The 144179-nt window shown below is 43.3% G+C and overlaps 2 protein-coding genes across 3 annotated transcripts in view; both read left to right on the top strand.

Moving 5' to 3' along the window:
* Positions 1-334: 334 nt before the first annotated feature.
* Positions 335-76007, top strand: wls (Wnt ligand secretion mediator). 2 transcript variants are annotated; one of them, XM_078561263.1, is made up of 12 exons: positions 335-586; positions 19164-19439; positions 26687-26811; positions 28633-28794; positions 36993-37129; positions 42341-42509; positions 50717-50814; positions 51714-51777; positions 58875-59018; positions 63560-63643; positions 72135-72291; positions 72480-76007. In XM_078561263.1, exons 1-12 carry the CDS (start codon positions 481-483, stop codon positions 72524-72526), a joined length of 1569 nt encoding a protein of 522 aa, XP_078417389.1. In that variant the 5' UTR covers positions 335-480; the 3' UTR covers positions 72527-76007. The 2 variants fall into 2 exon arrangements, with proteins under 2 accessions (XP_078417389.1, XP_078417388.1); XM_078561262.1 differs by having other exon boundaries at positions 73835-76007.
* Positions 76008-140160: 64153 nt separating this feature from the next.
* The window catches only part of LOC144692758 (GTP-binding protein Di-Ras2-like), a 4433-nt gene continuing 414 nt past the window's right edge, over positions 140161-144179 (top strand). The window contains exons 1-2 of the mRNA XM_078561839.1: positions 140161-140276; positions 143613-144179. The exon at positions 143613-144179 is cut by the window's right edge and continues 414 nt beyond it. Coding sequence (XP_078417965.1) covers positions 143721-144179 — 459 coding nt within the window. The 5' untranslated portion in view covers positions 140161-140276; positions 143613-143720. The remainder of the gene's footprint in view (positions 140277-143612) is intronic.

A 144179-nucleotide genomic window follows, 5' to 3' on the forward strand; every position in this document is an offset into this window, starting at 1 on the left:
CAGAAATCTCTGCAGAGAGATTAGGAACAGGAATCCCTCGCTGATCTTCTGATTCACAGCATTAGCAGTTAAAGTGTCTGTCAGCATCACTTCTACGCACGTACGGCACATTTGACCACGTCCTTAACTTTGCAAGGAGGTGGCCCTTTAAATTGGCAATAAATTGAATGTTATTAATCACCGCATTAGTATGTGGTTGTTAAGATACTGTAGCAGTCGGCTAAACAGGATCTGGGAATCTGGCAAGTCATGTGATTGATTTTTTTGTATGTGTGTGTTGTCGGTTTCCCACAGCGCCCCTTTAAAAAAAGCTTGAAGGAAGAGAGAGAGAGAGAGAGAGTGTGAGTGTGAGGGAGCCCGTTTGCAGAATCACAGCTTCCGATACTGGAGCTGCGACAAGATCCTTGCTTTGATTAAATTGACTCTAATTCAATTAGTTACTGTTACGGGCTGAAAAGAGTGAAAACAAGATAATAAAAGATGGCAGGCGCAATTATAGAAAATATGAGCACGAAGAAGCTCTGCATTGTTGGAGGGATTTTGCTGGTTTTCCAAGTAATTTCCTTTCTGGTGGGAGGTTTGATCGGTAAGTGGCTTGTACTTGCGTTTTCTTTTGTTAGCTATTTATTACAGTATCGGTAGCAACGTACTATGATCTAATTAGTCCTGCCATTGTACTTGGGGAGAGAAGAACTGCATGGGCTCTTTGTAGCGGTTCAGTCTAGTGCGTAAAGTGGAAGAAAACTTTTGGCCTACTTTCAGTAACAACTTCCCTTTTTTTTGTTAAAAAAAGGGAAAGTGAAGCATGGCGATAGGACATCGGTGAAGAGGAAATTGCAATTTTGTTAATTTCATACATTTGTCTTTAGAGGCGCATCTTTCAAAAGAAAAAAAACTGCAGAATAAAACAATTGTTCTTTGAGGGCTGGAGGTTGTGGTGCGGCTCCAGCTGAATTTTTTTTTTGGTTGCGCCTGTATCGTGAAAAGGGCTGAAATCGGCACGAGTGGATTGTGCTGATCTTTCTTCATAAAAGATCTGTGTAAGTTTATAATGCACATGATCAGTAAATATATTTAAATAACTAACTACGCTTTAAGTCTGAATGTTTTATTTTCATATTGAACTTTTAAACACCACCCCCTCCCCCCCCCTCCTATAGTTCCAAAACTTTTTCTTTTGTTCTCACCCCTGTCGAGTTTCTGAACTTTCTGGCTCCACCTCTCCGCTCTCAATTGCGATCGAGGCAAGATTATGAACTTGATGACCGAGCAGAGGCGAGGGTGTTTTGTGTGGAGTTTCAAAGGATTGGGGAAGTGGGAGGGGAGACTCTCAATAAGGATCGGACAGACCTAGAATCCGTGGGATTGGTAGAAGGTTGTATGGCAATTTCTTTCCTAAACTCTCTCTCTCTCTCTGCTGCCCCTTAATCGGTTGATGGCAGCGCCCCCGGGGTTATCACAGCCTTGGGATTAATTCCGCAGCGACGTTCCCCCGGGGAAAGCAGCAGATAACTCATAGGGGTAATTTCTGCCCACTCTCTCTTGGAGATTAAATGCAGAGCATTCCTGTGGCAGTTGGGTGACTGAGCCATTCCTCCAGCGCACCGATTGATCGGGACCATGATGGAGTGGAGACTGAAAAGCACAAAGGGGGCACCGGTTACAACTGAGGCTCCACCCATGCTCAATATTGCAAAACGGGCGGATTAATGGTGGAAGGAATACTTTTCCCGCACAAAAAAATGGCCAGGGATCCGATCAGAAAATCCCTGACTTTTGTTAGGATTTCTACTTTAAAGATTCAGGAAACGACCCATGTTCAGTAATATCCCTCTCCCACTTTCCAACGTAAAATGAGTGGCGCCTGTTGGAGTAATGCAGTGTTTCTAAACAAACGGAAGTATTTGTTACCTTTTTTTTGACAATATGTGAAGACAATGCTCCATTAAATTAAATGGGAAGGGAAGTCCAGAGTATTCCCGAAATATTATCTGCGAAAAAAAAAGGAACTAATGTTTTTTTTTCTCACCTGGAAGTGCTCTTTCTTGTTGAGACACAAATCTAGGTGCTTGGTGACCTCTTGTCTTCCCCCATGAGGTGAATATTATTCATATATTAACCTATTCACCAGCCTGAAGGTCAAGCAGCTCTGAATCCTCACTCAGATCCATCCCAGGTTGTTTCGATTTTTTCCCCATAAATATACCTGATTGATAATTTGTAAAAGTACATTACAAAACATTTCAACTTGAAAATTGGAGTTCAATAAAATTCAACTTTCCTCCATACAGCAGGCTCCACTCTTAGATACCTCCTATACAATTGTGATACTCGTGATATTTACAATATACTTTCCATGTCAGGCATGCAGCCTGAGGGCAAAGTCTTTTAAATTTAAAAATTACAGAAAATGTAATAGAATTCAACTTTTTCCCTACACAGCATGTTCCACTCTGAGGTGCCTCAATAAAATTTTGATACCGTTGCTATTCACTTGAATTTAATAGTCATTGAAATGAATTTTGAAGGGCAGGAAACAAGTCAGGTCTCTACTGAAATGCAGCATTTATTTTCTTTAAACCACGTACCAACAACATCGATAGGACTAGAAAGGGGGCTCTGCTGAAAGAATTTGAACAGTTAGGAGCTAAATTAAAAAGCAGAACCTCCAAGGTAATAATCTCAGGATTACTACCTGAACCATGGGCAAACTGGAATAGGGTAAATAAAGTCAAGGAGTTAAATGTGTGGTTCAAAGATTGGTGTGGGAGGAATGGGTTTCAGTTCATGGGGCACTGGTATCAGTACTGGGGTAGAAGGGAGCTGTTCCAGTGGGATGGCCTTCACTTGAACCATGCAGGGACCAGTGTCCTGGCGAATTGAATAACTAGGGCTGTAGAGAGGGGATAAGTAGGCTTACAAAGCAAAAGGATATGGTGGCATTGCAGGGCAGCTACTTGGGTAATGATACCCAGAGTGTGACAGGAAGGGACAGAGTGTACAAACATTAAAAAAAACAACAGCAACTAGGGTCAAAGGGGGAAAAAATGGTAAAAAGGCACAATTAATGGCTCTTAAATGCAAATAGTATTCAGAACACAAATAAATTAATGGCACAAATAGAGATTAATGGGTATGATCTTAAAGCCATTACGGAGACATAGTTACAAGGAGATCAAAGCTGGGAACTAAATATTTAGGGATATGTGACTTTTTGAAGGGACAGGCAGGAAGGAAAGGGTGTTGTGATAGCTTTGTTAGTACGAGATGGAATAAGTACGAAAGCAAGAAATTATCTTGGATCGGAAGATGTAGAATCCATATGGGTGAGGTAGAAAATAACAAGAGGAAGAAGACACTGGTGGGAGTAGTCTATAGGCACCCAAACAGTAGCAATGCTGTCGGACAGAGAAATCAGGAGATAATGAGAGCATGTAAAAAAGGCAGTATATTAATCATGGGTGACTTTAATCTCCATGTAGATTGGGAAAATCAAATTGGCAGAGGTAGCAATGAGCAAGAATTAATAGTGTATTTTGGACAGTTTCCTAGAACAATATGTTGTGGATCCAACCAGGGATCAGGCTATTTTGGATCTGGTAATGAGGCAGGTTTAATAAATGATCTCAGAGTAAAAGATCCCCTAGGATACAGTGACCATAATATGGTAGAATTTAACATTCAGTTTGAGAGTGAGAAACTTTGTTTGGAAACAAGTGCTAAACTTAAATAAGGGTAATTACAAAGGAATGAGGGCAGAGTTGGATGGAGTGGACTGGGAAAGGAGTTTAGTAGAAAAGACGGTTGATGAACAATGGCGGACATTTAAGAAAATAGTTCATGATTCGCAACAAAGATACTTCCCAGTGAGGAAGAAGGATTGTAGGAAGGGGATGAACCAACCATGGTTAACCAAGGAAGTTTAAAGATTGTATGCTTTTTCTTTCACTTTGATACTATGTGGCAAAGATTAGTGGTAAGCCAGAGGATTGGGAAAGTTTTAAAAACCAACAGAAGATAACCAAAAAAGTAATAAAGAGGGAGAAAATAAACTTTGAGGATAAATTAGCAAGTAATATAAAAACAGACAGTTAGAGCTTCTTTAAATATTTACAAAGGAAGAGAGGCCAAAGTCAATATAGGTCCCTTAGAGAATGAGGCTGGGGAAATAATAATGGGGAAATGGCAGACGAGTTGAATAAATACTTTGCATCAGTCTTCACGTTAGAAGACACTAACAGCATTCCAAAAATACTAAATAATTGTGGGGCAAAACGTGGGGGAGGAAAATAATACAATAACTCTCAATAGAGAAAAAATACTAGGGAAACTAATGGGACTAAAGGCCGATAAGTCCCCTGGTCCTGATGGGTTGCATCCTAGGATATTAAAGGAAATAGCTACACAGATAACGGATGCACTGGTAGTAATCTTCAAAGAATCCTTAAATTCTGGAAAAGTCCCTGAGGATTAGAAAACTGCCAATGTAACACCCTTATTCAAAAAGGGAAGGAGACAAAAAAAAGGTAACTATAGGCCAGTTAGCTTAACATCTGTCATTGGGAAAATGTTGGAGTCTTGTAAAGGATGTAATAGCAGAGCATTTAGAAATGCATAATCTAATCAAGCAGAGTCAGCATGGCTTCATGAACGGGAAATCATGCCTGACAAATTTAGTAGAATTCTGTGAGAAGGCAACAAGCAGGATAAAGGGGAACCAGTAGATGTAATATATTTGGATTCCCAAAACGTGTTCGATAAAGTACCACACATAAGGCTACTTAATAAGATAAGAGCCCATGGTGTTGGGGGCAGTATATTAACATGGATAGAGGACTGGCTAACTGATAGAAGACAGAGAGTTGGGATAAGGGGCTGGGGGGGGGAGGTGTGGGGGGGTGGGGGGGGGGGGGGGGGGGGGGGGGTGGGGGGGGTGGGTGGGGGGGGGGTGGGGGGGGGTGGGTGGGGGGGGGGTGGGGGGGGGTGGGGGGGGGGGTGGGTGGGGGTGGGGGGGGGTGGGTGGGGGGGGTGGGTGGGGTGGGGGGGGGGGGGTGGGGGGGGGGGGTGGGGGGGGGGGGGTGGGGGGGGTGGGTGGGGTGGGGGGGGGTGGGGGGGGGTGGGGGGGGGTGGGGGGTGGGGTGGGGGGGGGTGGGGTGGGGGGGGTGGGTGGGGGGGGGGTGGGTGGGGGGGGGGGTGGGGGGGGTGGGGGGGTGGGGGGTGGGGGGTGGGGGGGGTGGGGGGGTGGGTGGGGGGGGTGTGGGGGGGGGGTGGGGGGGTGGGGGGGGGGGGGGTGGGGGGGGGTGGGGGTGGGGTGGGGGTGGGGGTGGGGGGGGGTGGGGGTGGGGGGGGGGGGTTGCATTTTCAGGATGGCAACCTGTAACTAGTGGAGTGCCACAGGGATCAGAGCTGAGGCCACAATTATTTACAATATATATTAATGACTTGGATGAGGGAAATGAATGTACTATCGCCAAGTTTGCAGATGACACAAAAATAGGTTAGACGGCAAGTGGTGAGGATGACACGAGTCTACGGGGGATACAGACAGGTTAAGTGAGTGGGCAAAAATGTGGAAGATGGAATATAATGTGGATAAGTGTGAGGTTATGCACTTTGGCAGGAAGAATAGAGGAACTGAATATTATTTAATTGGAGAAAAACTGAAGAAAACTGCAGCACAGAGGGATTTGGGGGTCCTCGTGCATGAATCCCAAAAAGCTAGCATACAAGTTGAATAGTTAATAGGTATGGTAAGTGGAATGTTGACCTTTATTTCAAAGGGAATGGAGTATAAAAATAGGGAAGTCTTGCTAAAACTATAAAAGGCACTAGTTAGACTGCACCTAGAATACTGTGAACAGTTTTGGCCCCCTTATCTAAGGAAAGATATACTGGCATTGGAGGCAGTCCAGAGAAGGTTTACTAGGTTGATCTCAGGAATGGAGGGATTTTCTTATGAGGAGAGGTTGAGTAGGTTTGGCCTTTACTCATTGGAGTTTAGAAGAATGAGAGGTGACCTTATTAACACATTAGATTCTTAGGGGGCTAGATAGGATAGATGCTGAAAGGTAGGACCAGAGGGCATAATCTCAGAGTAAGGGGGCACCCACTTAAAACAGAGATGAGGAGAAATGTCTTCTCTGAGGGTAGTCAATCTGTGGAATTCTTTACCGCAGAGGGCTGTAGAGGTTGGGTCATTAAGGATATTCAAGGCTGAGATAGACAGACAGATTTTTAATCAGTAAGGGAATCAAGGGTTATGGGGAAAAGGCAGGAAAGTGTTGAGGATTATCAGATCAGCCATGATCTCATTGAATAGCGGAGCAGACTTGAGGGGCCGAATGGCCTACTTCCGTTCCTACGTCTTATGGTCTTATTACAACTATTTCAATTTTTTTGTATATTGACACCTCTCGCACCTGCTGAACCTGCTTTGATACTGCTGCTGTTTTCATTTGGTGTCTGAGGGACTGTCCTGTGCTATTTTTATTGCTAAATTAAGCAAACTTGTAGACTCCAAAGAAAACTGGGTTTGTGAGTCTGCTAATGGAATAAGTGAGTGGATTTAGTATTGTAAACAGAAAGAGCTGACTGACACTGTGGTCATCTGAGCTCCAAACTGAAACAGCTCCAATATAGAAATGGCATAAGACAGAAAAGATTGCTCTACATGAGAATATTGGGCCCCAAAAGATTGGTTCCCAGTCTGGTGGTAATAGTTTGTGATGAGGAGGAACTTTGTATAAACTAGTGAATACCTTTCCTTGTGGGTTTTGCCCTCTTGGGGTCAACTACCTCTGGATAAGCAGCAGCTGCTGCAATTTGTGTCTGTTGGCTAGAATCGCTGTTCAGTGGAATAGTAGTGTCCATGTTGCGGCTGGGAGAATTTTGGCAATCTATTCCTATTTTATAGGTAGTTGCGCTGCTCATGTACCATTTGTGAGGAGCTCCTGATACTCTTGTGTTCAATGAGGGTTAAACTCGCATTTATTGGCTGTTGACAAGCTACTTGGTGTGGGGCTGTCCTTCTTGGAGATGGGAAACGAAGTAAGTGGGGTTCCTTTTGGGCTCCAGGATATTCTAAGATGTCAGAGTGGGTGATGGAAGTTCAAAAACTAGTTGAGCTTCTTTTGCAGACTCAGTATGGTAACATGAGTCGGGCAGTTTGCAGTGCTTCAGGGTGTTACTGCAGCCAGCCGCCTTCACGAATCAAAGCTCGGCAATGGACTGTCAAAGAAAGCTGGAGTTCTTTCCACTTGGCTCCAGATTATCCTGCTAACCAATACTACAATGATTCAACTGGTCCTTTATGCATAAGTAACATGTTTACTATTGACCTGTGTTGGTAGACTGAGATCATAGCTGGTAAAACTACAACTGCACCCTTCACACTTGAGCTTCCTTGGCTCTGCCAAACTGCACCTCCCTTTTTTACATTCTTGGTTGTATCTTTACAGGGGTGAAACATTAGACAAGCTGGTTAGTTACCTCCCAGCTTGGTTTGGAGATTCGTAACATGTTGATGATTTTCCACATGTGGTGGACATCTGACTGACCAAAGTAAACCATTTCCGATAAATTGAAGAACTGGACCCATTTTGTTCCTGTAGTGCTACGGCTGACTACAACCACAACATCTTTTTATTATTATAAGACCACAAGTTACGAGAAATCAAATTTTTTTTGTATTCCAAAATATGTTCAGTATGTGCAAAATTATTTTCAGTTGGGGCTTTTTTCAGTCTGATGCATTTGTGAGAGAATTCCCTTGTGTCTTGGGTGTATGTTGTTTTTGTTTTGTTCCTGGAGTTGCATTTGATTGAATTCTTATTCATTGTAGCTTCAGTCTTAAAATAGTTTGTTTTGTTGGAATAAATTTGTGAAGAAAAATACATTTATATTTCATAGGATAAGGTTCCAATCTTTCTATCCCCAAACAATCGTGTGTGTCTCTGCATTGATTGTTGTGGACAAGGTGGCCATACAGGCTGCTCCTCTGTCAACTCCCCTAAAATGTGGACATTGATAAATAAAACTTGTTCAGGTCTTTAAAGCTTTTTTCATTTTCTGCTTGGGGATTTTAATCTTTTTCCTCTTGGTATGAAGCAATATTTCACTGCACCACTGTCCTATTGGTATCTCATCCAATTTTCCATTCCTCATGTGTGTACAGGTCAGCTTTTGATTGGGCCATGTCTCTTCATCTTCATTTACCGTTTCCTGCAGGTGTCATTAGATGGTTAATAAAAAAAGGGAACGCTGTCTTGATTTTCGTTTGCAATACTTCTGAACTGGGGGCCTTTGTAAAGCCCTGCCTGAGATCTGCAACTTGAACACTGGAGATTAAAGCTGGGCCCTTCATGGATTATGTGGTTCATTTTCAAGCTCAGCAATGCAATTACCATTTCAGCCATTGGGGAAATCAAAATTTTAAAACCTTAAACCAGTAATTGACTTATTACAGACAAATGATTAGGAGCTAAAGGCATGTGTGTAATGTTTATCGCACTTGCTCCTGTGGTACACACTTTCTAATTCACTGTTGTCTATATGTGCAATGATGTGTTATTGTCCAGTGTAGATACGATTTTGATTGGGTGTGATACTCTGAAATTTAATAGCTTGCAGCCACTTAATTGTGGACTGACAGAAAAAAGAGCAAGGCTGCTGATACAAATAAAAGCAGAAAATGCTGGAAAGTCTCAGCAGGTCTGACAGCATCTGTGGAGAGAGAAACAGAATTAACATTTCGGAACATTAACTGTGCTTCTCTCCACAGATGCTGCCAGAACTGCTGAGTTTTTCCAGCATTTTCTGTCTTTATTTCAGATTTCCAGCATCTGCAGTAATTTGTTTATCAAGGCTGCTGTCACCACGTGTTGGTGGGTATGGTTCCAGAGGTATCAAAAAATGGTGGAGTGCACTGACTACAGCATGGGTTATGCACCCTGACAACATCCTGGCTTTTGCATTGAAGACTTGTGCTCCAGAACAAGTGTGCCTCGAGCCAAGCCTTTCCAGTACAGCTGAAACACTGGCATCAACCCAAAAATGTGGAAAATTACCCAGGTCTATGAAAAGCAGGACAATCCAATCTACCCATTTACCACCCCATCAGTCAACTCTCGATCATCAGCAAATTCATGAATGTGTTGTTGACAATGTCATTAAGTAGCACTCACCAATGCTCAGTTTGGGTTCTGTCAGGACCATTTGTTCCAGATCTCATCACCACTTTTTTCCTAAGCATGGACAAGAGCTGAATTCTAGAGTGAAGTGAGTGACTGCCCTTGACATCAAAGGAGCATTTGACCAAGTGTGGTATTAAGGCATCCCAGAAAAATTGAAGTCAATGGGAATCAGCAGAAGCCTCTGCATTGGCTGGAATCATACTCAGCACAAAGGCAGAGGGTTGTGGAAGCTAATTACCTCAGGCCCAGGACATCTTTGCAGGAGTTCCTCAGGGTGATATCCTCGGCTCAATAATCTGCAGCTGCTTTATCGATGACCTTCCCTCCGTTATTAAGGTCAAAATGTTCGTAGGATCTTCACTGATTGCAAAATGTTCAGTTTCATTCAAAAACACTCAGTTAATGACACTGTCCATTCCTGCTTGCAGCAAGACCTGGACAACATTTAGGCATGGGCTGAAAAGTGGCAAATGTCCAACAATGACCATCTCCAAAAAGCAAGAATCTAACCACCTCCCCTTGGCATTCAACAGCAATACCATTGCTGAATTCCCCCACCACTGATCAGAAACGTAACTGGACTAGCCACATATGTACAATGGCAACAGGGCAGGCTTGAGGCTAGAAATTCTGCTGTGAGTAACTCTTGCCTCCTGACTCTACAAGGCACAGGTCAAGAGTGTGATGGAATACTTTCCACTTGCCTGGATGAATGCAGCTCCAACAACACTCAAAAGTTTGACACCATCTAGGACAAGGCAGCCCGCTTGATTGGCACCCCATCCACCACCTTCAACATTCACTCCATCCACCACTGCACAGTGGCAGCGCTGTGTGCCACCTATAAAATAAACTGCAGCAACTCACCAAGGTTTTTTTCAAATGAACCTCCCATACTCTCAATTTACTGCTGAGAAGGACTAGGGGAGCAGGCATGTGGGAACACTGCCACCTTCAAATTCCCCTTCCAGTTAAATATCATCCTGACTTGGAAATATATTGCCATTCAATGATAACTGTTGGGTCAAAACCCTGGTACTCCCTCCCTAAAGCACTGTGGGAGTACTTTCCTCATAAGCTGCAGCATGTCAAGAAGATTGCTCACCACAGCTTTCTGAAGGGTAATTTGGGATGGGCAATAAATGCCAGCCTTGGCCAATGATGCCCACACCCCATGAATTACTTTTTTTAAAAGTTCAAATCTTTGGGAGAGAGAGGGTGATAATTTGCAAAAGAAAGTTCTGAGTAGTGGACATTCTTATGAATTCCAAAATTCACTACAGCAGCTGCATGCGATTCTTTCAATAGAGAAGCTGAGTTTTTAAACTTTGTTCGGATCTTAATTGCAAAGCTTTATAAAACAGATATTATCAACTGAATTTCTTGGCTGTACTACCATTTGCTGAGTTTATTTTATGTACAATACATTCTTTTCACATCAGTTACCAACTATATGTTGAAGTTGTCTCTGCCCTGTAACTATATCATTCAGCACTAAAGTTGGTCAAAAGTTACTTTTTGGTATGTGTTAGAGGTTATTGTGCCCATTGTTTTAATGCCCTTCTCATCTTTTGTCATGTTGTTGATTTTGTGTTGAGATCAGGTTTTAATTCTTGTTCCTTTTGTGAAAGATGTGTTGCCATCTAGACCACCTCCCAATGGCTCAGCATGTTTATTTAGTGAGCTGTACACATCAGGAATCCAGGTTTGATGTCCAGTTTGTGCTGAGTTAGCTGATTTCACGCTACAGTAGCTGCATTGCTTAGATTGGCTTCAGTGCCATTGATTTTATAGTGGGAAAACTGCCCATGCTCATGCTACTGAATGCAATCCATGTATGCCTGCCAGAAGTGGTTTTACTCATTCATGGGATGTGGGTGTTGCTGGCTAGGCCAGCATTTATTATCCATCCCTAATTTCTCTTTAAGGGTGTGCATAGACAACATAAAAGACCAAAACTGGTTTGGACACTGATTGAATGGCCTGCAGGTTACCACCCATACATAAAAGATCAAGCAAACAATTTGGTGTCACATAAATCACAGAATTTCTGGGGGTATTTTTTCCAGCAGTCCCAGTGAGGTTTTTCCCATCACTGACTTTCAGCATGGTTTGAAGTATCAGTGTTCATCCTCCTACAAAAGTGAAGATGGTTTCTGCTTAGCTACTGTATCTGAGTGCTCAGTTCTTTGGAACTGTTTCAAAATTATAAGACTTCTCAGCGGAAAACGGAGAATTTTCTGCATGGTGGACCGGTCGGGGGTGGGCACGGTGCTGATCGCCGCCCGCGATCAGCTGTGTGCCGCCATTTTACGCGGGCGGACCAATTAAGGCCCGTCCAGTATAATGCATGGCCAGTAGCGCCCACGTGTGCGGGTGGGGGGAGGAGGGAGAGTTGGAGCCCCCGAAAGAGTACAGAAATCTCTTGAGGCACGGAGCTGCCTCAGGGAGATTTAAGCACATAATAAAAGTTCATAAATAATAAAGTTAAAAATTATTTAGACATGTCACATGAGCTGGGACATATTTATGAATTGTGCAAAAATTATTTATTTATCGAATAAAACCTTCAGGAAACCTCATACCACCCGCCTTAAGGTTGGACGGGCAGCACTGTTAATTATCTAAATTACTTCCCTAATGGCCTTAATAGGCCTTTGACGGTTCGGAGGGCGTGCAGCCGCTTCTGGTGCTCGCCCGCCGAACGAAAGATTTAAATGACGTTGGGACGCACGCCCTACGTCATCTTGCATCATTTTGCGTGTTGGGCCTGCCCCCGCACACCAACGTCAAAATTCTGGCCAGAAAGATGAGTGCTGACTGAGTTATAGAATCATTTACTACACAGAAAGAGGCTGTTAGGCCTATCCAGTGACTTCCTGCTAGATATGTATGTGTGAGGATATTGGATCAGAAAAGGATCATGTACTGCACAGTTGAATAGCTATCAAACGCAGTCTAGAATAGTTGGTTGAGCAAGATATTATAGGCCAGTGAGTTGTAGAGGCCATAATGCTACGCTGATATGTAGGGAATAGAGCATGAGACCGTTCTAATCTATACAGCTCAGTGTAATACTAGGTGCTACATTTAGCTACAGGGCCATTTGGGGGAAAAAAAACTATTGGTTCCTTCCTAAAGCAATTGAACATTCAATTTTGCACATTTTAGAATGCAGTTCGACAAAGCAAAGCTGTGGTGCAGCACATGGGAACTTTGACCAAAACCCTGTTCATCTATTGGTGCCAGGCATAATGGTGGCTTAAAAGTGATGTCTTTTTACTCTAAAAGCTGCAGTCTATAATATTTTAATAGCTTCTTCCAAAATGTATGAGGAGCACATGGCTCGCTTGCTGCTTGGCTGAAGTGTTCTTAAGGTTTATTGAACGCTAAATTATCATGCCTGCTCCTTTCCTGCAGCAAGTTGGTGAAATGAAGCAGAAACTTGTTCTAGTTTGTTCCATGGTTATGCCCACCGAGTTGTGGTTAATTGAGTAGAAAGTCAGTTGGTGTAAAAGTTATAACAGTACTAGCCACTGGGACTAAGGCTTTTAATCAATGTTGACATGCTGAGGGTGCAACTTGAAAGAGTTATTTCTGTTGATAGAACAAAGTGTGTTGATGTCTTAATGAATTTTCATATTTTTGCCATGGTGGTGGAATGATGAACGAATATTTCTCTAAAGCCTACACTTGAAGATCAGATCCAATTACAAAAGACATTCTTTTTAAAATCTTGATGTTTATAGAACCATACTTCACTACAAGTTACTGCTTTCAGAAAAGGTTGGAGGGGAAGGAAAAAATGCTGCAGTGGTGGTCACATAGATGATAACCCTTTGAGCCAATGCAAACCATTAATTAGCAGTGTCATCACTGGGGCTTTGATAAAGTGGGTGTGTGAGATTGTAAGTACTCTCTACTGAAATTGTGGAATAAAAATAACACAATAGTTATCCAATTTTGAGGCATTTTAACATTTGATACCTCTTGTAGTTTGGGTCATGGTGAGCCACATTGGGCACCACGTATATTTTCTAAAATGGGTATTTCTCATCCTTTCTTTAAATTTCAAATTCCTCCATGCCTCTTCCCTCCCTGACGTTCTCATTTCCAGCCCTACAACTACTGATTTTAATCACCCCACCATTGACAGCCGTGCCTTGAGATACCTAGGCCCTGAGTCTTGGTATTTCCTCCCCAACCCTCTCTAGCTCTCTTTAAACCTACTTTGACCAAGATTTTGGTCACGTCTTAATTAATATACTCTTTTATGCAGCTCAGTGTCAAATCTTGTTATGTACCTTAGAGTCACTTAACTTAATGGTGTTATATGCAAATTGTTATCATAACAGATTGCGGACCCATAAACAAATTTGAGTGAAAATACAAATGATTGTCTGAATTGGGAATTTTACAAGAAGCTTATTACACAGTATTATAGTGTGTGGGGTTAATTTTTTTTAACTATTTTGGTAATAACAGTAACAATTTTCCTTCCGTTTTTATATCCTCCATTTTGTCTTTCAGCTCCGCAGCTGAGAGGGTGGATGCACGGTTTGTTTCTCATCTGCTGCTAATGCCCTCTACTCCCCATTGCAAGAGTGAATAAGTGCAAGTTCTCCCTTCTGATTCCTTTTTCTTTTTGACCCTAACTTCTGGGAGACAGTCCTCCGCTTGGGACTTTGTCGTAACAGCAGTAGCTCAGACTGGAACAGGACAGGGATCCCACCTACCTTCATCTCCATTTGCAGGCAGTGGCATTGCACATCTCTTAGTTTGGTTTTTTTGTCACTCCAACTTCCTCTCCTGAAGTTGTTGATTCTTTGATGTATCATTCCACTTCATAGAGGTCTGCTGCACAGAAAAAGGCCCTTTGGCCCATTGAACCTGCGCTGGTCAAACAAGTACCTAGCTATTCTAATCCCATTTTCCAGCACTAGGCCCATAGCCTTGTATGCCATGTCGTCACAAGTGCACATCCAAATATTACTTAAATGTTAAGAGGGTTTCTGTCTCTACCACCCTTTCAGGCAGTGAGTTCCAGATTCCCACCACCCTCTGGGTGAAAATATTCTTCCCCACATCCCCTCTAAACCTCCTGCTCCTTACCTTAAATCTATGCCCCCTGGTTTTTGATCCCTCCACCAAGGGGAAAAGTTCCTTCCTGTCTACCCTATCTATGCCCCTCATAATTTTAAACACCTCAATCATGTCCCCGCAGAATCTCCTCTGCACCAGGGAAAATAACCCCAGTCTATCCAATCTTTCATAACTAACTCTCCAGCCCAGGCAACATCCTTGTAAATCTCCTCTGCACACACTCTAATGCAATCACATCCTTCCTATAATGCGGATTCCAGGACTGCACACAATACTCTAACTGTGGCCTAACCAGTGTTTTATACAGTTCCAGCATAACCTCCCTGCTCTTATATTCTATGCCTCGGCTAATAAAGGGAAGTATCCCATATGCCTTCTTAACCACCTTATCTACCTGTCCCACTACCTTAAGGGACTGGTGGACATGCATACCAAGGTCCCTCTGATCCTTGGTACTTCCCAGGGCCCTACCATTCATCGTGTATTCCTGTGCCTTGTTTGTCCTGCCCAAGTGCATCACCCCACACTTATCCAGCTTAAATTCCATTTGCCACTGATCAGTCCATCTGACCAGCCCCTCCATATCCTCCTGTAATCTAAGGCTATCCTCTTCACTATTTACCACCCCACCAATTTTCATGTCATCCACAAACTTACTGATCAGCCCTCCTACATTCAAGTCTAAATCGTTTATATATACCACAAACAGCAAAGGACCCAACACCGATCCTTGTGGAACCCACTGACACAGGCATCCAGTCACAAAAAGACCCCTCGACCATCACCCTCTCTTCCTGCCACTCAGCCAATTCTGGATCCAATTTGCCAAATTGCCTTGGATCCCATGGCCTCTTACCTTTGTTATCAGTCTCCCATGCAGGACCTTATCAAAAGCCTTGTTGAAGTCCAAGTAGACAACGTCAAATGCATTGCACTTGTCTACATACCTGGTCACCTCTTTAAAAAATTCAATCAAATTGGTCAGACATAACCTCCCCTTAACGAAACCATGCTGACTGTCCTTGATTAATCCCTGCCTCTCCAAGTGTAAATTAATTCTGCTCCTCAGAATTGCTTACAATAGTCCCCCCGCCACTGAGGTTAGACTGACTGGCATGTCGTTCCCTGATTTATCCCTTCCTCCCTTCTTGAATAACGGTATCACATTGGCTGTCCTCCAGTCGTCTGGCACTTCTCCTGTGGCCAGAGAGGTATTGAAAATTATTGCCAGTGCCCCTGCTATCTCCTCCCTTGCCTCATTCAACAGCCTGGGATACATTTCATCCGGGCCTGGAGATTTATCTACTTTTAAGCCTGCCAGACCACTTAGAACCTCCTCACTTTTTATGCTAATTTCTTTAATTATATCACAGTCCTTCTGCCTGATTTCCATACCCACGACGTCCCTCTCACTTGTGAACACCGACACAAAGTATTCATTTAGAACCTTACCCACATCTTCCAGCTCCACATGCAAATTACCACTATGGCCCTTAATGGGCCCTACTCTTTCCCTAATTATCCTCTTACTCTTAATGTACTTGTAAAATAACTTTGGCAGGTAAAATAAAGGAAAATCCAATGTTTTTTCATGTCCCCTTTTTGCCCTCCTGATTTCCTTTTTGAGTTTCCCCCCTACACATTCTATACTCCTCCAGGGTTTCCGCTGTTTTGAGCCCTCGGTTATCTGCAATAAGCCTCCCTTTTTCTCTTTATCCAATCCTGTATATCCCTCGACATCCAGGGTTCCCAGGATTTGTTGGTCCCACCCTTTATCTTGACTGGAATATGTTGGCCCTGTACTCTCCCTATTTCCTTCTTGAATGAGTCCCACTGCTCTGATGCAGATTTACCTATAAGTAGCTGCTCCCAGTCCAATCTGGCCAAATCATACCTGATCTTATTAAAATCGACCTTCAGAAAAGAAATATTTGTACCTTGTACATCCCAATACACTTTAAAGCTAATTAATTACTTTTTAAAGAGCAGTCATACAACAGCTGCCTGAATAGTGTTGCTCCTCTTACCTATAGGGCAGATGACCAGAAGCTGTTTTAAGGGGTGTCTTAGAGGAAGAAAGGGGTAGAAAGATTTAAGATGAGAATTCCAGAGTTAAGGCACTCTCCTTCGTCTTTCTCCATTAAAGGTGCTACATAAATGGAAATATTTATTGCTTACCCAATAATCATCTTTTGTCTGGTTCTGCTTGCAGTGCAGTCAGTCATAGTACTTGTTTCCATATCACTATTGCTAAGTGTGTGAATGGCTGAGGATGTTTCTAGCCTTGCTATTAAATCCATTTGCACATTACTGATTGCCTTAGGGCAACTATTGTCTGTTCAGGAAATGTCCTCTTCATTTCCTCTTGCAGTGAATGAAGAGTATCAGTCCTGTGAGAGATTATTTTCTATAGCCTGTGTAGGACAGACGGCTATATTCAGATGTTAATTAAGTGAAGTTTGAATCAGGTTGAAATACCCTCCGGGCCAGTTTCAAAGTTATTTCTCCAGTTTCTTTTCATGTGATGTAAACTATGAATTTGTTTCTGCAATATACTTGTGCAATAAACTTCTGCATATACTTCCTCTGTAAATTTTTGTATTTCATCGTTGTGTCTCCATATAATAAGAAAGGCATAAAGCCAAAGTTAACATTATAGAGGTTGCAGCACAGATGGAGGCCATATGGCCCATTGTGTCTGTGTCAGTGCTAGCTCTTAACTGGAACCATCTTCTTTAATCCCATTTCCTTGCTTTTGCCTTGCCTCTTTGTATTCCTTTCCTTTCAAATATTTACCTAATCTCCTTTTTAAAGGGAAAATGCAAATACTAGAACTCTGAATTAAAAATGGAAAGGGCTGGAAATAGCTTGCAGATAGATTCTGTGAAGGGAGAATGGATAGGGGATTTTTTTTTCCCCCTGTAATTGACACATGGAAAGCATTACTGCCTGTGGTTATGGTGATAAGGCTGAACAATTTAAAAGGTGGGGGTGGGAAAGGATTCTGGGTTCAACACTCTGTGCTCACTGACCTACATTGGCAGCCAGTCAAGTAAAGCCTTGATGTTAAAATTCTCATCCTTGTTTTCAAATTCCTCAATGGCTTCACCCCTCCATACCTCTAATCTCCTCTGGCCCCATAACCCTCCAAGGTCTCTGTGGCTCCTCTAATTGTGGCCTCTTAAGCATCACCATTTTTTGGTTTTTAATCAAAAACCAGAAGATGGTGGCTATGTCTTCAGCTGCCATGTCCCTAAACTCTGAAATTCCCTCCCTAAACCTCTCTACCTCCTTTTTTTCCCTTTTTAAAAAAAGAATCTCCTTTAAAACCAAGTCTTTGGCCAAGTTGTTGGTCACCTGTCCTAATATCTCCTTATGTCGCTCAGTGTCAAATATTATTAATGCTCCCTTGAAGCGCCTCATGGCATTTGTGTTGCCGAAAGACAAGCTCTTGACATTTTGAAACAAAAACAAAAATAGCTGGAAAAACTCAGCAGGTCTGACAGCATCTGCGGAGAGGAACACAGTTAACATTTCGAGTCCGTATGACTCTTCATCAGAACTGAGGAAATATAGAAATTAGGTGAAATATAAGCTGGTTGAGGGGGGTGGGACAGGTAGAGCAGGACAGAGGGCCAGTGATAGGTGGAGGCAAAGGAGGGATTGCCAAAGGTGTCATAGACAAATGACAAAGGGGTGTTGACGGTGGTGATATTAGCTAAGAAATGTGCTAATGGTGACATTAAGGGTAGAAAGCAGGATGAACAAGTAACAGATAGCCCTAGTGGGAGTGGGGGGAAGGGATCAAAATAGGCTAAAAGGTGGAGATAAAATAATGGATAGAAATACATTTTAAAATAATGGAAATAGGTGGGAAAAGAAAAATATATTTAAAAAATATATAAAATATTGGGAAAAGGGGGTGGGGATGGAGGGGAGAGTTCATGATCTGAAGTTGTTGAACTCAATGTTAAGTCCGGCAGGCTGTAAAGTGCCTAGTCGGAAGATGAGGTGCTGTTCCTCCAGTTTGCGTTGAGCTTCACTGGAACATTGCAGCAGGCAAAGGATGGACATGTGGGTATGAGAGCAGGGTGGTGTGTTGAAATGGCAAGCGACATTGTCATTTTGAGTCAGGCACCTTTGATCCTTCCGCACCTTTTTAAAATTGTTTAATCTATCTCCATAAACACTAACAGTGATGATTTCCATATTTCAATAACCTTTTGTGGGTGGGTCGAGGGGGCTGGGGCAGGAAAGAAATATTTTTAATGTAGCCCCTGTCCATTCTCCTTATGCTTAATCCTCTTGTCACTGACCAGCTAGTTCAAACTCGGTGGTTTCAGGAAATTTCCCTTTTGTGTCGATGGCCAAATCATTTAGGTTTCATATTTAATTCCCTATATTTCAAGTAAGGACAGCATATGGATAAAATAAGTAGTTTTTTAAAAAAAAAGTTCCCTGGTTCCTAGTGGTTATAGAGCAGATGGTATGACCTGTGCTCAGTTAGCTGCATTTTGGAGTGACTATTGAAGTGCTACTGTTGGTCTTAGCAGTCTCTTGTTTTTGGTGGGGGGTAGAAACTAAGCCAGGATACCTGCTTTTTGTTGCTATCCAGTGATTTTCTTTTAAAGTGGGTATTGGCTGAGAATTGGATGGTGCTTGGTAGCCATGACTCTTAAAGTTGAACAGCCTGAGATCTAGACTTCTACCTGAAGAGTCGCCACTTGGGTGAGGCAGCAGAGGTTACCTGAGTTTGTGCAACCATCTGCTGGAAAGAATCCACCTGTTGAGAAAATTAGCAAGGAGGGAAACGAATCAGTCCAAAATTGAAATGTTTCTAATAATGTGTTTCTGTTCCATATTTTTCAGCTCCAAGTCCAACTATAGGAGTTTCATACCTTGCAACAAAATGTGTGGATGTAAGAAAACACCATCAGAAATCAAAGTGGTTCATGCCATGGGGTCCCAACCAGTGCCCAAAGAAGATCCAGGAATTTACTGAAGCTATGCAGCAACAGATTGCAGCCAATGACATCGTGTTTACAATCCACGTCCCACACCAAAATTGGGAGATGAGTTCCTGGTTTCAGTTTCTATTGGTTGTTCTGCAGTTTGAGATCGAATTTCAGATTGACAATGAGATAAGTAAGTGTTGGTATGAGGAAGGAGCACCACTTGTTTATACATTAGGAAAATTGGTTCATTTAATACCTTTTGTTTTCTTTGGCAGGGTAGGTTATAACAGCTACTTTCATTTATATAGCATATTTAGTGTTTTTTTTTAAGTCCCAAGATGCTTCACAGAGGCATTATATAAAAAAAATGACACCAAGCCACATAAGACATTAGAGCACATGATTAAAAGTTCTGTCAAAGAGGTAGGTTTAAAGGAGTGTCTTGAAAAAGAAAAGTGAGGTGGAGAGGTATAGGGAGGGAATCTCACAGCTTAGGGCCCTGGCAGCTGAAAGCACAGCCACCAATGGTGGGGCAATTAAAATTGGATGCACAAGAGGTCAAAGTTAGAGGAGTACTGATAACTTGGGTGTTTGTAGAACTAGAGGAGATTGCAGAAATATGGAGGGATTAGAATTTGAGGATGAGAATTTTAATTTTGAGGCATTATTTATGGGAGCCAGCACAGGTCATTGAGCATAGGGATGATGAGTATAAGGGTGATGATTGAGCAGCGTTTAGTGCAAGTTAGGACACAGGCAGCAGAGTTTTGGATGACCTCTGGATTATGGATGGTAGAACATGGGAAGCTGGCCAGGATTGCATTAGCATAGTCAATTCTAAGTATCAAAGCATTTGAGGGTTTCAGCAGCTGAAATACCTGAAATAGCAATGGGGCCTGGTGATGTTCCAAGAAATGGAAATAGGCCGTCTTACTGACAGTTTGGATATGTGGTTGAAAACTCATCTTGGGGCTTTAAGTATGATATCAAGGTTGTGAACAGTCTTGTTCAGTCTCGACAGTTGCCAGGTAGAGGGAACCATAGGTTTAAAAAAGGGAGACTTTATTCCACTTGGACCCCTGTGGTTTGACCCAGGGTTACTCCCTGTAAATCTGCTGAATTTGATAGGTCGTTAAGCAGAGAAAGAACTGAAGAATCCTTGTATGTTTTTACTGAAGACCTGCATTGCTTTTCTGAAGGTACAGAAAAACACATCTTTGAAAGAAAGGCAAAATACTCTGAAGGCTGCAAATGTGAAATCTGAATGGAAAACGCTGCAAATACTCAGTTTGCCTAGCTGCATCTATGGAGAGAGAAGTGGTAAACATTTCAGGTCGATGACCTTTTATGAGAAGTTGACCAGGAGATATATGACATATTGCAATTGGCTTCAGCCATCCTGTTTTGCAGGGAAGGGAGTACTGCAAAAGCAGAAAGGGTTTTGGCTCCTGAACACTTTCCTTATGGTTTTGGCCATAGTGTCAAATAGCCTGTACTCATTTTCAAGGCTCAACATCTGAAACGTGGCCACTTAGTTCAGATATTAAAGAACTGCTAAAACGTGTAGAGTTAGACCGCCATTAGAGGTGGAGAGATGAATTGGGGGTGGGGAGAAACTTGCACAGTATTGTAAAATGCCTATCACAGTGGCTGAGCTATTGCGTCAGCTCAGACTAGGCTTCAAACCTGGGATCTTCCTGGTCTGCATGGTGCTCAATGTAAGAAAAGGAAATTTGAGACTAAATGCTGGAATTTTCCAGCCCCTCCTGCAGGTGCGATCTTCCAGTCTCGCTGAAGCAAATGGCTCGCCTTGGTTTCTGGCCCCGCCCTGCCACGACAGAGCCAGAAAATTCTGCTCTAAATCTTGTATTTATTTTGTACAGATTTAAACACTCTTGCCACTGTCCCAATTGCTCATGCATATTATGAGCATTTTTTTTGTAGCCAGGGATAACCCAGAATAATTTAAACTATTATTGCTTTTCATTTGATTTCTTCTTATCTGATCCCAGTGCTTTTATACACTGACCCATTAGGACAGTAACTCCTAGCTGTTTTAACCTGGCTTACTTTTGTATGTTTTCCCTTTCATGTTGACTCTAAACTTCAGAGTGTCTTAGCATTAGGTCCTAGAGCACTCTTCTGTGGGACCCCAAAGTGATCAATTAGTAAGAGCGCAATCTCCATGTGTCAGAACTAGAGAAATGTTTTACAGATGGGTCCCAATCCATTGGTTTATTTCTTACGTTCACTGCAGTTGTCCAGCATGAAATGGAACCACACAGCAGGAAGATCCCAGGTTTGAGGTCAGTGTATGCTGCTGGGAAAAACAACAAGATTTCTATTCTGGTTTCCTATCCAGTGACTCCAGCTGGAGTGCTGTGTGTTTGGACATCACTGGAGAAAAGTATCCATACTTCAGTTAAATAGCCAGCCAACACCAGTTGTGAAAGCTCAGCCTAAATAATGGCCATTTGAGTGAGTTGCAGGAGGGTCATTATTGGCTACATGTAAGGGTGGGAGGAAGAGTAAACCTTGTACTTGACTAAGTTGTACTGAAAGGCTTTGTAAAATATTTGGGAGCAGGCAGTTGGATCTCGAGCCTAGTCTGTTTGAGTCTTGAGTGAGCTGGAATGTAATTGATAAGAGTTAGTAAAAACTACCAATAGTAATCATATCCCCTGTGGGTGAAATGAAGCTTATTCACACAATCGGGATGAAATAAATACTCCACTTCAACAACATTTGGCAGCTCTCCAGCAATAACACAGCTGTTGAAGTGGATTAGTTGTCAGGGGTGACAGACATGGTGGAGTGACAGAATGTTAAATTGGCCTGCACTCCAGGTCTTGAGGAGAACTCTCGCTAATCTGGCGCTTGACCACAAAAAGTTTTCTGTTCTCTTCATGTATAAAGAAAAACTTCACAAAAAAGACTTTGTTTCCAACGCTGGAGTGTTTCTAAACTATTATGAAATTTCTGTTGTGCATTAGACAGTCTAAGCTTCTTCATTTGAATAGAGTAGGGAGGAGGAGTCTGCGTGAAATAAACTTGTCATTGGGCTGAAAATCCACACAATGCAACTTGTGGGGGTGGTGGGAAATATGTTTTATGTTCTGGGATCAAGAAAAATTTGTCACTGGTTTCTGTAACCTACTGCCCATGATGGCACATTCCAATAGGTATAACTCAGTAGCAATCTAAGGTAGGGGCCCTGACATATAATAAAATAAATGAATCTCATTCCATTGATTTGCTCCCTTCCATTGCCCTAAGTGAATTTGGCTACATCAGCGCAAGCTGAGAATTAAATCTGGGTCAACCCAGGTCTGTGTGGGCTGCTGCAAAAATAGGCACTGCTGTTGCCCTGTAAACCATTTGGGGAATCTTAACAACAAATCCCTCCCCCCACTGCCACCAAAATGCCCATTGTTCCCTCTTTGCTAAAGTCCCAGCTGCTGGTGGGTATATGGCCAATATCAACATGTTACACTGTAAATTATCTTTTTAAAATCTCATCTCATATCTTTATTGCACTGTATAATAATTTAAATGTTAAAAGGCATGTTTATTTTGGCTGTGTGTGTGTGGTGTGGAAAATGCAGAAATATGGGCAGTGGGTCCAGGTAATGCTGTCTGCAGTCTGTTGCTTTTCAATGGCTTCTCAAATTGCTATTTGAGAGAGTTATGGGAGAACTAGTACCAGCAGAATCAATCACTTCAGGATAGGAATGAAAGATGTTTTTAAAAATACAGTACCATTGTTTTAAAATAGTTTATTCTGCTGCTGATGAGGTCTATAAATGGATAACAAAGGTTAAACAATCTAAAAGCGGATAATGACTGGTGTGGTTCACTGGTAGATCTTTGTAATCCGATCCATATCATTCTATGTGGACAATGTTCACTGACCTTGTGTCACTGACTTTCCTCTTGTATTTCTCCTCAGTTATTCTTGTGCAGAGCAGTTTCATTACACAACTTAAGTAATGTCAGTAAGATCCTGAGAATAAAGTTTCTACTTTTTGTTTTTAAATGATTTTAGCTTTGGGATTAGCACTTGCTAAGAGCCAGCACAGACATGTTGGGCCAAATAATGGCTACCTCTGCTATAAGCTTCTGATTCTTACAATCATAGAATATTGCAGCCAGAAGGAAGCCAGTCTGCCCTTTGTGTCTGTGCTGGCTCTCTGAATGGCTAGTCGCACTCCCCTGCCTTTTACCCTGTAGCCCTACAAACTATTTTCTTTTCAGATAACTATCCAATTCTGTTTTGAAAGCAACAATTCTATGAAGCCGCTGACAGTCTACAGGTGGCGGCAGCACTTCAGGAATTCCTGACAGCGTTTCATGTGTGAGCTTAGACATTCGGAGTTGGCAGTCTGAATGGCTGCCTTCACACAATTTCCAGGAAGGGGTGCTTGGTGGCAATGGAGAGCTGAAGAAAGTAAATCATTTCACAGTTTTTGTTTTCCTCAATTGGGACCATGAAATATTCCAGCTAGGACAATTCTGTGGATGATGTCAGTACCTTTATGGGCAATGTACTTGGTTCGTACTTCAGCATTTTGCAACGCGATTTCCACTTTTTAGCTGTCTCCAGTTTGTTTTGAAAGAGTTGTGTAAGGGAAATTAAATTAATACAATATTGATTTGTGTCCTTCCAAGTGACCTTTGTAAAAATATATTTTCCCTTTTGAAGTTAGTGACGCAAGGGGCATTATATACTGAAGAAAGTGTCTGTAATACCAGTAACACTTTGATGTATAGACTTTGAAATGGAAATAGCTGTTGCTTCTATGCCAATAACAGTTCCCTTTTTTTTAAAAAAAATTCAGAAATTAAATTGTGAAAATCTGATCACTTTTTGTGCTGCTTTGATGTTATGCTCCATTCGGAACTGTTCATGATTATAGCGGTTCATATTCTTACTGAATTTGTGTTGTTTAAATGACTGGGCAGTTTTGGTACTAATAGAGTCACTGTGCATGTGCAAGATTTGTACGTGCACATTACAAAATGTCCTGTTTAGGACTTTTATCATTTTAGTTGGGACCTTCCCAGCATCAGAGGAAGACCCTCAGGTCAGATACAGATGGTAATGTGGCATATTTTAAAGTTAATTCCTGTCTAAGTATGGTGTTAGTCAGACCAAAGATGGCAGCCACGTTTTTGGCAGGGGCTGCCATTTAGCTTTGTTGTTGCAGCACCTTTTTTTGTTTGGGTTGTCCAGTGAATCTTCCTAACAGCCTCAAACTAAACACCCACAAATGTTCAGAAAATGTTTTGCAAAACATAATGTAACATTGGTGAAAATGTTAATATTGATTATGGATAATATATACTAAATACACTAGGGAAGGCAAATGTGGTACAGTACAGAGGCAATTCTGTAGGATAAAGTTCTGTGCTCTGAAATAAAATACATCTAACAGAACTTGAACATATGCACCTGAAACATCAATATCATCTTAATTTTAACTGACCTGCTATGCATTTTCCCGTTAATGCCTACAGTTGATCCCTAGGAATCCCTTTCCAACCAGTAATCTAATTTCAATATTTAGAATAATTGTTGCAAACCCTATTAAAATAGTCTCTCACAGGTATCTTTTTATTCTATTTTATTACTGTGCCCAACCCTCAAAGCTTTTGACTTAACTCACGGGTCAAGAGTATTGTATTAGCAGCTTGAAATATAGTATTAGAATATGCTGAGAAATACAAAGATCACACAACTTTTTTACGAACCTGCAGCAAATTTTTGACCACTTTTTTAAACAAAAATTCAGATTAATCCAACTCTATCGCCCTAAAATTATATACAGGCTTAGAATTTCTGTTCCCTGGGGTGTTGTAATCTGGAGGTACCCCAGAAGATGCCCTGGAAGTCCTCACTGCACAAGAATTCCCCGTGAAGTTTAAACTTCTGATGGGCAACTGCCCTGCACCTGGAACCATCTAACACTCTGATTTAAATCGGAGACTTCAGATGGTCCCGACTCTTAGCAGAATAGTTAACCAGGAAAAGTTAGAAAGATTAAAACCACTTCCAACTCCTGGGTATCTATACTACTAACCCCTACCCCCTTGCCCACTTACCTTACACATTTACCTTCCTCTGGCTTCTCAAAGTGGCTGGGACCTTTTTAAACTTACCTGGTATACAGCAGCTAGTACTGTAAAAAGGGGGTGTAGCTTCACTTCCCACCCCCCACCCCGACGCTGCTGGCCTGCATTGGAAGGAGTTGGAGCTGTTGCACTGCACGTGTCTCACCAGGCCTAGAATGGAAGGCCGGGCGAGAAGTCTGCAGCTCCATTCCATTGGTGATTGCCACGCCATAGAAACTCTGGCCTACTATTCCATTTCTAGATTTAAGGTCTCTGAAGAAGTAAAGTTTAGTGAGGGCAAAGGATCAAAGAAACTTCATTGTTAGTCTCTGGCTGAACAAAAGAACTAGTACTCTGCCGTTTAAGAACTGTATTTTAAAAGCTGAGGTGAAGATGCCCCATCAGATAATTTTTCTGGTGAGTTTTGCAACCTCTTGTGTCAGTGATGTTGCTTATTTGTTTTACACTGACCCTCAAGCCTCTCCACCATTGAATAAGATTGTGACTGATCTAACTCAACTAAACTTAAGTATGTGCCTAAAAAATCTTATTGATCTCTGTCGTGAATATTGTCATCAATTAAGCATCCACAACCTTGTAGAATAGTGAATTCCAAAAGTTCACAACCCTCTGAGTGAAGGAATGTCTGCTTCATTTCAGTTCTAAATAGCCAGCCACTTATCCTGAGACTAGCACCCTTAGTTCTAGACGATACAGCCAGGGTAAACAGCCTCTCAGCAACTTTGCTGCCTTGTTCTTTAAGAATCTTGCATTTTAATGAGATCACCTCTCATTCTTCTAAATGCCAGAGAATATAGGCACATTCCATGCAATATCAATCCGTCCAACTCAATGGGGCTGCTGTTGACAGTGATGTAAAGGAAAAGGAGGCATTTGTTGGCAGATCTTATCCTAAGGCATTCATGGTAAAGTATTCTTCTACAAGTGTGTGTTTTACAGCAATTGTAGCATCAAATGCAAGATGGTTACACCACAGAATAGCTCAAGTCCCCCCTTTCCCTTTTGGTTAAGTTCTGAATGTAGATAGAGGCTCCCTCTCTTGGACCTTTTCTGGAGATGAGCAAGTGACCTTCAACCAACACCGGTGGCCTTGAGACAAGAAAATTTAATTGGAAATTCTGTGTAAGGGATCCCTGATGGAATTGTACACTGTGCTATTTAATTGGCAAGTGCTTGGACAATGATATTTTCCCTTGAGATTTATTATCTGTCAGAGTTGCTTCATTGTACGAAGAGAAGAATTTTGTTTCCAAAAATAACCAGCTAAAGTTCAATTTTGATTTTTTTTTCCCCCCCCCCCTTCAGGTGAGGGAGCTGTGGTGACATTGGATGTCTCGCTAGGTTATCGTGATGACCGCTTTAGTGAATGGACAGAAATGGCCCATTCAATTGAGAAACGGAAGCTGAGTTGCAACTTCTCATCTCCAAAAGTATGTCCTAGATTATTTCTACAGCATGGTATTACTAAACTATGAATAGAAGATCTAGTTTCAGGTTCTCAGCAATATGATGCAGATTAAATAACTAACAATATATACCTATCTTGAGAGTTTGTATCATGGGGGAAAATATTGGGGGGGGGGGGCTAAGTGTGGGAGCGGGCATGAGTGAGTGCGCCTCCTATTGGCGCCCCCAATTGGTGGTGCGCCGCCATTTTAAATTGGACCACCCAGTGTGACGCTTGCCTGGAAGCGCTGAGCGCTCCCTGTGCGGGCGTGGGGGGGGATTCCCTGAGAGGTTCCCTGCGCGCGAAAGAGCACAGAGATCTCCCTGAGGCACAGAAGTACCTCAGGGAGATTTGTTTTAGTGCTAAAGTTTTAAATAAAAGTTTTTAACACTTTTAAAACATGTCTCCTCATGTGATACTATCACATGAGCTGGGACATGTCAAAGAATAAATGTATAAATTTTTTATTAGATTTTAAAACACTTCATGAAACCACATCCCGCCCGTGGATGAGGCTTCATGAAAAACGCAAAGGCCGCCTGGGCTCTTTGCCTGCCCGCCAAACTTTAAGGTTGGATGGGCAGCTCATTAAATTTAATTAATTAGTTTTTAAATGGCCTTAATAGGCCTTTGACAGTTCGGGCGTGCAGCCGCCGAACTGAAAATCTAAATGATGTGTGGTGACCTCAGGACGCCCGCCTGACGTCACCGCGTGTCATTTTACACATCGGCGAGCGGGCCCCGCCCCCGCTCTCCAACAGGAAAATTCTTTCCATGAGCTCCACTGATGAATCAGTTAGGAAATGCCCCACTGGAGGTTTCTTTTTCAGAAATAAGATTACTTGGGTTCCAGGTTTTAATTGCTGGTGTGTGCTGAGTTAGCTGGTCTTGTTCAGAGCAGCAGTCAGGCAGTACAATTAGTCACAATGCAGAGAGCTAGATATAGGCAAAAGCTCTTATCCACTTACCCACCCTGCAACATGCACTTTTATGGATGTTGACTTGAGACCAGGACTGTGGTACCTCCTGTGGTTAAATGGTCCACTAATGCTTCTTCTGAGTCCTTAGACCTGCTGGGTCCAACTTCACCAAGTGCTAGCCATCTCCCCCACTTTGTCCAAGTACTCATTTATCATGTTTGATCCTAAAAGGTGGCTCATCAAAAAGCTATTTTCCTATGGCAGGCATCACAGCCAAGGCTAATGCAAAAGGATCGTTGTAAACATTTAAAAGGTGGGTGCTTTGAAGTATTTGGGGTATTTATCATGCCCCATGTTCTGTCCCTTTTTTCCTCCTCCACTTCAAGCTCTGTGTTGCTGAGGCCAGTTATTGTACTTGGACACCTTGGGTGATAACAACTAATCAGCATAAACCTGAGATTGAGCTTTGGAGAATCTCTGTCAGTATGGCTCAGTGCCACACTGGGTAGCGCATTTGGCAATGAAGCTTTTTTTAAACCTGTTACAATTTTTAAAAAAAAATCTTGAGAGCAGCAATCTGTATTTGGGAGCAAGAGTCCTGGTTGATTTCTGTCTAACTGCTGTACACATGTGTATTTGGACTGGGTCAGCATTGTTCTTGACTATGGTGCCCTCCAGTCAGAAAACATTGCTGATGCTTGGGTTGGGGCTCATGTATGAAGAGTGTTCTTTTTAATGCCAATGAAACTACATTACAGCATGAGTCTGTACCTTGGAGAGTGGAGGGGAAAAATTCTAATTGTGTAATATCCTGTTCAGTTCCTTCATGGTGTGGCATGTAATTAATTCTAATTTTGTATAATATTATTTTCTGTCCTGAACAGAATTATGACAGTCAGGGTCAACTATACGATTGTGATCTGCTGCCTTTCATGGAATTGGGGAGCGTGGCGCACAAGTATTACCTGATTAACATTCGACTTCCTGTCAATGAGAAGAAGAACATCAACTTGAAAATCGGAAAACTCAAGGATCTCAGGATGGTGGTAATGTCATTGATGTAATTGATGCCCTGGCCTGATGTTAAATCACCATGTTTGATTTTCACACTAGTCATTGATTTAAATATTAATGAATTTGTTTGTGCTCCCAGTGGAAAAATTACTTTTTAACGTCTTCCCTTCCACTGCAGAAGACACTAATTAAGGAAAGATTCCAGAGGTCCTAGCAATATTCCACAGACTTGCCAGACCTAAAGAGTGACTGTCTAATGTTATTGACCATAGAGGAATTATAACTGAGCATAATCCTGTTTTCCACTGATGCCTGCACGTAAGCAGTTACTGGGGAAATCCAACGAGAGAGTCCTGATGGGAACACTGGCCATTCAGAACCCTCTCAACGTGTTGAGACCCATATTAACTTGGCTGGAATCATATGCTGGGCACAGACCAAGGGGAAAGTTCATTCTCTGCATCAAATTATTTGAATTTATTTGCTTTTTAATAGCGTTAATAGTATTTATTGACATTTTAAGAAAGCCCTCACTGCCAACAGGTAAATGGAGGAAAATGACTTGTCTCGAACAGAATAGACTCCAACAGCCAAAACTGACAACTTACAAACAGGAGTAGGCCATTTGACCCCTCAAGCCTGCTCCGCCATTTAATAAGATCATGGCTGATCTGATGGTAACCTCGAACCTGCATCCCACCTACCCCCCAATAACCTATCAACCTCTTGCTTACCAAGAATCTAACCAACTCTGCCTTTAAAAATATTCAAAGACTCTGCTTCCTCCACCTTTTCAGGAAGAGTTCCAAAGACTTACAACCCTCAGATGAGGCAAAATTTTTTCTCTCACTGCTTTAAATGGGCCCCTAGTTGTAGATTCTCCTACAAGAGGAGACATCCTCTACACATCCACCCTGTCAAGACCCCTCAGGATCTTATGTTTCAATCAAGTCGTGTCTTACTACAAGCCCAGTCTGTCCAACCTTTCCTCATAAGACAACCCACCCATTCCAGGTATTAGCCTGGTAAACCTTCTCTGAACTGCTTCCAACGCATTTACATTCTTCCTTAAATAAGATTAACAGTGCCAACAACATCAATAATTCTTAGAATGATACCTCGCAGGCCATTTGGCCAATCTTGCCTATGCCAGCTCTTTGAAAATTATTCAACTAGTACCCAACAAGTAGCCCTACAAATTGTTCCACTTCGAGAATTTATCCAGTTCCCTTTCGAAAGTTGTTATTACATCAGTTTGCACCACTTTTTCAGGCAGTGCATTTCAGATCATTGTAGCTAATTGCATTTTTTTTTAAAATAAAAAGCAATTTCCTCATGCCACCTCTGGTTCTTTTGTCAATTATCTTAAATTTAAGTCCTGTGCCACTGAAAAAGTGTCTCCTTATTTATTCTTTCAAAACCCTTCATGATTTTGAACACCCATCAAATTTCCCCTTTTCCTTCTTTCCTCTGAGGAAAACAACCCCAATTTCTACAGTCTTTCTGTATATTTGATGGTTTTAATCTTTAGTATCATTCTAGTAAATCTCTGCACCCTCTCCATGTCCTTACATACTTCCTATAGTGTGGTGCCTAGAATTGGACACAAACTCTAGATGGAGCCTAACTAGTGAGTTATAGAGTTAGCATAATGTCCTTTCTTTTGTACTCTATGGGCTGGATTTTTATCCTAGAGGCGGGTAGCAGGAGTCGGGGAAAATTCCCAGCTCGGCCCGCTTCCCTCAGAAGAAAGTGCCCGCAAAGACAGGATTCTCATTGTAAGGATGGTCAGCGGCGGGGCGGTGTGGTGATGTGGCAGGCTGCAGTCGGGCTAGCTGACCCAGGAAAAAGGTCAGAGGCAGCCATGGGTTGCGGGTGCGGAGGTAGGCTATTTAAAAAGCCTACCTTGGTGCTGTGGGTCACACCTGGGAATGGGGTCAGGAATTTCAGAATTGCGAACTGCCTGCCATTTTTAAAGGTCTCCCAAGTCATCCCAACTTGGTGAAAATCCAGCACAATGCCTCTGTTTTTAAAGCCAAGGACCCCAGTTTCAATCCCTGCGCTATATGGAGTTTTTATTGGCAAGGAATTAGTATGGGCACCACAACTGGCCTCTGAGCTAAGCAGAGCTCCTGTACCTGATTTGTAATTTGGTGATCGCTATCAGGAAGTGTACTTATGTTGATGCTCAGTAACTGCAAATTCAAGTTCTGTGGTCAAATGGCCTGCTGATGCCCATACTTGAAGAATAGCCTCATAGATGCATGACAGAAGGCTACCAGTTTCTGAGAATGCAAGAAATAGGAGCATGAATAGGCATTTGGCCTCTCGGGCCTACTCCTCCATTCAATAAGATCATGGCTGATTTGATTGTGGTCTCAAATCCACTTGCCTGCCTGTCATCACCTCACCTCCCCCCCACCCCCAACCAAATCCTTTGACTCCATTATGGTTGATTTTCTAAGTACCCTGCTATACCCTCCTTGATAATGGACTCTTTCAATTTCCCTGTGACAGATGTTAGGCTAACAGGCCTGTAGTTTTCTGCTTTCTGTCTCCCTCCTTTCTTGATTAAAGGTGGTACGTTGGCTATTTTCCAAACCACTGAAACCTGTTCCCAGAATCCAAGGAATTTTGGAAGATTATAGCTAATGCATCTACTATCTCTACAGCCACTTCTTTTAAGATCCTAGATGCAGGCCATCTGATCCTGGAGACTTGTCAGCCTTTTGGTCTAATAGTTTTCCCAGCACCTTTTCCCTAATGGTGGTGAATATTTAAATTCCTCCCTCCAATTCATCTCTTGATTTTCAAGTATCTTTGGAAAGTTTTCTCCATCTTCTACAGGAAGACAGACACAAAAAACCTGGTCAATGCCTCTGTCATTTCCTTGTTTTCCATTATCAATTCCCCAGACTCGCTCTTGAGAGGATCAATACTAGCTTTAGTTACCCCTTTCCTATTTAACTACTTGTAGAAACTCCTACTATGTTTTTTATATAGCTAGCTAGCTTTCTCTCCTACTCCTACTTTCTCCTTTTTTTAAATAATTCTTTGTTGGTTTCTAAAACCTGACCACTCACTCTCCTTTGCAGATTTGTACAATATTTCTTTCAATTTGATATAATTCTTAAGCTCATTCAGCCATGATGATGTATCCTTCCCCGAGTATTTCTCTATCACTGGGATAAATCTTTGTTGAGAGTTATTAAATATCTCCTTAAAAGTCTGTCACTGCATTTTGACCGTCCTACCTTTTAAACTAGTTTCCTAGTTCACTTTAGCTAGTTCAGCTTTCATACCCTTAGAGTTGCCTTTATTGAGGTTTTAAACACCAGTCTTAGACCCACACTGCAGCGGTTCAAGAAGGCAGCTCACCACCACCTTCTCAAGGGCAATTAGAGATGGACAATAAATGCTGTCCTAGCCAGCAAAGCCCACATCCTGTAAATGCATAAAAAAAAACTGAATTTCTGTCACCAAAAAGCTCCTTTCCCATGAGGTTATTGATTTAAACCCTGTCTCGTTGCTCATTATCGGGTCTAGAATAGCCTGCTCCTTGCTTGGCTCTCAAACATATTGCTCTAAGAAACTGTCCTGAATACGTTCTATGATCTAATTTTCCAGGCTACCTTTGCCAATCTGATGCGCCCAATCTACATGTAGATTAAAGTCACCCATGATCATTGCAGTACCTTTTCTTACATGCCCCATTTATTTCCTCCTGTATACTCTGTCCGACAGTATAACTACTGTTAGGGGGCCTAAAAGCTAATCCCACAAATGACCTCTTGCCTTTCTATTCCTTGTCTCTACCCAAACTGATTCTGCATCTTGCTCTTTCAAGCTAAGGTCATTTCTCACTATTGTACTAATGACATGACATTATGATCCCCAGCTGAGGTTACCACCGGACAGATCCCAAGGTGGAACCTAGCTTGATAGATCCTAACTTTATTTGTTTTACCATCGTGGAGAGGAGCTACTGAACGGAGTCACTGGAGTCAGCTAATGAACTTTTAACAAAAGCATAACACATTCTTTAAATAAGAAAAGATGAACTATACTACAATACTCCTTCACCCGCAACTATACCTTTACAGATTTGCAAGGAAAACATGAGTTACAAAAGCTATCTTATACTCTAATGTTCACAGTTAGTACAGTCCATGTAAACCAAAGGCAACCTGCATCAGACACACCACACTCTGAAACCCAAATGATAGATACCACCCCAGACAGATGCTATGGGTCTCTCCTCAACTCCACACAGATGCTTGTCACATGGTGAGCAAATCAGTCTCGCTGAACGCCGTCTTTCACATGAGGGTTTCCAATCTCCGCTCTCCAAGAATTTACTTTGGAACCTTCTCCCAAACCGACACTTTCTCTCAGACACCTTCCACAAGGGTTCACCTCCAGGGTTTTGAACTCTCCTTCTGATGTTCCTCTTCCCTGGGTCACCACATGTATTCAAGCTTTCTTCCATGCACTCTCTCTCATGGACTTGGCTGTCAACAGCACACCATTTTCACATGCCAATAGTAAAGGTTTACAGACCTTCAGCCATCTCTTTGGACTTTCTGCCTCTTGCAAGCTGTTCTTGCTTTAAATATGCTTTCTGCAACCTGTTGTTTGTTTTAAATCTGAATCTTGAAGCCTTTCCCTCTGCCCCTCACTCTTAACAGGAACTTTTGTAGGTTCCTGTCCTTCCCTTTGACTAGAAGGTCTTCTTGGGACTTTCTCCTGTTCCACTCCCCTGGATTTTGGGGTCTTTTCTTTTTAGCTTGGGACTGGCTATCTGTCCCCTTTGCTCCAGTCTCTCCTGGTAGCTACTTTCAAAACCAATTGAACTCAAAACAGCTTCCAAATCAAACTGCTGTTTCTAGTTTCTTCTGTGTGTATCTGTGAGAGGGAACTGTCTCTGAACCCCTGTTGCTAGGCAACAGCTTAGTTTCTCTACTGTTGTTTGTTTAACTTTAGCTTAGAGTCATAAAACTCTCATTAGAAATGCAGGCACTTTTTAAAGTGAAACCTAAAACCCAATTTGACCTTTCTTAACACACAGATACTGAAATACAAACCAACCTTAAACATTAAAGCTAAAACTCATTCCTAACGCCCACAAATACAAATATAACTTACTTAAACTATCTCTTTCTTAACAACATTCTTAATTAACAGAGCTACGCCACCACTTTTTCCTAGCTTCCTATTTTTTCAATATGTCAAATGCCCTGCAATATTCAAGTCCCAGTCTTGGTCATCCTGCAACCATGTCTGTGTGATGGTTATCAGGTCATAGCACAAATACATGTTTATTTCTAACATTTCACCCATGTTGTTATGAATGCAGTGCACACACAGTTACAGAGCCTTTAAGTTTGTCTTTTTATCATGTTTGCAGTCTCTGGCCTTGTTTGCTGGTGTACTCTTAAGTTTGTACACTCTGGCCCTTCCAGGCAGTCTGGTTATCTTTTTCCAATCGTTACCCTGCTCTAGTACCTCATTGTTACCCTTTGATTAACTACATCTCCTTTCATACACGATCCCTTCCCACCCCACTATTTAGTTTTAAAGCCCGCTCTACCACCCTAGTTATACGACTAGCCAGAACACTGGTCCCAGCACGGTTCAGGTGAAGCCCGTCCCAATGGTACAGCTCCCATTTTCTCCGGTACGGGGACAAGTGCCCCATGAATCGAAACACAAATTTCTCCCACACCAGTCTTTGAGATACACATTCATTTCTCTCATCTTATTTACCCTACGCCAATTCGCTTGTGGTTCAGGTAATAATCCAGAGGTTATTTGTCTTTTTTGAGGTTCTGCTTTTTAATTGAGCTCCTAACTGCTCATAATCTCTCTTTCCTAATCTTACCTATGCTATTGGTACCAACATGGACCACTGGATCCCCCCCCCCCACCCCGTGAGTTCCTCTCCAGCCCCAAGCACATGTCCTGAACCCTGGCACTGGGCAGGCTACACAACTGTTTGGAAACTCTCTCCTGACTGCAAAGAACTATCAATCCTGCTGACTATATTGTAGTGGTGGTAGGGAACATTCCTATTAACTTCTCCCCCTTGAATGGCTTCCTGTACCACGGTGCCATGGTCAGTTCACTCATCCACCCTGCAGCCCCAGGTTTCATCCCCACAAGCTGCACGAATCTCGAACCTATTGGACAATTCAAGGGCTGAGGCTCCTCCACACCTACTTCCTCGATCCCCTTGCCTGCCTCACTCGCAGTCACACCCTCCTGTCCCTGACCACCGACCAAATCAAGAAGACCCTAACCTAAGGGGTGTTGCCTCCTCCTGGAATAAAATGTCTGGGTAACTTTTCCCTCCCTGATGTGTTGCAGTGTCTGCAGCTCAGTGACTCTGAGCTGAAGCTCCTCAAGCCACTGACACTTACTGTAGATGTGTTTGCCCTCAATCACACTGGTGTCCAGGAACGCCCACATTCTACTGTCGCAACACATCACCTGCCCTGTCATCTTTATTATGTTTTAATTATTTTTACAATTATAATTAATAAAAATCTGCTCCCAATGAGCTCTACTAATAATAAACCCTTACAATTACTAATAAATTATCTGAGTTTTGAAACATAAATGAGCAATATACTTACAACTAATGACTTACCTCATGACACTGAATTCCCTTATTCACCAAATTCCTACCTTCACACACTGTGACTAGCTGCACTTGATGAGTTGTTATCTTTGTGCTTGCTTACTTTCTGATCATAAATACACCTTGATCTTCCAAACCAAGATCATTTCTCACTACTGTACTGATCTTATCTTTTATTAAGAGAGCCATCCCACCCCCTTTTCCTTTTTTTCCCTTTCTGAAATGTCAAATACCCTTGAACATTCAGTTGCAAGCCTTGGTAACTTCGTAATCACCTATGCGTAATGGCAATCATATACTCATTTATTTCTATTTGGGCTGTCAATTCATCCATCTTGTTACATGCTGCGAGCATTCAAACAAAGAACTTAGTGTTGTCTTTTCACCTGCTCTGATTTTATTTGCTGGTGCATGCTTATTGTTGTCTGCTCTGTCCCTTCCTGTGACACTCTGGTTATCATTAGCCTGCAGCATTGCCATGTCATTTCCTGTTAACTTTCTAAATCTCCCCTCATGTGACCCCCCCTCACTATTTAAAGTCCAAAATACAGATCTAATTATACAATTCGCCTGGATACTTGCCCCATTGCGGTTTGAGTGAAGGCCATCCCAATGGTACATCTATCTCTCTTTCTCCAGTACTGGTGCCAGTGCCCCATGAATTGAAACCCATTTCTCCCAGACCAACCTATGAGCCATACATTCAACACTGATCTTATTTACCATGCCTGTAGCAGGAATTATTAACCTTCGAGATAAGCAGGCAAGGAAAGGAGGAAGATTGAGAGGATGGAAAGAACATCTTCTGCCCCCGCAGTTTAAAGTTTTTAATCAGGATCATGTTTGACTTTAGCAGAATTTGGAGAAGGCCAGAGAGGCAGGATAGTTAAGTACATTGGCTGATGCCTTTCGATCAGTATGGGTGATCTTACACTAACTAATTCACTCCAGCTCAAGTAAGCACCGTTGTAATTCCTCTTTCAAAGCCAGTGACCTCAGCTGGGAATCACCTAATTGAACAGGATGGGGCTTTATCCTCTAGAAAGGAAAAAGCTGAGGGGTGATCTGATAGAAGTCTAAGATTTTGGAAGGGTTTGATGGATAAATGCTCCCACTTGTTGGGGAGGGGGGCATAAGTATGGGGTAGTCACTAATAAACCTAAAGAGGAATTCCAGAGAAACTTCATTGCTCAGGATGGGGTAGAATGTGAAACTTGCTAGCACAAGAAGTATAACATAGATTCATGGCTAAATAAACAAAGAGAGAGCAAGGAATAGAATGTTATGCTGATGGGGTTAAATGAAGACGGTTGAGAGGAGGCTTGTGTAGAGCATAAACACTGGCAATGTACTAGATGGGCTGAATTACATGTTTCTGTACAGTGCATGTAATGTAATGTAATGTCCAGCTATTGAACCAAAGATATTCGTGACCTGAGTGGTTGGTCTCACACTAAGCTTACTGCCATATGTAATGCTGGGAAAGTTGTTGTTCTGAAAGGCTTCAGTAAAATGTCATGTTCTATCAACTTTTTAATTTTAAAAGGATTCTATTTAAACTAAACTTAAACTCTTTGATTCTCTTCACAGGCAATCCATCAGAATGGGGGATTCACAAGGGTATGGTTTGCAATGAAAACCTTCCTGACTCCAAGTATTCTTATCATTATGATCTGGTATTGGAGGCGCATTACTATGATGACTCGCCCCCCTGTCCTTTTGGAGAAGTAAGTCCCAATACTGAAGGGGGTCTGATGGCTGGCTAAGACGTTTATCTGTAGTCTTTGATTTTCTGCTATTCATGCATAGTCCTCATTATATATAACTGTTTTACTATTGTTGTTCATTGTGGCTCACCTCCCCTTCACGTGTGGCCCTTAACAGACTTGCTATGCATCTCTTAGGGCTGGCTGTCTTGTTCACAATTAAATGGTGTCAGAGCTGGGATTTGGTATTGACATAACAACTGAAAATGGTTCTTATTATAATAGTTGATTGTGGTTGTGGACTCCAGTGTTAGATACTATACGGTACACTGTACTAAATAGGGGGTCACCTGCCCTGGGGTTTGAAGGTCAAATAGCACACGTTGGAGCCTGTCTAGGTGGAATTCAGTTCCTGCAGATATGTGTTTGTTAGGAAAACGTGTTATCAATAAAGGTAGCTCAGCTACGACGTTGATGGCCTGTGTGCAACATTGAATCAAAAAAACAAGACATGGTGTCAGAAGTAAACTAAACACAACAATGGAGGTTCTGAAACTACCGACAGAGCTCAGTTTGGGAGGGCAATCTTGCCGAAAACTGGAGGAGGTTCCAACTGCAGTTTGAGCTGTACCTCACAGCAACCGGCAGTGATTTAAAAAAAAGGCCTTCAGGTATACTCTTCCATCTTTCTTCAAGCAGCAGGGGAAGCAGCCTTAAAAGTCTATAACATATTCGCGTTTGAAAGTGATGAGGAACAAAATGACTTCAAAGAAATAATGAAAAAATTCAAAGGCCAGGATTTTCCCCTCGGCGATTTGGGGGCGGGGCCCGGTTGCCGAGGGGAAAATGACGCGGGATGACTTCGGGAGGAATCCCCGACGTCATCCCGGGCCATTTAAATTTTTAGGAAGGCGGGCGGACAGTGAAATCAACTGTTCACCCGCCAACCTGTCAGTGGCCAATTGAGGCCATTGACAGGCTAGTTAAAATACTTAAAGACCTGCTCGGCCAACCTTAAGGCTGGCGGGCAGGCCAGGAGCCCCAGCGGGCTTCTGATTATTCATGAAACTTCATCCACTGGCGGGATGAAGTTTCATGTTCGTTTTGTACAAAAATAATAAAGCTTATGTGTTCTTTATTAACATGTCCCATCTCGTGTGACATTGTCACCATGATGGGGACATGTTAATAATTTTTTATTGTTTCTATTTTTAAAGTTTTTACCACTGTCAGTAATCTCCCTGAGACAGGACTTTGCTTCAGGGAGCAGTGAGCTCTTTCGCGTGCATGCGCAAAAGAGCGCACTTTGACAGATGGGGAATTCCCTCCGGAAGCGCATAGCGCTTCCCATCAGGGATGCTGCTAGGCGGGCCTTAATTGGCCCGCCCACTTAAAATGGCGGCGGGCCCCGTTTCAATGGCAGGGGTCAGCTGCCCGCTCGCTGCCAAGCCGGTGGGGCCCGCCCGCCATCCAAGGGCAAGATACTGCCCAAATTCTACTGCAGCTCTAAGAAAAACATCACGTATGAAAGATACTGATTTTTTACATGCACACAAGACAGTGACAACATTAGTCAATACATAACTGAGCTGAAAAAATGAGCTAAATTGTGTGAATTTGGAGAGCTTGAAGAATCACTCATCTGAGATAGAATAATTTGTGGAATTGCAAATAACTCTCTGAGAGAATGGCTTTTGAGAGAAGTTCATCTCACGCTGGAGAAAGCAATAAATATCAGGGGATTGGATGCCTAAAAGGAGAGAACACCATCAAGATTGATGAAACTGATTCCCAAAATACACCCGCCCAGGAAAATACCAGTAGTGCTGTGAGACCAACTGAAAGCAGAGTTGGACAGAATGGAGAAACTTCACATCAAAAAAAATTGAAGAACCGACAAAGTGGGCTAATCCAATTGTAATTTCAGATTCCCATCTGATTTTTCTACAAGTCTGTCTGGATCCCAGAGACCTAAACCAGGCAGTACAAAGACAGCATTACCAGCTGCCCACAGTAGCAGCTGATGCTAAATACTGTTCCGTCTTGGATGCGAGATCAGGCTTCTGGCGGGTCAACCTGGATGAACACAGCTGCTATATCTATACCTTCAACACACCATACGGATGATACAGGTTTTTACGCTTAACTTTTGGCATTAATTCAGCTCCAGAGGTGTTCCACAGAACAGTGAAGCAGATGTTGGAACAGTTAGAGGTTGTGGAAACCTATATCGATGATGTGCTGGTCTGAGGAGCCTCATGAGAAGTACATGACCACAGGCTGAGGCAGGTGCTGGCCAGAGCTAGAGGAAGGAACCACAAGTTGAAGAAAAAGTGCAAAATAGGTCTTCAAGAAATCAAATACTTGGGACATGTGCTAACAAGTGAGGGACTGAAGCTGGACCTGAGTAAAATCAAAGCAGTCGTGAACATGCCACCCCCAGAATGTAAGAGACTTGGAGAGGTTTTAGGGAATGGTGACCTATCTTGGGAAATTCATTCTGAACATGTCAGACCTGACAGCACCTCTCAGATCTTCTACAAAATGATGTGCAATGGCACTGGGAACAAAGTCACCAGGAATCGTTGCCAGTCTGAAGAGAACACTGACCAGGCACCAGTGTTAAAGTATTACGATGTCAGTCAGCTAGTCAGTGGATGCTTCAAAGACTGGCCTGAGAGCTGTCCTCTGAGGCATCAGTGGCATACACTTCAAAGGTAATGACTGAAACACAGCAGCGATATGCCCAAATAGAGAAAGAAATGCTAGCAACTGTGTTTGGCCCAGAACGCTTCCACCAGTTTGCCTATGGCAAAGACATGGAGGTAGAGTCTGATCATAAGCCTTTGGAAGCCATACTTTTGAAAAAAAACCCTAAACTGCATACCACCAAGAATCCTAAACTGCCCACCACCAGGAATCCAAAGATTACTAATGCATATGCAGAAGTACCAGGTCAGAGTTAAATGTAAACTGCGCAAGGAAATGTACATCACAGACGCTCTGCCATGTGTATACCTACCCATCACTGAGGAAGAGGAAAAAGAAACGGAAGCACAGGTTCACATGCTGACAAAGAACTTTGGTGTGGCTGTAACCAAACTGGATGAGATCAGGGAAGCGAGCAAGAACGACGCTGGTCTGAGAAAACTACAGTATATTGTGCAAACTGGCTGGCCCATACATCAGAGCGGAGCCCCTTCTGCTGTACAAGAGTACTGGAACTTTCGGGAGGAACTTCACGTAGCAGAAAGAATACTTTTCAAGGGAGAAAAGATCATGATTCTTGCAGAGTTGAGGAAAGAAATGCTACAGCACATACATGAAAGTCACCCCGGCATAGAAAGATGCAGGAGAAGAGCTCGAGATGTAATGTATCAGCCTGGAATGGGAGCACAAATCGAGGAAATGGTGAATGGGTGTGCAATGTGCCAAAAGTACAGTAAATCACAACAAAAAGAACCACTTCAACCACAAAGCGTTCCAGAGAGGCCCTGGCAGAAAATTGAAGTGGACTTGTTCACATTTGACAACAGTGAGTACTTACTGGCAGTAGCTTATTACTCAAAGTCTTTTGAGTCTGTGCTGCTGAGAAATGATAGTAAGGGCATCACTGTAATAACTCATATAAAATCAATTTTTGCTCGCCACGACATACCTGAAGTGCTCATCTCAGATAACAGCCCACAATTCTCAAGCACTGAGTTTCACAAATTTGCACAGGACTGGGAGTTTTGTCACACATGTCAAGTCCCAAATATCCACAATTCAACGGAATGGTGGAACGTACCATACAGACCTTAAAACACCTGCTGAAGAAGGCAAAAGCGGATGAAAGAGGCCCCTACCTGGCTCTGCTGGATTTCAGGGATACTCCATTAGAGGGCATTGGATCATCTCCAGCACAGCTCCTGATTGGGCGAAGGCTAAGAACTAAGCTTCCAACTGCACCCCAACTGTTATTTCCACAGCCAGTGAGCTGCAGCATGTAGGACCTGCTCAAACTGAGACTGCGAGAAGGAGAAACAGTACTTTGACCAAGGCACCTGACCTCTGCCTGACCTGAGTGTGGGAGAGACAGTGAGGATTCAGCATGAGGGGATCTGGAATCCTGCTGTTGTCACAGGAGAACCAAGATCTTGCATAGTGCAAACTTCAAACAGACAAAAGTACAGGAGAATCCAGAAATTCTTATGGAAAACAAATGAAACGCAACCCTGCTCTGAAGCAGAAAGTGTAGCTGAAGATCAAAAACCAGAATGCACCAGTGAAGCAACAGATAACCAGACAAAGCTCGAGAGTCCTGAAAACTGTCCAAGGGGTGATAGTGACACAGAGCTGGAGAAGGCCCCTTGTCCTTCAAAATTATCGCAGTCATCATTCAGAACATCCAGTGGAAGAATTGTGACAAAACCACAGATAAGCCAAAGACAAAACAGACTAATCAAAACAGTGAGAAGGAATAGATAAGAGACTTTATGTACTTGAGTTCTATAAAAGGTTTTTTTTAAAAGAAGGGAAATGTCATGATAATAGTTGATTGTGGTAGTGGACTCAGTATTAGATACTATACGGTACTTTTTGTACTGGATAGGGGGGTCACCTGATCTGGGGATTGACAGTCAGATAGCACATGTTGGAGCTTGTCTTGATAGAATTCAGTTACTGCAGATATGTGTTTTATGTTAGGAAAATGTGGTTATCAATAAAGTTAACTCAGCTGTAATGTCGACAGCCTGTGTGCATCATTGAAACAAAACACAAGACAGTTCTTGCTAAAATGGGAACAAAAAAAATTAAAAGATGTTTGAAAATAGTTAATCTAGTAGCTCAGGTGGACGTACGTGCGCTAATATATGAAAAATTAGACAATTGAGTAAGGTGCCTATAGAACACTCTCAGCATGGGGGAAGAGAATTTTTTCAAAAGATTAGGATTTTTTTTTTAACCACAAGTTAAATCTGAAAAGCGTTTTGCTGTAAAGTTGTGATAAATAGTTGAAGGAAAATTTCCTAGAAGCTAGTGAAATGAATAGTTGTATCATATAAGCATCAAGGTTTTCAGTGAAATTTTGTAGGTTTGAAAGTGGCAGGGAATGAAGCACTTTGTGTTGGATGCGCATGCATGCACTCATTCTGGCTGTATGATTAGCTCTGCAAGCTTTGCTAAAAACTTCATAAAATGCTTCTGCTGTTTATAGAATTTCAAAAGTTGTTAATATTTTATTTGCAGAGTAATTTTTGCACTTGGAATCTCAATGACCTTTATAAATATCCCAGTGGAATGGTTTTCAATTGGATTTGACTGGACGTGGATGCTGCTGTTTGGAGACATTCGACAGGGGATCTTCTATGCCATGTTGCTGTCATTTTGGATTATCTTCTGTGGGGAGCATCTCATGGTTAGTTTACTGTGACGCATACTTATTCAGCATTAGAAGTTGCTTATTTTTAACTTTTATTTCAAAGGAAGTCTCTCTAAGGCTTTGACCATTTTATTTCTAAAGAATGGATCTTGTTGTTAATGTTTTTAAAACATTACCTTTACATTCAGTTTCACTGTTGAAGGATTGAAATTGCCAAAGTGCTCAGGCGTTTGGAGGTGAGAAATTGAGTGGGATATTGTTACTTGCATACCACTTTGAACTGAGACAGTAAGTGAGAAATGACTTGTCCTGGATACATTGGGTGGAATTCTCCCATCCGGGACCAACTCCCTTAGCAGGGGCAGGGAGTGTTTCCCGCTGTGGAGGCCAACGGGAAATCCTGCAGTATCTTCTGGCCCCGGCATAATTACGCATCCGGGGGGGGGGGTTTCATGCCATCTTCTGTGGTGTGGCGGGCTTGATGGCGCGTGCCCTGCTGTCATATCCAGGCACCATATTTACAATGTCAAACCAAAAGCAGAGATGTCTGCAAGGTCATCCGCCGGCCCAGCTCCGAAATTTAGTGACACATCCCTGCGCGTCCTGGACCATGTTGATGTGCGCAGGAATGTGCTGTACCCACCTGATGGAGGGGGGTGGAGGAGTAAGCAAGGATACCAACACAGCATGAGCGCAGGTGGCCGATGCCGTCAGTGCCTGGGGGGTGCGCAAGAGGTCGGCAACAATGTGTTGGAAGAGGATGAACAATGTTATTCACTCGCCAGGGTAGGTCTCTCATCAGATGGTTGCATAAACCACAAAGACTCCAATATGTCAGGGTCCAAGGCCCAGTGACAAAGGCATGACATGCTTCACAGTCCCTCTTCAGTGCATCCTCGCTGCGGTGGAGAGCCCACTGTGCCTCCCTCAACCCTTCAGCTGACATGGAACAGTGCATGGAAGGGGGAGGGTAGTGAATTGGGGGAGGTAGCTTAGGTGCAGAGGGAATCAGGAAACTCTGCAAATCACATGCCTGTCTGAACCTTCTCCTTGCATTTGGATTTGCTTTGTGCTCTGGAGTGAGCTGGTCTGCAACTATTCTGCTCAATACGCACCAGTGATGACCTGCCACACAAGTGGGGCTATCTCAAGAAGGGAGGTATGATAAACGAACCAATTTCCACTGCTCCAATTCATGCAACATGCAACTCCCCTCAAACATGCTGTCCTCTTTGAGCAGGAAGGGATCTGACATATGAACATATGAACAAGGAGCAGGAGTAGGCCATTCGGTCCTTCGAGCCTGCTCCGCCGTTTAATAAGATCATGGATGATCTGATAGTAACCTCCCATCTGCATCCCGCCTACCCCAATAACCTATCAGCCCCTTGTTTACCAAGAGTCTATCTACCTCTGCCTTAAAAATATTTAAAAGACTCTGCTTCCACCACCTTTCCAGGAAGAGAATTCCAAAGACTCACAACCCTCAGAGAAAAAAATTCTCCTCATCTCTGTTTTAAAATGGGTGACCCCTTACTTTTAAATAGTGACCCCTAGTTCTAGATTCCCTCTACAAAAGAAAACATCCTCTCCACATCCACCCTGTCAGGTCCCCTCAGGATCTTACATGCTTCAGTCAAGTCGCCTCTTACTTTCTAATCCCCAGCAGATACAAGCCTAACCTGTCCAACCTTTCCTCATAAGACAACCCACCCATTCCAGGTATTTGTCTGGTAAACCTTCTCTGAACTGATTCCAACGCTTTTACATCCTTTCTTAAATAAGATGACCAATACTGCACACAGTGCTCTAGATGTGGTCTCACTAGTGCTCTGTATAACTGAAGCATAGCCTCCCTACTTTTGGATTCAATTCCCCTCGCAATAAATGATAACGTTCTATTAGCTTTTCTAGTTAATTGCTGTACCTGCATACTAGCCTTTTGCAATTCATGTACCAAGGCACCCAGATCCCTCTGCAGCTCAGAGCTCTGCAATCTCTCACCATTTAGATAATATGCCTCCCTTTAATTCTTCCTGCCAAAATGGACACTTTTACATTTTCCCACATTATAGTCCATAATCTTTGTCCACTCACTTAGCCTATCTATATATTTTTGTAGCCTCCTTATATCCTCTTACTACTTACTTTCCTACCTATCTTTGAGCAAATTTGGCAACCATTTCATCCATCCCTTCATCCAAGTCATTTATATAAGTTGTAAACAGTTGAGGTCCCAGCACTGATCCCTGTCACACGCCACTCGTTACTTCGTGTCAACCTGAAAAAGACCCATTTATGCCTACTCCCTGCTTCCTGTTAGCCAGCCAATCTTCTCTCCATGCCAATATGTTACTCCCCTATACCATGAGATTTTATTTTCTGCAATAATCTTTGATGTGGCACTTTATCAAATGCCTTCTGGAAATCTAAGTACAGAATATTCACCGGTTCCCCTTTATCAACAAATGTTACTTCCTCAAAGAACTCCCATAAGTTGGTTAAACATGATTTTCCTTTCACAAAATCATGTTGACTCATACAAAAACAAAAAATGATGGAAAAATTCAGCAGGTCTGACAGCATCTGTGGAGAGAAAGACAGGGTTAACGTTTCGAGTCCGTATGACTCTTCTTCAGAGCTCTGAAGAGTCATACGGGCTTGAAATGTTAACTCTGTCTTTCTCTCCACAGATGCTGTCAGACCTGCTGAATTTTTCCATCATTTTTTGTTTTTGTTTCAGATTTCCAGCATCCGCAGTATTTTGCTTTTATCATGTTGACTGCCTGATTGCCTTGAACTTATCCAAGTGCCCTGCTATAGCTTCTAACATTTTCCCCACGCCAGATGTTAAGCTAACTGTCCTATAGTTTCCTACTTTGTCTCCCTCCCTTTTTTGAATAATGGAACTACATTTGCTATCTTCCAATCTAATGGAACCTTTCCTGAATCTAGGGAGTTTCAGAAAATTAAAACTAATGCACCAACTATCTCACTAGCCACTTTTTTAAGACCCTAGGATGAAGCCCATCAGGACCTGCACACTTGTCTGCCCGTAGCGCTTCTCTGGTGATTCATTTTCAGGAGTTTCTCCCTCCCTTCCATTTCCTGAGTTATAGCCGCTTCTGGAATGTTATTTCATTCTGATGAAGAGTCATTTGGACTCGAAACATTAACTGTATTTATCTCCACAGGTGCTGTCAGACCGGCTGAGTTTTTCCAGGTATTTTTGTTTTTGTTTTGGATTTTCAGCATCTGCAGTTTTTTGCTTTTATCTATGAACTCCTCATCTAGGCTACCTTTACCCATCTGACTTTTCCAGTCTGTGTAGATTAAAATCTCCAACGATTATCGCCCTGCCTTTCTGACAAGCTCCCTTTATGCTCCATTCTACCATGTGGTTACTGTTAGGGGGCCTGTACACGACTCTCGCAAGTGACTTCTTGCTTTTACCATTTCTCATCTCTACCCAAACCGTTTCCACATCCTGGTTTCCTGAACTTGGGTCAACCCTCTCTGTTGTGCTAATACCATCATTAACTAATAGAGCCAGCCACCCATCCATCTTTTCCTCGCTTCCTGTCCTTCCTAAATGTCCTGTACCCTTTAATATTTGAGCCCCAATCCACGTCCTCCTACAGCCATGTCTTTGTAATGGCTATCAAATCGTGCTTGCGTATTTCTATGTGCACACAATCGAAGAGAGCATGAGAAGATGGGAGAGGGGTGCCCTTTTCTCAAGTGTCTCAGAGTTTGAGGAGAGGGCATCTGAGCTCGCAGGAGTGGAGCGGGACTGAGCCATTGATGATGAGACTCTTGACTTTGGCGTCCACCTAGTAAGGATTTATCCTTTCAGTGCAAACTTGAGGGTCAAATGTGCCTCCTGTGGAAGGCAGCTGATGATGTCAATTGCACTCTCCTCTTTCACTTTGCCTCCAGGAAGAGACCAAGGCCCGAGGAGGAGGACTCCCTATCAGGCCTCAGCCCAGCCCAGCCCAGCCCAGAGATGAGCCAGGAGGGAGCAGAAGAGGAGAGCTTCATACCTGTACAGGTGTCACAGTGATCACTTGCACCCTCCAACAGCTCAGGAACACACATTGAGTATTAATGCTAGTTTAGGAAGGGCATCCCAATTTGGTGGTTACCGCTTGGACGTATGTCTGCAGCAGAAAGAGGCAGCTTCAGCTGAGCTTCCTGGCTCTCTTGAGGATTGCTGGGGAAGAGGCATCTGTGAGGCCCGAGTTAGGTGACAAGATTCTGGAATCGGCCTTTCAAACCGTGGAGAGTCAGCAAGAGGCAGGGGAACATCACACCGAGCTGTTGTAAGCCCTCAACAGTGGCACGCAAGTCAGAAGAGTGCACCCGCCTGCTGTCTCAAAGGGTGCTCACGTGCGCATGGTGGTCTCTGTGGGAAGGATGGTGGACGCCATGGAGACCCAGGTCTAGCAGAACGCCCAGTTTCTGCCGGAGATGCGTGCAGACCTGACCTCCATTGTGGTAGCCATGGGTGACTTCCTGCAGTGGCAACATGGGAAGGAAATGGGGCATCTTGATCTCCCTCCAGGTGCTCCCCCCATCCACCCCCAAGGAGTCAGGCCGGGGCCCTTGGGCACCCGAAGGCGAGGAGGAGCGGCAGCTGGACACCCCTGGGCCATTCACTCAGGAATCTGAGGTTGTCCACTCTCTTCGAATCCCCTTTGCTCGTGACCCCTTCAACCTCCTCCTCTGTCACTGCAGAGGGAGCGTAGGACAGCCAAAGGAAGCCAGGGCCCTCCAAGCCTTGGCTCTCCAGAGGATGACCGCTGAATTCGTAAAAGGCAACAGGGCAAACAACTCCACAGGCTGTCTCCACCCTTGCTGTGGATGTCTGGGTGGCACCTAGAAGTGGTAGGCCACAAAAATTCGCAAAGTTTTGATCACAAGTTGTTGCACAGGTGAATGCAAATATATTCACTTTCACTGCAAAAACTTTCGCGGTGAATGGTTGAGGTCTGGGATGCACTGCCTGGAAGTGTGGTGGGGGCAGTTTCAATGGAAGCATTCAAGAGTGCATTAGATGATTATTTAAGTAATCAATGTGCAGGGTTATGGAGAAAAGGCAGGAGAATGGCAGAGTCATGATGCTCATTTGGAGACCAGTGCGGACACGATGGGCCAAATGGCCTCCTTCTGCACCATTAATGATTCTGTGATAATGTCTACTGTATTCCTTCAGCGTCATTCCTTCAGCGTCATACATAGGCTTCCTTCCCCTCCCGCTAGCAGTTCAGCTGCACGCAGCCAGGCTAAGAGTGATTCCAAAGGGAGAAGTGTCTGTGGCAGGGCCTTTCGGAGCCTCCAGGAGGCACACTCCCATGCACGCAGAGCCTTCATCCATCACACTCATCTCTGATCTGAGCATTTTCAATGCTGCCTGTTGGGGTTCTCTTTCAGTTGTCCATCTGAGCTGACCTGCATCTCAGCCTCCATCATCATCTCTTCTGATGTCTGCAAGCTGAGCAAGACCTTTTAAAGGTAAGCCCTGAGTTTTGCACGCCATGCTGGTCCAGATGTCTTCTGGACTTGCGCGTTTTCCCGCTGGCGTAATGGAGAATTCGGCGTGGGGGGTGCAATTCCAGTTGGGCCTTCATTTGCATCCATTAGCGGGATGCAAATCGGTTTCACGCTGGCCTTCAGCGGGATTCCTGATCTGTCATGGGCAGCATTGGAAGATTCCGTTGTAATTTGACGCCGACGTGAACTGATTTTTGCACCTCCCGCCGAATTCCTTCCTCCCCATCTGCCGCCATTGATCCTGCCAGCAGGGGCATGGGAGAATTCTGCCCATTATGTCAAGGTAAGTCACCTATATATTTTGAGCAAAATCGAGAGATGCTTCTCGAGACACCTGGGGTAGGGGGCTGCTTTGAGAATCAGCCTAATTGTACTAGGCAATCTCTGGCTAAGGAGGAGTATCTGAGATCAGCTGCTAATTCCCAGCCTTTCATGGAAGTAGAAGAACACAGCTTCACATTTACCAGTCAATTGCTAAAAAAGACAAGTTCTTGTAAAATAATGACGACCAAGCATGAGAGTCTTAAACAAAAACAGAATTACCTGGAAAAACTCAGCAGGTCTGGCAGCATCGGCGGAGAAGAAAAGAGTTGACGTTTCGAGTCCTCATGACCCTTGATGCTGCCAGACCTGCTGAGTTTTTCCAGGTAATTCTGTTTTTGTTTTGGATTTCCAGCATCCGCAGTAGTTTTTTGTTTTTATCTATAAGCAAGAGAGTCTTGTTGTGCTTCAGTGCTAAGACAAACTATAAGCAAGCATATGTAGACCACTACCCAGGATTGGAAGCATGATTTATTATTTTTCTTAGTCATGGGATGTTTGAAGTGACGTGAAGCTAATGCATTCTAACCGTTGCTCTATATTTCCTTGCTCCTTATGAAATAACAATGATTTCACTAAAAGCACTTGTCAACCTAGTGAAAGATTGGAGAAGCACATATGAGATTGTTTGTTTGTGCCCGTGTTCCACAATTATAGGATTAGATATTGGGCAGTATGTACACATTTTACACTCCTGAATGTAAGACACTTGCAGGAGTGACGAATGTATCTGAGCCTAAAAATAAATCTAAAGCAGAACCATAATTTGTCGGCAAGCCCATGGCTTCCTCTCAGATCTCTACATTGTTCCCTGTAGGATTGCTTAGGCGTTACTTTCCTCTCCTCTCCATTTATATTTGGTTCATGATCCTGGATTTGTAAAGTAATTTTCAGAACCCCCCCATCTCCTGAGAATTCAGTAAAGTAGATGTTTTGTAATATTAACTCAAAAGCAATGACAGAAGTCTGTGAAGGTAATGAGTATACAGTTTAGTGGAATGGAACCCTTGTAGGTTTTACTAATTGACTGTAGTATTATCTGTTCAATGGATTCTTAAATATAATTAGGCTTTGAAGTAAATCAACATGTCTCTACAATATATTACTACTATTGTTGTTGTAGTAGAAGAATGAGAACTTTATCAATAATAAAATTGACAGCGTCCTCCTTTTCCACTGAATAGTTTTCTTTTTCTGTTTTTTCTTTTTGTGCCTTGTCTCAGAAATGGCTAAGTGAATGTCACCACTAGGCAGGATGCTTTAGATTCATATTTCACAATTTTACTCTGCAAAACTGTCCTTTAATTTGGCACTTAAATTACCAATATTGAAGAGCACAGATGCTTGAATTGGAACTATTCTGAGGTTAGGACTGAAGTGCATGATTGGACTAGAGAGAGAGCTTCACTCTGCATTTAACTATGCTACATCTGATCTTGAAATGTTTGCATGCACTGAGTGTCTATAATAGAAGTGTTCATTCCCAGCATTAACAAACATCCCTTGCCTTCAGCATAAAATACAGAGTTTTTAAATAACCCAAGGGAAAGCAAGTAAATTGTGTATCAGACTGGTTACTACTGCAAGATTCATACTCTGCCTACTTCAATAATGGATCCTGCCGACATAGTGACCCAGAATCAAATGGTTTGGCCTTGCATTTCAAACGATGATTGTTTGTTTCAGTGCAGTTTCCTATTGTAACAAAACTGAGAATATTCCAGTCTGTTCTGATTTATACAAGTTTCTGTGCTTATAAGAGCAATTCCTTAGTTTTCATCCTACCCTTCAATATCCAGTGGCCCACGGTACCACTAGACAAAATAAGACAAAGTAGTTTTGTGTTGCGGTAGCTAATTTCAGATGTAATGACGATAGGGAAGGATTATGGGACTGGAGATGGACTGACTACAAATGAATTTTCTCCCCTTTTGAAAGGACTCAACTGGTGTTACCTTTCTATAGGCACAGCCCTCTGGTACTTCACCCGAGTGGTTATTTTCAGGACTGAGCCTTGACTGCAAGCATTAACAGGTGATTTGTCAATGAAAGCACTGATACATGTTTGCATAATGTTCCAAGAAGGTTCTTGGGAATGGAACAATCAGAGCTGCTGACTGACTAACTTTTTAAATCTCTCTAACCCTAGGCTTCCTGAGATTAATTGGAACACCAGTTGTTGTTGTCCCAGCGGAGTTTGGATAACTCACTGCAGATTGGGAATTAAGCTTGGGATCTGTTAGCCTATGTGACTCAGTGCTGCACTGGGCATTGGGTTATTGTTTGAAAACCTCCAGGTTTTTCTTTTTCACTAGTTGGATTAATTTCTTGTCCATGAGTAATTGAGTGCATTGTGTTTCTGTCTCTAGGACCAGAATGAGCGGAATCGACTGTCTGTTTACATGAAGCAGATTGTGCCGATTGGTTTTGGTTCCTTTTGCCTCTTCATTTTCGATCTTTGTGAAAGGTAAATGCTTGTTATCCATTTCAGTGAGAGGTTCAGGTTAATCCAGCCACTGACACCAATTCTTTAACCTCTCTCCTGCAGAAAGGTTCACTTTGAACATGTATATGTTTTGCTTGGACAGAGTTGATAGAATGAAGTGCCTTGTGCTGCTATTGTGTCGTTCATCATTCCATAAATTGCAAACTTTCCTAAATTGGATTAATTAAGCAGTTATTAATGAGTCAGGTCTTCTCGCACTCCACTTTGGCACATTACGAGAGATTCTGTGACCTGTCTCACTTTCCAGTGCATTTCGATCACCAGTGGCAACTGGGAAACTGCTGGAAATACACAGGATTACACATAGCACTTGTTTGAAAGGTCACCAATGTTTGCTGTACACCAACATTCCCTGGTTTTGGAGAAGATCTGTACAGCCCAGCAATGTGAAAATAGCCAGAAAACATGATTGATGAGCATTCAGTAGCATGGAAACCCATCTCCGATCTATTGGTTCCCTTGTATTGTGAGCACTGTTGCTTGCTTGCAGCACGGAGAAACCTACAGCCAAGATGGGTTGCTATGTAATTGGAGACCTAGCCTAGTCTTCGTTACACCTTGCCACTGGGCTGTCTGCTGACTGTTTTTGCTGTGGTATAAATATAGTGTCAGTGATTTGCTGAAGAGCAGCATTGGCATAGGCTGTGATTCAAATTTCTCTCAACTGGGGAGTGGTGGACCAAAAGCATCTGAAAGAAGAAAAAATGTTTAATCCAAGCTGCATATTAAAACCATTTACTGCGAAGGATGCCTACAGGGTGCTATCTGTTTTTAAAAATTAAGTACTCATGTCATGTTTTGAGCGCAATCTTTATTTTTTCCTTACAAGCTTGTCCTGAATATTTTGATTCTTCTTACAGGGGTGTACAACTGACCAACCCATTCTACAGTATTTGGGCCACTGATGTTGGCACAGAGTTGGCTGTATCCTTTTATTGTGGATTTCTCAACAATTCTATCTCCGCCATGCTTGACAAGAAATTGAAGTAATTTAGAATAATAGTGAAGTGTGTGTCGAAGAGTAGGCCAGACTGCTGCCTCAGCAGATAAGTGCATTGCCCAGAAAGGTACCAAGTTTAATTTCTCTCAGTATTAAATAGCTGATTTCACATGGGGTAATGAGTGCTGGTGCAAATTAGGGGAATAAGATCGTCCATTACTGATTGGATCTGTGATCAGTTTGGAAGGCTTGTACAAGCCAGTAATGGAACTCCACATTTCTGGCCTGTGCAGCGTGGCTCATCATGGAGTCTAAAACTAGTAATGGTGATGGTCTCTGCCAGCATCGATATTTGTTTATGATGCAGCTGCCTCTGGAGATGAAGTGAAAAGCACTTCAGGTTGATCTCAAAATAGTTTCAGAAAATAGCAGGGACACTTGTTTATATCACAATGCTGAGCTAATTGCACAATTAGAGTTCACCTCCTCACTTCTAAAGCCACTGAGCTGGAGTGTGAGATGTATGCATTTGCTATTAAAACATTTGGAAGCATATGCTTTTTCTGCCCCATGTGTGCAGTAGAGATAAGCTACTGTGATTAATTTCAGTTCCTTTGAACAAAGACAATATTCTCAGTGAATCATGCTGGGAGGTTTCGAAAGAAGAGTCAATTTCAGCTCGGCCCCAAAGCAATTAATTGCAATATTTCATTTGCTGCAGCACTTTCACCAATGCACTTTGATTGTTAGAAAAAAATTGAGCTTTTTTTTCCTTCTGATTTCTCTGTTCCTCTGCAGACGCTGCAGACTTAATGCAGGATTATGATTCCACGGTTGTCCCATTACCTTAACCCCAAACTCAGCCATGGCTTAATTGGTAGCTTTCACACCTCCTGAGTCAGAAGGTTGTGGGTTCACGTCCACTCTAGAATATGAGCACAAAAATCAAGGCTGGGACTCCCATGCAGTATAGAGGAAGTGCTGCAGTATTGGAGGTGCTGTCTTTCAGAAGAGATGTTAAACCGAGATTGGGTCTAGACCCTCGGGTGGGCGTAAAGATCCCATGATACTGTTTTGAAGAAGAGTATGGGACTTAACCCTGGTGTCTTGTCTAATATTTATCCCTCAATCAACATTACTAAATGCATTATCTGGTCATTATTACAATATTGTTTGTGGCAGCTTGCTGTGCACAAATTGGCTGCCACTTTTCTTACCTTACAACAGTGACTGCACTTCAGAAAAAGAACTTAATGGGCTGTAAAGCCTTTTGGGATGTCTGATGATTGATTGATTGTATACAGTCAAGAGGGAGTTGCCCTGGGAGTTCTCAACATTGACTCCGGACCCGATGAAGTCTCAGGTCAAACATGGGCAAGGAAACCTCCTGCTGATTACCACGTACCACACTCCCTTGGCTGATTAATCATTGCTCCTCCATGTTGAACACCACTTGGAGGAAGCACTGTGAGTGGCAAGGGTGCAGGATGTACTCTGGGTGGGGGACTTTATGACCACCACTGAGAGTGGCTTACTAGCACCACTATTGACCAAGCTGATGGTGAGGGAACCAACAAGAGGAAAAACATACTTGACCTCATCCTCACCAACCTGCCTGCCACAGATGCATCTGTATCGGTAGGAGTGACCACTGCACAATCATTGTGGAGACGAAGTCCTGCCTTCACATTAAGGATAGCCTCCATTGTGCTATGTGGCACTACAACCATGCTAAATGGAATAGATTTCGAACAGATTTAGCAACTCGTGACTGGGCATCCATGAGGCGCTCTAGGCATCAGCAGCAGAATTGTACTCGAACATGATCTGAAACCTCATGGCCCGACATATCCCCCACTCTCTGCCATTACCATCAAGCCAGGGGATCCACCCTGGATCAATGAAGAGTGCAGGAGGGCATGCCAGGAACAGCACCAGGCATGCCTAAAAATGAGATGTCAACTTGGTGAAGCTATAACACAGGACTACTTGCATGCCAAACAGCATAAGAAGCAAGTGATAGAACTAAGTGATCCCACAGCCAACGGATCAAATCTAAGCTCTGCAGTCCTGCCACATCCAGTCGTGAATGGTGGTGGACAATTAAACAACTCACTGGAGAAGGTTCCACAAATATCCCTCAATGATGGGAAAGCCCAACACATCAGTGCAAAAGATAAGGCTGAAGCATTTGCTACAATATTCAGCCAGAAGTGCCGAGTAGATGATCTATCTTGGCCTCCTCCAGAGTTTCCCAGCATCACAGATGCCAGTCTCCAGCCAATTCAGTTCACTCCGTGTGATATCAAGAAACTGCTAAAGGCGCTGGATACTGCAAAGGCTGTGGGCCCTGACAATATTCCGGCAATAGTACTGAAGACTTGTGCTCCAGAACTTGCTGTGTTCCTAGCCAAGCTGTTCCAGTACTGCTGCAACACTGGCATCTACCCGGCATTGTGGAAAATTGCCCAGGTATGTCCTGTACACAAAAAGCAGTTCAAATCCAACCCAGCCAATTATCGTCCCATCAGTCTACTCTCGATCATCAAAGTAATGGAATGGTAGCACTTGCTTAGCAATAACCTGCTCACTGACACCCAGTTTGGATTCCGTCAGGGCCACTCAGCTCCTGACCTTATTACAGCCTTGGTTCAAACATGGTCAAAAGAGCTGAACTCCCGAGGTGAGGTGAGAGTGACTGGCCTTGATATCAAGGCAGCGTTTGACCGAGTGTGGCATCAAGGAGCCCTAGCAAAACTGGAGTCAATGGGAATTGGGGGAAAACTCTCCACTGGTTGGAGTCAAACCTAGCACAAAGGAAGATGGTTGAGGTTGTTGGAGATCCGTCATCTCAGCTCCAGGACATCACTGCAGGAGTTCCTCAGGGTAGTGTCCTCAGCCCAACCATCTTCAGCTGCTTCATCAATGACCTTCCTCCCATCATAAGGTCAGAAGTGGGGATGTGCAATCATCAGCGAACAATGTTCAGCACCATTCGTGACTCCTCAGATACTGAAGCAGTCCATGTCCAATTGCAGCTAGACCTGGACAATATCCAGGCTTGGGCTGACAAGTGGCAAGTAACATTCGCACCACACAAGTGACAGGCAATGACCATCTCCAACAAGAGAGAATCTAACCATCACCCCTTGATGTTCAGTGGCATTACCATCACTGAATCCCCCACTATCAACATCCTGAGGGTTACCATTGACCATAAACTGAACTGGACTAGCCGTATAAGTACTGTGGCTACAGAAGCAGGTCAGAGGCTAAGAATCCTACGAGTAACTCACCTCCTGACTCCCCAGTTTGTTCACCATCTACAAGGTACAAATCAGGAGTGTGATGGAATACTCCCCACTTGCCTGAATGACTCAGGAGGAAGCTTGACATCATCCAGGACAAAGCAGTCCCCTTGATTGGCACCCCATCCACAAACATTCACTCCCTCTACCACCAACGCGCATAGCAGCAGTGTGTACCATCTACAAGATACACTGCAGGAATTTACCAAGGCTCCTTAGGCAGCACCTTCCAAACCCACGACCACTACCATCTAGAAGGACAAGGGCAGCAGATACATGGGAATACCACCACCTGGAAGTTCCCTTCCAAGCCCCACACACCATCCTGACTTGGAAATATTTTGCTGTTCCTTCACTGTTGCTGGGTCAATCCTGGAACTCCCTTCCTAACAGCACTGTGGGTGTATCTACACCACGTGGACTACAGTAGTTCAAGAAGGCAGCTCACCACCATCTTCTCTAGGACAACTAGGGACGGGCAATAAATGCTGGCCTACAGTGAAGCCCACATGCTGTGAATGAATAAAAAAATATATAAATGCTAGTCTTTGTTTTCATCTTGTGTCATGCATGTATTGAATCTCACTGTGCACCCACTGACCTGTCAATGGCCAATTGAGGCCATTGACAAAGTCGTTAAAGTAATTAATGGACTTGCCCGTCCAACATTAAGGTTGGCGAGCAGGCCAGGAGCCTTGGCGGGCTTAAGAAAAAGCATGAACCCTCATTCACACGTGGTATGAGGTTTCATGTAGATTTTAAAATTTTTAATGTGTCAATGAAAGTGATAGACATGTCACATGAGGGGATATGTCAGGGAAATTTATCCGCTATGCTTTTAAAATTTTTCCAGACAGGAGCCAATCTCCCTGAGGCAGGACTTTGCCTCAGGGAGATGAGTGTGCTCTTTGTGCGCATGCGCGAAAGAGCGCACTCTCAGCTCAGGGAATCCCACCCGCCCCCACAGGGAGCGCATAGCGCTTCCTTGTGGACGTCATGCTGGGTGGGCCTGAGTTGGCCTGCCCACGTAAAATGGTGGATTGGAGGCACCCCTCCACGCACCCGCTCCTAAACTCCACCCCCCCAAACGGGGGGATAATTCTGCCCCAAGGATTATTTAACGACCAAAATTTGAATTTATTCAACATTTTTAAGGTAATAAGTCCCTGTGTGTCCCTGTTAGGACAGGATTGGGCTTGGCAATAATACTCCATTTTACAGAAATCACATTTCCTACTGACAGTCATGAGGAATGGTTGCTTGATGGTGCCAAAGAGGTGCTCATTTGAAGTTAAAACCACAGCAGCCGGCACCTTCACAAGAAAGGGAAACATTGGGGTGGGTAGAGGCATGTACCAGACTGCAAAATGTTTTAACATAGTCAAGATTAAAAATAAATCATCTGCAGTACACCCTATGGGGTTAAACATGTCTAGACTGCTGAAATCTAATTCCAAATGCTTGGTAAATATTTCAATTGGGCGTTACACTGTAATTTGTCTTTAGCCTGTGCAAACTCCTGGTGCCTTTGTTTCCTTATTGATTCATCTGCAGTGACTGGTCTGCAAGAAAATGATGTTTTTAGATCAAATTGCTTTTAAAAGTTTTTTTTTACTGCCTCCTGCAACATTTCACTCATTGTCTGATTCTAGTGCAGGGATCACCACCCTTTGGTAAACCTCTGAAGAATGTTGTTCCTGGTTTTGTGGAGAGCCTGCTGGTTTGGAATAGTGCCAGCACTGGGAGCTGCCTCTGTACATTCCTCCTCCTCCTCCTCCCTCCTGCAAGTCTGACCTTATTTCCCTTATGGCACAGAGTAGGAACAAAAACAATGGGCTTGTTACCATAACTGTCACTGTATAATGACTAAAAAGAGTTGCAAAAACAAATGGAGGATCCACTAAACTAATCTAATAAAATATGTTCTAGGAAGTTAAAGATGGGTGGGTGAATAGATTCTCGAGCTTCAGCTCCCTGATACCTCATTTGGTCAAAGCCGTATATATAGCTGAACTGTATAGATCAGAAGATTTTTGGGTTTGACCCCTGTTTGTACTGAGTTTGCTGACATAAGCTAACTGAGCGAACTCGATGCTCCTGGGCTAGGGCTGGGAAAATCCAGCTGTGGTTTCTGCTCTTAATTGGTACCCAGTAACCTATTTTTGGAAAGTGTGCCTTTCTGGACATCAGATGAAAATTGGACCATGTTCTTTTGTGGTGAACTCCACAGTTGAACTACCTATTGCAAGAGGGGGAAGGGGGAGGAATGTACAGAGGCAGCTTCAAGTGCTGGCACTTTCCAAATCAGCAGGCTCTCCAGAAAACCAGGAACAACATTCTTCAGAGGTTTGCAAAGGGTGGTGATCCCTGCACTAGAATCAGACAATGAGTGAAATGTTGCAGGAGGCAGTAAAAAACAAACTTTTAAAAAAGCAATTTGATCTATAATACATTTCTGATTAATAGGAAGTTTAGCATAGTACTGGAGAGGTATTCAGCACCCATGGTGCCATACCTTACCTCTTGACGAAATGAGGAGAAATATTAGCAAGAAATACATTTACACAATTTATTTAATTTGTTAAAAAAACCTTTTTTTTTAAAAGCTAAACTTTCCAACATCCTGTAGAATGTGTTTTGTTGAATTTCTTTTCTAGTGCCACCATTCAAGCAGCTTGCAGTTTAAGGACTTAGATGTTAAAGTGTAGTACATGGACTGGAATGGACCATACAGAAGAGGAAGTTAGTCTTCAGTCTGTATTCAGTAACTAAATCTGAACCAGGACAGCATTTGAGATTAGGGAGAATGATACAATTTGCTTCTGTATCCTCAGGCTAGGAAGGAAGTACTTGTCCCTCATCCACCCCCACGCACAGATTTCTGTAGACAATATAGAAAACTTACAAACAAAAATGGAAAATGCTAGAAATGACAAGTTTGTCAGCATGCAAAGAGAAAAAGATAAGTCACTATGCCATGTAGTGGTTATGGCAGGGAATTTGTGCAGTTGCTTACCAGATTCAACACTAGAATTTGAATCCAACACAAATGCCATGGACTTTGCTGCAAAGAAGCAAGTCCCTTGCATTAGTTCTATGACCCATGCCTAATGAGAATGTGCTCCCATTTATCCTTTTATAGTGTATGGAGCTGCTGTGTATTTCTGGCATTTTCTGTTATTCATTTTGATATCCAACATTTGCAGTTTTTTTCTTATCCATCAATACATTATAATACAGATACAGTATAATCACTGTAGCAATTACTTTATTAAAATACACCAAAATTTTCTTGCATGTGAAAGATAACAAGTGGCACTAGATGCTCAATGGCTGAGTTACCAAATCATTGCCCAGCATGATCTGACCCATGCAGACTAGAAGATACAATACTGTGTTTAGCTGATCTCCATTAAGGTGGGAAGGGACTAGGGTGAGATCTCAGCTCCAGGGTAAAGATTAGTCATGGTTTCCATTTTGATTCACCGTTCAGTGAGGAAATGGCTTGGGTGAAGACGGTATGTGGTGCTGATGCTGTCACGTGTGGTGAGATGCCAGTACTTGAGATTATATCCCAGTGTGAATCACCACACGTTTTGGCTGGTTTTTATGCCCTTTCTACTATTTAATTTATGGATCCGATATGCCTTTTAATTGCAGACATTTGGCAGGATTAATGGACTGTATTTTCAGTTGGGGAGGACAAACTCTTCCAAGAACAATTTTAAACCATTAAATCCAATCAGTGTTTACCTTGACAACTGTACATCTAGATGGCCTTCATCATAGTCGCAGGTATCTGCGCCTGTCTGTATTTCTTTTTTTTGTGCTTCATGGTGTTCCAGGTCTTCCGAAATATAAGCGGCAAACGATGTTCACTCCCAGCTATGTCCAAAGCAAGGAGACTGCACTACGAGGTACAAATATGAAGGCACACTAAATGCGATGTAGAATTTTACAATGCGGGGAGGTGATGGTGGTATTGTCGCTGCACTAATAATCCAGAGACTCGGGGTAATGCTCTGGGGACCCGGGTTCAAATACCACCATGGCAGATGGTGGAATTTGAATTCCATAAAAATCTGGAATTTAAAAGTCTAATGATAACCATGAAACCATTGTTGAATGTCATAAAAACCCATCTGGTTCACTAATGTCCGTTAGGGAAGGAAATCTGCCGTCCTTACCTGCTCTGGCCTACATGTGACTCCAGATCCACAGCAATGTGGTTGACTCTTAAATGCCCTCTGAAATGGCCTAGCAAGCCACTCAGTTGTACAGCAGTCTCAAAAAAGGAATGAAACCGGATGGACCACCCGGCATCAACCTAGGTACTGGAAACAACAATGGCAAACTCAGCTCTGTCGACCCTGCAAAGTCCTCCTTACAACAATCTAGAAGGACAAGGGCAGCAGACGCATGGGAACATCACTACTTGGAAGTTCCCCTCCAAGCCACACACCATCCTGACTTGGAAATATATCGCTGTTCCTTCACTGTCACTGGGTCAAAATCTTGGAACTCCCTTCCTAACAGCAGTGTGGGTGTACCTACACTGAGAAATGTTCAGAAGTATGAAGGGCTTTGATAAGTAAATTCTCAGAAAACCTATTTTCATTAGTCAGTAAGATAAACGCAAAATACTGCAGTTACTGGAAATCTGAAACAAAAACAAAAATAGCTGGAAATACTCAGCAGGTCTGACAGCATCTGTGGAGAGGAAGACCGAGTTAACATTTCGAGTCCGTATGACTCTTCTTCAGAACTAAAGAGAAATAGAAATGTGGTGAAATATAAGCTGATTAAAGAGGGTTGGACAGGTGAAGCTGGATAGAGGGCCAGTGATAGGCGGAGGCAAAGGAGAGATTGCCAAAGATGTCCTAAACAAAAGGTCAAAGGGGTGTTGATGGTGGTGATATTAGTTAAAGGATGTGCTAATGGTGACATTAAGGGTAGAAAGCAGGATGAGCAAGTGAAAGATGGCCCGGTTGGGGGTGGGGTGGAGGGAGGGGATCGAAATAGGCTACAAGGTGGAGATAAAACAATGGATGGAAATAAATTTTTAAAATAATAATAGAAATAGGTGGGAAAAGAAAAAATATATATAAAAAATATATAATAATTATTAGAAAAAAGGGGATCAAAAATGGGGTGAGGATGGAGGAGAGAGTTCGTGATCTGAAGCTGTTGAACTCAATGTTAAGCCCAGAAGGCTGTAAAGTGCCTAATTGGAAGATGAGGTGCTGTTCCTCCAGTTTGCGTTGAGCTTCACTGGAACATTGCAGCAGGCCAAGGACGGACATGTGGGCATGAGAGCAGGGTGGTGCGTTGAAATGGCAAGCGGCAGGAAGGTCTGGGTCATGCTTGCGGACAGACCGAAAGTGTTCCGCAAAGCTGTCACCCAGTCTGCGTTTGGTCTCCCCAATGTAGAGGAGACCGCATTGGGAGCAGTGAATGCAGTAGACTAAATTGAGGGAAGTGCAAGTGAAATGCTGCTTCACTTGAAAGGAGTGTTTGGACCATTGGATGATGAGGAGGGGGGAAGTAAAGGAGCAGGTGTTGCACCTTCTGCGGTTGCACGGGAAGGTGCCGTGGGAGGGGGTTGAGGTGTAGGGGGTGATGGAGAAGTGGACCAGGGTGTCCCGGAGGGAACGACCTCTCCGGAATGCCGACAGGGGTGAAGGGAAACATTAACTCTGTCTTCCTCTCCACAGATGCTGTCAGACCTGCTGAGTTTTTCCAGCAGTTTTTGTTTTTGTTTCATTAGTCAGTTAGTGGAGATTAGGACTGCTGTTTTTCATTAAAAACTCACAGCACTATTAACATGTGCAATGCACGAATAGATACTCCATTCATGACAGTATTTTAAAGGCATGTGGATAAACATTTGAAAGAGAAAAACTTAAAAGGGTATGGGCAGTGTGATTAAGGGCTGTTTCAGAGTTCATGCAAACATAATGGGCCAATCTCGTTCTGTGTTGTAATTTTTTTTATTCATTCATGGATGTGGGCTTCGATGGCTAGGCCAGCATTTATTGCCCATCCCTATTTGCCCTTGAGAAGGTGGTGGTGAGCTGCCTTCTTGAACCTCTGCAGTCCATGTGGTGTAGGTACACCCACAGTGCTGTTAGGGAGGGAGTTCCAGGATTTTGACCTAGCAACAGTGAAGGAACAGTGATATATTTCCAAGTTAGGATGATGTGTGACTTGGAGAGGAACTTCCAGGTGGTGGTGTTCCCATGCGTCTGCTGCCCTTATCCTTCTAGATGGTAGCGGTCGTAGGTTTGGAAGGTGCTGTCGAAGGAGCCTTGGTAAGTTTCTGCAGTGCATCTTGTAGATCGTACACACTGCTGCTACTGTGCGTCGGTAGTGGACGAAGTAAATGGATTGGTGAATGAGGGCAACATTCATAAATGTACATGTACAATTATAAATTTGGCATTTTCAGCCCTCTACACAATCGGTGGATCTGAATGAGCTCACTTTGCATTTTAAAAGAAGCAGAAGCATTCTGAAAAACCTGATGGGTTGAAAGGAGCCCAACAAATGTTGGAAGATTAGAGTCAAATGGGAAGGCGGAAGGAGATGATAATTGTGGAGTTGGGGGGAGATGAGAAGTGGTGCAGGGGAGCAGCAAGAGATCTCAGTGGGGAGGGAAGCTAGACCAGATAGAATTCACTCATGATGACACTGATTTTTTTTTTTACAGCAGCACCTAGCTTGCAGATGAGGACAGATTAAAGATAAACATTTATATTTTGAGCAGCGTCACATTGGCCACCTATTACGTGCTGTTCAAAATTCCATTCCATTGACTACCTCCCAAAACGCTTGTGCCCCAGAGATATAGATATGGAAGGAAAAATAAACAACTGATTTCCTCCAACCATTGTATTGACACAGCTATGGGTGAAATTGAAAAAGATCTAGGAACCGGTGCTTAAAAAGTCCAATCAATGCAGAACAACCATCCACAAAGTCAATAGAAGGCTCTTAAAGGCAAACAGAACAAATCAGGAGGTGATGCTGAAATGGTACAGTGATCTAGTCAGGCCAGACATTAGTTATTCTGGTCATGAGGATGATTGGAGGCCATACAGAGCTGAGCCACAAGGATGAACCCCAACAACTGGTATAACAGCTTTAATGTAGAAAAGATGTCCCAAAGTGCCTTGTAGATATGTTTTCAGAAAATGGTGTCAAGCCAAATAAGGAGGTAGCAGGAACAATGATCAAAGAAGTGTTTTTTAAAGAGTGCCTTAAAGGAGGAAAGGGAAGGATGGAGATGGGGGTTTTTAAGGAGTTAATTCCAGACCACTGGCCCTCAATAGTTGGAGGTTACTAATGGTGATGTGAAGGGAGGCGGTAATGCACAACAGCCTAGAATCTGATGAACTGGGAGATGGGTGTTTTACAACTGCAGGAGGTAGATGTAAGCAAGGGAAAAGCTGTGAAAGGATTTGAATACCAAATTGGTCACCATAGACTGGTGTGATGAGCAAGCAGTGTTTTGTGTCGGATTGGGTACGGACCGGATAGTTTTGGACGAGGTGAAATTTGTGGAGATTAGAGGATGGGAAGAGGGTTTTAGTTGAATCTTGATGACAAAAGCATGGGCTTCAGTCACAGATCAGCTGAGGTGGGCAGGCAGTATTTCAGAAGCACAGGTTGTCTTTGAGGGGGATGTGGGTTTGAAAGCTTGAGTCAAGGTTTCAATTACCAAGATTAGTCTGAACAAGGGAAGGGGAAGGAACTAGCGGCAGGAGTATGGAATTTGTGATGGGGGTGAAGACTATAGCTATGGTTTTCCTGTTGTTTAGTAGAAGGAAATGGGCTTATCCAAGAAAGGAATTGGACAAGCAGTGAAAGAGTTGAGAGAGGTGATAGAGAAATAGATGTGAGTATCAAGAGCATACATGTAGAAGTTGGCTCCATGTCTGTGGATGATGTTGCTAAGGCAAGGAGGTGGATCTAGGATGGATCATTGCATGACTGGAGATGACTGCAGGGGTGGAAAGAGAAGCTATTTTTGGAAATGCTTTGGATATATTAGAGATTAGAGGCCATTGCAAACGGAGAGCCCCACTGAGCTGAATATTGGAGGAGGATGCTGTGGTTAACTCTGAAGGTTGGAGAGAGGACGAGAAGGAAAAATGCACCAAGGTCCTAGTTACAAAGAACTAATTTGTGACATTGATTAGGGCTGTTAGCGCTGTGGGAAGAGTGGAAACCTGATACAGGAAGTTGCAAGAACAATGGGCATGGATTTGAGAAATAATACACAAGGACTTTGAAGAGGAAAGAAAGGTTGGAAGTGGGCTGAGGGTGGGTTTTTTGAGGGAGTAGGGGATGATGACTGCAGTTTTGAAACGGATAGAGAAAATTATTGGAGGAGAGAGAACCGTTTTAAAAATATCAGATAGCATATGATGACTAGAGATTTTTGACTTTTTTTCAGGGGCTGATCTTTCGGTTCAAGTTCCTGATGCTTGTCACACTGACATGTGCTGCCATGACTATTGTATTCTTCATTATAAGTCAGGTAAACAACCTAGGCCAATTTTTCACATACTCTGAATTCTAACACTGTTCTAATGTTGAGTTGTGGGCGTTTGGACCAATTGGAGGAAACCAGGTGGGGCAGCTGTTAAAGAGGAATGGGAAGCTCACTGTTTATACATCAGTTTTGACTGACTGCTAAATCACGGATAGCAAGGGCACCCACCCCAAGTTGATATGGTACTCCTTTCAATGTGCAGTTTGGGCTCTGATTACCTTATGAGGGCCTGATCTTCAATTTTAACCTGAGGCCTAATCGGCTTTTCCACCAGGCCAAAGCTGCCTGAAGCCAGATTGGTCAGAAGAGGCCCAGGCAGGTAAGCTTAAAATATATATATTTTTAAAAAGTGAGCTCCCTTTGCCCTTTTCCCGCTTCCCTGGTTGTCTGTTCTGGAGGCCTTCCCCACCACCACCCTCCACCCCCCTCAAACTTCCTGGGAGAAAGGAGTGGGTTTGAGTTGTTTTCTTTTGGGGTCTGTTCATCAGCTTTTGCCAATTTTAAGGTTAGCCTGTATATACTGACCACAGTGCGGGCTAAATTGGATGAATTCTGATTGGAAACTGGAAAGGGCTCAATAATAAAGTCTCTATATCTCTACAGGATTTTTACTAGGGATGAAGAACTATAGTTTTTGCAAGAAATCTGAAATGCTTGGGATTATTTCCAATGGAGTAGCAAAGGTTGACTAGATTTAAGAAGAGATTTTTAAAAATTTGAAGAGGGATTAAAATTTTGAGGGCGAGCAGGGGAAAACTATTTTGTCTAGTCAGATTTAGTGATAAGGGCTCATCAATTTAATATTGTCGTGGAGAGTGAAGAATTATGGAGAAATATCTTTATCCAGAGAGTTATTGTAACATAGAATTTCCTTGTCACTCAGGCCATTGCAACTGTTAAGGGAAACATAGATAAACATTTGAAGCCGAGGATATTGCAGGCAGGATAGTACGATTAGTTTTTGACTGATATAGTCAAAGCCAGCACAAACAAGATGGGCCAAGTGGCCTCCCTCTATGGTGTAAGCTCCCATGGTTTTATCGGTTTCCGCAAAACTTAATGGTAGATGCTGTGCTCTGATGATTCTATTTAACATTTTTTTGGTGTTTCCTGCACCTGTCCCTCATGTTCCCTGTACAACATGAGATACTTTCACACTAAGATGTTAAGCTCATGTTACACAAGAGGTACCACTCTATATTACTTAGTGGTTTCACTCTATGATCACTATCTGAATAGTATATGTAAATTGGAATGACACAAATGACTTACAACTGAGGCAGAAGGCAGATAAGTAACATCACATTTGACATATATTATGCCATATGTGATCATTAATGCGCCAGTACTCTTAAAACACCCAAATGACAACTGCAATATACTGTGTTGAAACTAACACACACAATTTAGGACAATTTTAATTCTCCAGCTCAAAACAAAATCTTAAAGAGGTACTGTTATGTGAAACGTTAGCCAACCTCTATTTTTTATTTGCCAGTTGCAGCTTTTTCATTGCCATAAGGAGACTAGTGCAGACCAAGGATCGAATTTTGGTCCTTGATTTGTGTGTGTAGCTTGGTTCCACACTAAGCTGTGCATTTACCAAGTGGGCTGTCAGGGTGCATTGACAGCCACTGAGTATTCATCTGCACTTTGCATTCGCTCATGTTTGACCCCATTGCTGTTGCTCCATGCTACTCGTCTGCCTTCAATAAGGGAGCTTAGAAAGAGTATTGCAGCCTAATTCTGAGTCTTTTTCCAATTCCAAAGATTGAATTATAGTTATAACGAGAGTTTACTTTGACAGACAAAACTGAAGAAATGCTTCAACACGTCACACTGCATTGATTACCTGGAACGGCTAGCACTGAATCTAATTAAAGGCAGTCAGCATCGTTACTGTTCAGTATGTTTGCATTCCCATAATAAGTTGAATCAGTTCTATTACATCTGTACAAAAGACAGATACCCACTCGTTAAATGTCAGTTCTGACTATAGGTGAGGCCAACTGTGTTTCCAATCCATTTTGACGCAAATTTCCCCCTTTTGCAACATTAATTCAAGTTTTAAAATGGTCAAGGCTACTGATTTGCTATTTTCATGGAGAATCAGCACAACATGATTCCCAAAGCATCAGTGAAAATCAGGGAATCCCATGTAATGAAAACAGAATTTGACACATTTCATCACCGTAAGCCTATTTGTGCCTTAGTGCATTGACGTGGGTCTTTTTGAAATCTTCATGTATGTTCATTTGTGAGGAAGCAGTTACAGCTGATGAATAAGTAGCTTGTTTTATTGAACAAAGGATTTGAAACTATGACCCCGAGTCACATGGCCTACTAACCCCAGCAATCTGATACATAAAGTTCAGGTAACTCTGTCATATTTGTGCTTTATTTGCTTCTCTGTGGATCGCCACCTTGACGTGGTGGGGAGGCATGTGCATTCTGACGATCTCTTGGGCGATGCCATCAGTAGCTCCTGGCTCTTGGTAGGGCCACCCATGGTGGCAAGGTCGGGAGGAGACGTCAGAGACTGGCAAAAGTGCCAGTCCAAAAATCCTCAATGGCAGAACAGGAAAAGGAAGATTATGGGCTCCATTTTATGTGCCCCCATCAGGCTTGTTTTCGGCTGGGTGGGGTTGAAGGAGGGGGGCATGTAAAATAGGGTGGGTGCTCACTTCACCACCTTCCCACCCACCCCCGAGCTCTCCCAAGTAATACGGGGGTGGACCAGCACAAAAATCGGCAGCCTGCCCACCATATTTCAAATAGGTAATAAAGGGTCAATTAGGCTTAATACCAAGCCAGGTGACCTGGATAAATACAATGCCCATGCCATAAAACATTTAGTGTGGGCAGCCCACTTTTTTAATATATCAAATATACTGTTCAAAGGGCAGGAAGGAAAGGGGGGGATTCAGGGTTCTATGGTTGGAGGCTGTCCTTTGTGGATTGGGGGGTTGCTCCCCTCAAAGATGAAACCCCCCCCACACACCGTCCTCCTACCGACCCACAGCCTTAAACCACCTGTCACCCCCCACGCCTTCCCTGCCAAAGACCCCAGGGTTGCCAGGGTTCTGGATCCATAGCCTTTCTCCTCCTCTTGCAGCCCTAGCAGGGCCCACTAATGCGCTCTTGACACTGCCAGGACTGACTGAGCTGCCAGCCAAACAAAATGGGAAGGTTTAAAAAACATGCCCTAAATATCAGCTGTTCCACTTTCTCCAGTGGCGAACCACACCCTGCAGAATCACCTCTTTGTGGTCAAAGAAAGAAAACTAAAATTTTGAAACTTGGAATGTTAGAACATGTGGATAATCTTAAGACAGACTGTTCAGAAAGAAGAACTGCAATTGTATCACGTGAGATATCAAGACTCCGAATTGGCATTGCTGCCCTCAGTGAGACCCACCTCCCTGCTGAGGGGCAGCTGAAGGAACAAGCAGGGCAGACATCACCTACTGGAAAGGAAAGGCTGATAGCGACCTTCGTATCCATAGAGTTGGTTTTGTCATTCGGAATAGAACCTTGGATGCACTGCTAGAACTCCCCAATTATATAAAATGAAAGGCTCATGCCATGTCATCTACAGCTCAGCCATGTTCAGTATGCCACCATCATGAGTGCTTATGTCCTGACCCTTGACCCTGGTGAAGATGTTACGGAAGGTTCTATTCTAACCTTGATAAAGTTCTCACTGCCACCCCAAAAGAAGAAAATATCATCCTTCTAGGTGACTTTAACCTAGAGTTAAATGTCAGGATTGATAATAACTTCGATGTCTGGAGCAGAACCAAATGGGAAAAGCCAATGCAAATGGTGTTCTTCTGCTGACAAAGTGCTCAGCCTGACCTCATTATAACAAATACCGTCTTCTGCTAGAAAGACAAACACACAACCAAGATCAAAGCATTGGCACCTAATCTACCCTAATCTAATCATAAGAATTAGAAGCAGGAGTATTGCCAATTGAGCCTGCTCTGCCATGCACTATGATCATGGTTAATCTTTAGCTTCGATTCCACTTTTCCCCCTGAATTATGTTATTTTTCGGGTCAAAGATCTAAGTGATGTATGTAGCTCTCAATCCATGCGGGGGACTGGTGCCTGCTGAGCAGATCAAATTGTTTAATCGGTGATGAACGTCCACCTAGCACCAAGGCATCACAAGACCCAAAAGTCCAAGAGGAAGAAGATCAATGTCTCAGCCCATTCCAGAACAGTGGGATCAAATCAAATCTAATAATAATCAAAGTACTAGAGTCTTGTGTGTCAGGCCATTGGGTTCGAGCATCATCATCACCAGGACTAATTTGATGAAAATGATGCTGAAATATATGACCTCCTAGAACAAAAGTGAGCAGCCTTCATTGCCTAGCAGAACAACCTAACGTCGCACACCGAGAAGACAGTATTTCAACAGTTCGAGGCTGACTTACATAGACAAATTCAGAGGATAAAGGACATAGTGAGAAGAGAGAGAGAGGCTGAGAAATCCAACAATATGCTGTTCATGGCAAGCAATGATTTTTTGAAGCCACCAGGGCCAACTACGGACCAAAGTCAAATGGACAAAATCCCCTTTGCTCACAGGATGGTGTTTCTTTACTTGAGGATGACGATGCCATTCATTAATGCTGGAAAGAATGTTTTTAACAACTGTGAATCCATGCTGGCAGCTGATACTCTCCAGGCTATATCCCAGTACCCTGTGGTAGAATCCACGGGTGAATCACCATCAATGGGCGAGCTGAAACAACATGAAAAACGACAACAACCTGTGGCCTCAATGGTATTCCAGCCGAGGTCTTCAAAGCTAATGGGCTTTTGCTCACGTCAACAGTACATAATTCATCCTACAGGTTTGAGAGGAAAAGGAACTCTTTCCCCCCACCCCCCGGCCCAAGGCATAGTGGTATTGTCGCTGGAATAATAACCCAGAGACCCAGGGTAATACTGTGGGGACCTGGGTTCAAATCCCACCATGGCAGATGGTGGAATTTGAATTCAATAAATATCTGGAATTAAAGTCTAATGATGACCATGAAACCATTGTTGATTGTTATAAAAATCCGTCTGGTTCATTAATGTCCTTAAGGGAAGGATATGTGCTGCCCTTACCTGGTCTGGCCTACATGTCCATAGTAATGTGGTTGACTCTTAAATGTCCTCTGAAGTCCCCCACCCAGAGTACGTTCTGTGCCCTTGCCATCCTTGGACCATTTCAATGTCCATTTCCAAGAGTGGCTCAGTAACACCACTACTGACCGAGCTGGCCGAGTCCTAAATGACATAGCTGCTAGCCTGGGACTGTGGCAGGTGGTGAGGGAACCAACAAGAGGGAAAAACATACTTGATCTCATCCTCGCTAATGTGCCTGCCGCAGAGACATTCGTCCATGTGAGTATTGGTAGCAGTAACCACCGCACAGTCGTTGTGGAGACGAAGTCCTGTCTTCACATTGAGGATATCCTCCACCGTATTGTGTGGCACTACCACCATGCTAAATGGGATAGATTTCAAACAGATTTAACAACTCAAGACTGGGCATCCATGAGCTGCTGTGGGCCAATACAGCAGCAGCAGAATTGTACTCGAACACAATCTGTAACCTCATGGCCTGATATATACCCCATTCTACCATTACCATCAAGCCAGGTGATCAACCCTAGCTCAATGAAGAGTGCAGGAGGGCATGCCAGGAGCAGCACCAGGCATACCTAAAAATGAGGTGTCAACTTGGTGAAGCTATAACACAGCACTACTTGCGTGCCAAACAGCATAAGCAGCAAGTGATAGAGCTAAGTGATCCCACAACCAACAGATCAGATCTAAGCTCTGCAGTCCTGCCACATGCAGTCATGAATGGTGGTGGACAATTAAACAACTCACTGGAGGAGGAGGCTCCACAAATATCCCCACCCTCAATGATGGGGGAGCCCAGCACATCAGTGCAAAAGATAAGGCTGAAGCATTTGCTACAATCTTCAGCCAGAAGTGCCGAGTGGATGATCCATCTCGGTCTCCTCCGGAGATTCCTCAGCATCACAGATGCCAGTCTCCAGCCAATTCGATTCAAGAAACTGCTGAAGGCACTGGATACTGGATACTGCAAAGGGTATGGGCCCTGACCATATTCCGGCAATAGTACTGAAGACTTGTGCTCCAGAACTTGCCCGTGCCCCTAGCCAAGCTGTTCCAGCACAGCTACAACACTGGCATCTACCCGACACTGCGGAAAATTGCCCAGGTGTGTCCTGTACACAAAAAGCAGGTCAAATCCTACCCAGCCAATTACCACCCCACCAGTCTACTCTCGATCATCAGTAAAGTAATGGAAGTGGTGGTCAACAGTGCTATCAATCGGCACTTGCTAAGTAATAAACTGCTCACTGACGCCCAGTTTGTGTTTCGCCAGGGCCACTCAGCTCTTGACCTCATTACAGTCTTGGTTCAAACATGGACGAAAGAGCTGAACTCCCGAGGTGAGGTGAGAGTGACTGGCCTTGACATCAAGGCCGCATTTGACTGAGTGTGGCATCAAGGAGCCCTAGCAAAACTGAAGTCAATGGGAATCGGGGAAAAATCTCCTCCACTGGTTGGAGTCATACCTAGCACAAAGGACGATGGTTGTGGTTGTTGCAGGTCAGTCATCTCAGCTGCAGGACATCACTGCAGGAGTTCCTTCAGGGTAGTGTCCTCGGCCCAATCTTCTTCAGCTGCTTCATCAATGACCTTCCTTCCATCATAAGGTCAGAAGTGGGGATGTCCGCTGATAATTGCACAATGTTAAGCACCATTCACGACGACTCTGAAACTGAAGCAGTCCATGTCCAAATGCAGCAAGACCTGGACAATATCTAGGCGTGGGCTGACAAGTGCCTCACAAGTGTCAGGCAATGACCATCTCCACCAAGAGAGAATATAACTGTTGCCCCATGACATTCAAAGGCATTACCATCACTGAATCCCCCATTATCAACATCCTGGGAGTTACCCTTGACCAGAAACTGAATTGGACTAGCCATATAAATACTGTGGCTACAAGAGCAGGTCAGAGGCTAGGAATCCTGTAACGAGTAACTCACCTCCTGACTCCCCAAAGCTGTCCACCATCTACAAGGCACAAGTCAGGAGTGTGATGGAATACTCTCCACTTGCCTGGATGAGTGCAGCTCCCACAACACTCAAGAAGCTTGATACCGTCCAGGACAAAGCAGCCTGCTCGATTGGCACCCTATTCACAAACATTCACTCCCTCCACCACCGACGCACAGTAGCAGCAGTGTGTACCATCTACAAGATGCACTGCAGGAATTCACCAAGGCTCCTTAGACAGCACCTTCCAAACCCACGACCACTACCACCTAGAAGGACAAGGGTAGCAGATACGTGGGAACACCACACTTGAAAGTTCCTCTCCAAGTCACTCATCATCCTGACTTGGAACTATATTGTTGTTTCTTCACTGTCGCTGGGTCAAAACCCTGGAACTCCCTCCCTTACAGCACTGTGGGTGTATCTGCAGCACAGGGACTGCAGTGGTTCAAGAAGGCAGCTCACTACCACCTTTTCGAGAGCAACTAGGGATGGGCAAATAAATGCTGGCCCAGCCAGCAAAGTCCACATCCCGTAAATGAATGGTAAAAAAACCTGAGTTGGTTCTCCATTTATATATAACGTTTCTAAGTTTGCTGGCAATGTAAAGGTAGGTAGCTAGGTGGGAACTGTGAGGAGGATGCAAAGAGCCTGTGAAGCGATATACTGGTTAGGTGATTGGGCAAGAACATGGCAGATGGAGTACAATGTGTGGAAGTGTGAAATTATTCACTTTAATAGGAAGAATAGAAAGTAAAGTATTTTATGCAAAGTCAGAGGTCAGTAAATGTTAGTACTCAGTAGGGATTGGTGGTTTGGGGTCGTTGTGTACAGTCACTAAGTTAACATGCAGGCACACGAGGCAATTGGGAGGGCAAATTATATATTCGCCTTTTGTTGTAAAGGTGTTGGAGTATAAGAGTAAGGAAGTCTTTCTGCAATTATGTAGGTTATTTGTGGAACCAGCCCCTGGAGTAATCTGTACTATTTGGTCTCCTTAGAATACATTTGCCTTACGAGAGGTGCAACATTTAGATTTTGCAGCCATCACATTCTAGGAATCAAAGAGGAGAAATTGAGTAGAATTTTCCTTTATTCGCTACAGTTTAGGAGAATGAGAAGTGATTGTATTGAAACATTTAAAATTCTTGACTGGTTAGATGCTGAGAGACTGTTTGCACTGGCTATAGAGTCTAAAACTAGAGGTCATAGTCTCAGGATAAGGGGTCAACCAAGTAGGTCCAACAGCATCTAGGCAGAAAAAGAGTTGAAGTTCAGATGCATTTGACCATTCGATTCTGATTTTAAATTTTACAGCATTTATACCTTCAGCTCTTACAAACATCATCAAATTCCACTGTTCCTTCCTCAGGTAAATGAGGGACCCTGGAAGTGGGGAGAATACATTGTGCAGGTAAACAGTGCATTCTTCACTGGCATTTATGGCATGTGGAACCTCTACGTCTTCGCTATCATGTTTCTGTACGCTCCATCCCACAAGTGTTACAGTGATGCCGATCAGTCAAACGGTGGGTATAGTTTGCTTTATTAAATCAAGTGCTGAATGTCTGAGAACTTTGTTTCTCTGGAGTATGATTGCTGAAAGGGAGTGGGGATCTTTTTGTTTACGCTTCCCTAATGGCTGATTTGGTAAGTTTATCATATGATCTAAGTGGGGAGCAATGATTTATATTTGTCTATATTTTTGCTACAATAGGTCAACAGATGAAAACAAACACAATTATCCGGACTTGCGAGGAATAGTGTCCAGTTAACATCCATCCTCATTTTAAATGTGCCTCATGCCTTATACAGCTCCAGTTGGATGATTATTCCAAATATTTGTCACTCTTTGAATAAAGGAGATTAAAGGAGATACTTCCTAATATATCAAGCATCTAGCGCATGACTTTCAAAAAGTGTTAATTTGTTACAGGTGCAAACGATCGTACTTGCACTGTGTCCAAATGTTATTCATAAAATGGATTATCATAAAAACCCCAGCTGGTTCATTCATGACCTTTATGGAAGGAAACATGCTGCTCTTGCAATCTGGCCTCTGTGTTTCCAGTCCCACACCAAAGTGGCTGACTCCTAATTGGCTCTGAACTGGCCTAATAAGCCATTGGTTGTATTCAACTGCTATAAACTGCAGCAGTTAAAGAGGAATGCATGCCACTAACATCTAGGGAAACTAGGGTTAACATTTCAAGTCCATATGACTTCTTCACAGCTCTTCTGAAGAAGAAGAGTCATACGGATTCGAAACATTAACTCTGTTTCTCTCTCCACAGACGCTGTCGGACCTGCTGAGTTTTTCCAGCATTTTCTGATTTTTATTTCGGATTTCCAGCAGCCGCAGTATTTTACTTTTATCTCGACAAAATTAGGGATGGCCAATAAAAAGCTGGCCTTTCCAGAAATGCCCACATCCCAAAGATACTTTTTTTTTTAAAAAAAACAGCAAATCACAAATTAACAAGGAATCTAGGTGACCAAGTACCAAAGAGCTACAGAAACTAACAATCAAGAATCAACAGCAAGCAGTTTATCAATAAATTGAATAAAATAAATTTTGGAAATCCTTTCAACCACCATCTTTTAACCCTCAGCACCCCCACCCGCACCCTTAACCCCCGTCCCCACCCCCCAAGTAACCCAAGGTTTAAAAATGAGGATCACATCATAAAGCATAATTATATTTTCTCACTAAACCATTAAACATTTCCATATAGCTGTCATTTTTATTTGAAACTCTTGAGCAATATTTTTCACTGGAGGCCTGCCCCTCTTCCAGTTTCTTGGGGATTCTCAAAGCTATCACTCTCAGCTATATTGAATAAAGGTTCTCAACCAGATGCTCAAGCATTTTTTTGGAATTCAGTTAAGGCCACACCGCTTCCTTGAGTCAAATGTGATTCTACAGTGTGACATGCTATAAAGTTCACCTCAACCAGTCAGCAGTGAAAATGTGTACATTGATCACACTGCCTCATGGGAGAAGTGAAATTAAAGGAGGTAAACAAAATCTTTCTTTGGTGAACTAATAGTGTTCTAGTTTGCAATTCCTAGGTGATCTTGGTGTAAACGGTGGTGAGGAACTGCAGTTGACCACCACAATCACCCATGCTGATGGACCAACTGAAATTTACAGATTGGCTGGCAAGGAAGCCCAAGAGTAATCACTGGAAAAGAATAGGGAGAGACCATACCAGCAGCACAAGCCCAATGAGAATTTCCCTGTGGAATGGAAAAACTGTATAAATCTGCTCAATTATACATGGACTGATATTATGTGATAGGGACTTGTGCCTGTTGGAATTTGTTGCTGGTGAGATGGGACTCCTGCTTCCAATAATTTTACCACAACTTGTAATGTCTGTGGAAGATTCCAGAACTGCCTTTTTGTGAAATGGGATTATTTCCATTTTTAAGTCTGAAAGAATTCAAGTGCACATTTATTTGTCAAAGCAAATTACCATCACCATAGTTTATATCTCACTGAACATTAATTTCTGTAAGTATATAAAGTATTGTAGCATTGCAACTTTGTGTAGGCAGCCACCTCCAGTGCTCAAGGGATTGGCCCTAAGTGAATATGCAAGAGGGAAGGAAAGAACTCGTATTTAAAAGCGCCTTATGAAGTCCTCTGATGCCCTAAAGCGCTTTATATCAAGTAAATTACATGGATGTAATGGATTTAGATTCAAATATTTTAAAGAAGGGCATTGGTGCAGTTGGAATTTCTGATAGACATAAAAATTACTGTCAGTACACTATTTTAAAAATGTTTTTACAGTGTACATTATAAACTTAGATTATCGGCATACAGAAATATTTGTTTTAGATGATTTTTAAGTATGCATTCCTTTTTGAAGGAGGAAGAGAAACCTAAAGGAGGTTGAATGTGTTGCTTAATTTGTTGAGATCCTTGGAAATGTATGCAGATCATGGGTTATGCTATATGCAGACAGACTGCAGACTTTTATGTAAGTGTAAACCAGTAATGTTCATATTGCAGCCTGAACCTCTGCATGTGTCACTCTTCACCTATAGGCCACCTGGTGCTTGTGTTGTGCCTGGGCTTCCATTCACAGCTATGAGATGTTGCCAGAGTGTTGACAATTCTCCTGCTATCCAGTGAGAGGAATTAGAGGATTGCTTTTAGATGGTAGGGTTATTCCAACACCTTAATGCAAGTAAAAAGCTCTTTTAAACCATATAATGATGAGTCTAGAATTAATTTTCCTATTTTACATTGGGAAAGTACCAGGCCTTCATTCCAATCAAGAGCACAGGTTGTGAGGATTTGGAGGTGCAACCTGAAAGACCCTTGAGCAAGGCACTGGCTGGGGATATTATCCCCTTCTACAAAAAATAATTAAGAACTTTATCATAAAAGGTGCCTTGTCTTTTTTTTCCTGAAGGTACTGGGGTCCATTACCCCTAGGGGTCAGCAATCTCCAGAATTTTATCAACGTAACTATTCTGAATCTGAGTGTTGGTTGACAATTTAGCATAGGACAAGGACATAACAACTGAACCTGATCATGTTGACAAACATCTGCTTTCCAGCAAACGTCAGTGGATACTGATCAGGGACACATCAGTGAATCATGGCTGATTTTTGTTCTTTTAAATTTTCCCTCCTCTTCTTGGCCCAGGCCACTAAGGTCAGTTGTGACATGGAAACTGCTGCTGTAGCTGAGATAGACTTGAGGTAAAAACTGAGATTATCCAGGTCTGTATGATTCAGTACCAAACCATATTGTTTATCATCTAAGGGATCAAGAGAATTGTGCCCAATGCTTTTAAAGTGTGTCTCATTTAGTTGATCAAGAAAAATCTAGTGTCAATGAATAGATGTGAAGTAGGACTTGACATCAACAAACATAAGCAAAGGCATTAGTCAAATATTCAAAACATAAACCTGTTACTTAATGTAAGCATTTAGACATCTTGCATCTTGCAATAGAGATATATTGCACAATACACTATCTCAAATGATAAAGTTGAAAAATATTTACAATGGCTACTTTTTATTTAAAGAAAAGGGATATGACATGTCCTTTCTTTGACTCGAACACTTGAGGTGAGAATTGTACTCCTTCGAAGGTGTAGATATTTAATGATATAACAATGTAGAGTTAATATTTTAGGTGGCAAAAGGTGGTTAGGTTTTTTTTTAAACTTTGAAGTAGATTTTCTTGTATGCTAATTTTAAATAAAGTTTGTATTAATGTGATATGTGTACAGCCTCAGTGACTTATCAGACTGTTTTAACCGACTGGATTATTGGTCTCTACTCTTCCACTTGCTACAATCAGAACACCATCATTTCTGAAAGTACTGTGGTAAATATTCAATTCAGATGTTGAAAGGATATTTTTCCCTTGTCGGAGAGACTAGAGCTAGGGGACACAATTTAAAAATAAGGGGTCTCCCATTTAAGAAGGAGATGAAGAGAAATTTTTTTTCTCGGGGAGTCGTGAGTCAGTGGAAGCAGGGTCATTGGATATTTTTAAGGCTGAATTAGATGGATTCTTGATTGACAAAGGAGTCAAAGGGTATAGGGGTGAGGAAGGAAAGTGGAGTTGAGGCCACAATCGGATGAACCATGATCTTATTGGCCAGGATTTTACATTCAGTGTGCAAGAACGGGCCCGACACGTCGGAATGTAAAATGACACGCAATAATGTCGGGCGTGAGTGCCGATGTCATCGCGCAGTCTTGCGATGTTTTGATAATTAAAAGGCCTATTAAGGCCATTAGTAACCTCATTAACCTGAAATTTATGCTGCCCGTCCAACTTAACAGTTGGCGGGCAGGTGAAAAGGCCAAGCGGCCTTTACATTTTTCATGAAACCTCATCCATGAGCTGGAGGAGGTTTCCTAAAGCTTTTACAAATTGAACAAAAGCTTTTTGAAAAATGAAAACATGTCCCATCTCATGTGACACAGTCACATGAGGGGACATATTTTTAATGTTTTTAGTAATTTCTTCAAAAAGCGCTTCAGTCTCCCTGAAGCAGCTCTGTGCCTTAGGGAGATTGAAATGCTCTTTCATGCGCATACATGAAACAGCACTGGACCAGACACTTCCTCCTCCCCCCGCCTGCATAGGTAGTGCTTGGCGCTACTGCTCGCCGCCCACGCAGGGCGGGCCTTAATTGACCTGCCTGCGTGAAATCATGGTACGGAACCAAGCACCGGCAGCGGTCAGCTCTGTGACTGCCCACTCCCGCCAAGCCCGCCCAACATGGGCAAAATTGAGTGCATGGCCATTGAGTGAGTGGAGCAGGCTTGAGAGGGCGAATGACCTACTCTGCTCTTAATTCCTATGATTGTAACTTGTTGCCCAGGAACGGCCATATAATAATTTCCACTGAGATCAGGCAGTTCCTGTAACAGCAAATAAGCCCACAACGCCAGTTTCGTACCCAGGAGACCAGTTGAAAATCTACCCTACTAACTCTTGCGGGGACACATTTTCATGAATGCTGGCCAGGAAGTGATTCTCTAGTACTTCACCCATGTCATTCTTCAGATTTAGCCCTAGGCTTTTAAAGCTTCAATTTTAAACGGAAGGAAGCATGGGATTCAGGTGGGCAGAGGGCAAAGTGAGCACCAAACTCCCCTTAAAATTAAAGAAATGTCTGTTTGGACTTTTTCTTGCCCTGGATTCTGTTCTCATTGCTTGCACCAGACAGGAAAGCCACAACAGCTTCTCTGCTCAGGCCAGTTAAAGTTGCAGTCAGTGCCTGATGACATCAATGTATCCTGATCTGCATATTTACAGACAGGCCCTGCCAATTTCACATAACTACCCTTTCTATCTGCTCAAATGAACAGCATACAATTTGACTTTTTTTAAACTCTCCATCCACTTGGTTTCTGCTGGCTGGGTAGATTTACAAACCACCCTTTAAGCAGTTGAACCTTACTCAGTTCCCCCAGCCAGCCACCTGTGAGCATTCACCAATAGAAGTCAGACAATGGATTGGGGAACAATAATATTAACTGGTGCTTTTTCAAAAAAAATTATTTCCTTTTCCTTCCCAGACTCCCTTCCCTCCTCACCGCCCCACCCCCCGCCTGCCCCAAAACTCGAGCACGAGGGTGTTGAATGCTGAATCCAAGTGTGGGTATTCATTGCAATTCTGGCTGACATTGGCAAAGTCAACACAAACCTGGGGTTTTTTTCATACATGCAGTGTTGTTTCACATCCAATAGTGTTCTGTGATAATCCTTATAGCGCTAATTACCAGTGGTGAAGTTACTGATGCCTCAATCAGGACTAAAGGCAGATCATAAGAAGTCAAAAGGTTTTCTTTTCCCCTTTCCCCTTTTCCACTCCTCTAAACTCTGCATTGTGCTGGGGATGGTTCCGCAATCATCATAAGTGGACTGGTACCTCAGCTGTTCTCATGCTCCTGCACTGTTACCCCTGGTGTTTCCCCCAAGAATCTATCCTTGGCCCCTCTATTTCTCATCTACATTCTGTCCCTTCGTGATGTCATCTGAAAGCACAGCTTTAGTTTTCGCATATATGCTGACAACATCCAGCTCTGCCTCTCCACCAATTACTAACTCTTCCACTATTGCTAACTTATCAGACTGCTTACCCACCATCCAGTACAATGAACAAAAATTTCCTCCAAACAAATATTGGAAAGACCATTTGTCTCGTGTCCTCACTACAAACTCTGTTCTCTAACTACTGACTCCATCCCTCTCCCAGGCAACTGTCTGCCACTGAATCAGATTATTCACAACCTTGCTGTCCTATTTGACCCCGAGAGGAGCTTTCGACCATGTCTCAGCCCTCATCAAGACTGCCTAATTCCACCTCCATAATATCAGCCGACTACCTCTCCCTCAGCTCATTTGCTGCTGAAACGTTAATTCATACCTTTGTTACCTCCAGGCATGAGTATTCCAACATACTCCTGGCTGGTGTCGCATTCTGCTCTCTGGAAACTTGATGTCATTCAAAACTCTGCTGCTTGTCTTTACTCCCACCAAGTTCCGATCACTTGTTTCACTGACCTACACTGGCTCACAGTTTAGCAATGCCGCAATTTTAAAACTGTTTTCAAATCACTCCATGGCCTCGCCCATTCCTATTTCTGTAATCTCCTCCAGCCCCACCACCCTCAGATAGCTGTGTTGTTCTACCCCAGAAAGCTGGGTGGTGAAGGATAGAACTGGAGTTGATCTTTGCATGCTTTCTAAGCATTTACAGAGATACATATTACAAACATGCATCTCCAAACCCAACAACCACAGCTTCAGTCTGTGTGTATATTATATATATGTAATATATATATGTGTATAAATATATAATTTATATATTTATATAAAAGAGGCAAAAGTGAATCCCCAGTTAATGCCCACTACATAAATATAATTAAACTTTAGTTAACATGCAATTAATGTGTTCCTCTAATTCTGGCGATATGAGCATCTCTGAATTTAATCGCTCCAACATTGGTGGCCAGGTCTTCAGATACCAAGGCCCGAAACTCTGGAATTGCCTTCCTAAACTCTCTACCTCTCATTTCTCTTTTAAGGTGCTCCTTAAAACTTACCTCCTTGATCAAGCTTTGGCCATCTGTCTTACTATTTTGTTAAGTGGTTCAGTGTCAAATTTTGCTCTCAATGCTTTTGTGAAGTACTTTAGGATATTTAAAGTCAAAGGTGTGACATGAATACAAGTTGTTGCCCAAAGCTAGCACAGGTTGCTGGCATGAGCTCTTTATGTTGCTGCATTGGCTCTGCTATTCCTAGTGTGGTGGTGGTGATGGATACATTTCTTTGTAATGCTGAAGGCATTGATGCACCACATACATAGATTGGGACTGTTGTCAGCTGCGTCTCTGTAAACTAAATGCAATGTTAAAGGATCTTTAGCAGCAGCATTGATTATTAAAACTGATTATGTTGATTTAGTGGTGAGTCACAGGCTTGATTTCCCCATTCGCCTGATCTTGGCCATTTTGCTGTGCGCTTCACTATACTGAAGGAAGATAAAGTCTGAGAATGTCATTCCTGAAGCACCAGCACAATGGGTCCAGGCAGGGAGATTAAGACATTTTTGGCAGAGGTCTGGGATTATCTGGTTTGACTGCTTGCTTATGACATGTTTCTATTATAGAACTGCTTCAAGAAGTTTTATTGACTGGGTGGCCAGTCAGCAACTGCTGAGCAGGATGTAGGTTTTTGAACTTTATTATTTTAACTTGTTATTGTTTAAATTTTCAGTGGGGCAGGGGGTCTTGGGCAGGAGAATACAATTTCCTTCCCTGTGAATGTGGATGAGTGGGTGGTGGTTAAGGTGTTCCAGTAGTGGGGCACTCCTGGTATAAGGTATAACCTTGGTTGGACACTAATTTATGTCTCCATTGAGTTTGAGTGAGACTATCAGCTTTTTCATTATCCAAGATACTTCTTCAAGGAACAAATCATGCTGGAACAGCTCAGCCTGCTTTTGCACAATAGCTTTTATTCCAGCCAATTTAATCCTGTGCCTGCTGTTTCCTGGCACAATCCCATCTTTGCTTCATTGACAGAGGGTCACAAACTCGAAAACATCTGGCATACAACTGGGCTAAACTTCCATTGAAAGATTTATCTCAACAATGTCCAGCGTTACCCTACTGTGTCTTGCGCTCCTTAGCCAAATTTATCCCATTTCAGGGTTATGTGGGAGGACAAGAACAAACAAAACTTCCTTTTTCTCTAAGTTTAATTATTACTATAAATCCATTCACCATGCCTCTTTCACTCTCAAGTAAGCAGAGTTGATGGGTTTTTTTAAGATTAAGACATACAAGTATGTCAGTTCGTGGACTGACTTCCAGCAGGCTACTTGCGTCCAAAGTGAACAAAGTGGCCTCCTTCTCAGCATTTGGTAATGGTCAACCACACCATCCTTCTTCATCGCCCCCTCTCTGTTCTCTTATTCTATGGGCCTGTCCTTATCTAGCTTCACTCCTACCTATCCTAATGCATCTCCAACAACTGCTTCTTTTATCTTTTGGGCACAGTCATCTCCAGAGTTGTCCAAGGATTCAGCCGTGATCCCCTTCTCCTCCTCCTCATGCAACATGCTCGACTTAATTTAATGGGCATCATCTTCAAGGAAGGGATCAGCTTCAATCTGTGCTGATCACACCCAGCTCTCCTTCTCTGCCAATTCTCAGCTCAACAACTGCCTCTGTGCTATCATAGCACTTGTTCACCATTAAGCCTTGCTCCAAACGAAAACCGGGAAGACTATTGCTTTCAACCTTTGCCGGAAACTTTGCTCCCTTATCACTGATTCTATCTCTTCCCTGGCCATATATTTGGGCTGAATCAGACCATGTGAATCCTTGCTATCCTGTTGGAACCAAAGCTCAACTTCAATCCTATCATTTTACCCAACCATACAATTGTTTACTTTCACCTTGCAGCCTTACCTTCTTTAACCTTTACCTCATTCCCACCTTAGATGGTCTTATTGCCATTTTTGTCACCTTGATACTCAACTTTTCCAATTCTGAGCAACAGATTACATCTGTTACTCCTGCAGAAAAGCAATGTTTGTACTGTAGATGACAGGAAAACAAAAGTAGTGCTTGATAGAATGGAAGATTTACAAGAAAATAGATGAACTAATGGAATCTGTGTGAACTTGATTGTAATTGCTGACAGAAGAAATAGCAAATTTTGAATATGCTTGGACCCCATGGAAATATATAAAGGCGACTATTTGTTTTAAAGGTAAAAAGTTATGAGTTATTAACTTGGGTATGAACATCTTAAAATATTCACCTAATATGGTAAATTTTGTTTCAACGTTATTGCAGTTAAGCAATTAGTTGGTTTTAGACTGGGGTAAGTTAGTTCACTAAGGGGAACTACTAAGCTGGTATACATATTGTTTAGTAAAATCAGCAATTTGTCCCATCGTATCAATAACACAAAGAAACTGATGGTCTGTGCTAAATAAAAGCAATATCAAGGAATTCATATAACAATTGTCAAAACTAAATTAATAAGGCAGTTGACTTACTAATTGCTCTGCATGTTAAGTTGATCTCTACCAAAAGAAATCTACTTGTTTTGCCTTTACCACTCAATGTCTGGGTTACTAGGAACATTAATAATGTAGGGATAATGTAGGATCAGACTGCTTAGAGACAGGTTTTTTGCATGAGTGATTTAGAGCCTGTCAAAAATCCAACAGTCAGTACTGAGATATGTGTTAAACTAATAGAATCTAGGCCTTTGTTTTTGGCAAAATAGACAGCCTATAATATTTGACAAACCTTCCTGGAAACTAAAAAATATCCCACTGAACCCAAATTCATTTTCTTCTTTTTTCAAATACTCCTACTGCTCCATCTGTTTTGTTTGTGCAGCAAATGCAGTGTTGAATCAGTTATTTGACCTAATTCCTAAATCTACCACTTTCAGCTTTGGATGTGTATATGTTGTTCCAACTCACATTTTTCTCTTACTTAAGGTGGCAACTCCTACAGTGGTACACTTCCACTGGCACTGGCATTCCCTCAGTACCTAACGCAGTGGTAATTTTTCACATGTAAAACCAGGAAATAAGCATCAGCAAACTATTCAACCACAGGAAGCATCACAGCAGAATTTGTCTTTCTGTTCACAACTGATTTATTCACTTTTCAGTAGAGATCAATTGACAGCGAGGAGGAATGTAATCCCTTCTGTCTCTCCCCCTCCTTTTGTCTGACCCAGAAGTGCTGTAGTCATTTTTATTTATCCTTTCACAGAATGTGGGTATCGCTGGCAAGGCCAGCGTTTATTGCTAATCCCTAATTGCCCTTGATAAAGTGCTGGTGAGATGCCTTTTTGAAATGTCCATGTGATGTAGGTACACACAAACAGCTGTTAGGGAGTTTCAGGATTTTGACCCAGTGAAAGTGAAGGAACAGCGATATAATTCCAAGTCAGGATGGTGTGTGGCTTGGAGGGAAACTTGCCGGTGGTGGTGTTGCCAAGCATCTTCTACAAAGGATGTCTGGGCTCTTAGCCAAGAATACATAATGAGGCTTGGCTGAGAGCTCTGAAACCATTTAGCCTGTTGAAACACCTGGGCCCCAGGGAAAATATTGCTTGATTGATAGCTCTGGCTCTCTGATCCATGCTGTCAATTTCACAATGTCTCGTTACACAAGATAAAGAGGTTTCAGGTGCTTGCAGTTTCAGCTATTGATACGTTAAAGGATCTGGATGATTGACACTTCTATTTGGCTGTAGTAAAAAGGAAGTTTTTTAAAGACTGTGGAAAGTTATCAATGAATGACTGACAGTTTTTAAAACTTATTTTACACATTCTACTGTTACAATATGGTTCATCGCTTCTAAACAGTTTATAGTGGGTGAATGGGCATTGAAATGCCATAGCTTGGCATGGGCGCATGAAGGCCATAGGGGTTGTTTGGAGGGAATACCTTGTCATGGGCATCATGAGGAGCAATAGGGCATGGATGGGGAGCAGTACTTGGCATGGGAGGTTTGAGAGGCAATAGGAGGTGGGTGAGGGACATACCTTGGCATGGGGAGCGTAAGGGGCCATAAGGGTTGTTTTGGGATCTTAGCTTGGCATTGGACATGGAACACTTCTACTGGGCTGTAGTAAAAAGGAAGTTTTTTTAAAGACAGTGGGAAGTTATCAATGAATAGTTGTTTTTTTCAAAGCTTATTTTGCACATTCTACTATCACTATAGGGTTCATTCCTTCTATACAGTGTATACTGGGTGAATGGGTATGGAAGGGCCATAGCTCGGCATGGGGCATGATGGACATATGGGTTGTTTGGAGGGAATAGCTTGGCATGGATGGGGAACAAGTACTTGGCATGGGAGGTATGAGGAGCGATAGGAGGATGGATGGGGGCATACCTTGGAATGGGGACATGAGGTGGACTATTTGAATTTCCCTTTCAAAAGGTTCCCTCATGCAGACTATAGTTCATGACATCTCTGAGGTGCCGTGAACCACGACTCTGAAAAGCTGGCCCGACCCCATGAAAATTGTGGAGGACTAGGACATGCCTATCCTTGCAATGTTGCCAGCCAGAATGGGAAAGCAGGGTGCAGGCTCATGACCTAAACTAGCCCGCACCCTTAAAAGGCACTCCTGGAAATCGGAAAGCCTGGAAATAGGGTCGGGAATCCTGGAATCGGGAACCATCCACTGTTTTTCAAAAGGCTCCTGAATCATCCCGGCTCGGCGAAAATCCAGCCCATGGTCCCTCTCAGGGTTCAGTGTTAGTATTATTCTTCACAAAATACATAAATGATCTTGTAATCAAAGAATACAATATTAAAATTTTTACAGATAATTACAAAAAGGGAGAGTAGATATCTGAAGAGTTCTGTAAGGAGTTTCAGGAGATAAACAATTTGCTAAATTGGGCAGATTGATGTCAGCTGAAACTTAACTTCAGTGAAGAATAAGGAGAGGACATACAGAATTAATATTAAAATATTAAAAGTTACCGGTTCAAATATAGAAATTGGTGGAACAGGTTAATGAAGCTGAAAAAAGTAGATAAGGGAAGTGTGGCTTTATAAATAGGAGGTTAGAATACAAAGGGTTAATGCTAATATGTCATTGTATTTGATTTTCAGCATCCTCCTTTCAGAAAGATGTCATAGCAATAGACAGGGTGCAAACAAAATTCACTAATTATGGTACCAGAGGTGAGAGGCTCAGTTATGAGGAGACGTTGACACAAGAAACTGACTTTTCATTATAATAACTAAGGTTAAATGGAGGCCACATAAAGATGTTGAAGATTATGAAGAGTTTGGATAAAACTCTTAGGGCAGAATTTTTCCCTCATTGGGCAGGCACAGCGAGCGGGCCCGAGAATGGCTGTGAAACTGACTGCCGCCAGCAATCGGGCTCCGACTATGATTTCATGCTGATCAGCATTGAAACGCGGTTCGGCACTGACCAGGAAGGGCCGAGCGGGGGTGGGGGGCCTGTCGGCTTAAAAATGGCCCAGGCCACCCCAGAAAGGCTGCCAGGGAAGGATGTCTGTCTGCTGTTGCAATGATGGAGTCGAGCACGGCTGCAAGTGCCAGGCAGGAGGGCAGATCGGGTGGGCACTCGGCCCCCAGCTTCTTTGATGAGGGCCCCACTGTCCTCCTGGAGGAGGCGGCTGCCAGGAGGGACACTCTTGTTTCCAAGGATGGGTGGAGGAGACCACTGCTCCTCACAAAGAAGGCATGGGAAGAGGTGGAACCCTGATGAGCAGCCATGATGTGGTGCGGCGCTCCTGGGTGCAGTGCAGGAAGTGCTTCAGTGACCTGCTGCGCTCAGGAAGGGTGAGTACCATGTTGGCATGGGTCGGTGTGCAGATGTGTTAAGGTGTGGCTGCCCCCCTGTGGACCTCAGGGGTGCTACAGTTTGAGTGCAAACTGTCAATCACGCCGGAGCTGGCCAAGGGGGTGAGCCTTGACTGCTTGGACTGAGTACCTTGCGGCTCAAGGGCCACAACTTGGATGTGCCCTGCAAGGTGTTCCTCAGCTGGGGTTGGCCAAACTGCAAGGGCACTGCACGTCGAGAATGGACTAATCAATGCTCCTCTGTCCATTCAGGAGAAGGCAAGCCATAACCAAGCAGAGTGCACGTACAGGCGGAGGCCTACCCAACCTGCTGCTATGCACCAGATTCGAGTAGGACGCCCTTGATCTGGAAAGCCAGCACACTCCTCGTGCAACCAGGTGTGCAAAGGTGAGGTGCTAGAAGAAGGTAAGAGCGCAGTGCTCAGAGGTGAGACTTTCAGATTGTGCAACCATTCTAGTGTAGTCCCTTCATTGATGGGAGCCTCAAACCTGGAGTCCCCATTGATTATTGAAAGATGATGGCACCATGATGCAGATCTCCATTGTCTCACCCATGTGCCTGGCATGCACAGTGACAGTGTGGTGACTTTAACAAATGACATGTCCTTTTTCTCCCTTTTAGGTTCGCCAGCAGGCGTCCCATTTGCAGATCCCGTAGGGCCACCCCTGACACCAGAGGACCACAGGGCGTCACTTCCACCTGCATCACACTCACTCTCGTAAACAGGGACCAGCGCAGATACCAACACTTCGGTGGGCATTAGAGTGGCGGCTAGTGTCTCAGTGCGCATTGGTGAGGGCACTTCATAGTCGCTTGAGGTACAGGCGGAGGCAGAGAATGCCCAGGATGCCGGCAGTTGGAAGACTGCTAGACACCAGGGTGATGCTCAGTCGAAGGCAGATAATGAGCCTCTGGAATTGTCCATTAGGTGGTAGATGCTGGATGTCCAGAGAAATTTGCGGGAGGATCTGGCGGAGATCCATGAGGGTCCAAATGCCATGGTCTTCATGATGGATGAGTCCATGAGGAGCGTGAGCACTGTGTTGACTGTCATGGGCAAGAGCACTGCCTCCTCCATTGAGAGAGTGGCGACTCTCATGGAGAGGCAGCTCCAGCTACAGAATCAGAAAGGTTCCTGGGGTTGCACTCGGACCTGCAAGTCCTCACGCAGGCACTGACCTCAGGTGGCCAGTGTTAGTCAGTGTGGGAGATGGATGAGGCACCCAATATCCCAGCTAGGTGCCCGTCCATCAATGGTGTTCAGGGAGGTCCAGAGTGATCTCATGTTGGCGCATGAGCTGCCTGTTGTCTCTGTGAGCTCCTCTCAGGGTGCTCCGGATGACGGCAGCAGCTTCTCCGTCCCTCCGCCAGTGACCATCACATCTGATGAGGCTGTGATGACCGGGGAGATGCCAGCCATGGCACTGGCCGCTCCCTCCCAGCGCAGGCTCCACTGGCCAGAGGATGACCGCTAATGTCATTAAGGCCAACAAGACACCAAAGTCAGCAGGCTGTCTCCAATGCCGGTGCCAACGAAGTGGGGGGGGGGCGGGGGCACCAAGACGTAGCATTCACAAAAGTAAGTTAAAGGCACCATGAGCACAAGAGGGGCGGGTCACGGGTGATTTTATGTTCATTTATGTTTATTTATCTATACTGGTCTGGGAATGAAGACCAGAGAAGTCTATGTAAATAGTTTGGAATTGTCCACATGAGATAAATTTTGTTTTTGTCATCATGGCCTGAGTATGCTTCACCTTTTTATTTCATTGATGCAGGGTGGACGTTAATGTCTCTAAACTTTATTGTACAGGCACTGTGTTCTTTGTGTTCAAATGAAAGGGTCATTTCAGACATGCGGGATGGAGGAGGCCCTGACATGCGGTTGAAACTGATCTCTGGTAGCCTAGCTGAAGGAGCGTTGGATCAAGATGTCCCCAGTGTCCCTGTCTCCCTGGAGGTTACCGAGGTCTGGCTCCACACCCTCAGCCGTGCTCCTTTTCGGACTCACTAGTGGGCTCATCACCTGTATCCTGTGCAGCTGTGTAAGATCCTCTTCCTCCAGTGGGTCCCCCCTTGCCAGTGCCAGATTGTGGAGAGTGCAACATGCAACCATGATCAGTGATAGCCACTCTGGGAGGTATTGTAGTGCTCCCCTGAATGGTCCAGGCATCGGAAGCGAATCTTGAGAAGACCTATGGTCCTCTCCACCACTGCCCTTGTGGAGGCACGAATCATATCGTAACACTTCTGTCTCTGTCCTTGCGTGGTGGAGAGGCGTCATGAGCCACCTCTTCAACAGATAGCCCTTGTCACCCAGCAGCCATCCATCCAGTCGAGCTGGAGCATTGAAGAGCATTGGCACCTGGGAGTGTCTCAGGATGTAAGCGTCATGGGAGCTGCCTGGATACCTTGCACAGACTTGTAGAATCTGCATCCTGTGATCACACACTATCTGCACGTTCATGGAGTGGAAGCCCTTCCTGTTGACAAAGGCACCGGGCTCACCCACTGGTGTCTTGATGGTCACATGTGTGCAGACGATGGCACCTTGGACGAGGGGGAACCCAGCAATCATTGCAAAGCCTCTGGCTCGCTCTGCTTGGCTGGCCTCATCCATACGGTACAGAATAAAGGTCAGTACCCACCTGAACAGAGCTTCTGTCACCAGCTTGACGCAACTGTGGGCTGCTGATTGGGAGACTCCACAAAGATCCTCCACTGAACCCTGGAAAGATCGGGAGGCATAGATGTTGAGGGCCACTGTGACCTTAAGAGCAACTGGCATGGGGTGTCCACCCACACAGTCAGATCTGATCTCAGGCCCAATCATCTGACAAATGGAGGTCATTGTCTCACTTGAGAGGCGGAGCCTCCTTCAGCATTGCACCTCAGACATATTGAGGTAGCTGCATCGCCACCTGTAAACCCTGGCAGTAGGATAGTGGCACCTTCTATGGCCCCTTCTGCCTTGGACTGCGAACTGGCCCTGCGCCGCCTGTGCTAGTGCCTCTTCTCCCACAAGGCGCTCCCCTGGAAGCTGAATAGGGACACCTGGCCTCCTCCCCCTTCTGGCCCTTTCTTCCTCCTCAAAGGAGATGCCTCCTGTGGAGACCACAATCCCCATTACCAGGGTAAGGGAAGGCTGATTGATACTGGGAAGGGTCCACATGGTGTGAATGCTTCGGGGGCCTGTCAGACAGCAACGAGTCCTGAAATGAGGCCTGAAAATGCTAAGAATGAAGCCCCAAACAGAGATGAAGCTGCCAAGTTCCAATAAGCAACCAGCTGCAAACTATCTTCAAAACTGCTCATTACTCTCACAGGCAATGCTGCTGACCCTTTTTACCCGCCCTTTGATGAGGTTTGTGAAAATGTTGGCTCGCCGCCTGCCTGTTTTGCCCATGCAATGAGCAGAAAATCGCACGGGCAAAGAAAGATCACATTCAATTGACTTAAGGGCCTTAATTGGCCTATTAATTAATGGTGGGCACCGCTCGGGCACCCACATGCACCTGCCAAGCGAAATATTGCACGAATGCTCAATGACATCGGGAGGCTCACCCAAAGTGAGAGTCAGCTGTTTAACATGATGTTCTTGAGCTGTTTGAGGATGTTACATCTGCACTGAACCCCTCCTCCCCCAGGGGTTCAGCACCAGAAAACCAGTTTGTGGCATCATTTAATTAAGAGCAATATGGCAGGCTGCCTTCATCATGCTACTATTTCTGAAAAAGAATGGTCTTGAGTTCAGCTATAATTTAGTCTGAAAGGTTTAATTACTCAAGTGTGTTTAAAAAATGGCCCAAACTACAACAATTAAAGCCACCTGCACTCATCTGGTTCAGATTTTGTTGGGTTAAGTTTGAAATATAACAGCAAAACAATTTGATCAATAATTTGAACAACTGATGAATACACAATCATGAGAGAAAAGCAGATCTTCATCATTGCTGGAGTGTAAAAATTTCTCAACACTAGCATGTCTATTTAAACAAACTACACAAGAGAAACATTTGACATTTTTTCTGGGAAGAAATTCTATAGAAGCAGGCAGTTCTTTGATGCCTCATCCAGTGTACAAGAAAACCTACGTTATCAGTTTTGGTAAACAATTCAGCCAGATGGGCAATACAATAATGCCCAATGGTGCCCTCACAAGATGTTCAGGTGTATTTTTCAGTTGCAATAATGATGTAGTACCCGAGCTGAAATAAGCTGACTTGGCATTGCTCGGCAAATGAACCTCAAATGGGGCAATTTTAATCCTACCCACCAACTGGAAGCCAGGTAGGTGGGCTGTTAATATTGCTTAAATTAATTACCTGCCCTGGAACCATCAGAGGCTAATAGGTTCTGATTTTCAACTGCTTTCCCGGGCAGGCAGCAAGTACAGCCACTTAAAGCTGCCAGGGTCCTTTTCAACAAAGGAATATCGCGTCCTGATGATGTCGTCGAGACCTGGCTTAAATTTTAACGAGATGACCATTGTAGCAAGCATCAGTGGGTTTTCCATAGGCCAACACAGTGACAAAGATTTCCAAGCCAGATAAGGCCCAAAAGAGTATCTAATTTTGTTTTTACGAATTGTCTGGCCAGTTGTAGGAGGAAATCTCGTGCCTACCCTACCATGATCTCACCATCCCATCTCAAATGTAGGGTCCTCTGTTGGGAAACCAGGCAGCCAATCCTACCATTTACCTGCTCTCAACAGGTGGCCTCTGAGCTTCTCAATTTTTCTTCACTGTCTACCAGTTTCCAGTCCAGAATGAGCGGGAAGTCAGTCAGTTGTATTTAATGAGGCCCATGAATTGAATATTTTTGAAGCAATGCTCTTCCTAGCTTACACTGCTGCTCACCCACCCTAAAGTGGCTTGGAGTTAAAATTGGGCCTATGGTTCGGTTCCACAGCATTACCAACAGAGCCTTTGGGCAATACCGAATCATGTTGTTTAGCAAGGAATTCCTGTTAACTTCAAGTATGAAGGCCACCAAGTATAAATAAAACTGTTTAGGGTGGAAGAATACCTTCCTTCTTTGACTTGGCACTGCTCAATGCCAGCCTATGATGCCAGAATTCTCACCTCATGTGACATCCACTTTCTCACAGAAGTCATTGATCTGTGATTGGGAATGGGAAAACTGGGGACTTTTTTTTCTATTTTTCAAGTTGAGAGGTGCTAAGGCCAATCATACGTCCCCCAAGACCACCATATCTGAAATCAACTAATACAGCATCAATGAAGGAACCAATCTGGGATCTTTCCATTTTGTATGGTTCAGTACCACACTAAGGGCTTCCAGTTTGCAGGGGTTTGTTGTACCCCTGGGAAGATTTAAGAATGCTCAAACTTACAAATCCACTTACTTTGGAAATGAAGTAGAACTTTAATTTTACAATTCCAAATCTTACAATAAATATGCCAAGTAATGTTGTAAATTTATTCATTATTGCAAATGCTTCATCCCCTGTTTTTGTGTTTTGTTGCCACCTGCTCCAGTGTTTAGTGTTCTGAATGAGTCTTAAAGGGGCATTGCTGGCACATCAAATGCAAGGCACATCCTTGCAAAGAGAGAAACACAATGATGCTTGTCAACAGTGACGCACATGCTAAAAAAGGAACAACCAACATTGCGTCCCATGAGAAATTAATGCGGCAGGAGCATCCAAGCTTAGTCTTCATGGCGATTTGGGTGCTTCTCGTATGCCATTTATAAAACTGAAATCTTAACCTAACTGATACTAACAGACCTTTATGTTCTAATTTACAAATTATGTACCAATGCACCAACAGTGCTAATCTAGCCCAATAGAATAAAAAAAATAAAGCAAATATAAAATACGTGACAGCAATTCATTCTCTGTTGCTTCAACTTCTTGGGAGATAGTCCAGGGGTTTGAAAGAAGCAAATAGCCCAAGGTCTATTGCTTGAAGTTCCCTGCAGCAGACAAATGCACAATGGAGGGCTATACATTGTGCACATGACCAGAAATGCCCATTGCAGTCCATTTAGTCAGCTCCAGTGTCTACAATATTACCAGTTGTACACTATGTATGGAACTAAATCATAAAGCCCAGTTTCAATTACTGCCCAGCACTGGGCGGAATTTTCTGTGCTCGTTGGCGTTGAGCGTTATGGAAGGTGTGAGTGGACAATATGGCAGGAGGGCCAAAAATCAGTTTCATGCCATTGTGAAACCTTTTTGCCATTGTCTGCTCTGCCTGACAATGGCAGGCCGTGTTTCCTACTGCCGCACATCAGGAAATTCATTGGAATACATCTGCATATCATTATAAGCCCTGCTCGCCAGAATCATCCCCCCCACTGGATCATCCCGGGCATTCACAACAGCATTTATAAGGTGTGCACCTGGCAAGCTGCACTTCGTAGGGAACTAGGAGGTGAGTGCACAGTAACGTTGAGCAGTGCTCGCGAGGGTCGCCTGTTAGACTTCAAGGTAGAGGCCCCACACATTCACGCGAGGGCACAGGCAAGTCACTTTTTCCCGGCTGGCTGGAAGGTGCCGGGGCAAGGGCTGCACTGTGGTTGGGGCAAATTGTGGCGGGGGGGGGAGACCAAGGACTGCATTGTAGTTGGGGCAAGTTGGGGGGGGGCGGGAGGCAAAGGCTGCACTGTGATTGATGGTAGTGCACATGCACGTGCGGGGTGGGTTGGGGGGGGGAAGTGGCCACACATTAGGGAAACTTTGTATAAAGCTACCATTCCTCTGCAGCTGAGACAGTGCAGCTGCAGCCACATTGACATTCTGGAAGTTGAGCCTCTAGCTTAGCTGCCCACTCAAGCAACGCAGAGGCCTGAAAGTGCCACCAACTGCTCTAGAGATTTTCACCCCTCAGGCACAGGCTGCAAACTAATGAGCGTTTTATTGGACCGCAGAACAATTGGATGATGGGCACATTGTACAATCTCCTTGCGAAAGATGGCCATGGAGCAGTCACTGGTGGAGGTGCTCACAGTCGCTTGCAATGTCACCATTCAGGTTTGGACCAGTCTCCCCCATGGTTCAAGCTAACAGCGCAGCCTTGCAGTGCAGGTTAGGAGAATGCCTGCTCTGAGCTGAGAGCACAGCATGCAGTCCAATGGGCAAAGCTGCCGCTAATCGGTCGGGTGAAATGGGGTGGAGGAAGCAGTTTCGGGCAGCCATGCAGCGCACTAAACTCTGGCCATCCAAGTGGTGACCAGCACTCTCCAGGATGCATTAAGGAGCCATCAGACTTAACCACGACAGGTGCTTAGTACACCCATGTTAACCCACGTGTCTCTCTTTTTCATCCTGCAGGAGCAGTAGATCAGGAGCATGGAGCCTGGTGACCTAGCTGTATGCCTCATGGCTTACCGAGAGCGGAGGCGAAGGAGAAGAGAGTGACGGAAGTGCCTGGCTGGGCAGAAGGAGGAGCAGCACCCTCAGGAAGAAGGCATGGCTGAGTCTCCCGTGCACGCCACTGAAGAGCCACAGCGAGCCTTCGCTGGTTGGCGCCTAGCTAGACCCAGGGTTTATAGACGGCGCTTGTCATTCCTGTAGATGACCGTGAACCAGTGTCGCCGAAGACTCTGCATGTCTAGGGAACTGGCTTGGCACATCTGCCGGCTAATTGCTGGATTTGGTGCCACGGGGACATGGAGGGCATCTACTGCCTGCAGCTGTGAAAGTGACAGCAGTGCTCAATTTTGACAGTGGCTCCTTTCAGGGCTCCACAGTTGGCCTCTGTGGGATATCACAAGCCTGCACGCACAAATGCATCCATGAGGTCACAGATGCCAACTTCGTGAAGGCACACAACTTTGTGCATTTCGCCCGGGATCAGGAAAGCCAGGAAGCAAGAGTGCTGGGATTTGCCCAGATCTCAGGTTTCCTACGGGTGCAGGGTACCATCAACTGCAGTGAGGAGACACCATAAATCCTCGCATTGCATCTGTGAACGTTTGACTCCAGTCTGGCTGATGGCAGTGTAAATACCCTCTGTGATAAGGCTCCTGTCATGGAGATGCAGCAGATGCCCATATTCCCTACATTCCAGGAGGATTTTGATGACATGCAGTGGGAACACTCCATAGGTCCTCACAGAGCCTCTGTGAATGTCTGACTCCTGTCTGGCTGATGGCAGATCGCTTGCGCTCTGAACAGGGTCATATCATGGAGATGCAGTGGGAAAGCTTTAACTTCTCCTGGTCCTATGGCATCCTTTATGAGCTGAACCCTTCAGGACCACACTGTCACCGGATACAGACACTGATGGGATGTGAGGGCCAGCCACACCTCAAATGTGCTGGGAGCACAGAGAGAGCATGACAGAACGCTGTGCTGCCAGCCCAGGACATTCTGGCAGCAGTGATAAGCTCCATCGAGGTGCAGGCATGACTAGTGTGTCAGTGACAGTGATGGCGCACCATCAGTGTTCTGGGAAGGTTGCACAAAGCACAGGGAAGATGCCCTGGACTGAGACACCTGCCTTTATCTTGTGCAGGGACCTAGGTTTCACACCTGAGTGACACGAACACTGCTCATCAGATCTAGGAGCCATAGGCAAGGAGACATTCTTGGGAGTTTATTAACAAAGTGAACATTATGTACAAGTGATTAACACCCATGCCCAGGCAACTACATCTTCTTAACCTTCCTAACCTTGCTGCTATGTCTTGGTTTTCCATGGACATCCACAGTGGATGTGGAGGCAGCCTGCTGACTGCTACACCCTGTCTGAGATGACCTGTCCTCTGGAGGGCTGAGATCTGGAGGGCCCTGTCCTGCTTTCGGGGTCCTGCTGTGTGGCAGCGGCACCCTCCTCGGCCTGTGGAGCTGGATTTGCTGGGGTCACAGGAAGAGGGGATCCAGATGAGCTGGACTCTACCGGAGTAACCTGGGTGGATGGTGCCGAGGTGTCGAGCTGCTGGTCCTCCTCACTATGGGAACCCAATGGTCCCTGGCTGACTTCTTGAGAAGGGGAAGCTGGACCGAAATCGAGATACCCTGCACCCCTCTCCGGTTAACACTATTGGAGGCCAACTATGGCATCAGCGATGGAGTTCAGCCCCTGCAGCAGTGCAGGACCAATGCCCTGGACCAAGGTCTCCATGGCAGCTGCCATCCTACCAGTGTTGACCTCAGTGCATTGGCATGTCAGTGCTATCACCTCAGACTGAAGGCAGATGGACTTCTCCATCATGCCTTGCAATTTGAGGAGTGCAGCGGACATCCCTTCCTGATGTTTCTGAGCTTCCCTTTGCAACTCCAGCAACTGAGGAATGACTGAGTCCAGAGGCTCGTCATTTGACTCAGACTCAGCAAATTTCTGGCCTCCAACAGTCCTCCAAGTGCCGAAAATCTGGGAAGTCCCTGCCTCTGCCTGCTGTGGATCAGACAATGCGATGTGCTCACCAGATTGTGACCCTGAGGCTACACTGAAGTGTGTGTTTCTGCGCTGGTGGAAGCTATGGGTGAGCGCTGTGATGGAACTTCAAAGAGGGTTTCAGCAGATTCCTCTTCTGAGGTGTCTTCGGGGCATGAGTCGAGGACTGGGTCATGGACTCTGTCAGCTGTTTGACAGATGTACCTGCAAAAGCAAGGAGAGATAATTAGTGCATGGTAGAGGACCGCTGACCTCACCATCAGCACAGGAACAGTCCAGATCATTGCTGGCCATCTGGATGGCTCTGTTTTCAAAGTCTGTGAGGACCTTGATAACAAGCATTCCTCCAAAAGTATGCGACCTCTCCCTTTTGTTGTGTGCATGAATACAGGTGGAGAAAGAGTGTAAGCAGGATGCCTGGCCAGATGATAAGTATGCCTGGCATGTGTGGGTGGTGAGTGGTGCCATGAATGGGATGAGGACAATGAAGGTGTGTGTGTGAGAGAGTGAATGGTGATGTCCCTTGAACTGGCAATGAGTGAGAACCCTGTGTATATGTGATGTGTTTGAAAGTGTGTGAGTTGAGAGTGGTGAAAAGAATGACTTACCCTGGTGGAATGGAGAAAATTATTCATCCTCTTTCAGCGCTAGGCGGCTGCCCTCTTTCACGCAGCATTGGCACTGACCACCACCTTCCATGCTGGGTTGGTGACCTTGCTTGCTGGCCTTCACCCAGAGCAGGGGTAGAGGACATTGTAGTGGGCCTCCATTGTGTCCAATAGGCGCTCAAGGGAGGCATCGCTAAACCTGGGGGCAGCATGATTCCTCCTTTTGGCAGCCATGACTGTGCAGCAGCTTCCTATCCCTTGAAGAATGCTAGCTCTTTGCAGGGGCAGCTTTTAAACGTGGTGCCTAGTTTACTGAAGGCCTGATGTGATGGCGGGGCGGGAGAATGAGAGGCTGCCCTGCCAGCAACCCGGCATGATTCCCAGGAATGCATGATTAATGAGGCAGAAATGTGACGATACAGCGTGAAAAGCTGCCATTGTGGCCAGTGGGAAAAACGCCCTTTTCCCTGCCCATTACCTCACTTTGTGCAAATCTGGGACGATTCCACTCATTGAGCTGAGATGAGGTGTCAGGGTGCACTACAATCAGCCTCAGAACACTGAATTAGGAACTGAAAAAAAACACACTCAGGAATCCTGTTCCTCATTGATATCCAGTGATCTGTAATGTTCACATGTCAGGATACTAACATTAACAGCTTGATTTATATCACATCTTTAACGTAGTAAAATGCTCTAAGGTACTTCACCGCAGTGTTATCAAGCAAAATATGATACATAGGCAATATTAGGGTAGGACAACCAAAAGCTTGGTCAAAGACCTAAGTTTTAAAGAGGATTCTAAAGGAGGAGAGTGAGGGAGAGAGGTGGAGAGGTTTATGGAGGGAATTCCAGAATTTAGGGCCTTGGCAGCTGAAGGCTGCCAATGGTGATTCCGGAATTGGAGGAACATAGATATCTTGGAGGGTTTTGGTCTGGAAGAGATTACAGGGTTAGTGAGGAGCGAAGCCATGAGAAATTTGAAAACAAAGGTGAGAACTTTTAAATGAAGGCATTGTTTAATAGGGAATCAACGTAGGTCAGCAAGTATCGGAATGATAAGTGAAGGAAACTTGGCGTGAGTTAGGTCATGGGCAGCAGTGTTTTGGATGACCTCAAGTTTATGGGAGGCAGTATGTGGGAGGCCAGCCAGGAGTGCATTGGAGCACTCAAATCTACAGGTAACAAAGGAATACATGATGGTTTCAGCAGCTGACAAGCTGAGGTGGTTCAGAGTCGGACAAGAGCAGCTTTTATGTTTTCTTCCATATTAATAGCCACAGTCTACATCAACACTGCTCATTAGGTTTTTGCCAGGGATCACAATCTGAACTATTATCTTGTTCAAGCGCTATTCTTAGAAGTGCTCCAACATGCTGTGCAATGGAGTGAGGGAAGAAAACATTTGATTATGTGATATTTCAAGATTTCAATCACTGCAAGTTGTTGCTGATGAGAGGCAAATGCTTCCTGACAGGAGAACAAAAAAGCATTGAATTAACAAAATGTATTATAACTACCAAGCCTAAAGTTGTAATAGGTTCACTTAACTTGTACTATGCTGAGCTAGCCTTTCCCCTCCCAACAGGACTCCATTGCATTTTCTCACCAACCGTAAGCAAAAGGGAAAGGACTGAATCCCAGATCTATTGATATCAATACCCAAGGCGCTTGTTAATGAAAGCGCAGGGGGAATGCAAAGCAGAACATTTGCTGAAAGCCACAGGTGAAGGGGGAGTAGACCTCAAGTCCCTGAAGTGGACTGTGCTTGGTATACTTGTGCAGGGTAACCCCTGGGGCAAAATACCAAAGGGGATTAAGTGCTTCCAGAACCATGATTAAATGATTGAATTATAAACAACAAAGATTGGTACTGAGAGGCTGGTATCGCACTGCTCTTTGAAAACCATCACAAAAATATAACAGCTTTTTATGGGTTTTTGTTCAGGGCACTTCTTTCTTTCAGTGGAATCTTTTGAATTCACTTATTTCTGCAAGATCACTGTACTGAACTGCATGAATACCCAGGCCTGCAGGTTTTAATGCTGGTAATTATGAAAAGATTGATATTTCTCAGATTACAGAATAGTTTCTGTATATGCCAGGGATTGGGGAGGGGTTGTGTGTTCAGCAATATTACTGTGTCAGATTCTCAGATGCTGAGTTATAAAAACATGTTTTGGTTTAAGCAACAAAAAGCAAATTATATAAATGCCATGAGTGTTGCACCTGGACTGTTTCACGGTGCAGGTTATAATTTTACAGGATTTGCATAAAGGAAATGTTCTCCTTACTGTGTTGTGTAAATAAAATGCTATCTTCAGAAGAATACCCTATTGTGCTTTTGTTGTAGCTTAGCACCAACCTTCTATTGGATAGGAGCAAATTACAAGGTTACTGATTGAATCCTCCCAAAAAGCAGTTGACCATTTGCCAAGATAAAATTCCATGAGTGCTGGCAGCCTCCAGTAGAAGCCTAGAATTGTAAGTGTCACCAGTTTATTTAACCAAAGGTTATGTGAGGAGGAGGGAAGCATCGCAGCTAATCCCAGCCAGTCTTCATCAAACTTCCATGACTCTTTTCCAGCTGGAATCTGTTCAGAGAGATGTTGCTTCCTTCACAAATTGTAGTATGGGAGAAAGCATGACACACATAGCAACTGCTGAACAATCCAATATTAAAGGTCATGTCTGTCATGAATTATCTGCTGTATTCTTACTTTTACAAAAGGCTGATGAAGTTTATCTAGCAGAACTCTTGCCAGTAACAGAGAAAACATGTTTTCAAAAACTATTTGGTCGACTAAAGCAACAAACCTTGTTATCAAGTCTGTGTTAAGCCTGGTGACCTTTTTTTGCTAAAGTTGCTATGGCATTGTTGCTATGCAATATATACATTTATTAAATGTCTAGTCTTACACTCTGAAGAAAGAAGCAGCACCAGATTGTTGGAAATGCTCAGCTGAGGAAAGTATTCTGTCAATGAGAGGATCTCTGAAACTAAATATTGCAGTATATTCCAGTTACTAATAAAATCAAAATCCCAGCTGAGATTAAAGCAGCTCTCCCATCCTAAACAGTTATCTTCCAAGATTATTTGTCCAATTCAGACTGAAAAATAGAGACCTGCTAAGTCCCAGATTCAATACAAAAGCTACGCTGAATTATCTGGTCAGGGTTTTCACTTAGTCTCCGATTGGAGACTTTATCCAAGTAACCAGCCTGGGGCCACATATGGTAAATAATCTCTTGCACCAGGTGCCAGAGGGCTCCCTGTATCCTTGAAACTAAACCCAAGAATGAGCCAACAGCTTCAAGACATTAAGGTGAAAACAATTGTAATTGCCTCCTACTTTTCCCACATAAAAGCAGGAAAATGTATGAGACCTGAAATGGCCCGGAGAAGGGCTCTGGTGCGCAAATCACTGAATCTTAACTAGAAGCACTAAAAACATCAAATAAGACCTTATGAAAATCTGCCCATTTTGCCTCTCAAATAAGATGTTGGACTGTTTAGCCAGAGGGATATAACAGTTTAAAACTCAGGAAGTGATTCTGAGTTTGTACAGAGCAGTGTTCTGGTCCCACTTGGAACACTGTAAACATTTCTGGTCACCATGTTTTATGAAAAGCATGCAAGCATTGGAGAGAGTGTGAAACATGATAGTTAAATTGATAGGTAGGATTTTGGCACTAAGTTATGAGGAGAGGCTGTAGAGCAAGAGAGTGTTTACACTAGAGAAGAAAAGGCTTGGGGTGACCTTACTGAAGAATTCAAGATCCAAAAGTACACATAGAAGATAAATGTCAATATAATTAACATAGCCACAGATTCTACAAGAAGAAAAAGCCTAAAATGTGCTATCCCATAAAAAGGATTTAATTTTATAGTGGTGAATGTACGTAACAGACAGCCCAGTTAGTCAAAGGGGACTGATAGTATCAGCACATTCAAAAGAGTCTTGAATAAATACAGCAAGAAAAAAATTAATGGACATAATTTTGGGTGTAGCATGGGATGAGGTATTTCTTAGAAATTAGGGTCAGATATGTGAATTCCCAATGAGAAAAATTCCAAGGGGAGGAGGGCCCACTATCTGTGGTTAATTAAAAATGTTAAAAAACGTATCAAACTTAAAGGAGAAGCATATAATTACGCAAAGACGGATGGGAGGTCAGAAGATTGGAAGGAATATAAAGAACAGCAAAGAATGACAAAAAGATTAATAAGGAAGGAAAAATTAGTGTATGAGAGAAAGCTAGCTAGTAAAATAAAGACTGATTGTAAGAGTTTCTATATATATTTAAATAAGAAAAGAAAGAAGTGAGTGTTGGTCCTATAGAGAGTGCGTTTGGGGAATTGATAATGGAAAGTAGGAAATGGCGGATAATTTAAACAGGTATTTTGTTTCAGTCCTCACTGTACAGGACACAATACTGTGAACATCCTGGAAATAGCTGTAAATCAGGGAATGGAAGGGAGGGAGGAACTCGGGAAAATTATAATCACCAGGGAAATGGTATTGAGCAAATTTTTGGGGCTGCGGGCTGACAAATCCCTGGGCCCAGGTGGACTTCACCCTAAGGTCTTGAAAGAAGTGGCTAGTGAGATAGTTGATGCATTGGTTTTAATTTTACAAACTTCCCTAGATACGGGGAAGGTTCCCTGGGCAGAATTTGGCCCTTGGTGGGGGTGCTCGGCAGGGGCGGGTGGGGACAGTTGGGAAGCCGATCGCCACCCCCGATTGCCACCCCCGATTGCCACCCCACTGCGATTTCACACTAGCCTGCCCAGCGTGAAATGCGAGCGGCAGCGCTGAGCGCTGCCTGTGCGGGTGTGGGGGGTGTGGTATGCGAGTGTGTCGAGCGTGAACCTCATGCATGCACGTGAGTGAGCGCTGCATAATCTCCCTGAGGCATGGAGCTGCCTCAGGGAGATGAAGGGGTGTTTAAAAAATTAATTAAAAAAACAAAAATGTAATGAAACATGTCCCCTCATGTGACTCTGTCACATGAGCAGGGACATGCTATTAATTAAATTTTAAAACTTTTATTTTATTATTATTTGTTTTTGGAAACCTCATCCCACCCATGGATGAGGTTTCCAAAAAAATGCAAAGGCTGCTTGGCCTTTTCGCCTGCCCGCCAACTGTTAGGTTAGACGGACAGCAAAATAATTAATTTAATTGATTATTTAATGACCTTAACAGGCCTTTTCCTTGTTGACGGGCATGCTGCCGACTCCGGCGTGCGCCTGCCCACCGAACTATCGCATGACTGCGCATTGACATTGGCACACTCGGCCGACGTCAACGCACATCATTTCATGCTTGAGCGAGTCGGGCGTGTGCCTGCCCGCTGAGCGAAAATTTCTGCCCCATTAGATTGGAAAATAGCAAATATAACTCCTTTATTCAAAAAGGGAGGGAGATGGAAAACAGGAAACTACAGACCAGTTAGCCTAACATCTGTCATTGAGAAAATGTTAGATGCTATTATTAAAGATGTTATAGCAGGGCACTTAGAAAAATTCAAGGAAATCAGGCAGAGTTAACATGGTTCTGTAAAAGGGAAATCATGTTTAACTAACTTATTGCAGTTCTTTGAGGGAGTCACATGTCCTGTGGATAAAGGGGAACCGGTGGATGGACTGTACTTAGATTTCCAGAAGGCATTTGATAATGTGACACATCAAAGGTTATTGCAGAAAATAAAAGCTCATGTAGCAGGGGGTAGCATATTGGCATGGATAGAAGATTGGCTAGTTAACAGGAAGCAGAGAGTTGGCATAAATGGGTCTTTTTCTGGTTGGCAGGATGTGATGAGTGGTGTGCCATAGGGATCAGTGCTGGGGCCTCAACCATTTACAATTTATATACATGACTTGGATGAAGGGACCATAGGAATGGTTGCTAAATTTGCTTATGACACAAAGATAGGTAGGAAAGTAAATTGGGAAGAGGACATAAGGAGGCTATAAAATTACATAGATAGGTTAAGTGAGTGGGCAAAGATCTGGCAAATGGAGTATAATGCGGGCAAATGTGAAATAGTTCATTTTGGCAGGAAGAATAAAAAAGAAGCATATTATCTAAATGGTGAGAGATTGCAGAGCTCTGAGATTCAGAGGGATCTGGGTGTCCTAGTGCATGAGTCACAAAAGGTTAGTATGCAGGTACTGCAGGTAATTAGGAAAGCTAATAGAATGTTAGCATTTATTGTGAGGGGAATTGATTACAAAAGTAGGGAGGTTATGCTTCAGTTGTACAGAGCATTGGTGAGACCACACCTGGAGTATTATGTACAGTACTGTCTCCTTATTTAAAGAAAGATGTAAATGCAGTTAGATGCAGTTCAGAGAAAGTTTACTGGACTAATACCAGGAATGGGTGGGTGTCTTGTGAGGAAAAGTTGGACAGGTTAGGATTGTATCCATTGGAAATTAGAAGAGTAAGGGGCGGCTTAATTGAATCCTTTAAGATTCTGAGGGTCTTGACAGGGTGGATGTGGAGAGGATGTTTCCTCTTGTGAGTGAATCTAGAACGAGGGGCCACTTAATTTAAGGGGCCGCTCATTTAAGACAGAGATGAGGAGAAATTTTTTCTCTTAGAGGGTTGTGAGTCTTCTCTCTTCCTCAAAAAGCAGTGGAAGCAGAATCTTTGAATATTTTTAAGATAGAGCTAGATAGATTCTTGATTAACAAGGGGTAGAATGGAATGTGGGGTTGAGGTTACATTCAGATCAGTCATGATCTTACTGAATAGCAGAGCAGGCTCGAGGTGCTGAGTGGCCTATTCCTGCTCCTAATTCTTATGTCCGTATGTATGTTCATACAATTGCAAAGGTCTTTTCCATTTCTGAACATTCCTCTATTCCTATGTGATGTAGGAATTTTAATATTTCAAATTGTTTCCTCTATCATGAAGATGCTGACTCATGCCGGGGTACCTTTCCACAGTCTTCAATTCCCCTCCTATATCATACAAGTGACTGTTTGTCCACATTCTTTAAATAAAGAGACAGTACTGTACATAACACTCCAGATGTGGTCTCACCAATGCCCTGTACAATACACAGTAAGTATTGTGGGCCCTGAGGAACACTGCAGCCTCACTTGAGTCTGTCCGCATGTAGCGGGGGGCCTCGAGGCAGGAAATTTGAAGCAGGCACCCATCAATGATGAACGTTATACATAAGCCACTTTAAGTGCACAAATGGCATATGAAAGGGAGGCCAAACAACATACAAACATAAGAAAAAGGAGCAGGACTAGGCCATTCGGCCCCTCGAGCCTGCTACGCCATTCAATAAGATCATGGCGAATCTGTTTGTGTTTTGAATTCCACAATCTCTTCCCCGATAACCTTTGATTCCCTTGCTTAACAAGAATCTATCTACCTCTGCCTTAAAAATATTCAATGACCCCACTTCCACCGCCTTCGGAGGTAGAGAGTTCCAGAGTCTCACAACTCTGAGAGAAAAAAATTCTCCTCATCTCTGTCCTAAAAGGAAGCCCCCTAATTTAAAACAGAACCCACTAGTTTTGGACAAGCGGAAACATCATTTCCATGTCTACCTTGTTAATACCGTTCAGGATCTTACATACTTCTATCAAGTCACCCTTCACTCTTCTAAACTCCAATGGAAACAAGCCCAGTCTGTCTAACCTTTCCTCATAAGACAACCTGTTCATTCCAGGTATCAATCTAGTAAACCTCCTCTGAACTGCCTCCAACACATTTACATCCTTCCTTAAATAAAGAGACCAAAACTGCACACAGTATTCAAGATATCGTCTCACCAATGCCTTGTATAACTGAAGCATGACAACCATAATTTTATGTTCATTCCTCTCCTAATAAAGGGTAGCCTTCCAATAGCCTTCTCAATTACTTGCTGTACCTGCAAACTAACTTTTTGTACACTAGAATATCAAGACCTCTCTACACCTCAGAATTCTGTAGCTGTTCTCTGTTTAAGTTATACACTGCTTTTTTATTCTTTCTGCCAAACAGAACAACCTCACATTTCCTTACATTATACTCCATCTGCCAGAGTTTTGTCCACTCACTCAAACTATCTATATCTGTCTGCAACATCCTTATGTCCTCTTCATAACATACTTTCCTACCTACCTTTGTGTCATCTGCAAATTTAGCTATCATACCTTCACTCCCCTCATTTAAGCCATTGATATAAATTGTAAAAAGCTGAGGCTCCAGCACAGACTCCTGCGGGACTCCACTCATAGCATCATGCCAATCAGAAAAAGACCCATTTATGCATACTCTCTGTTTTTTGCCAGCCAGCCAATCTTCTATCCATGCTAATGGACCATAACTTCCGAGCTCCCCAGCATCGGATTGGGAGGGTACCCCAAAGATGCACTGGGGAATCCTTCTTGGCTTCTTGGAACTTCACAGGTAAGCATTTGCATGCAATTGCCCAGAACTGCACACTTCCTCTTGACAATTGTGCTGGGAACCATCCAAAAATGCAATTTAAAACACAAACTTCACATGGTTCCAACAGAGTTACACCAATAGTTAGCCAGAAAAAGTTAGAAGAATTAAAAAACTTCTTCTAACTTCTGAGTAACAATGGTAAAGACCCAGACCAACTCTCCCACGGGACTCTCCCAACACCCCTGACCCACCCAGGGGACTATCCCAACACCCCTGACTAACCACCCCCCACGGTATTCCCCAACTCCGCCATGGGAATCCCCCCACCTGCAAGGGACTCCTCACCCAACACCACATCCCTTCCCCCCCGCAGGTCCGACTCTCAGCCCCCAACCCAATTGGACCCCCGCTCCAGTGGTCCAACCAGACCCCCACCCCCCCGATGTCCAACCGCCCCACAAGCTCCCGATGTCAGGCCCTCCAGTCCCCCACCCCAACACATGTCTGACCCCCCGCATTCCCCGAAATTCCAACCCCCCACCATCCTGAATGTCCGACCCCGCCCCCCCTAAAATTCGAATCCCCCAACACCCCAAATATCTACCCCCCCATTCCCCTGGACACCCCTACCCCCCAAAATTCTGACCCCCTACCCCCCACAATTGTTCAACCCCACCCACCCCCTCCTTGATGTCCGACCACCCGAGCCCCTCCCAATGTCTGACACCCCTGCCCCAAATGTCCGACCCCCCAGCCTCTCCTGATGTCCAAACCCCCTGCCTCCCATCGCCCTGAATGTCTGACCCCCCTAACCCTCCCAAATATCCGACCGACCCACCCTCTCTCAAGGTCCGACCCCACCAACCCCCTAACCCCTGAATGTCTGACACCCCCATCCCCTCCCAAATGTCTGACCCCTCACCCTCTCCTGATATCTGACCCCCCAGCACCCCCCAATGTCTGACCCCCCCATTCCTTCCTGATGACTGAAACCCTCCCCCCATCCCCACCCGACCTCCGAACATACCCACTCCCGAAATCGTATTCACTTACCTTCTCCCTGGCCTGTCAATTTCAACCAGACCTTTAAACTTACCTGCTTTACGGCAACTAGTGCTGTAAAAAAAGGGGCCGTGTCCCTTTCAATTTGATGGTGCTGGACTGCAATGCTGGACTTTGGAGACAGCTGTGCCGCCTGAACCTTGCACAGCCTGAGTCGGAATGTCAGGTGAGACGGGCACGAAAGAAATTTGGTGTAGGTAAGTGGGCATGAAATGGAAATCCAATGGTGATTGCCATTCCAAGGAAGTTATGGTCCAGTATGTTACCACCTACCTCTATGCTTTTATTTTCCGCGATAACCTTATCAAATGCCTTCTGGAAATCCAACTACAGCACGTCTACAGGCTCCCCTTAATCCTCAGCGCATTTTACCCCTTCAAAGAACTCCAATAAATTGGTTAAACATGATTTCCCTTTCACAAAACCATGCTGACTTTCCCCAATTACCATGAGTTTTTCTAAGTGCCCAGCTATAACCTCCTTAATGATGGATTCTGACACCTTCCCCGCAACTGACGTCAAGCTAACTGGCCTATAGTTTCCTGTTTTCTGCCTCCCTCCCCTCTTGAATAAATGGATTATATTTGCTACTTTCCAGTCTGAAGGAACCTTTCCAGAATCTAGCAAATTTTGGAAAATTAACATCAACGCATCTACTACCTCATTAGCCACTTATTTTAAGACCCTAGGATGAAGTCCATCAGGACCCGGAGACTTGTCAGCCCACAGCTCCATCAGTTTGCTCAGTACCGCTTCCCTAGCGATTGTAATTTCACCAAGTTCTCCTCTCCCTTCCACCTCCTGATTTGCAGCTATTATTGGAATGTTTTTTGTATCCTCTACAGTGAAAACAGAAGCAAGATATTTGTTCATTTCATCCACCATTTCCTTATTATCTACCATTAACTCCCCATTTTTGCTCTCTAGAGAACCAATACTCATTTTACTTATCCTTTTCCTTCTTAAATACCTGTAGAAATTCTCACATTTCTAGCTAGCTTCCTCTCGTACTCTAATTGCTTTCTCCTGATTAACCTTTTAGTCATTCTCTGCCATTCTTTATATTCTGACCAATCATCTGACCTGCCACTCATCTTTGCATAGTTATATGCTTTTTCCTTAAGATTGATGATTTTCTTAACTTCTTTAGTTAATTATGGATGGTGGGTCCTCCCTTTAGAATTTTTCTTTATGGTAGGAATATACTAATTCTGAGTATTCTGAAATATTCCCTTAAATGTCTGCCACTGCTTCTCTATTGATCCATCCCCTAGCCTAGTATCCCAGTTCACTTCAGCTAGCTCAGCTTTCATGCCCACATAGTTGCCCTTATTTAAGTTTAAAACACTAGTCTTAGACCCACTCTTCTCCCTTTCAAACTGGGTATAAAATTCAATCATATTGTGATCACTGCTACCTAGGGGTGCCTTTACTCTGAGGTCATTAATTAATCCTGTCACATTACACAATACCAAGTCTAACATAACTTGCTCCCTGGTTGGTTCCAGAATCTGCTGCTCTAAAAAACTATCTTGAAAGTATTCTATGAACTCCCCATCCAGGATATTACTGTCAGTCTGATGTTTCCAGTTTATATGCAGATTAAAATCACCCATAATTATTGCTATCCCTTTGTCACAAACACCCACTAATTCTTCTTCTATACTTTGTCATGTTTATTTCCTTCAATGTGCGTTATCAATTTGTTTACTCTGTTATGAATGCTCCGTGTATTCAGATACAGAGCCTTTAGTTTTGTCTTTTTGTTATCTTTGTAAGATCTAGACTTGACTATTGGTGTATTTTTAGGTTTTATCTCTCCATCCCTCCCTGCTATTCTATGATCCTCATTTCCCATATTAATATTATGGTCTCCTGTTTTGAATCTACTCCTTGATTCACCACATATTCCCAAGTTTGATCCCTCACCACCTCTCCCCCCCACCCCCCCTGTTTAGTTTAAAGCCTTCTCTACTCACCTAGTTATGCGATTTACAAAAACACGTTCCAGCCCAGTTCAGGTGTTGACCATCCCAACGGTACAGACCCCACTTTCCCCTGTACTGGTGCCAGTGCTCCACAAACCAGAACCCACTTCTCCCACACAAGTTTTTGAGTCACGCATTCATCTCTCTAAGCTGATTTGCCCTATGCCAATTTGCACATGGCTCAGGTAATAATCCAGAGATTATTACCTTTGAGGTTCTGTTTCTTAATTTGGTACCTAGTTTCTCATACTGACAATGCAGAACCTCCTTCCTTGTCCTTCCTATGTCATTTGTACCTACATGGACCACAACAATTGGATCCTCCTCCTCCCACTGCAAGTTCCTGTCCAAACCTGAGCAGATGTCACGAACCCTGGCACCGGGCAGGCAACACAGCCTTCTGGACTCTTGCTCTTTACTGCAGAGAACAGTGTCAATCCCCCTCATTATACTGTCCCCTATTACCACTACATTCCTTTTTGCTCCCCTAGCAGCTTGAACAGCTTCCTGTATCATGTTGCCATGGCCAGCCAGCTCATCCACCTTGCAGTCTTCGCTTTCATCCATACAGGTTGTGAGCACCTCAATGATAAAAACAAAAAGCTAAAAGCTACTGCGGATGCTGGAAATCCAAAACAAAACAAAAACAGAATTACCTGGAAAAACTCAGCAAGTCTGGCAGCATCGGCAGAGAAGAAATCAGTCAACGTTTCGAGCCTCCATGGTCCTTCGGCAGAACTGCAGCATAGTTTCAACAAGGGAGAAATATAAATTGGTTTAAGGTGGGGGGGTGGGGGGGTGGGGAAGAGACACATTGAGGGTGTGGTGTGAGCAGATAATAATCAAAAGATGTCACAGACAAAAGGGTCAAAGAGGTGTTGAAGGTGGTGGTCTTTGTCTGAGAAAAGTGCTAATTAAGAATGGAAAACAGGATATTCAAAGTACAGCTCTAGTGGGGGTGGGGTGGAAAGACTAAAGGTTTTAGTTTTAGATTTAAAAATAATGGAAATAGGTGGGGAAAGAAGAATCTATATAAATTATTGAAAAAAAAAGCGGGTGGGGGGGGAAAGAAACGGGGTGGGGATGGGGGGCGGGGGAGTTTAAGATCTAAAGTTGTTGAATTCAATATTCAGCCCAGAGGGCTGTAAAGTGCCTAGTCGGAAGATGAGGTGCTGTTCCTCCAGTTTGCGTTGGGCTTCACTGGAACAATGCAGCAAGCCAAGGACAGACATGTTGGCAAGAGAACAGGGTGGAGTGTTAAAATGGCAAGCGACAGGGAGGTTTGGGTCTTTCTTGCGGACAGACCGCAGGTGTTCCGCAAAACGGTCGCCCAGTTTGCGTTTGGTCTCTCCAATGTAGAGGAGACCGCATTGGGAGCAACGAATGCAGTAGACTAAGTTAGGGGAAATGCAAGTGAAATGCTGCTTCACTTGAAAGGAGTGTTTGGGCCCTTGGACGGTGAGGAGAGAGGAAGTGAAGGGGCAGATGTTGCATCTTCTGCGTGGGCATGGGGAGGTGCCATAAGTGAGGGTTGAGGAGTAGGGGGTGATGGAGGAGTGGACCAGGGTGTCCCGGAGGGAACGATCCCTAAGGAATGCTGTCAAGGGGGGTGAAGGGAAGATGTGTTTGGTGGTGGCATCATGCTGGAGTTGGCGGAAATGGCGGAGGATGATCCTTTGAATGCGGAGGCTGGTGAGGTGATAAGTGAGGACAAGGGGGACCCTATCATGTTTCTGGGAAGGAGGAGAAGGCGTGAGGGAGGATGCGCGGGATATGGGCCGGACACAGTTGAGGGCCCTGTCAACGACCGTGGATGGAAAACCTCGGTTAAGGAAGAAGGAGGACATGTCAGAGGAGCTGTTTTTGAAGGTAGCGTCATCAGAACAGATGCGACGGAGGCGAAGGAACTGAGAGAATGGGATGGAGTCTTTACAGGAAGCGGGGTGTGAGGAGCTGTAGTCGAGGTAGCTGTGGGAGTCGGTAGGCTTGTAATGGATATTGGTGGACAGTCTATCATCAGAAATTGAGACAGAGAGGTCAAGGAAGGGAAGAGAAGTGTCAGAGATGGACCATGTGAAGATGATGGAGGGGTGGAGATTGGAAGCAAAATTAATAAATTTTTCCAGGTCCCGACGAGAGCATGAAGCAGCACCGAAGTAATCATCGATGTATCGGAGAAAGAGTTGTGGGAGGGGGCCGGAGTAGGACTGGAACAAGGAATGTTCCACATACCCCATAAAGAGACAGGCATAGCTGGGGCCCATGCGGGTACCCATAGCCACACCTTTTATTTGGAGGAAGTGAGAGGAGTTAAAGGAGAAATTGTTCAGTGTGAGAACAAGTTCAGCCAGACGGAGGAGAGTAGTGGTGGATGGGGGTTGTTGGGGCCTCTGTTCAAGGAAGAAGCTAAGGGCCCTCAGACCATCCTGGTGGGGGATGGAGGTGTAGAGGGATTGGACATCCATGGTGAAGAGGAAGCGGTTGGGGCCAGGGAACTGGAAATTGTTGATGTGACGTAAGGTGTCAGAGGAATCACGGATGTAGGTGGGAAGGGACTGGACAAGGGGAGAGAGAAGGGAGTCAAGATAACGAGAAATGAGTTCCGTGGGGCAGGAACAGGCTGACACGATCGGTCTGCCAGGACAGTTCTGTTTGTGGATTTTGGATAGGAGATAGAAGCGGGCCGTCCGAGGTTGGGCGACTATCAAGTTGGAAGCTGTGGGAGGAAGATCTCCAGAGGAGATGAGGTCAGTGACAGTCCTGGAAACAATGGCTTGATGTTCTGTGGTGGGGTCATGGTCCAGGGAGAGGTAGGAGGAAACGTCTGCGAGTTGACGCTCAGCCTCCGCGAGGTAGAGGTCAATGCGCCAGACAACAACAGTACCACCCTTGTCAGCGGGTTTGATGACAATGTTGGGGTTGGTCTCTTGCGGTACTGTATCCCAGCAACAACGAGCACATTTTGGTAAGAGGTAGCATTAAAGAGTGAAAATTGCCCAGAAACATAGAGTTTGACTAGAAATTCAATAAGTATTTCCTAGTATTTGATTCTGAAGCCAGGTAGTTTTAAGAAAATAGGACTCTTTAAAGAGCCCATGGTAGAAATTCATGTTCACCCACATTTTTGCTGTGGCAGGGCATCAAATTGTTGTTGAAAGTAGATGTATAATGTATGATTGTCACAAGTGTAGCATCAGAAGAAAAAAAGTGACTTTGGGCCTGTGGTTCCCAAAATTCTCCACCACTGGGGTTTTTCTCATGTCATTTCTGGATCTGTTGTACACTGGTTGATAGAGATTGATTGCAGCAACTACATTACCATTGCAAAAACAGAATTACCTGGAAAAACTCAGCAGGTCTGGCAGCATCGGTGGAGAAGAAAAGAGTTGACGTTTCGAGTCCACATGACCCTTCAACAGAAACTGCTTCCATGGCCTGAATCTTACATTCATTGGGCGCGCGTGATTGGCTGGCCCGGAAGCGGACGTGAAATGCGCTTCTGTTCTGTTGAAGGGTCATGTGGACTCGAAACGTCAACTCTTTTCTTCTCCACCGATGCTGCCAGACCTGCTGAGTTTTTCCAGGTAATTCTGTTTTTGTTTTGGATTTCCAGCATCCGCAGTAGTTTTTTGTTTTTACATTACCATTGTATTGACTACCAGCATTGTAGAAGGTGAACTAGATGGACCTTGGTCTATCTTCATTTAGCAATCCCTGCTTCCATGGCCTGAATCTTACATTCATTGGGCGCGCATGATTGGCTGGCCCGGAAGCGGACGTGAAATGCGCTTCTGCTCGCAATTGGCCCCCGAGCACAATTTCATGCTGACTGGCCCTTTAATGGCCAGTGTGAAACGCATGCTAAGAAAGCCTCAGTTGCTGCCAAGGGTTGGGGGGGGGTGGGGCTGCTGATAAAAGTGAGGGTGTGGGTGGGCGCTTCTCACAAGCTCCCTGAAGGCAGACAGCTGCTGCGGAGCTGCCTCAGGGAGCTGCAGATTAAATGACTAGAAAAAAATGCACCAAACTGTGTCTATGTAACACGTTCAAGCACCTGACAGCAGAACTCAAAAAACATCAGTCCCCAGATATCTTTTTTATTATATTTCACCCCGGACATTTCATTCTGCCCTGGATTGAGGTTTCAGCGAAAAAGTAAAGGCTGCCTGGTCAATTGGCTTTTCCACCAACCATAAAAGTGGATGCGCCATGTACAATCGATCTCAATTGCTTCCTTAATAGGCTTAATTGCCCGTTTAATTGTCAGCAGGCGCGAAATATCATGTGAGTGTGTGATGATGTCGGGAAGCGCACCTGACATCATCTTGCGTGATTTCACACGCTGTAGGGTCAGGCGTGCACCCGCAAAACCAGTGTAAAATTCTGGCCCATGATTATTCAGAATGCTTTAACCTGATTGTTGCTGTCAAATTATGCCATCCTCTGGTGAAAAGATGTATTACTGACACAAATAGGCTCATCAGATACTAAATTTTCCATGTCTTTTTTTACTTTCAAACTATTTTGCAATATATCATCAAAGCAGTAAAACTCTGTGTCTCATTTGCATTGTATCTAATTGTTTGTTATTCTCTAACCATATATAACTACTGTTGGATAATGCATTTTATTAGCAATAGCTTCAGTGTCAAATATTGTATGCACTCCCAGTACCAGCCAGCATTTTTAATTTATCCAAAGCACATTCATGCAGAAGGAACAGTATTGTTTCAGCTTTAGTGAGGATGGGCATTAGAAGAAAACTAAATATTGGGAAAAATTCTACCTTGAAGTGCAATTTTTTGCACTTTTTAACTTAGGCTCCACTGGTTCCTACTAAAAAGTAATATTATAATAATAAATTTAAGTACCCCCTTCCCCTGAAGGAGCATAGAGACAAGATGGACGAGGTTTAAAAGGGCACACAATTTATGCGCAGGAAGATTTGAGAAAAAGCAAGGAGGCTTCCTGGAAGAATTGTTTGTATTCCATAATGGGACCATGGTAGTTGCAGACGAGAGCTAAATGTCAAAGGTGTAAAAAGGTGACCACGATGATAGAATTGGTTTTGCAGTGGCTATAGGTACTTGTTGAAGGCCCCCTTTACAAGATCTGCCCACAGACGTCTCGCAGGTGGCAAAGGGTTCTCGTGTGAGACCTCTCCTGAAAGCAGGGCCTTGGCTGCCAACCAACCTGGCTGACCTTGTTCATCTTCCTCTTCTGGGACATTAATCAGGAGCCGTTAGCAAGTTACAAAGTTATGAAATTCAATGTTAGTGGTCAGATTTTGCAGATGATATCAAAGCAGGTAGCTTAGAAACTACAGAATAAGCTGAACAAAATATGTCAGTGGGCAGAACACAGGCAGATATTCAATGCTATAAAGTGTGGCACATAGGAAGGAAGAATAGACAGCATGGATATTGAAATCCCTAAGGAAGAAACGTAAGAGCTTTGGTAGATTCAACGTTCAACATGTCCAACCATGGTTCAAACATGGACAAAAGAGCTGAACGCCAGAGGTGAGGTGAGAGTGACTGCCCTTGACATCAAGGCTGCATTTGACCGAGTGTGGCATCAAGGACCCCCAGTAAAACTGGAGTCAATGGGAATCAGGGAGAAAACTCTCCGCTGGTTGGAGTCATGCCTAGCACAAAGGAACATGGTTATGGTTGTTGGAGGTCGATCATCTCAGCTCCAGGACATCACTGCAGGAGTTCCTCAGGGTAGTGTCCTCAGCCTAACCATCTTCAGCTGTTTCATCAATGACCGTCCTTCCATCATAAGGTCAGAAGCACAATGTTCAGCACCATTTGCGACTCCTTAAATACTGAAGCAGTCCATGTCCAAATGCAGCAAGACCTGGACAATATCCAGGCTTGGGCTGACAAGTGGTAAGTAACATTCGCACCACACATGTGCCAGGGAATGACCATCTCCAACAAGAGAGAATCTAACCATCGCCCCTTGACATTCAATGGCATTACCATCGCCATATCCCCAACTATCAACATCCTGGAGGTTACCATTGACCAGAAACTGAACTAGATTAGCCATATAAATACTGTGGCTACAAGAGCAGGTCAAAGATTGGAATCCTGTGGCAAGTAATTCACGTCCTGACTCCCCAAAGCCTGTCCACCATCTGCAAGTCACAAGTCAGGAGTGTGATGGAATACTCTTCACTTGCCAGGATAAGTGCAGCTCCAACAATACCCAACAAGCTTGACACCATCCTTGACATAAGAACATAAAAAATAGGAGCAGGAGTAGGCCATTTGGCCCCTCAGCCTGCCCCACCATTCAATAAGATCATGGTTGATCTGCCCAAGGCCTCAACTCCTCTTTCATGCCAGCTCTTTATAGGCCTCAACTTCCTGATATTTCATAAGTCTATCTACCTCCTCTTTAAATACTTTCAGTGATCTAGCCTCCACAACTCTCTGGGGTAAAGAATTCCAGACATTCACTAAGCTCTGAGAGAAGAAATTCCTCATATCTCAGTTTTAAATGAGTGTCCCCTTATTCTGTAACTATGTCCCTTAGTTCAAGATTCCTCCAATAGTGGAAACATCTTTTCAACATCTACCCTGTCAAGCCCCCATAGAATCTTGTACGTTTCAATAAGATCACCCCTCATTCTTCTAAACTCTAATGAATAAAGGCCTAACCTGTTTAGCCGTTCTTGATAAGTCAACTCCTTCATCCCAGGAATCAGCCTCGTGAATCTCTTTTGAACTGCCTCCAATGCCACTATATCCTTCCTTAAATACAGGGACCAAAACCGTACACAGTACTCCAGGTCTGGCCTCCCTAACACCCTGTACAGTTGTAACAAGACTTCCCTATTTTTAAACTTCAACCCCCTAGCAGTACAGGCCAAAATTCAATTTGCCACCTTAATTACTTGCTGCACCTGTATGTTAACATTTTGTGTTTCATGCACAAGAGCACCCAGATCCCTTTGTGCTGCACTTTTTTGGAGTCTCTCTCCATTTAAATAATAGTCTGCCTTTTGATTCTTCCTACCAAAGTGCATGACCTCACACTTTCCTACATTAAACTCCATCTGCCAAGTTTTCGTCCATTCACTCAACCTATCTATATCCCCTTGCAGATTCCTTATGTCCTCATCACAACATGCCCTCCCACCTATTTTTGTATTGTCAGCAAATGTGAATGCATTACATTCTGCCCCCTCCTCCAAGTCATTGATATAGATTGTAAATAATTGAGGCCCTAGGACTGATCCTTGCGGCACTCCACTAGTTATGTCTTTCCAATCTGAAAAAGACCCATTAATCGTGACTCTCTGTCGTCTGTGTGTTAACCAATCATCAATCCATGCTAATACATTACTCCCAATACTGCGAGCTCCTATCTTGTGCAATAACCTTTTATGTGGCATCTTATCAAATGCCTTCTGGAAATCCAAACACACTACATCTACCCATTCCCCTTTATCAGCTCTGCTTGTTATATCCTCAAAGAACTCTAGCAAATTTGTCAGACATGATTTCCCTTTCACAAAACCATGTTGACCCTGTTTGCTTGCGTTAAGCTTTTCTAAATGTCCTGCTATTTCTTCCTTAATAATGGACTCTAGCATTTTCCCAATGACAGATGTTAGGCTGACTGGCCGAAAGTTTCCTGCTTTTTGTCTCCCTCCCATCTTGCACAGGGCGTCACATTAGTGGTTTTCCAATCCGCTGGGAGTCCAGTGAGTTCTGGAATATTTCAACCAATGCCTCCACTATCTCTGCAGCCACTTCCTTTAAAACCCTTCGATACAGGCCATCAGCTCCTGGCGACTTGTCTGCCTTTAGTCCCATTAGTTTGTCAAATACTTTGTCCCTCCTGATAGAGACTGTTGCAAGATCTTTCTTCCCATTAGCTCCTTGCTTATCTCATATCTTTGGGATGTTTATCGAGTCAGTCACCGTGAAGACCAATGCAAAATATTGATTTAAATTATCTGCCATTTCCCTGTTCCCCGTTATCAATTCTCCAGTCACATCCTCCAAGGGTCTCACGCTCACTTTAGCCACTCTCTTTTTATTTACCTGTAGAAGCTCATGCAGTTTGTTTTTATATTTCTTGCCAATTTACTTTCAAAATCAATTTCCTCCCTCTTTATTAGTTTTTTAGTCATCCGCTGCTAGTTCCTAAAAAATTCCCAATCCTCTGGCCTACCAGTAGTTTTCATTGCTTTGTATGCCTTAGTTTTTGATTGACCACCGTGACCACCTTTGTTAACTATGGGTGGTTTGCCATTCTCATTGAGTCCTTCTTTTTGACTAAGATAAATTTTTGCTGAGAGTTATGAAGTATCTGCTTAAATGTTTGCCACTGTTCATCCCTTAGCCTATTTTCCCAACCCACTTTAGACAATTCTTTATTCATACCCTGTAATTGTCCTTATTTAAGTTGAAGACATTGGTTTGAGACTCGGGTTGCTCACCCTCAAACTGAATGTGAAATTCTACCATGTTGTGATCGCTACCCCCTAGAGGATCCTTAACTATGATATCTTTTATTAATCCCACCTCATTACACATTACTAGACCTAATGTAGCCTGTTCCTGGGTAGGTTCTGCAACATATTGCTTTAAGAAACAATCCCTGATGCACCCTACAAATTCATCTTCCATATCACCCCTGCCAATTGAGTTGTCCAGTCAATATGCAGATTAAAATCACCCATGGCAATTGTAGCTCCCTTCTTACACACCTCCATTATTTCCAGATTTATACTTTGTCCTACAGTGAGGCAACTCTTTAGGGGCCTATAGACGACTCCCACCCATGACTTCTTCTCCTTGTTATTCCTTATTTCCACCCAAACTGATTCCGCATCACAATCTATTGCACCTATACCAGTACTCACCACTGCACTGATAACTTCCTTTATTAATAAAGCTACCCCACCTCCTTTTCCTTTTTGCCTTTTTTTCCAGAATGTCAAATACCTTTGAATACTGAGTTCCCAGTCTTGGTCACCCTGCAACCACATCTCTGTAATAGCTATCAAGTCATATGCATTTATTTCTATTTGTGCCGTCAACTCTTCCAGTTACAAGTGCTACGTGCATTCAGACAAAGAGCTTTAAGCTTTGACTTTTTATCATTATTACTCATTCTGGTTCTAATTCTGCTGCACTCTTAAGCTTATATTTTCTGCCCCTTCCTGTCATACTTTGATTATCGTTCACCTCTTCACTACCCTGCACCTCTGCTCTCTTGTTTCTTTTTGATGTTTTAAACTTCCCTTCAATTGAACCCAACACCACCCCACCCACCACCCCCACCCCACCCCCCGCCACTAATTAGTTTAAAGTCCTATCTACAACCCTAGTTATATGATTCGCCAGGACACTGGTCCCAGCGTGGTTCAAATGAAGCCCATCCCAACAGAACAGCTCCCTCCTTCCCCAGTACTGGTGCTAGTGCCCCATTAATCGGATAAAGCAGCCTGCTTGATTGGCACCCCTTCCACAAACATTCACTCCCTCCACCACCAATGCACAGTAGCAGCAGTGTGTACCATCTACAAGATGCACTGCAGGAACTCATCAAGGCTCCTTAGGCAGCACCTTCCAAACCCACAACCACTACCATCTAGAAGGACAAGGGCAACAGATACATGGGAACACCACCACCTGGAAGTTCTTCTCCAAGTCACTCACCATCCTGACTTGGAAATATATCGCCTTTTCCTTACTGTTGCTGGGTCAAAATCCTGGAACTCCCTTCCTAACAGCATTGTGGGTGTACCTACACCACATGGACTGCAGCAATTCAAGAAGGCAGCTCACCACCACCTTCTCACGGGGCACTAGGGATGGGCGATAAATACTGGCCTAGCCAGTGAAGATTACACCCTGTAAATGAAAAAAATAACATTGCAGGCCAAAAATAAGGGAAACATTCAAATCTTGGATGCTTTGCAGAGGAAAGGAACTGGCTGACCTAGATGTCAGAGGCCTGAATTATGAGGGAAGATAAAAGAATCTTGGGGCTCAATTCGAACTTTCAGACCCACCAATAGTAAGGGGAGGGTGGGGGGAGGGGGGGGATGCATGTGGTGGTGTGCAGGAAACTTGAGGTTTCTGCAGTACATTTGTCACTGCCTTTTTATTCAGTCATGACACTTGTATCTGACTCTTCTGGGTTTCCTGACCAATTAGATAGGGCAAGCATGATGACGAATTGCAACAAGCTCTTTCAGCTCATTGTCTAAAAGCACCCTGTGAGGGTCAGAATGGATGCATTCTAGAAGTGTCAAAACAGAGGCAGCAACTTGATAGATGGATTGTCATCATGGAAAGGCTGCACCATGGTTCTCAGACATGCCCCTAGTGTTAGGCAGCCGGCTGTAAGGGCTCATAAGGGCCTTCTGTGCCCCACAGATGGGTGGAAGAAAACTGTCGCAAAGAACAAGCAGGCATGGCTGGAAGTCATCCAGGAAGTCAGCAGCAGGAGCATTGGGCGGAATTTAATAAGAAGAGTGCGGCTCTCAGCAGCAGGATGGGAAGTGGGCACCACTTCCACTCAGATGTCGGGAGCTGCCACGCACCCAATTACAATGTAATATGTAAGTGCGTGCAGCGGGCATGTGTCCCAAGTGCAATCACATGGTGGGGATGGGCAGGAAGTGTCTACCCCTGCCATCAGTTGTAAGATTATCAGCTTTACTAACCAGAATAATAATTATTAAATCTAACTTTATTATTAGAAACTAACATCTAACTTTATTAGGAACTTGTCTCAATGCTTAGTAGAGTTGGTAAAGCTAGAAATAGGTCACAGTATAGAAAAGATACCAAGATAGTGGGATCATGGGAAGGTTATGTCAAGTTTTACACAGATTATGACAGTGAAAGCTGAGACCTTGAAGGCTGTCTTTGAGAACTGGTTGTTTAAGAATATAATGTAGATGTATCTTTCTATGAGATTAAAGAGCATAGGATGTGAAAGCAAAAAGTATGATCACCTGGAGAAAGAGAGGGGTTAATTGGATAAGAGCCAGGATGAAAAAGGACCCGACTTTGTCTCTATAAGGTGGAGAAATCTAGAAAACAAGAAAACAACAAGACAAGAGATGAGGGAGAGGGAGAGAGAGAAACAGAGAAGAAGAGCCCGAAGACCAAAAGCTGCAAGAAGAGAAGTCATTGTTTGCTCCCCATCCAGTCATAGCATGGGAAGTGTATAGCTTGTGTTAGGCTCTAGCAATTAAACTCAGGCAGTGATTTATAGTTTACCTGAAAACTTAATAAACTTGCTCTGTCTCTGTCTCATTAAAATAGTCTCATGATTGAACTTTTTGCCAGCCTGTCCCCATGACAATAAAGGGTTCAAAACCCCCAAAAACCAACAGTAATGTCACAGAATGGGACTGGCTCGGTCGTGAATATGTTTTGAGAGAAGGTCAGAATCTCAAGATAGCGAGTTTGGCCAGCTTGCACCTCGGGAGGGAAAACGTTGGGGGAGTATGGACATTTTCATGAATCAAAGGCGTTTACACAAAAATAGATAATGTCGTGTTGTACAACAATGTTAAACAGGTCTTTGAGCAGAAACTAGAGCTTATCCAAGATAGGATAAGCCAGGGAAGTTAAAAAGTTGGAGGGTGCTCTCAGCGCTCACTTTTGCGCTCAGAGATGATGAGATTATTAACTGGAAAGATCAGAAAACTGAGCAACTGAACCAGTAGGCTTGAGATTTGGAACTGTGCAAAAAGCATACGGCTGTTTTGTTGTTGCAGCAGCATGTCTAGCACAGCCCAGATTGAGGCCCAAGAAGCTAGAAACCAGTTGAAACATCAGAAGGATGAGAATGAATTTTAAAAAAAACAAGATCAAGGTGTACACGATTATGAGGGGCGTGGACAGGGTGGATAGGGAGCAGCTGTTCCCCTTAGTTGAAGGGTCAGTCACAAGGGGACATAAGTACAAGGTGAGGGGCAGGAGGTTTAGGAGGGATGTGAGGAAAAACCTTTTTACCCAGAGGGTGGTGACGGTCTGGAATGTGCAGCCTGGGAGGGTGGTGGAGGCGGGTTGCCTCACATCCTTTAAAAAGTACCTGGATGAGCACTTGGCATGTCATAATATTCAAGACTATGGGCCAAGTGCAGGTAAATGGGATTAGGTAGGTAGGCCAGGTGTCTCTCTCGTGTCAGTGCAGACTCGATGGGCCGAAGGGCCTCTTCTGCACTGTGTGATTCTGTGATTCTGTGAAGTGTTAGTGATTCAAAACAAGCTGTTGAGAGGATAGTTCAAAAAGCAAACAAAAAACTTAGGAGTTGAAACTACCACTTGGGCAGATAGTACAAGCTGTTAGCTTCTGTACTGAGCAAAATTTAAGATTGTCCAGGAGGAAAGAAATAAGTTAAAAAGCCCACAACAATAGTTAAAACTGCTGTAAGAAAGGAATAAGTGTCATTTCTGTTTTAAGGGAATGACAACTGGATTTTGTTTTCATTGTTTGTGTCTGTGAATATAGGAAGCTTGTGGTATTGGCTTTCTTAAGATCCATATAGACAACATCCATTGCATTCCCTTCATCGACCTTCTGGTACTTCATCATTAGCTTAGTCAAGCATGGGATGCCATTTGCAAATTAGTGCTAGCTCTCCTAAATGAACTGAAACCTCTCCAAGTGCCTGTTAATTTTTTCCCGGATGATTTTTTCTAAAATCTTATGCACCATCTATGCTGAACTGACTGGCGTGTAGTTGCAAGGAATTTCTTGAATAAGGATGTCACATCTGCCACTCTCCAATCCTCTGGCATCTCCCCCATATCTAGGGAAGATTGGAAGATTATGGCAAGACCTTCCATTATCTTCATTTAACAACCCATGATACAAGCCATCTGGACCAGGTGACTTATCCACTCTAAGCATAACCTTTCCAGTACATTGTAATAATCTATTTTTGTTCCTTAAGCTATTGTACCCTACATTAACTGTTTCCTAATTACATTGAAAAACACTCACTTACCTACTACTGTTGAAGGGGACATGTGAACTCTAGCCTTCAGCAACATATTCTAACCTCTCTTCATCTTTTTTACCTCTAGTGATGGCTGAAATAAAAGCAGAGGAAGTGTGAGAGGCACAGGGCCATTTACCAGAAAGGCCAGTGATGCTAACCCAGGAGATATCTAAACTTTCAGGGAGCTTTAGTGACCAGGGGAGAAAACTGGGGAGGGAAGGAAGGAAACACAGGGTGGATATTAAGGTTCACTTTGATTTAGTTCTCTTTTTTTAAAAATCTGAGATACTGAGCATTACTGACCGTAGCTGAGTTGAGAGTCATGACAGTAACAAATCCATTTACCTAATTCAGAGTGTAAATAACATAATTACATTATGCGCCATTGATACTTAACTCATTTTCCACTTCAGTACTGATTCGCAAATGTCATTTTGAGGTTGAGTCAATGTCTGAAGTAGCCACAAAACAACTGGAATATCGCTGTTTCATCTGACAGCTAGATACAAATTATGATCATAGAGCACTCTATTTCTTATAGCCCATGATTATGGATATAGAGCAGTTGGCAACATTTCAACTGTTATAATAAATTGATGTCTGGTTTTCTTCTGAGCTCTTCCATTCTTCCATTGCATTGTGACATGTTTAGATGGACACTTAGAGGAAACATTTAAACTGAGCTTCCTTTGGTGGCTTGATGGTTAAGTGAAATGTGTTTTCTGTTTACTTGTAGGCAAGGTATGAAGGGTTACAGGACCAAAGTGGGTCGATGGAGTTAAGATATTGATCAGCCATGGTCTAATTGAATGTTTCTAGGATGTGTTACTGAATCATCAGCTCTGGAACACCCAGTTTTGATTCTTGCTCTGTGTCAAGTTAGTTGATCTCAGACAGTTGCCAGCAATTGGATACAACAGCTGGCCTCACCATCCCTGGACAACTAAGGGGAAATGATCATTCAGGGCTCCTTATGCAGATCACAGCCCAGTGGCTGTGAGAGTGGACAGGGTTGGGCTCAAAGAACTTCCATTGCACAAAACCTCCCCACAGTCAATCTCTGGGCTCACACATGAAGGTTGGCAATTTAGGAAAGCTGCTGAAAAATGACCAGAGTTTGTGGAATTGCACTCCAGCTGTTCCTCATTTTAATGCTACTGGGGCATCCCGGGGAATGCACAGGTGTCGTTAGCCAGGCAGTAAAAGGTAGTTGATTTTCCCTGATCCACTGAGAGATTTAACTTGCTGGGTGAAAGTTTCCGTTCATGAAGGCTGCCTTAAAATGAAAAAATTATTTTCAGGAAAGTAAGCAAACAACAAGCAAGCATAGATGGTGGAAACCTCTGACTTTGGGGAATCCTGGCACTGTGTAAAACTGCAATGCCCTGAAATGCTGCCACCATGGGGAAATGAATGAAGTGGTTTGCTCTAGCAAATAGTTCATCTGAAACCAGTCTTATGCAGCTGTGCATAGCTGAGAGGCCAATGTTACTGATGTTGCCGGTGGAACAGCTTTGACCTTTACAGCCACAATCCCATAGGTGTAAATGGGCAAGGTTAGGTTGCAACATGGTGCATTGATGACTTCCTTTCTGAAGCACAATCTCCAATAAGTGCTTCTGTGTGGGCTGGAGGTATGAGAGCCTTCATCTGTATCTTCCGCAATGAAAGTGTCAACAATTTTATGCTGTACAACCCCTAATTATCCTGGTCTCTCTTACTGCTCCTTTTCTTAAAACAAAGAAATATGCAGGGATATTGCCAATTAGAAACCCATTGAAGCTTTATTTCATATTAGTTGGGCAAAAATGGAAACCTCACAGCAGGAAACTCAAAAGGAGATGATGAGATAGTTGTTAGCAACAAAAAAAACCACATGGAAATTCAAAAACAGCTGAGATACAAGCATTTATGAATCCTTTCATGAAGGCAGCTTGGCCTCTTTAAATCCACTTCTGCCTTTATATTGTTGCCTAGCAACACTTTACATTGTTGCCTAGCCTTTTTTATGAGCATGATTTATGTCCAGCTTGAATGAGGCAGCAATGATCAAAAATAGGACATATGGCATCATCCTCTCACCACTGTATCATGGGCAGGTCTGGTGTTGGACTGAAGTGACCTGGCAAAATTGGATAAACCATGATTAGGCAGCAGCAAGAGGAAAATCCAAACTAAAAGCTTCAGGAGAGAAACAAAGCAAATCAAAGGGAAAAGAATAAAAATAAACAAAAGGCTTTTGCAAAGATTCTGTGTCATATTTTTACTGGGCATATGAACCCCTTTTGGCATTCCAGTCACATGCTGCTTGTCCTCTTCCATTTATATTTATCTTCCATCTGTAATTCAAAAATTACCAATAACTTCAAAAACCCAAGTACACAGTGCTTTGGGAAGTCAATGCTTCAGTAACTGTGACAGATGCAAAGTTACAAGTTACATAATAAGCACGCTGTATGCTTGTGATGATGAAGCTGAGGACAGCTACAGTTTTAATTGCTGAACAGAAAGTCACACCCTCAGATAAGGTCACCATATACAGTGCAAGCATCATGTAGCAAAAGGACAGATACTCTTTTTCTTAGGGTTAACACAAAAGAGCTCCTTGGTTTACCAAGTGAGCACGCCTTTGGCTCCTCTCCGAAACCACTAGGAAAACGTTCTGCTATTACCAAGCCCTAGGGAGGGCATATAATTAAGTCTAGAACATTCTGATCTGCAAATATAGCATAAATTGTGGTTTAAAAGATACTGAAAACAATCAGAAAAACTTTGTACTGATAAACGGTGATATTTAGCTTGTGGGAGAGCCTGAAATGTTTAAAGTATTTGTAGTAACTAGGTGTATTGTCCTTTCCTCCTGTCAATCGCTCATCATGTCATGTGATTACAGGGGCTTCGACCAATAAGCTTATTGCACGGGTAATCCTGTGGGCAGGGCTTCTGATGGCGAGATCGCGTCTAGCATGCAAGCACCTCTACATGTCTCCTAAATAAAATTTAGTCTTTTTTCACCAAACCTACTGCTCCATCAAATTATTACATTCAGCGACAAGGATAAAACCGACTTCTGCTGCGTACTTCACCCTGGTTGATGTGAGTAAAACGAAGTTGAACAATACTTACCAGTCATGCCGCTGTTTGGAAGAATCGATTCATACACTGCTAACATTGAAAATTGGAGTCAGTGTGTCGAGCGACTCAGGTTCTATTTCGTTGCGAACGAGATCGCTGTTGAAGAAAACCGTAAAGCTATCCAGCTGAATGCATGTGGAAGCAAAACGTATGACCTGATTCGAAACCTGACTGCCCTGAATGCGCCCAGTTCTAAATGGTACAGTGAGTTAATGGAACACCTGAAATCGCACTTCCAACCCAAACCGACTGTGATCCTGCAGCGCTTCAAGTTTAATTCGAGAGTTCGTGCCCTGGGAGAGTCCATTGCTACCTTTGTGGCGAATCTGAAACAGTTAACCAAATACTGAGAGTTTGGGGATGCCTTGAACAATATGCTGCGGGACTGACTTGTATGTGGAGTCAAGGACGACGCCAAACAGCACCGCTTGCCAACCGAATTCGACATCGATTTCAAGCGTGCCCTGGAAATTTCTCTCGCTATGGAAAGTGCCTCAAAAGACTCACAGGCTTTGCAGCGCAGGGATAATGGCGTTGTACTCCATGTTGGGCTGGAACCTGCTGCTGAGTGTGGCACGAAATACAGAACAGCAGATTTTAAACGTGATGCCCACTACACGAAGACTAAGGAAGCCTAATGATAACACGTCAGCTAATAAGATATGCATTCGATACAGATGTGGAGGAAATCATGGAGTAGATGTTTGTACATTCAAAGAGGTAGAACGTAATGATTGCCACAGGAAAGGAACCTGGTTAGGCAGTGCAGAACAAAAGATAGGCAAACAGAAAAACAACAAACAAATCTATTGAGCTAACTGATACAGCAAAGGCTGAAGCTGCTAATACTGATGTTTACTCCCTGTGTCATGTGACTACTGTTAAATCTGAGCTCATTACAGTGACAGTGCAAGTGAATGGCAAGCCACTGCAAATGGAGGTGGATACTGGTGATGCAACAACTGTTGTTGGGAAGCACACGTTCAAGCACCTCAGTGAAGGGAGTCAGTCATTGACATTGGAGCGGACAGCAGCCAAGCTGAGAACTTATACTGGAGAATCCATTCAGGTCAAAGGCATTGCTGCTGTCCCAGTCTGCTACAAACAACAGACAGCCCATCTGCCTGTGATAATCGTAAAGGGGCTGGGGCCCAGTCTTTGGGTTGAGATTGGCTGCAGAAAATAAAACTTGACTGATCAGAATATTCCATTTGAAGTCCAATGGAATTCCAGAGCTCTTGAAGAAATATGACACCGTTTTTCAAGACAAATTGGGAAAACTGAAGGCATGCAAGCTAAAATACACATCGATCCCCAAGCAACACTATGTTTCTTCAAGGCCACACCAGTGCCTTACTCACTAAAAGAAAAAGTGGAAGCAGTGTTGTGCAGGTTGGAAACCCTGGGAAAAATTCAGCCTGTCCAGTTTTCTGATTGGGCCACACCCATAGTCCCAGTTGTCAAGCCAGACCAGACTATACGTATATGTGGTAACTACAAACTGACAGTCAGCAAAACAGCAAAGTTAGACAAACACGCCATTCCTAGAATCGATGGCTTGTACACCAAGTTGGCAGGAGGCACGACATATACAAAACTAGACATGAGCTATGCCTATCAACAATTGGAATTGGATAGAACGTCAAGAGAATACATGACAATTAATACCCATAAAGGTCTCTACCAGTACACCCAATTACCTTTTGGAGTTTCATCAGCATGCGCTATTTTTCAGTGAACTATGGAGAGTCTCCTACAGGGACTTCCACGTGTTGTCATGTAATTAGATGACGTTCTCATCACTGGACTGACCGAAGCTGAACATTTAGTCAACCTTGAGGAAGTGCTGTGAAGATTTATGGAAGTAGGTGTGCATTTGAAGTGAGAAAAATGCACATTTCAAGCATTGGAGGTAACCTACCTGGGTCACAGAGTGGACACTATGGGATTGCGTACTGTTGAAGACAAGGTCCAAGCAATTAAAGATGCACCATCACTCTCTATTGTGACAGAGCTTAAATCTTTCTTAGGTATGATTAATTACTATAGCCATTTTTTACCTAATCTATCCACTGGCACCACTACATTTGTTGCTGAGCAAGAACCACCGCTGGTCATGGGGTTCACAGCAAGAAGAAGCCTTTGTAACAGTGAAGAAACTGCTTCATTCATCATGCTTGTTGGTACATTATGACCCAGCTAAAGAGCTAGTGTTGATGTGTGATGCTTCTCCTTACAGTTTAGGAGCCGTTCTAACACATCAAATGGAGGACAATCAGAAAGACCCATTGGCCACGTTTCAAGAACACTTTCTCAAGCTGAAAAGGGCTACTTTCAGTTGGAAAAAGAAGGATTATCGGTTGTATTTGGTGTCAAGAAGTTTTGCCAATACCTACACGAGCGACATTTTACAATTGTGTCTGACAAGCCGCTGACAGGTTTGTTCAGTGAAAACAAAGCTATTCCACCTATAGCTTCAGCGAGAATCCAGACTTGGGCTTTGACACTATCAGCTTATGAGCACACATTCATGTACCGCCCTGTCTCACACTTAGCCAATGCAGATGCACTTAGTCGTCTTCTGTTACCAGGTATTCTTGTCAATATACTCGTTCCACAAAATTTAGTGTTATTGTTAAATTTCTTGGATTCATCATCTGTATGTGCCAAACAGTGCAAGAAATGGATGAACAGAGACCTAGTACTGTCAAAAGTCAAAGACTTTGTTTTACAAGGATGGCCAAGAACACTTGTGTCTGATAACTTATGGCCATTTTATTCCAGAAACACTGAACTGAGTTGTCAAGATGGAATTTTGCTGTGGGGTCCAAGAGTCATGGTCCCATCACAGGGCAGAGAGTCACTCTTGGCAGAGCTCCACGGTTCACACCCAGGCAAATCAAAATGAAGATGCTGGCACATAGGTACGTCTGGTGGCCAGGAATAGACAGTGACATAGAGAGCATGGTTAAACATTGTTCCCTTTGCCAGCAACACCAGAAGCTACCTATTTCAGCTCCTCTTCACCCATGGGAATGGCTTGGTTGACCTTGGGTTAGACTGCATATTAACTATGTGGGACCGTTTCTAGGCACCATGTTACTATTAATCATCAATGCACATTCAAAATGGCTTGATGTCTGCGAAGTAACAACACCAACTTCAGCTGCAACTCTTGAAAAGCTGTGTCATTCCTTCAGTGTACATGGTTTACCTGAGGTTATTATTTCTGATAATGGAACAGCTTTCACCAGCGTGGAATTTCAGAGATTCATGGACCTGAACGGTATCTGACACATAAAGACCGCTCCCTGGCATCCTTTGTCCAATAGTCTCACCAAAAGAGCAGTCCAGACCTTTAAATCTGATATGAAGATGTTGTCTGGAGTCTTGCCTTTCCAGATTTCCCCTAAGTTACTGTACAACACCACATACCACTACGGGCTCGACGTCATCAGAGTTACTGATGAAACACCATTTGCATACGCATTTACACTTGGTGTTTCCAAATCTAGAGAGGAAGGTGGCACAGAGCCAGAATAATCAAAAATTGAACAATGATCTACACAACAAGGCTTGTATGTTCCATGAAGGCGACCCTGTGTACGTGTGTAATTTTAGAAGTGGACCCTGTTGGACTTCAGGGCCCATCATTTCAGAGACTGGTCCATTATCTTTTCAAGTGCAAGTCAAAGATAGAGTTGTACATAAACACGTAGATCATAGTAAGGTTAGAGAAACATCCCAATGAATGCAAGATCAACCTGTGATTGATGTTTCACCGCCCACTTCTGAGGTGTGTGATTGTCCTAGAGCTGATATTCCAGACGTATTTAACAAGTTGCCAAATACAGAACTACCCAGTTCCAATGATGTATCTCCTAGTACAGCTCCAGACCCCCATTAGTCCTGTTCGGGAAACTCCTTCGGTAGAGCTATGCCGGTCTAATCGTCTTCGCCAAGCTCCTCAGAGACTTGATTTGTAATTACTAGAGACTGTACAAATGTTTACTGGCTTTTCTGGCATTTTTTGTAATTGTAAATGTAAGAAACTTAAAGGGGGAGGAGTGCAGTAACTAGATGTATTGTCCCTCCCTCCTCATCATGTGATGTGATTATGGGGGCTTCGGCCAATAAGCTTATTGCACGGGTAATCCTGTGGGCGGGTTTTCCAAAGGAGAGATTACATCTAGCCTGCAAGCACTTCTACATGTCTCCTAAATAACGTTTAGCCTTTTCTTCACCAAACCTACCGCTCCATCAAGTTATTACAGTATTATTAGCTGTGGACAGTGAAAAGTTTTCCAGAAACCTTTGGGGAGAGAATTTTGCTTTTTGTTTAACTTTGGATAACTCTTGTCCCCAGTAGCTCATTAGGTGGCTGCATTGTGTGATATGGTGCCAAGCTCTACATGCCAGATGCTCAGATTGATTTCCTGGACTGTGCCAATTTAGCTGAAATGATAGCTATCAGCTGTATCATAATTTGCTTTATTTGACTAGTAAGGGGACAAGTTAGCCAGGAAAGGGAGTGGGAGTCCCCTGTGCTGGACCTACATATGCTGGCATCCTGAGAGAGCAGCATAATGCATGCATAATGCATAATGATCCTGTCATAGCAATAATATCTCTTCATGGGCAACAATCCACCGAACCCTAGACCTGACGAAGCCAATATTATCAGTACAGCCCTATGAGATACTTGTCTGTGACCCAGTTCCAGGCTGGAAGACCGCTTTCTCATACCTGTCACCCCATGGAAGAAGTACGAACTATTGTTAGGGTCTGTGCTTCAGATGCTGTTGGAGCTGCCACATACTTCACGATGGGCTGCAGTGCTGTAAAGCCATTCTCACATTACCGCACATGTGGTTGGAGTGAGACTCATTAACTCAACCCACCATCTGCAACACACTGTCAGATATGTTCTGCAGGGCCTGCACCTAAGCTTGACTTTCTGTGGGCATTTTTCTTTGGGTCCCCAAATTGTTGAATCAAGTGCAGTATTCTCCCACCCACAGGTCAGCATTGTTATCCTTCTCATCTTCCACCCCCAGTTATTCCTGCTCAATTATACTCTGCATTTCACCTAATACATTCCCCTTAAGCTCACCCTCTAATTCATTGCAAGGATGACCTTGATGAGAGAGAGAGTAAAAGCATATACTGTGAAGTACTGACATGGCTGCGTGTAACAAGGCCTGTTTTTCTACTATCACATGTGAGTAGCTGTACTTACTACAGGAAAATCTTGCGCGGGGAATGGGTGGTGCCAATTACTCAAAAATGCCAATTAATGAGGAGTTCCATTTACCATTAGAACGCAGCACAATACTTGTAGCATTAACTAATATGCAAATACTCGGGAAGTAAAGAATGGTGTTCTATTCACTTCTAAATTTTCAACAGCACATTAAAACATAAATTAAAGTATACAGGTATGTGTCCTGTATAACTTCATAATTGCTTCCTGTTGATAAACTGATGATTTGTATTAGGGGAGTATCAGAAATTCTGGTTAGTTGAGAATTCTGGTTGGTAGAGTGCCAGATAACACAAAAGTTTAACATAGTTGGTTCAAATCTCACTTCCTTTAGTCTCAGAAAAACTTGCCATACAACTTAGTGAAACCTTGAAAGTCTGTCTGTAACTGGCTTGTAAATATTTAAAGTTCTGTAACCTGTGAATGAGAATTGGGACTACCTTCCCTTTAAACAAAGACACAAATATACCTTTGAATATACGGGGAACACCAATGCTATAACACTTATGCTATAACTGTGAAATATCTCATAATACACACTGTCAAAATACTGACATATATCCAAGATTCCCAAAGACGCTTCCTCAATTTTATCATTAACCAATCTGACGCATGGCAATTTTACTCCACTTCCCAGGCTTCCATTGACCAGATCCAGCTCCAGATAAGCATGGCTCGCAACTTGAGCTGTCTCTTTTTATTCTGCATGGAGGGATTTCCAGTACGGCCTAATCCTGCACACACTCCACTTTCTCATGCTTGCCTTTAGTCCATACACCCCCAGGAATTCCATCTTGCCATCTGGCAGATGGGGGCCTCCAGTGAAAGGCTTTCTATGGCAGGAATCTTCCCTGCAACTTTGGGGATCTGGAATGGAGGGTGCTTTTTTAATTCATTCCTGGGATGTGGGTGTCGCTGGCTAGGCCAGCATTTATTGCCCATCCCTATTGCCCTTGAGAAGGTTTAGGGTTGCCAACCCTCCAAGATTGGCCTTGCACCTCCAGGAATTGAATATCAATCACCAGGACACTGTGAGGGAGGGTGTTCCAGGATTTTGACCCAGCAATAGTAAAGGAACGGAGATATACTTCCAGGTTAGGATGGTGTGCGGCTTGGAGGGGAACTTCCAGGTGGTGGTGTTCCCGTCTGTCTGCTGCCTTTGTCCTTCTAGATGGTTGTGGTCATGGGTTTGGAAGGTGCTGTCTAAGGAGGCTTGGTGAGTTCATGCAGTGCATCTTGTAGATGATACACACTGCTGCCAGTGTGCATTGGTAGTGGAGGGAGTGAATGTTTGTGGATAGTGTACCAATCAAGCGGGCTGCTTTGTTCTGAATGGTGTCAAGCTTCTTGAGTGTTGTTGGAGCTGCACTTATCCAGGCAAGTGGAGAGTATTCCATCACACTCCTGACTTGTGTCTTGTAGATGGTGGACTGGCTTTGGAGAGTCAGGAGGTGAGTTATTCCTCGCAGGATTCCAAGCCCCTGACCTGCTCTTGTAGTCACAGTATTTATATGGCTAGTCCAGTTCAGTTTCTGGTCAATGGCAACACCCAGGACGTTGATAGTGGGGGATTCAGCGATTGTAATGCCATTGAGCCTCAAGGGACAATGGTTAGATTCTCTCTTGTTGGAGATGGTCAGTGCCTGACACTTGTGTGGTGTGAATGTTACTTGCCACTTGTCAGCGCAAGCCTGGATATAAGTGGTGTGTGAGAAGCAGCCCCTGTTTTTACTGTGTAAAGGGGCTACTCCTCAACTTTTGGTAAAACTTCAGCTGGATGCACCTGATCTTTGGGCATCTGATACAAGGACAGTGGGAGTCTGAGCAGGATGGGGTACAGACAAGTTATTGAACCTCCTCATGGGTCTGCTCTTGGGCCTGGCAAAGCAAACTATTCACATGTCCATGACAAAAGCTGCCCTTGGGGGTGGGAATTGCTCTGGCTGCCCACCTCTCTTTCACAGTCTTCCACACCTTGGAGGATGGCCCTGAAGAAGGTGCACATGGTGTTGATCAGTACACTCAAGACTTTCTGCAACTGGTAAATACCATGGGAAGAATGTGAAACACTTGCATTTATATAATGCCTTTCGTTGGATCTTGTGGATCCTCGTCGCACACTTGTGGTAAGTGATGGCCGACTTGGTACTATAGATAGAGATGATCAACAGACACTTCTTAGGTGGAAAACATTATGTTTATTTACAAAGGTACTCAGCAGCAACTACATGTTTCACTTCAAACCCTATCCCCATATTAAAGACTATTAGCCACAGAGGTAGCCCGCACTACTCTTCTATTGGTTACTCAAGATCATGTGATCTTCCTTCATAACATTCTTCTTAAAGGTATATTACACATTAGATAAAACCATAATTACCACACCTTTCATGACCTCAAGACATTCCTAAGCACTTTACATCCAATGAATTACTTTTGAAGTGTAGTCACTATTGCAATGTAGGAAACACAGCAGCCAATGTACACAGAGTAATATGTTGTAAACAGCAATGAAAATTTGACAAATAACCTGTTTTAGTGACATTGGTTGAGGGGTAAGTATTGGCACTGGGAAGAACTCTCAGCTCTTCTTCAAATAGTGCAATGGGATCTTTCACTTCCAACTGAGAGAGAAGATGGGGCCTCAGTTTAATGTCTCATCAGAAAAATGGCTCCCCCACCAGTGCACTGCCTTCTCAGTACTGCATAGAAATGCCAGCCTGAATTATGTCCTCAAGTCTCTAGAGTGCAGCTTGAACCCACGAATGACTCAAAGGTGTGAAAGCTACCACTAAACCAAGGTTTATACTATTTAATTGATCCTATTTAATTGGCAGAGATAACAATCTGATTTAATTTCAATATAATCTTATTTCGTCTTGATTGCTCTTCGCATTAAGGGCATCTAGACTGATGCTCCAGTGCTGCACTGCCAGAGGTGGCGTGATTCAGATGGAATGTTAAACCAAGGTCTAGTCTGCCCTCTCAGGTCAATGTGAAAGATCCTTTGTTTTGAAGGAGAGTTATTCCTAGAGCCTTCTCCAATATTTATCCCTCAGTCACAGGGATAGTGCAACCACTAGGCAAACTAGGCAGTTGCCTAGTGTGGCAAAATTTGGATGGCAGCAAAAAACTGAATGAACTATTCATGAAACTACATAAGTAAACAAACAAGCTTCAGCAGTAGAAATGGAAGGTCTAAGTCTACTGATATACATCCACATATATATTGTAGTGTTCCCCAAAATTTTATATTATATTCCTCATTCTGTTTTTGTAACAGTTTTACAAATTTGTACATCTACATGACTATTCCAAAGCTGCGAACCAGTAAATAATATCAAAGAACATAATTTAATCTAGCACACTCTATGATAATCATTATTGATCGTGTAAATTGTGCATAAAATCATCTAGTAACTGTTGCAGGAACACATAGTATTGCATCGCCTGAAACATATTACATATTATAATGTGCACATTTTTTCAAGTACATATCCTGTGAAAAGTGTAGAACATTGAGAATATAAACAGCATAACATTCTCCCTTTTCATGTAAAATAAATCTGTAATTACAAATGAAGAATTTTTATTAATTTTAATGCACAACATTCATTTTCAAAAGTTAATTTGGAGGAGGGGGTACAAGGCCGCAGGTTCATCTAGGGCATCTAATATTCTTGCATCGACCCTGCTTAATCACCATCACAAAAACAGATTGTCTGGAAATTCATGATCACATTGCTGTTTGTAAGAGCTTGCTGTGCATCATTTAGCTGCAGCAATGCCTACATTACAACTGACTGCACTACATCTCTGGCTGTAAGGTGCTTTGAGACTTCCTTTGATGGTGGGAGATGCTATATAATGCAAGTCTTCCTTTTAGTGTCGCCTTTCCAGGTTCAACCAAAAAATAGGCATGGATTCGAAGAAAGTGTGAAGTTTTCTGCTTTTATTTTAAAATTGTTACCTTTCTATTAATTTGGAATAAGATGGCTTTAACCTCATTGATTTCTCTGTTTCACAGAGAAACAGACTCAATTCATTTTGTCTGAAGATAACAATGGAACTGATGTAGCTAACAGAAAAATTACGATCAGGGGAAAGATACTGTTTTGGTGACAATGAGTACTTATTTCGGCTGTGTCCTCTCTGTGAGTTTGTGACTCTTATTTTGAAAGAGATTTCCATGTTTGTGATGATTTAATGTGGAGTGAACATACTGGTCATACAACTGCCCACACTATGCACTCCCCCAACACTCCCCGCCCCCATCCTGAGCATTCAGGCTCCACACTGTTTATATATAAAAGAGCAATCCATGTACCTCTCTAACAATCTCCAGCCTTCCCAGGGACGTACAAATGGCATGATTATTTCTAACAATCCTGGTAAGTTGCAGAAGAATTGCTATCATAGACTTGAGCTGCTGGTGATAGGAGAATGCAATTGTGTTTTTCTCTTGTTCTATTATGATACTATTTGTTTAAATCAGTGGGAGACTGACATCTGTCTTTTGGCAATATGAAATCTGGCATTGCATCTAAACAGTCAGGTCAGGATGTTTTGCCACAGAGAGATGGGAGCTGACTGGAATTTGTTAAAGAAAACACCCAAAGCTTTTCATCAGGGTTGAATTCACCAGAAGGGATTTAAAAATGTTCTTTTAGAACTCCCTCCCTGTCAATTTATTGATTTTCAAACAGGCGGCTATATTTTGGTATGTTGTCATTTCTTGAACTTGATCATTTCAAGTCACCTTTTAAACTCCCGGCCAATTTCCCTCCTACTTCATTCTTCCTATTTGCAGGATGTGTTTCTCACTTCAAACTCTTCAACTAATTCAGGATTGATTATTTAATCCTACTCCTATTTATTAAGTTCTTGTTGGAGATTACAGATATATTGAGGGAATAGGATCCTACTTATTCTTTGTCACACTGCCCCTGCTTTATTTTGTGGTACTTTTTATTTTTTATGAATATTGAGCTTCAATTCAGATTGAGCAGATAAATGTGAGTCTCAGATTGGCTATTGGTACCATCTGTCCTTTTCTATTTGAACTCAGTAGGCTGTTTACAGTCCAGCTTTGATCTTGCTACATTTCTAATTGTAAGTTAGAAGGAGAATTTTTTTTAAAGAGATAACTACATCTTTAAAATTAACAAAAATATTTAACAGACGGAGAAAACTATTTTGTTTTTGCCCTCTCTTTAAGTGAGGCCAGCAATCACATTTAATAAGATCTTAACCCCCTACCTGAAAGTTATCCATTCTTTCCATACTGGGGCAATGCAAAGTGTTACTGAATCCAAGTATTGAGCAACATGGATGAGTTTACTTATATTTATTTTATATAATCTGTAACATTCTATAGCAATTAAGAGATTGATGTCACGGATCCGAACCAAGTTTCTCTGTCCGCACATGCTGCCAGACCTGCTGAACATTTCCAGCATTTTCTGCTTTTATTTCAGATTTCCAGCATTTGCAGTATTTGCTTTTGTTCAAAATAACAAGCTTTCACAACGCCTGCCATGAAGCTAAATGTAATAATTTTTCAATATTTATGTAAATATCTAATATTACGTATTAATAATCATTCTTGTTTTTTCAACTTTGCACGCACTTCACTATCTCAAATGTTTTCTTGCTATGTGCTCAGCTTTTATCTTTTCAACCGGCTTTACAATGTTTGTCCTTTGCTTTTTCCTATGACTAATTTATTTGCTCACTTGTCATATTAGTCAGCAATACCAGGAAATTTGTTATTCATGGTATTTTCCTCATTCACATAATAATTAATCATTTTCTGTGTACTGTATCTTGTTTATGTATTTGCATAAAACTTCAGCTGAATGATCCCACACAACTAAACATAAATTCAATTTGCTCATTTCCTTTTTCATGCAGCAGTCCAGTATAATGCATTGAATAATTTTTAGAATAGACCCCGCTCAGAGATATTCCTTTTTCAAAGCTTGTGGATCAGGGGTAAGTTAGTGTATAGATTGGTACAGCTCCAAAGCTATGTCCTGCCCTATGCACTTCCCCTCCCATTCCCCCATTTTCCCCCATCCTCTCCCAAGGACACTTACTCTAGCAGAATTCATCCAACTGATCATTCTTCACATGTGAGGCCAGGCAGATAGTGTTGGCAAGCTATTGAACTAAGGGACCATCACAAATAGATACAGGTGATAAGACACTTGACTCATCTTCACTGATCCATGTGGATAAAAGGCTTGCATAAGTCCCATTGCATCGTCTACTGACTCTTAAGGTTCTCCCTCCACCACCCTATCAAGAAGGTCATCTTGTATTGGTCACTCTTTGCATGAAGTGTTTTTTCCTAATATCTGTCCTAATCTTTCTTCTCACCTGTCATTGTTCCAGCATCTTTGTATATCTTGAATTGCTGTTAATCTTTTCTATGCCTTGTATTCTTCTATGGGGTCCCCTCTCAGTCATCTCCTTTCAAGGCTAAAGAATCCTAGTTTCTTCAAACTTTCTTGTAAGTTGATCATTTGATGTAGGAATCAGCTTCATGGCTTTTTTGTACATTACCTCCATTATGACACCCATTTCTCCTGTGACCTCATTGTTATCTACATTGAATTTCATCTGCCACTGGTTTGCCCAGTTCCATACTTTATTCAATTGCTTTTGTAGGTCATAAGAAGAGAGAGATTCTGTTCTTTAGCCAATTTCAATCCATGCTAATATCACAGCCAATCCCATGAACCCTAATTTTGTGCAATAATCTCTTGTGTGACACCTTATTGAATGCTTTCTGAAAATCCAAATAAACTACTTCCACTGATTCCCCTCATCCACCCTATTAGTTAAATGCCTCAGAAAACTCTAATAAATCCATATTGACTCTGCCAAACCATGTCATGATTTTTCAAGTGTCCTGTTACCACATCACTAATAATAGATTCTAGCATATTTCAGATTATTTATTTCAGGCTAACTGGCATGTGGTCCCCTATTTTCTTTCTTGATTAGCGCTACCTTCCAATTCAAGTGGTCTGTTCTAGCATCCAGGGAATTCTGGAATATCACAATCAATGCATCCACTATCCAGTAACATTTCTTAAAACCCTAGGATGCAGGTCATCAGGCCCAGGGGATTTGTTGACTTTAAATCCCATTAATTTCTCCAGTACTATTTCTTTACTGTTAATCCATATCCTTAAGTTCCTCATTTTCACCAAGCCCTTGGCTCGCCACAATTTCTGGAATTTGTTTTCTACCATGAAGATGGATACAAAGTATTTGTTCAAGTATCTGCATTTCCTCATTCCCCATTATAATTTCTCCTGGTTGTTTTGACCTCTTTGATAGCTTATTAACATCTTTCGACTTGACAAGCTTGTATTGGGTTTCTGTATTAGCATTAATGTAAGTTAGGAACAATATGGGTTCCAGCACCAAACTCTGTGGCACTCTTTTCAGAACTCCCCCCACCCCCTGCCACTACCCCTACCCACACTATGACAAGTATCTGTCACTTTATTTCATTCAGATAGCGACTTCCACTCATTGCGAGGGAACCATGATGGAAAGTTATCACTGGATTGCAGATTAACTGAAATATTGAGGGAGTGACATCCCAAGTGGTCAATTGAAACCAAGGTACAGTGTAGTTAGATTTTACATTTAGTTCCTACTACTTTCAACTTCAGTAACAACCATTTATGAAGGACTTTAAATGATGTATCCAGCAGGTCATAAGCTGGGTATTCTGCAGCAAGTGGCTCACCCCTTGACACACCCCCACCCCCCCCTACCCCCCACCCCCAAAGCCTCTCTTCCACCTACATGGCACAAGTCAGGAGTATATAAAAATAGTCTTTGCAGACTCAGGAAGCAGAACCCCATCCAGGACACTTGTTTGACACCACATCCACTTGCCGAAACACTCACTGTTCCACTCCTGGCATATTGTGGCTATATGGTATTTGCATGATACATTGGAGCAACTTGCCAATGCTTCTTTGGCAACTTCAAAAATCTGCAAACTCCATCACCTAGAACTACAAGGAGCAGCATCACCTTCAAGTCATACACCATCATTACCTGGGCATATATTGCTGTTCCTTTATTGTCACTGGGTCAAAATTATATTATATAAGTCTATATAATCACCTTGTGGGAGCACTTTCAACACATTGAAAGTAGTAGATCAAGAAGGTGGCCCACATTCTTTTCATGAAAAGGAGAGATGGGCAATAAGATCATGGAATCAGAGAATGGTAACAGGACAGAAGGAGGCCATTTGGCCTGTCATGTCCATGCTGTCTTTCTCCAAGCGCAACTCAGTTAATCCCTCTCCGTCAAACCTTCCCTGTAGCCCTGCAATTTCTTTCTCTTCATGTGCTTATCCAATCTCTTTCTGAAAGAAATATCAGTAATGCCCAAATCTTGAGAATGATTTTTTTTAAAAATTGGCTTTCTTTTCAAATTGTTTCTCTAGGTTTTGGGCTTCAGTAGTGTTTACTGAATCCCAAATCATTTCAACCTTAATGATACTGCAGTCACTATCAACCAGCAGGTCTACGTCTTCTATATACTATAAGGGTCACTTACCATCACCAATTCAAGTAGAGATTTCTTCCTGTGGTTTCCCTGACATATTCATATTATCACCACTTGGGCATTGACAATTGATATTTAATTAATTGAAAACCCCTCAATAATAAAGGCTTATTTTCAAACATCCCTATTATCCCTCCATTAATCATTATGCCTTTTGTCTTATTTGGAGGAGCCTGTCTGCAGCAAATCCCTAGAGTTAACTTAGCTCCTTGCATTAGAAACCTCCTGCCAGGTTATTTCATCTGTTTTTTTTTCTAGAGTCTTACTTTCTTTATCTCCCAAGTGTCTCCTACATGTAGAAAATATACTCTTCTCTCTTCTCTATTCTGTCCTTCCTGAACATTCTGCATCCTGATATGTTTTATTCATCACCATTTATTGCAATAAGCTAAATTTTGGTTATCGCAACAAAATCCCTGTTTCCACCACAACACTGTTTAGGTACTGTATTTTGTTACAAACGCTTCTACCATTCATACAGTAGTACCTTTACATCCTCTTGTGTCCTTGATTTCTTTACCTCCTCTTGTGTCTTTGATGTCTGACTGTTACTAGTAGCTGGATCCAATGTTTTCTGTAAGTTAGTGAATTCTTGCTAGTTTTTTGGCTGTCACTCATTCTTATGTCAGTATCACATGGGATCAAATCACCTCCCTTCTCCCTCACTTTTAAATTTCAATATTTTGTGACGGCTGCTTATGTGACCTTCTCTAGTCTCCGGGCTCCTTGCTCTATAAAGATACAATCCATATTTCCTAAACCACACCCCTTTCTCCCACAAATAGTCCTGCAAAAAGCATCAGTATTCTTACACAAGTTGGCCAGCCATTTGTATACCTCATTTCTTATTATTGAAGCCATTTCCCTTAGCAAACACTGGAAGAATGTCGAAGAATTTCCTTTCACATTTCTTATTGATGATGAATTTTTATTTAGTAAAAAACCAGCAGTACTTACACTTTGCTGTGGAAGTGCAGAAGGATTTGGGGGATAGGTTCACAGAACACAGATTAAAAAGAAAAAGCGAATGGAATTCTTGCTTTTATCTTGAGGTAAAGATGATTAAAAACTAAGAGGTAATGATGAGCCAATTTAAAATCTTAATAAGACTTCAGTTAAATTACTGCTTGTGGTATGAAACTCCATTCTACAGGAAGGATTGTTTAAACATGGATTCACTAGCATGATGCCTGGTATGAGGAAGTACAGGTACAAATAAAGACTTCAAAAACACAATTTTTTCATTAAAACAATGCAGATTGCAGGCCAAATGTAATAAAAGTGCTTAAAATGACATAATGTTGGGTCAAGGTAGATAGAAGCAGACTGTTCCTATTAGTAATAAAGTGCATTGGGACATTTTACTACTTAAAGCCACAATATAAATGCAAGCTGTTGTTGTAGTTGAGGGGTCAAGAACAAGGGGCCAGAGATAGAAGATTAAATGTAAGAGATTATACAGAGGGTAGGAGAAACTTCTTTACACAGAACGAGTTGTGAGGAGGTGGGATCACTTCCAGGGTTAATAGTTGACTCTTGCCAAGAAATTCAATTTATGCCCAAAATAGGGATAAGATCGGCATTGTGATGATCCTTGATGGTTCATTCCAGACTAAGGCCCAAGTCATATTCAGCTTTGGATTTAGCAGCTGCTAAATGGGCATTGTCCCTGCAGCTTGCATTATCAGGGAGGGTGGAATCGACTTTCTCAAAGTAGGAACCAATGGGCAGGTAAAGTCTGGGAGGAAAGGGGGCAATCGCGGAATGGGGTTGTTCAAACATGCTGGAGGGAGATGGAGTATTTTTGGGGGGGCCAGCAGCAGCATGCATCATTCTTGACCTGGAGCCACTAAAATACAAGCTGAAAATTTGCTGGGCCATTTTCTTTCACGGCCCCCAGCCTTCCCCTCTGGATTTCTGGTTTGGCTGCTCAACAGCTGGGACAATTCAGTGTATGTAGCATGCGCAGTTGTACTTGAATTTCGCTTTCAGGATGGTGTAGCATCCTGATTTACATATGAAAGATGTGGTGTTCGATGTTCCTTTCAAGCGGGCATCCTGGACCTCTGAAAGGCGCCGGATCCAAGAAGTTCTGTGTTGCTTGGTTGCAGGAGAATTTAGAGGTTCCTCACCATTGGAAAACTGGGTATTAAGTTTCTCCTCCATGTCAACATTCAAGAGTAGATGAAGTGGTGAAAGAAAAAGGGTGGAAGGTATGTGGGAACAGCGGGACTGTGAATGGAGCTATTTACTTGTGTGGAGGGTAAATGTCGAGACAGCATGGTTGGACTGAACGGCCTTTTATCCTATTGTAACTTCTGTACATTTCTACGTAACTATTATTAACATTCTTTTTCAGTTCCATGAATGGACTGGTCCACATAGACAAAAAAATGAATGAAAAACGGGGTTGTTATTTTCGAAGATAGATATGAATTTTCGCCTTTACCTGTCACACTTCGCTGAAAGAACCCGAATGTGGAGAATGGGAAATAGATTAAAACTCTGAAAGAATCGTCGGAATTGACCTTAAAATAAAGAACGGTTGGAGTTTTCCCCCTTATTTCAAGGAAGCATTCACTTCTCCCCTGTAAGGAATGGACTTTCCCTGACCCTGCTTTCTATATGGCAAATAGTGTACGCAGGAATTTTTATTTACATTGAAAAAAAAATCTCCATGAAACATGCGTGAGGTATGTACAATCAGAAAGGAAATAGATTGGGGGGTTTTGGTTGGTATTAGGAAATGTGTCGTTGCTTTGGTGGATTTGCCTTAATTGCCAAATGATTGTAAATTGTCCCTAATTCTACCACCTCAGTTCATGTACATTGCTCGTCAAATAGCTATCACTGCCAGCTCGCCTGGCTCTGGGAGTGTCTGTTTTGCTGGAGGTAGGTAAACAGAGCTAGTGAACAATTTTCTCTTGTGCTTTCCTTCTCTTTTTTTTAAAATGTAGAAGTACTGTTATTTATGAATCTAATTCTGTTCGTCCGCCCGATTACAGGGGTAATTTCACCCACATCTTCGGGGGGGATGTCTGCTGATGTACCGCGGATGGCTTATATTTATTCGGAACCTTGCAATATATATTTGAACAGTTTCATCGGCGCACCCATCTAGTTAGAAATCCGACAATCCCGGGTTTCAATTTGAAAAGCCCCTTCAAAAGACAGGGCAAGCTATTTTTAAGAGAATTGCGCCGAGGAGGATTATTTGCAACAACTGCTATGTGTGCAGAATGCGATCATTAGCTGTCCATCTGAAAAGACAAAAATAACTGGAGGGGCGGAGGAAAAGAAAATAACTGGAGGGGGCAGAAAGAAAATAACTGGAGGGGGCAGAAAGAAAATAACTGGAGGGGGCAGACGAAAAGAAGGTCGTGGGAGGCGAGAGACAAGAGATGCCAGTGATGTGGAGGCGAATTTGGAGCGTTGTGTGTGGAGATGAGCATCACAGGGTGGGAGGAGGGAGGGAGGGAATCGACCCCAGAACAGGATTCTGCAACTGACGTCAAACTGAGATCTTTCCAGTGATGATCTTCCCCCACCTCCCCCACACATCGTAATTTATTTAGTCAGTTCCAGGGATATCCTTTCCCAAGTGAGCTTTCGTGCTCCGATTTGAGGAAAACAGGGACATATAGGACTGACTGGGATTGAGTCCTGAAGTTCATGAAGTGTTCCATGTTCCCACCTTCTTGGACGGTGCGTATTCCTGCTGCCTGGTACCTTAACATTCCCCCTGTTCATCATGCGTGAACCTAGACTGCGAATATCAGCAACAGCAACATTTGATTCCGTATTCACCCGACGATATGCATGCCTGCCAGCAAGGGATCGCAAGGTTGCTACAGGAAGCAATTTTTGACCCATTTCTAATTGGGGGGCTCTGAGGCCGAATGTAACATCCCAACTGTTGCGCAATTGGCATCGGTGAACTCGGCAGATCTGGAATGATTGCGGGTGCCATGCCGTCTGCATGTGGAATGCGTTTTAAATTCCCCCAGCCTCCTAAATGTAGATTGACACTTCAATTTATCGTGTGAAATGATCTCAGTGGAGTCTGAAGGAAGTTGCTGTTTTTTTCTCTATACTAGAGGTGTTGATTGGAATATATTGCAGATGATACAAAGATAGGTGGAGGGACAGGTCGTGTTGAGGAGGCGGGGAGGCTGCAGAAGGATTTGGACAGGTTAGGAGAATGGGCAAAGAAGTGGCAGATGGAATACAACGTGGGGAAGTGTGAGGTCATGCACTTTGGTAGGAAGAATAGAGGCATAGGCTATTTTCTAAATGGGGAGAGAATTCAGAAATCTGGAGTGCAAAGGGACTTGGGAGTCCTAGTCCAGGATTCTCTTAAGGTTAACTTGCAGGTTGAGTCGGTAGTTAGGAAGGCAAATGCAATGTTGGCATTTATTTTGAGAGGACTAGAATATAAAAGTTGGGATGTGCTGCTGAGGCTTTATAAGGCTCTGGTCAGACCACATTTAGAATATTGTGAGCAAATTTGGGCCCCATATCTCAGGAAGGATGTGCTGGCCCTGGAGAGGGTCCAGAGGAGGTTCACGAGAACGATCCCAGGAATGAAAAGCTTAACATATGAGGAACATTTGAGGACTCTGGGTCTATACTCGATGGAGTTTAGAAGGATGAGGGGGAATCTGATTGAAACTTACAGAATACTGAAAGGCCTGGATAGAGTGGACGTGGGGAAGATGTTTCCATTAGTAGGAGAGACTAGCACCCGAGGGCACAGCCTCAGAGTAAAGGGAAGACCTTTTAGAACAGAGATGAGGAGAAACTTTTTTAGCCAGAGAGTGGTGAATCTATGGAATTCATTGCCACAGAAGGCAATGGAGGCCAGGTCATTGAGTGTATTTAAGACCGAGATGGATAGGTTCTTGATTGGTAAGGGGATCAAAGGTTACGAGGAGAAGGCAGGAGAATGGGGTTGAGAAACTTATCAGCCATGATTGAATGGCGGAGCAGACTCGATGGGCCGAATGGCCTAATTTCTGCTCCTATGTCTTATGGTCTTATATTAGAATTAAGAACTACAATAGTTTACAGTGATTGAACATGGGAAATGACATTTCCTTTTCATGGGATTTGATGGGGTTTTTTTTGCCAGTATTTTGGAATCATGTTCTGTGATTTTATCAGCTGAAATTATAACTACTGGTTTATGGTGACTATGGTGAATTCAATTTTGATCTTGAAGTATATGATTTTCTGGGAGTGCACTGATGATTTTGGGATCAGTTTTGTGATTTGGTCAATTATTCCATGAAACCCATAAAGTAATTGATCTTGATTACAACTATTGTTTTCTTGGTGTATTTGCATTTATTATCTGAAAGTCTCTTTTTGAATTTTGAATAAGTTACATTCACACCTATTTAATGAAGCTGTTGTACTCTTATGATCAAGTGAAGTTAAGTCTATGCACCCCACCCCTCCCTCTCCTGGTTTAACTTGTTTTGTGAGTGTTTAACTGTTTACATGCTGTGATTATAAAAGGCACACAGAGACAGGTTTTCTTGAGTTTTAAAAAAGGATAGTTTTTATTGTACTTAACCCAGTCTAAGTAAAATAATAAAAATGCTCCAACATTCACACACACACACACACACACACAAACAGATTACAGAATGGGGATAATAGATTGAGTAATTTAGAGCATGGTAAAATTGAAGGGGTCTACAGCTCTTGAAGGTTGATGATTCAGCTGGCTTCAGGTTGAACTCAGTGGTCTTGCTGCTTTTGGTGTCAAGGTGGTTTAGAGATGTACATGAATGATTTACCTGTTCTCTGGAGACAGCAGTGCTAGATTAAGTTCCTTTTAAAATTCTGTCAGACAGGGTTCAAACCTTGCATGTTGGATGGAGTGAGAGAGAGAGAGAGGGAAGGAGCCCACTCAGGGCTTTGTTCCTTCAGCATCTCCTGTTCTGGTCTGCAGAGAAAGCAGGTGCTTAAACATACAAAGGGTTGGCTTGTCCATTTCCCTACAACTGCCCAGCGGCCCAAATATGGCCGTGGCTGGTGTATTCTAGTTACATTGATTAGATCATGCTGGGAATTCCTCTGTCAGCCTGGGTCCCATTGTCCAAGTGATTGTAATGGTCTAATGGTTTGCTTCCATATCCAGATGATTGTCTGAATGCTTTGCTAATGGGATAGGAGATGGCCACTATTCATTTCTTTCAAGACATTTGTTCCTGGTGCTTTGCAGACAGGTTACCTCTATTTCAATAGTTTTGGAATGCAGAAGGTACAGTGATGCAAAGGTGACCCCAAGTCATTGCAATGTGGCTTTAGCATTTTTTAAAGAAAATCAATTAGGGGTTTCTAGTCAGTAAATTCAAAAATCATTCTTTTGACATGAAGCATGGTTTCACAACAGTATGTTTTTTGATTATATGGTATGTACCACGGAGTGCACTGATACAGTCAGATTTGTTGGTGTGGTTATTGTTTAGCGATTTAAGGCAATTTGTTCTGGTTTTCTAGAGACCAGTTGGGTTGGGAATGGGGACACCCTGTCATGGGGCTAGGATTGTTGTTCTTCTGTTAGTGGATTGTAATTGTGTTTGTGAGGATTAAATACGACTCTTGCCTCTTGTGTATATCTGACTTTCTTCACCCTGCCAACGATGGCCTTGTCTCAGCCCTACACACTAAAAATCTTTCCTCAGACCTCCTCACTTCTCCACTTCTCTCACCTAAGGTGCTTCTTACAACCTACACCTTTGACCAATTGTTTAGTTTGTTGTCCTAATATCTAATTTGGTCCAATGTCAATTTATGTATGATTACACCCAGCAGAGTTTTGAATGAACTCAAGCTCATGAAAAATAAAAGATGGGAGGATGTTTAGGAGAGTTTTGGAGCATCTGGAATTAGTAAAGGTATTGAGGAGGGTTTCACCAGCAAATGTGCCAAGGAAGGGTTGGAGACGGGCAGTGTTATTGAAATGGAAGTAAGTGGTCTCTCTGATGGAGAGGATATGAGACTAATTATGTGTTTGTTTGTTTTTTACAGCTCCACAACAACTTTGGGAATGTAAGGGACTAGAATCACGCACAACTAAAGCAATTCTTAACTGCAAAGGATTTTGTTTATTCAAGTATCTGCACATAATCTTCAGAAATGCCGGAGCAAAGCAATGATTACAGGGTGGTTGTGTTTGGAGCTGCAGGAGTTGGGAAAAGCTCCTTAGTCCTGCGCTTTGTTAGAGGGACTTTCAGAGAAACATACATTCCAACAGTTGAAGATACATACAGGCAGGTAATCAGCTGTGATAAAAATATCTGTACACTTCAAATCACGGACACCACAGGGAGTCATCAGTTCCCTGCAATGCAGAGGCTGTCCATTTCCAAAGGGCATGCCTTCATTCTGGTATACTCTGTGACCAGCAAACAATCCATGGAGGAACTGCAGCCCATCTATGAGCAGATCTGTCAAATCAAAGGGAACATTCAGAACATCCCCATTATGTTAGTGGGAAATAAGAGGGATGAGACTCAAAGGGAAGTGGAAGCCACTGAAGGAGAAGCTCTGGCCACAAAGTGGATGTGTTCTTTTATGGAGACCTCTGCCAAACTC

This window comes from Cetorhinus maximus, chromosome 17, assembly GCF_964194155.1.
Source record: "Cetorhinus maximus chromosome 17, sCetMax3.hap1.1, whole genome shotgun sequence".
NCBI classification, from domain to species: Eukaryota; Metazoa; Chordata; class Chondrichthyes; order Lamniformes; family Cetorhinidae; genus Cetorhinus; species Cetorhinus maximus.

What these genes read in the sequence shown, in the direction of transcription:
- wls (XM_078561262.1), top strand. Translation starts at nt 481, where the DNA reads ATGGCAGGCGCAATTATAGAAAATATGAGCACGAAGAAGCTCTGCATT. An exon ending in TCAAGGATCTCAGGATGGTG is followed by an intron (nt 28,795 to 36,992) that starts GTAATGTCATTG and finishes TTCTCTTCACAG; the next exon opens with GCAATCCATCAGAATGGGGG. An exon ending in CCCCCTGTCCTTTTGGAGAA is followed by an intron (nt 37,130 to 42,340) that starts GTAAGTCCCAAT and finishes TTTTATTTGCAG; the next exon opens with AGTAATTTTTGCACTTGGAA.